The sequence below is a fragment of the Rissa tridactyla genome, chromosome 11, assembly GCF_028500815.1.
Source record: "Rissa tridactyla isolate bRisTri1 chromosome 11, bRisTri1.patW.cur.20221130, whole genome shotgun sequence".
Classification (NCBI taxonomy): Eukaryota; Metazoa; Chordata; class Aves; order Charadriiformes; family Laridae; genus Rissa; species Rissa tridactyla.
Window position 1 is genome coordinate 19,089,858 of NC_071476.1, and position 102,451 is coordinate 19,192,308.

General features: G+C 46.2%; 1 protein-coding gene across 4 annotated transcripts; it reads right to left on the minus strand.

Moving 5' to 3' along the window:
- Positions 1-14,634: 14,634 nt before the first annotated feature.
- Positions 14,635-90,613, minus strand: FBXW11 (F-box and WD repeat domain containing 11). Of its 4 annotated transcripts, XM_054216889.1 has the most exons (16): positions 90,489-90,613; positions 81,841-81,920; positions 73,911-74,101; positions 73,447-73,548; positions 51,550-51,612; positions 50,215-50,440; positions 38,970-39,156; positions 38,078-38,168; positions 25,492-25,629; positions 24,801-24,919; positions 23,572-23,821; positions 22,288-22,406; positions 21,543-21,653; positions 20,432-20,510; positions 18,735-18,923; positions 14,635-15,302 (listed from the first exon to the last, which is right to left on the minus strand). In XM_054216889.1, the coding sequence occupies exons 4-15, from the start codon at positions 73,495-73,497 to the stop codon at positions 18,762-18,764; spliced, it is 1,596 nt and encodes a 531-aa protein (XP_054072864.1). In that variant the 5' UTR covers positions 73,498-73,548; positions 73,911-74,101; positions 81,841-81,920; positions 90,489-90,613; the 3' UTR covers positions 14,635-15,302; positions 18,735-18,761. The 4 variants fall into 4 exon arrangements, with proteins under 4 accessions (XP_054072864.1, XP_054072866.1, XP_054072863.1 ...); XM_054216891.1 differs by lacking the exons at positions 73,447-73,548; positions 73,911-74,101; XM_054216888.1 differs by lacking the exons at positions 73,911-74,101; positions 81,841-81,920 and having other exon boundaries at positions 90,489-90,578.
- Positions 90,614-102,451: the final 11,838 nt, after the last annotated feature.

Consider the following 102,451-nt stretch of genomic DNA (forward strand, 5'->3'; position numbering starts at 1 on the left):
AGACCTCCTCATATTACAAAAATGAAAAGGGAGTTAGAAAATCTGAGGCCAATTAGGCGCTTTTTTTTTTTTTTTTTTCCTGGAGACATGATGAAATTTCCTGAAACAAAAACTTTAGCAAATTCTATAAAATACTTCTAGCTTTGGTGGAAAAATAAATTATTGCCTTTTTATCTCCTCATTCCTGAGGCGCAGAGCTGGCCCACTTCTGTTTGTGCAGATGGATTGGAGGGAAAACACCCAAAGAAGGGCCAAGTGGTGAGATTCTTGGCACGAGCAATTAAGTGTGAAGTTATTCTCAGGGCTGCCTATTTGTTATTGCAGCAGGAATCATTAAGATTATATGGAAAGATATTGTCTGGGAAAAAGTGTGAAGTAAGGATTATATGTCCTGAAACGCGATTAGCGAGCAAAGCATCGTCTGTCCTCGACGGGGTCTCTCTGGACCGGCAATACGGAGGTGGCTGCGCTCAGGTGGCTCCCAGGACGCCTGGCTTTTGGGCTGAACTTCACTTCTGAAGCACATCCATCGCCCAGGCAGAGAGGCAGGAGCCGTCACTGAAGAGAAGGTTGTCTCTTCACTGCCCTCCACCGCTTCATACTCATTCGTGTCCATCCCAGTGGATGCTCGTGGCAGCGCGCAGGTTCTAGAGGGTTCAAGGTGCTGCGGAGCATCACTCCTGTCATGTGTGGGCAGAAGCTGATCCTGGGGGAGGGTTTGGTGTTCAGCAGCTTCCCGCCGCCGCAGCAGAGGTGGGTGTGATGGCTCAGCCTCCCCTTGAACACGTCCCCCGGTGGCTCTCCCAGGGAGACTCACGACTGCCTGGTCTGCACGGGCTGCTGGCACGGGGTCTGGACAAGTGGTGGGAGGAGACCCACCTGCAGGGAGAGCTGTGCCCTCGGCTCGCAGCTGAAGACAGCTTGTCCATTCAGGGGTTACCTCCTCCCCGAGGACACAGCCGAGGCTCCAACAGATTGTGCACCTCGTGCACCAGGACGGTGGCCCCTCCCCTGCCCCATGCCTGGGTGGGCTCCCCAGCCAACAGGTACCAGAGCCAAAATAGTAGGGCAGAGGAGGGCTGAAGGGTCCCTTCGCTCTTTGCTGCTGTCTCTCCACCGACTCCTGCTGACTTCCATTTCCCAAGACAGTCATGAGGAGATGGGGAGCACCAGGAGTGCCAGCTCAGCTCCACACACTAGCAATAACAGAGAGCCCAGGGACAGCATTTTCAACTCTTTGCTGTCCCATCTGTCACCAGGGCCATCACTCCAGGAGGCAGTAGATTTCTCCACCCTTCCCTTGCAACAACAGCTCACTTCTTACACCTCACTGTCCACGTAGCTACAGCTGAGGCCCAGCGTTTGAAATGAGGTCCCCAGTGATGGACAGGCTCCATGTAGGCTGTGAACCCCACGGCCACAAAGCCAGTGTCCGCAGCAGTCCATGGTGGGCTTTGAACCTTAGGGACCTGCTGGCTGTTGTACATCCATCCCTGCTCTGGGACCACCAGGTAGGTGCCCCACAGATTAGATTTAGCTCACAAGGCAAAGGGCTGACCCCCACCAGTGACTGTCCGTTGCCTTCTCCATCCAGGAGGTACTGAGCAAGATCCGTATTGATTTCTCTACGAAATGGGCACAACCCGGACAGAGGAGGCATCTCCGCAAAGCAATCTTTCCCTGCTACCATCGCTTGCGACAGAGCACAAGGGTGACCGGCCGCTGTGCTGCTCTTCCCATCCCCGTGCCCCTCCGTCTCTGCAGGACATGTCCACGCTAAAACCAGTAAGCCATTCTCTCTCCTGCCCAAGGGGAAGAAGACGTTTGGGGCAACACCACCCTGGCCACTTCCCCATGCCTCTCTCCCTCACTCAGCGCAACCGCATTCAAGAGGGAAACGTTTGCAACGCTGGTGGTTTGGACTTCTGCTTTCACAGCTTGAGTCTCGTGGCATCTGCTGCGAAGCGCGACAAGGGTTTGGCGAGCTCACCAGGGGCATGTGCCGAGATAAAGGGGTGCCTACGGGTGCTGGGGAGGAGCCGGCAGGGTGTCTTTGCCCATCGCTTGCCAAACCAACCCAGGAGGGATTTGAAGCTGGCGACGCCTGTGTGGAGAACTCCAAGCGCGTTTTCTCAACCGATTGCCCCCGAGGAGCCGCGACGAGCGGGCTGCAGGGTGAGGCGTGCAGGCAGACGCAGAACTCATCAGCAGATGCCGTGTTTAGACAGGAAAGACCTGCGAGATCATCGGGTTCATCTGCTGGCGAGCAGCTTCCTTGGGCTGACACCAGAAATCCCACAGACAAGAAGAACCTGCATTCCTCGGACGGGGCCGGATTACCCGAGCGCGAGGGCTGCTCCGGGTTTACAGCCGCCATCAGACTGCAGGAAAAGCGATCCGGGGAGAGAGGGTGGTCGGGCTCCAAACCTTTCCAGATGCAGCCGTAACTAAATACCGTTCCCACAGCGCCGATGGTGCTCAGGCAAGGCAGCGGAGCAGCCTCAGGTCACTAGCCAGGAGAAGACAAAATGGGTTTATTTCTATCGCTTAATCGGACACATCCAATTGTGCTGTGCCGAGATGCATAAACCACGTTGAAAATTCTGTGGAATCTCTCTTTGAGTCAGTTGTAATTTTGACTTGCTAAATTACCACTTAGAATATTAAAAAAAAAAAAAAAGTCTAAATGCTAGAATTAAAGGAAGATCTTCTAAGGATAAGAAATAACTATTTCAACCAGTGCTAACAGCTTTTAGCGGGCACATACCACATATTTACTGACAGCCAAAACAGCCAGGGAAAGCGAGGGAGCTCAAACAACTATATCTAGAGACATCTAGATTGAAATAAGTCCTTCATCCTGCTGCAGTACCCGGACTCAGCCCCGGCTAGGTCTTCAAAGGGGGATGTTAGCTGTAGGTTTGGGTAATTACTGCTGATTTTTGTCTTCTTATGTGCTGGATTCTGGTTATATGGAAAATAAAAAGCATTTCTGCAGCAGGCACACAGCGCAACCATGAAGACACCTTCCCACAGCAGTATTTTTTCCTGGCGTGGGAGCGATTAACAACTGACCTGCATCCTGGTACTCCACAGCACAAATGCTTTGACAGTGTCCAGGGAAAAGCTGGAGCTTGGGAATGCTCCATCCCACTGCGCTCCCGAGCGGTGGCCGGCGGGACGAGGGGTGCGACACGGCGCAGGGCGGCCATAAAACCTGCCACTGACACAGAGCATGGCATTCGCTCGGCGGGCTGGGCCCGGGTCACAAGAAAAAAAACAACATCAATCCACCACAGAGCAACCAAAAGGCAATTTCAGCATCCCCCAGGGTGGGGCGTAACCTGCGCCGATGGTTACAGCCTGTCCCAGCGGTGCTGCGAGCGATGCAGCCGGTGTCTGGTGCATGGCTCTGCTTCTCTCCACCTCTCCCAGCGGAGCAGCGCATCCCAGGGAGGGCTGCCTCCCTGTAGAGGTTGGTTCTGGCTTGGGATTTTTAGGAAAAGCACGGTTGGGGTGAGGTGGAGAAGAGGATCTTTCCGGAATTTATTTTTTGCATGATACCTATGCTCTTTCTTTAGGAGAAGTTGTCCCTGAGGCTTGCTGCGGCACTCAGGAAGGTGGAGCGGTGTCTACCATGTCTATCTGGAGTGCTGTGTCCAGCTCTGGAGCCCTCAGCACAAGAAGGACATGGACCTGTTGGAGCGGGGCCAGAGGAGGCCCCGGAGATGCTCAGAGGGCTGGAGCCCCTCTGCTGTGGGGACAGGCTGAGAGAGTTGGGGTTGTTCAGCCTGGAGAAGAGAAGGCTCCGGGGAGACCTTGGAGCCCCTTCCAGTCCCTAAAGGGGCTCCAGGAAAGCTGGGGAGGGGCTGTTGGCAAGGGCATGTAGCGACAGGCCGAGGGGCAATGGTTTAAACTAGAGCAGGGCAGGGTTAGATCAGACATTAGGAAGAAGTTCTTTCCACTGAGGGTGGTGAGACACTGGCCCAGGTTGCCCAGAGAGGCGGTGGAGGCCCCATCCCTGGAGACATCCAAGGCCAGGCTGGATGAGGCTCTGAGCAACCTGATCTAGTTGAAGATGTCCCTGCTCACTGCAGGGGGGTTGGACTAGACGGCCTTTAGGGGTCCCTTCCAACCCAACACATTCTATGATACTATGTCCCTCCACTCCTGGCATCCCCGCGGCTCTCGGCGCAGCGCAGAGGGAGGTCCGTGTCCTGCACGGAGGTGCTCTGCCCATCCCCACTGCCAGCGACGCCGTGCTGTTTAACTCAGGCTGGAACCTTCTGGCTGTCAGAAACCCATAGCCCAGAACGTCACGCACCTTGAAAATAAGGACTGAGGCCTTGATCTTGATCCAATGGGATATTGTGGTTGCTGCTGTCAAAATACAGATGCCGAGGGCATGAATCTGGACTTCTCTCTCTTGGAAAAGCGCCGGGAACTCAGTGCTGTAACTCGCTCTCCAGGTGAAGCAGGCGGCTCCTGTGGGAAACTCAGTGTCCCTCAGGACTAGGCTCCAATGGGCAGCACGAGGAGTTGCATGAAGGTGCTGGCCCCACCGGCCCCGGGGTTTCCTTCCAGCTCGGAGATTCACATTCTCTCGACAGCTTTCGTTTGTTTGGGGTTTGGCTTTTTTTTTTTTTCGTTTGTTGGTTTTTTACGAAATACACCCTAATTTCACCAGCCATATTAGAGAAACAAATTTCCCATAAGTTAACTTCCTTAGCAACCGATTAATTTCAATAAAGCTACTAAAAAACAACGAGGGAAAAAAAACAACCCAGAAGATACCATTTTGAATCTTTTTTGTGACGATTTGTCCCTATTTCTCTTCACCTGCAGGAAGCAAGCGAGCACCGCACAGCAAGGGTCAGGCAGCAACTGGAGGAGCATCTCCCCATGGATGCAGGTAAGATGGAGCCCGGGCCAACAGATCGGCTTCTCTGGCTGCGAGCCAGGTGACCGGCACCGCACGCGTCAGCCCTTTCCCAGAGAAGGCGACAGACATCCCGGAGACAAATCCCTCCAAAGCTCCCAGTCCAAGCCCCAGCGGCTGCTGCTGGGGGTGGCGGCCGCAGGGATCCACGCTGCTGAGAGCGGGAGAGAAGAAGGAACTGCATCACAAAACTCCACGTGGGGCTTCTTAAACAGACTGTTCTGTCATTAAAAAACACGGTGTAAGCGTCCACAGCAGCTTCTTACCCACCTCTTGTGAATACCAGCTCGCTCATTCAAAAAATAAACGAGTACACGCGCTCCTGAAACCCTAAGGGACTGAATTGCTCATGAAACCCTACGAGACTGAATTGCCCCAGCCTTTTTTCCTTTGCTTTTTTATCACGAACACACACATCCTTCAAAAACGCTCCCGTTTGCAAGATTTAATGAACTGGCACAAGGGACTGCTCATCGATTTCCACATCGGAGCAGCCATGCCTCCCCACCGAGAGCTGGGGGAAGCCGGCGGCCAGCCCCCTTTGGGACCTGCCAAGCTCCCGCTACTGTTTAAAAGCTGCTGCTCAGAGCGCCCCAAAACCTTGAGCCTGAGGAGACTCCGTCCTAGGACCGACCACCACCGGGGCTGGGCGCTGTGCATCCCACAGCTCCATACCTGCTTTCCAGAGGTGCTCTACACCCTCATGTTTCAAAGGAGAAACGCAAGGACGCGAGGTGAGTGTTCTTAATTAAACATGAAGAAGGTAAATCCGGTGGCAGAAGGAGAGATAACCCTGGAAAACACCCCACAGCCGAGCACAACGCTCCTCTTCTTCGTTTGCAACTCTTTGCTATAGCAAGACTCAGGAGTTATCCCCAGCTCAGGGGTGCATCATGTGCCTCAGTTTACCTCTGGTCTCTTCTTTTCAAGGCAGAGATTTGGCTATGGAGGAGGCACCTTTCCTTTCAGCGGAGGCTTTGCTGGAGGGATGCGCCAGCTCCGGAGCAGCCTTTGCTACCGAGGTGGCTCCATGGGCAGCCCGTGGTCTCCTCCGGCCTCTTTGCCCATCACCTTCCTCTTTTGCCAAAGCCCCCGGTCCCCAGCTCAGCCGCTCTCTGACATGGAAGTGCCAGCCCGTCTCGGTGGAAGACTTACAGGAAAAAAAAGCAAGCTTTTCTTCCGAGCACGACGCGTTCGGAAATTAAAAGTAAAACCTTCAAAGGGCTCCTTCAAAGGCAGGGGGTGGGGGGGGAAGAGGAAAAGAAAATACAAAATTTTTCGACTGTGGAAAAAAAACTAGTCAAGAGATACAAACGCATCTCGCTTTGTTTGCACTGGCCTGTGCCAAGGAAAAGATGAAATTGCGATTCTTTAAATCATTCAGGCAAGGAAAGCTGTTTCTACTTCAGCCCAAGACCCGTCTTGGCTGATAAAAAGGGGCCACAGACGAAAAGGGGCCACAGACGAAAAGGGGCCACCGCACCGGGGTTGCCTCAACCCCCCAGGGCAGCTCCTGGCCGGGGCAGCCCTTCCCGCACCCACACGTCTCACACGCGAGTGCCAGAGCTGAGCGACAGCCACCTGCCCGGTGCACCCGTAAACACGCCCCAGGAACGTGTCGCAGCTTGTTCTCCACGTCCAGAGGGAAAATGTCTCCCCGGAGCAGGCGCTCATCCCCATCCCTCTTCTCCTCCTGTTGGCACGCGCCGCCGCCGCTGTTTGTGGAGCCGTTCCAGCAAGTACCAAGAATAAACCTCCAAAAATATACACCCCTCGCGCTTCTCCAGAAGGGAAAGTTGCTGTTTCTGATCCTCCCGGGTGCTTCCGACCTGCGCAAGCAGCGGCTCTGCGTCGCAGCCGAGCAGCTCTTGGAAGGGGAGAGCAGCAGCTGCCGCAGGGGTGAAGGAGCTCAGAAAGACAGAGGGAAACCCCGACCCGTGGGGACAAAAGGGACGTCCCTTGGAAAAGTGACAGGAAAGCTCCCGCTCGCCGGGCAGGTGGGGAAAGGGGCCAGGACAAGATGGCCCCTGACACGACCGATGGCCCCGCGCAGCCAGCAGGGAGCACCCACGCTTGGAAAGCGGCTCAAAGCTTGGGGACACCAAAGCCTTTGCTGGACCAGAGAGCTGCAAACCAGCCGGTCGCAGGTCCTGGTCCCCTGTGGCCTCCTGAGCACGTCATGAGTGTGCAAGGACCCAGCACAGCCTTCCCGTTGCCATCCCCTGGCCTGTTTAGGTCCTAGTTACCAGCCAACAGCCACACACTGCCCCAGCCGTGAAGCGGCTGAGGGTGAAACAATGTTTTGCCCCCCAGCAGGCCTGGTTTGTGGGCATGGGTAGGAGGGGACACGTGCTGCCACCTCCTCCTTCCCCTTCCCCGGCACGCTGCTGGCCCTGAGCACCTCCCGGATTGCTCCCACCCGCTCCCTGGAACAGTTTCTCAAGCTGTCCTCACGCGGCCTGTGCAAGTGACAGATCCGAGATTCCCTTCTAGGAGCGGGGCCACGTTGAGCCGTGGCTCTGGGAGGACGCCCGCCGCGTCCCCCCGCTGCTCCCCAAGCCCCCTGTGCCGCTCGCTGGGGCTCCAGCGCCACATCCTTTTAATCCGTCACCTTGCTGTGTTCTTATCTCTGTCATTAAGAAGGGAGCACCCCATGGCACGCAGCCTCTGCACGGCGTGGCCGGCGCGGGGGGTTTGGAGGTGCAGAGCCCCAGCAGAGCCAGGGAATCCCTAAATGACACCCTGCAGCCCGAGCCTCCTCCCCGCCGCCCCCAGCGGCTTCGAGGGAGGCACAGACTCGGGTGCGGGGGCACCGGTGCTCGGTGCCCTTCCCCGACAGCGGCAGGGCCATCGCGGCAGCGGGGAAGGGACGAGTCCCCAGCACCATCCCGGGCAGGTGGGAAGGGTTTTCTGCAGCAGATGTTGGGCCGGACACAGAGCGCCCACGGCGCCCAGCCTCCATCGCTGCAAACCGCACCGTGAAACCTCAAAAACCCCCAGACTGGCCTCAAACTCGGCAGTGGCCTCGCTCAGCAGCAGGGAGGAGCGGGAGCACGTCGTTCCCCACGCTCAGTTCCCGCTCGGCCTTCCCGAGGGAAGGTCACCGTGAGCACCTCTGTCCCCACGGCCTCCCCCGCGCTGCTGCCCTCACCCGCGCCAGCCCCCGGGCTCTGAAAGTCGCAGCCCCTCCAACCCAGGGGGTGGACTTCAACCAGCGAAACGGTGCATGCGTGAGCTCCAAAAATAGAAATAAGTAAGAAAAGAGCCACCAAAGCCCCGCCTGGGCAGCCTGCGGTTACAGCCACGTTTGAAGCACGTTGCGCCTGCAGACGGGAGGGCTCCACGGGAGCTGCTGGAAGTTTGCTCTACCCTGCCCCAAACCGTTCTGCTCTCACCAGGGCACTTCCAGCCCCAAAGGCTCGTCCCGGCTCCCCCGAAGGGCAGAGGGAGAAGATCTGCTGGTGCTTCTGCCACGGGAAGGTTCTGCAGTGCTCCCTGCACGCGTGTCCGCACACTTTGCTGTCAAGCTTCGGGAAGAAAGGCCGAAAGGTCATTCCAGGTCCTTCCTTAATGCAGCCTGTGAGCAGACAGACCCTTCAAAATGGTTGTTCGTAGTTGGGCGAGTGCTTCCGGCGTCACCTCGCTGCTGACAATCAACTCCTGCTCTGTTAGGAGTGGCATTTGTACAGCCGGTACCGACGGCACTGAGGTAACCGGGAGCAAAACCTCTGGGCAGGGGAGAAAGGCGGCAGCGGCGGCTGCTGGGCTGAGCTCCCGGGGCGTGCGGCCCCCAGTGAAGGGGGCAGGGGCGCAGAGCTTGGCCAACGGGTGACCCTGCAGGAAACCATTAGCTGTAAACAGTATTTTTAGGAAAATATTTAGCTAGCCAAACTCTGTTAGGAGTCACGAGAGTCCTTGCGCCACTCAGGACAAGGCTGTACCTCGCACCTCACTGTCAAGGCGAGACGGAGCCGCGTCGAATGACGGCTCCCCCCATTTCACCTTTTGTGCTCTGAAACCGGTTGGGCCGGGCGACCCCATTCATTCCACCCCAGCCACAGTTCCACCAGACGCCTCCTCGTTGGCCAGTGCGTCTGTATAATTTTCATCCGGGTGCCGAAGCCGAGCCAGGTATTCCCCAGTTTCCGGGTGACCCCTTACCTGAGAGAGAGATTTTACAGCAGTTCTCTTAACACAACTAACGGCAATGCACACTTTAATAACGCAAATTACGATAACGATCAACGTTTGCAACGAGTTAGTTATCCACCCAGTAAATACCCATCCTGTTTTACCAAAAATGTTTCCCAACCGAGCGTCCTTTATTTGGTCCTGCAGCTCATGTGTCGTTTCTTCATCTTCTGGAGGTTTTCCCGAAGACTTACCTGTTAGGAGCGGGCAGCTTCAGGAGCCATCCGTACGCACACGGCCGGGAAGATCCATCCCAGAAACAACGTGTTACCACCCTCCAGCTCCCACGAGGAACCGCAAAGGCGCTGGACCAGGCCTGTAACCTTCACACCAGATGAAAAGCTCCCAGTTCCAGCCTAGCGGAGAGGTTTGGTGTCCGGACAGCCGCAGGATGGGGCTGGGCAGCCTCTGAGCCAGACACGAGCAGATCCCTGAACCCCCATTCCCTGGAACTGCTGCCCCCCGTCCCGGCAGGAGACCTGGCACCATCAGCATCGCAGAAATACGGCTGGGCACAGACAGGAGAGGAAAGCGAGGTGCTCCTCCCCATCCCAGCGCTCCCTGGGCCCGTCTTTGCAAGGTTCCCATCACCCTCCTTTCCCACAGCCCGGCAGTCCCGCGCTCGCGTCCCCCCTCGGGCCTTCTCCTTCTCACGGCTGGCTCAGGAAAAAATGAAAAAAAAAAAATGCTTCTGGAAACGGTGAGAAGCGAAGGGAAATGAAGAGCAGCCGTCCGGGAAGGAAAAAACACTCTGCAGCGGAGGAGAAGTTCAAAGTGAAGCAAAAGCTCAGCCCCGGCGTGCTCAGCTCTGCGCCGCCGAGGAGGAAGCCCCAGGCCGGACAGTTTGTAACGTGGGGCCTAAACATCTGCTGAGCCCGCGAACACCCAACCGGCTGCTCTCCCTCCCACCGCCTCCTTCAATCACACCTCCCACTGATTAAGTGCATTTGGACCCAATTAAGCTCATCACCGCGGCTCCATCCTCGACAGCCGGCCCAGGCTGGGCCGCAGCCCATTGCAGAGGCGCCTTCCTCCCTCGGCAGGTGGCCGTGGGGCTGGTACCTCGCACGGTGGAAGAGCCGAGGGCGAGTTCCCTGCAGGCGCTGACAGGCCATAGCCACCCGTCCCGGCAGCCGCCGCCTCGGGGTGACGGACGAGGTGGAGAACCGCGCTCCGGAGGGAAAACCAGAGCCGGGAGCCACCGACACCAAACCTTCTTGCCAGGGAGTCACCGCTCGAGTACAACAGCCCGCTGCAGCGCATCTTCAGACAGAAACCTCATAAAAAGTAATTTGTCGCTCCCTGTTGAGCACTCGTCCCCTCCGATCCTCTTGCCAAAGGATGCCCGCGGCCGTGCCGCAGCAGGGAAGCCCGCTGCTGCCCAGAGAAACTAGCACAGACCGGGACAATTCCCGATAAAAGCATCGCTCCCCCCAAGCACTGCTGGGCCTCGCACCCCCTTCCCCTCGTTCCTAAGCTTGCCCAAAAGCGGTCACCAGGAGCCACCAGCAGCCAGGACCCACAGCAGCCCGGGGTCCCCCCCAGCCCACCCTGCGGCGAGTGGCCAGTGCGACCTCAAGCCCCGCAGCCCGGGAACGCCCCGCGGCCTCTCCTTAACCAGGGCCAGATGGTCCCGGACCCCTCCTCGCCCGCCGCCATCGGGCCAGCCCGTCCCTCCCGGCCTTTGCCAAGGTGGGGGGGAAGAGCCGACAAGGGGTCCCAGACCACAGCGGGCTGGGTGGGAGCACCCCGCCGAGGTGCCTCCACAGCTCCACGGTGAAGTTCTCCGGTGGGAATTAACCGAGGACTGTTAAATAGCCGACAACTGCAAGGGGGGGGGAAAAAAAAAACAAAACAAAAACCACCAACAAAACGACCAAAACCAAAGGCCACCCAGGTAAGACGGAATTTCAAAAGTTCGACCTCAAAGTTTACACTCCAGATTTAAGCAGGCAGATCACAGAGCTTTTACGGCTTAATTTGGGTAACGAGATTCGGCAGGACGTTCACAACCCCTTTAAAGAGTTCAGCGAGGCTTCGCGTTTTCCAACGCGCTTCCAGCAGAAATTACACGGGATTTTAACTTCCTTTCCCTCTCCCTGACGCGCAGCTACAAACGGAGCGGCAGCAACGTCCCTTGGAAAACCACTATCCAGCCTCGGAGCGGGCCGGGAAGAATAAAAAGTAATCTACGTGAGAGAGAAATCTCGAAGACTGGATTTGCCAATACTTAGCCAGAACTTTGTTCACATTCTCAGCACACTTTACAGCACCTTTAAAAACATTTCGGGTCAGTGGTTCCAACGTGCACCGTACCAAAAATATCACTTGGAAGAGAAGATCCCTGTGAGCCCCATGGTTGGCACCCAAAGGCGGCTCGAGCAGGGCAGAGAGGCCAGAGCACGATGATTTAACAAGATTTTGTCACACACACACACGCCACACACACACACTGCCCTCGTACCTGGACCTCGGGAAGCCACCAAGCTCCTGGCCAGTCCCTGTGCCGACGGCGTCGTCTGCACGAGCAACCGCTCGTGGCCTGACCCTTCAGAAACGAACCGGAGCAACTCATCGACCTCGCGGCGGCAGCGGCGGCGGCCTCTGAAATTGTTTAAAAGCGAACTGAACTCCCGAATCAAACTCCTGACAGAAGCCCAGGGGACGGAGGGCAAAGAGGAGAACTTGGAATCGCTCGTTCTCGCCAGCCGCTGCACGGTAGCTAAAGAAAAACCAAGAAAAAGTTTTTCTTGAGGCAGAGCTCCCACTGGCGGATCCCTTACGGGCTCAGGGCACGAACACACATTGCTTCAGCAGCCAAAGAAACGGTAACATTTCAAAAGCTCTATCTGCGTTCTTGATAAAGCCAGAGAAAATTCTTCTCGTGATGCTCCTGCAGCGCTGCAGCAAAGCTCCTCTGCGACGGCTGACCCGGCCCGGGTCCCGCTGTCACCGCGTCCTCCCCAGGTACGCGCTGGAGCAGAGGGAGGGGAACAAAACCACCTCAGCCCGCGCCAGGGCGTGCGGACGATCACCTAATTGCCCTAATTACAAACCTTTATCGTAATATCAATCCTCCTATTGACCCGAGGAATGAGCAGTCGGATCCTACGGGGATCGGGACTGGCGTTAAACCAGGCGATCCGGTGTCTCCAACCCTATTCAACTCGCCTGTGGATCCCCTGCCGCGGGGGCCGGAGGAAGAGGGAGACGGTTTCCCACAGCGTTTGAGAAGTGCAACAACTATGGCTTCTTGCGGACGATCTGGTAGCGTTAAGCGGGCCACGGGAAGGAATGCAGAAAAATATCGGTACTGTTGAGGTCTTTTGTGATCTAACCGGCCTCAGGACCGGGCCACCGCAGGCACCGCTGGCATTTAAGGGCCTACGGCCCCGGGGGCTGCCGCCGAACCAGCGGGGAGAGGCACCAGCGCCCAACGGGGCCAACACTGACCGACCAACATCAACTAAGGCGTGTAACACCCACGGGGGGGGTTGGACGACGTTACTTATCCATTTATTTGACAAATTTAAGTTCAAACTTTTTTTTTTTTTTTTTTATTAAGCACATTCCACAGTACAAAGCTTTAGATCATGAACGATATCTGTACAATTTAACAGTTCCAAGAAGCTGTTCATACACCAACTTTCCAAACAGATAATTGGCAAACATAATTACAAGTTAGAATTAGACTATCCCAGTGCTTTGAGACATTAATATCGCAGTAATGTACAGTTGCTCAATTATGGTTAGCAAAAAAACACAGTCCAGAGCGCAGCCAGGATCACTGCCATGAATCCCAGGAGTCGAGTTCCTCAGGTGCCAATCACAAAAGTCCACTGCTATGTTACACAAAGCACAAAGAAGTTTAGACCGCATGTTCAAATACCATTATCTCCCAAGGAAAAACAGGAATTTAAATCTTACACATGCATTTTTAGAAAAAAAAAAAAAAAAAAAAAAGGGGGGGGGGATGACTCCGTTCTTCGAAAGCAAATACCTTTTTTTTTTTTCTTCAGGGCTGCAACAGATTTTTTCCTTTTTAAACAGTTTAATATTAAAGCCGTTAGATGAGAAGGGTAAAGTAAGACACTTTTCACAAACTACTGTCAAGCTTACCAAAAAATGATCTTACGGACGCTTGGGAGCGTGTTTTTAATCTTCTGTACTTCGTCACATCCGGTCATCTCGATGAAATAAATATCGTTGTAGTAACAGGTAAACGGGAGTTTAACTTAAACCACTGATCCCGACACCTCTCTCGACGGGAAGGGCGAAGAGGAGAAAACCTTCAGTCGCGCTCCTGTAACGGTTCGGAAACGCCTTGACGTAGGCTTTGCTCTGAAACCACGGACGTTGCGCCGGTCGCTCGGGAGCGATCCCTCGGCCGCCGGACATCCCCTACCCCTCCTGATCGTAAAAGGGAAAAAACGCAAACCCAAAGTGCTGCCAGAGGACAAAAAAAAAAAACCAAAAAACAAAAACCAAAACACCCCATGCGACATACAAAGGATGACAGGAATGGCAATACATTTGGGAGCCAGCACGCGTCTTCCCCGGGAAAACGGGGGGGAATTCCCGCTGAGCTGGACGGAAGCGGGCAAGAAAAGCCCCCGGAGGCGTAGTCACACGGGGCTAACGCGGCTCAAACATTCACGTCTGCGTTCAGCCGCGTCTTGTTCCGACACAAGAAAAACGCAGCAGCGTTCAGACGACCACGTAAATTAGAGAGGAGACTACGCCAACGTGAGAAAGGCGTGAGGCTCCCTACTAAAAGCACGCTAACGAAGAGGAACCGTGACCTGGGCATCGTAACGTGGTCACAGCTACGGGAAAGAAACACCAGCACGGTAATTAGCACGGTCATCAGCACGGGAACCAGGGCGTCGACCGGAAGGGACCGCCGCTCCACCGTAAGGAAGGGTTACAAATCAGACATAAATAAATTTAACTTTGGCCCACGGCATCTTCTCCATCGAGCAGCCAAACTAACGCTAACGAAGGACAGCAGCAGGCGGCTGCGAGGACCTGCCGGCGTTACGACAGAGAAAGACATCTGGAAATACTGCGGCACAAAAATAGCAGATACAGAACATAAATTAAAACTTTTTTTTTTTTTTTTTAATTTTTAAAAAGTTTAGAAATTACATTTTAAAATATGTAGTTCCCGTTAAAAAAAAAAAAAAAAAAAAAATCCTAACGAATACTGAAAACCTCCTTTTGCAGAGAAAATCGTCTCGGTAACTCCTATTAACCCCTCCAGTGCCAGTAGTTAGAACATCCTGCTGCCAAGTGCTACCACGTTTTCGTCGTAGTTGTCAGGAAATCCTGACTGCCAGCACCCGGAGGTTCCACGTTATGTACATTATATCTACATGCTTATACAGTATCGGAAACGGGGCAAGCACACACGGAAAGGTTTTACTCTACCAAACATTAGGAAGCGCAGGACGGCTGGAGTACGGAGCACAGGGAAAAGGAAAAAGACAGTGCTATACAACTAGTTTAGTTAACCTAGCCTGAATTACAGGTAATCTTTAATTTAAAAGAAATTATCGGTGCAGAAACAAGTAAACTGTAATCCAAAAAAATATTACTGAGCAATTCAGAAATATTTCTTTAAGAGTCCAACGTACACTCCTACCAAACGGAACAGGCTCTGAATCTGTCATGAGAGTAAAGTCTAAAGGACAACGGTGACTTTGAAAGCAAAGCTCTGTACATTCTGGGTATGTGTTTGGCACCCAAATTTCATTGGAGAATGTTTGTTGGTTGGTTGTTTTCTTTCTTTTTTTTTTTTTTTTTTTCCTTTCCTTTAAAGTCAGACAAAAGTGCAAAGCAATATAAATTAGGCCAAGTCCTTTCTTGACTTCGGATTTATTTCTGAAAAACAAGCCACCAGAGTTCAGTTTCTACGGACAATTTACATGTGAAGCTTTGGATTTCTCATTGCAGGGAAGGACAGGCTTCTCAAATTCAGCTACTCGAAGTCAGTGAATTTGTAGTAAATTCAAAGACGACCACTGAGAGCAGGAAAGATTAAGAAATTTAGATATAGACTTGTGCTGCTTTGCATCTACACAGCATCTAGAACCAATTCTGACTTTAGCTGTCAATCGACATCTTCAGGCATGTAGTAGCCAAAAATCCAGTAGTTCAAGACTGTGAAACCCTGAAAAAGACAAAAGACAAGCTGAACCGGCAGAAGACACAAATCAAAAAGCAACGTGTGAAGACATCTGGAGGAGGTGAGGCCCCACACCATCTTTCGCGCTCCAGGCTGAAACTAAGAGGGGGGGAAAATACCTGCGAGGAACGCAAGCCTTGTGCCGGACATCGCGGGGCGCTCGCCGTGAAATACCTCCCTCCGTGCCAGACGTCCTTCCTTGGAGGAGAGCTGCACCTCCCCAGGACACCCTCTGCCTCGGAGGACACGCTCTAACTCAGTTGAAGTAGAAGCGCGACTCAACGGCACTAGTCCTTGGGGGTCACCTGCAGCTTGGCAGTTTTCTTACGTGTAGTTAAGAATCAAAAACCCTCTCGGGGCCCAGGAGGTGCCCCACCAGCCAGCCTCGCTAAATGCCGAGCGCTATTTACTGAAACACTGCCCTGCGTGCAACCACGAGAAGATTTTCCCTCCTTCTCCACGCTGCAGAGGAGCAAGTCTTGCACAGGACGCGAGCTCAGTTGCTTTAATACACCAGTTTTTAAGAAAACAGACAAAAAGCTCAATTTCCGTTACCTTTTCCAGCCTCACAGCTCCATTATTAGCGTGGAGCCAGGGCAAGTTCTTAGTGTAATTAAATCCAAACTTTGATTTTTACCTGCCACCTCCCAAAACCATTTTTAGGGACGAGGGAGAACTTCCATCTTCTGATACGAAATTCCCGTGGAAGGTTCTTTGGGCGCTTCCCCTTGGCTTCCCTTCCCCCAGCCCAAGGCCTAGTGCTTAATATAAGAATATTCGACTATCGTATGGTAACAATTTTTATCATGTTACAATAAACAACAGGAATTCAACAGAAAGCAATAAAACTCTCGCAGCCAACTGCCAGGACTGTCAAAAATGATCCGCTTTGAAGAGGCATAACATTGCAGGCCTTGTAAAAAACGCGTACAGGGCTGCTTCAAAATTCAGAAAACTATAACGTCTGAAAGCGTATAGAACTGTTTCATTAAACGTCATAATGAAATATTAGCTCTTTGACCATAATTTCATGTAGATTTATGTTTTTTGGACTCTGAAGTCGGACAAACCTGTCAAAAAGTGACATCACGGCATCTCTCCTACGTGGGAAATGATTGTCAAGGGACTGCCATTACCAACGCCAACAGCTCCCGGGACACGGAGGTCTGCGTGGTTTCGGCTGCGCATCGTGTCAGACATAAGCTGTGCGCAAGCGTCAAGCGTGCAGAATTTGGACGGAAGAACGCGCTGCCAAAGGCATTTCGTATTTCGCTGACAAATCTCGGCGACAGTGGGTCTCGCGGGCCACAGGCGGCACCGGGAGGAAAGCAAGACACCAGCGCGCTGCTGCTCAAGCCAATTGAGATAAGTTTGTTTTATTCAACTCCTAATTTCTTTTGTGCTTAAGACACGCTCCGTATAGTTTTTCCATGAATCGAAACTAACATAAGCAGCCTGCCAAATATACTTCCGTAATTTTTTTTTTCGAAAACCAGACCCAGCATTTGTCAATCTCAAATCATAAGTTAGCGGAAGAACGCGCTGGTGTACGAACTGGATACATGGAGATGGTTCCTGTAACTGTTCTCTTCTCACGCAGCCTGTTCTATCTGCTGAAAAGGCAAGGGGGGGGGGAAATAAAAATAGAATTATTCAGAAAAGAGGAAAAAAGTTTTCCGTAGAGAGGGAAAACCATTCAGCTCAACAAGCTTTGGAGTTTCCACAGCAGAACTCCGCTTCGGTACGGACCCAGGAGCAGGACAAAGTCCCTACGACATTACTATCAGCGACAAGCTTTCCCCGACAAGGATACAACTGTGTTATCCCAGATCAAAGAAAACCATTTTGAAGCGGAAGTCAGAGGTAAAGCAGCGCTGGAGGAAACTTTGCCCAGTTTCAGGATTTACCTCCCAGAAAGTTGCGCCTTTTAGTCACTTCCCCCCCCGACCAAACGTGGCAGTTCCGCCTTTTGAGATTTCTGTCCCTCGTGGACAAGGACCTGCGTGAGTTCCACTAAACTACCCTGGCGGCACTGTTCTTAAAACGCGGGTTTTAAGGGGGAGTTCCATTAACTGCTGATTCCGCACACTGGCTCATCATTGTAGCGTAAGACTTCTTCCTTGATTATGGGCTTAATTATATGAAGCAATTACAGTTTCAGACAGATGGGCGACTCGGGCCAGCAACGGCCGGCTTTTTGCTTTGAGCCTCCATGAAACGTAAGGAGCCAAGCGTCACATCCAGAGAGGACATTATCTTGGCTATTTTAAAAACGCGTCGGAGTTCATTTATTAGGAAGAGCGGCCAGCACTTCCCTGAGGAATGCTCACAGGTGAAAGAAAACTCATTTTGAAGACCAGCATCTCAAAGCAGCACAGCCTGTCTTCACAAGGGAAGGTACTTCCCAGCCAGAAGCCGAGATCCTACAGAAGGAGTGAAAAACCCTGAGGCGCTCACTGCCACAGCAGGGATAAACACACACAGGTAGGTAACAAAAATCCCTGCTTACACGAAGACAGGGTTTTCCCCACGATGTTTAAGCAAACCATTAATTATCTACTTCAAATAAAATAAATCCTTCCCGTTGGGGCAATGTCACTCCTAACTGCTCTTGCTGCGGTGTCTCCACTTCCTTGGAAGCATCCGGTCTCGGCACTTGCAGAGAGGGGTGACTGCTCTGCTCAGGCAATTTCTGTCTTGCCAAGTCCAGCTATTTATAGTTTGAAGTGCAATTGTTGGCAGGAATATAGATGACATAAGGAAAAGAATCCACTGTCCTAACAAACAGATCTACAGCGGAGCTTTCGCCCACCGTGCTTCGAGAATAAACCAAGGCGACTTGCAGAAAAACGGAAACAAAACCGGCAAAGTTCACGTGCGTCGTTTCTGACAGCTCCGAGCTGTCGTGCTGCCTAACACGATGTAATTTTTAGTTCTGAAAGCTTTCCGTACTATTCGTGCTTATCTCGGAACTGCTCGTTTGCGATGAGCATTTGTCCACAGATCACACGTGTACGCGCCGTTTACCGGCAATGCATTACAATGCTCGCTGTAAACATTCAGGTAGTGAACGGGCGCATCAAGAACTCTCACAGGCTCCGATTTCACAGGGCATCTGGAATTCTTGTGCGATACGCCAAGTCTCCTCCATTTCCAGGAATATTATGAATATGTAATAACTTTCCATGAAACACCTGAAGCGCCCAGTGACAAACAGGAGGGATTACAGAAGGGGGTAAGATAACACGACACGTTTTATAAGCGAAGCAGGCCCGTAAAAAGACTAGAGAGTGAAAGAAGTGGCATCAATAAGTACTATTTTCTTAAGGAAAATATCAGCCTGTTGCTTTGACTGAGTCAACCTGAGTGATAATTTCAGATGTTTATAATCCACCCGGTAAAAAGAGGGCGACTTACCTTCTGAGGGTAGTAAAGTGCAGACTGTTATCTGGAGATGTACGTGTATGTTCTAGACGGAGAGCGGGTCTCGTTCTGGGCACTGGGTGGCACATTTAAGAAATCCCAAATGAGAATTGTATCGTCATGGGAACTACTAATGATCTGAAATTCGTCAAACTGGAGTCTAAAGACACGTCCCGAATGTTCCTGTGAGCAATACGGAATCGGTTAGCAAGGCAAGAAGAGGGTAACATTTCACTGTGTCCGTGTTATCTGGACGCAGCAGGGTGTGCTCTGGTACAGAAACAGTTATCATTACACCCAAGTTGAAGAGCAGCTGATTTTGTACGTAAGCTTTTTTCGGCAAAACCCCCAGCTTCCAAACCCACCAATCTCAGCCTCCACAGGGCCAGCCGCAGAGGCTGAGATTGCTGAAGACAGAAGCAGCCTACGGATGGAGCGGCAGCAACTGCGGAGACTGGCTGGCACTGCCAACCTGCCAGGGCTCCTTCTCTTCCATGCCGCTTGCGCTCCACGTCGCTGCCTCCGGTTTTGTACAGCCCTACCACGCCACACCCCAGCTCCGGTGAGGACACGCTGCTGAAAGCGTCGTCAGGGCTCAGTTACGAGTCGAGACGACGGCGTTCAAAGGCTGCCGTAAGGGAGGGAGGTGGAGGACCTCCATCAGCTCTTTCAAGAAATCTCCAAACGGCACTAAGAGGCCCAGAAAAGGTTCTCCCCTTTGTCCTGCTTACCCATTTCTAATCATTTTAAAAGGAGCACGCTACGTTTTTTAGAGAGCTGACCGAAGCTGTCGGACTGATCTCCAAATTATAACCTGAGCTACAGTATACCCACAGAAGGGAAAGAATCGACTTTGTTGGGAAAACTAAACACGCCGCATTCATATGCAATAAAAGAATTGTTAAATCTCATCTCTATGCGAAGTGTACTGAAAAGAAGGAAAAATGAGAAACATTTCTGGCCACAAAAGCACTTCTTTAGGGGTTGGAAAGGCCAAGCACATGCTGAATAAGCCAGCTACCATCACACACAGACAATAACTTTGGGTTGCCACCAGCTTGTCAAACTGACTCCTCAAGTAAAATTTCATGCACATTTCAGTGAAAAGAACAACAAACTCATTTCCCCAATTTATTTTTCATTAAGTCTACTGTCATAAACCAAAAACCTCATGACAAAGAAAAGTCTAACTTAAGCAACAGCCTTAAATCACATAATTCCCTGAAGCGATTCGAGTTCCTGCGGTAATCCGTGCAACTCAACATCCCTTCCCCTCTTCCCATCTCTTCCTCCCAAACTGAAGGGTGAGCAAAAAGGTTTGGGAAAGGCTGACAAGATTCCTCCCCTCTTTTTACTAAGAAGAAATTTAAAGCCAGCGCTACGATGATATTAGAGAAACACACCAATAACTAGAATTATTTGATACAGCGTCGTGTTGATTTATTATTTTTTTTAAGAGTACCTGAGAATGTCAAACTAGAAAAACCTGATCTTTCTTTTAAGCTCAGATCCAATTCATTCAGGATATAACAATATATATATATTTTCTTTATTCTTAGAATAAGAAGAACCACAGGCTTGCTTGATAAAACACCCTGAGTTTCTCACCTGTCCCCCTATAATGTGATAAAAAGCCTCTCACTTACAAAGAAAAGATTGCAGATAACCCCAAATGAATGAGTTTTACATACCACTAACGTACGCAAGCATAATGTACTTGCTGGGGCACGAGGGTCAAGAGCAGCTTGCAAGTCCCAAACTTTTATTTTGCTGTAAAGCAAAATGAGAAGGTCATTACGAAAGCGTCATTTCAAATACAAGCATAGAGGAAACATCTGAAGCAATGGAAAGCAGGCCAGATTCTCCCTACGGCTAAGTTCACCGGGGTCAAGCTAAATGTTAGAATCTATCTTCACTAAAATACTAACGCTAAATTTCTAAAACACAGATAGTTTTGTATTTCCTTTTAGCGGGAAATACAGCGACGTCTTTGTGATGGGCCAAGTAGGATGGTTCCACGAAAGACAAATGGACTACGTATGCGCAAGCCATTCTGGAACCGCGGATGATCTCAAAAACTCACAGCGCTACTGATGAGGTGCGAAGTTCCAAGGGGAATTAAAGCTGGGGCTGCCAACCCCAGCGAGACGCTAAACCCAAATAAAAGGCTAGAGACAAACACAGCTCAAGAATTGTTTTCAATAACTCTACTGTTCACTTGAAGTATAAATCAGGCGGAGAAAGAAACTGAGAATCTGGACATGGATATAAGTTGTCCTGAATTCGGGACACACTGAAAAGCAAGTCAGAAGCACTAACAGTGGGGGTCCTGCCTTCAACCTACCAGAGATGGCCACTAAAGAGTTCCGAGAGCCCCACAAGATATATTTATGCTCACAATAAACATTTTCAGTGCTGCTGTCTTATAAAAATAGAAAGCCTAAACTACTCTGAGCACGCAGGGCTTGGCAAGGAACAATTCCTGAGGGAAGAAACAACGGAATGCATTTAGAGTGGCTGTCACTTCAGCCAAACAAAAGTTTACTTTCTACGGACGGTCAAACTTGAGTGATAACACAATTTAGTAGCGTGCTAAAGAGCACCAGAAAAACAGTTTCTTGGCTACTTAAAACTGCAGCCTGCTGTGTCGAAACGCTCAAGCAGCAGCCACTGGGTTGACTGTCGATCCATTGGTCAGATGAGAAGAGAACCCTTCCACAAGGGGACACAAGGCTCAATGGCTCTCAACAGACGCTTTGCTAAGAAAAGCAAAATTTCTGGAAATTCCTTTCAAAAACATACCCGTCATAGGCTCCGCTAACAATCCTCTTGTTGTCGAACCTGATGCATCGAACCAGTTCTTCATGACCTTCTAATACTCTTAAACAGGCACCGCACTCAATGTCCCATAGCCTTAAGAAAACAGAGGAGAAAGTCTTTGATTATTTCAGGTTCAGCGCTGTCCCTCAGCCCCGCGTGCGGCGATTTACGCACGCTACCGGATGCTTTGCTGTGGAAGATACCACATGCCGTGCTTAAAAAGGCAGGAGAACCACGAGATGTTCCTTGCACGCAATTCGGAAATAAGTTTGTGTTGCAGCTGCAGTGTATCCAAATTGAGTCATTCAAATTACGTACAACTAAAGGCTGGACAGGTGTTAAGTTATCTTGGGAAACTTTAATACGCCGTTTTCTATTCTGCATAAACCAATGATTAGAGGCTCAGAAAGTAATTAAGAAAACCAGTGACCAATGTCTTCCTCCCCTCTCCAAGCAGAAGAGAAGGTGATAAACTACAGCCAAAAGATAAGAAGTTTCGTTTACCTTTGACATAAACCTCAGCGTCCCTCTTTTTCACAGGGCTGTGACGTGTTTACGCTCACACCGAATTAAGTTTCAGTCATACATCACCCGCTCCGATAGCGAGACATACCAAAGATGTTTTGCTTGCGCGGAAGCGCAGGACAGCATCAAAAGTCAGAGGAAATCCTATTTTCACACGTGCAAACGTACAGTTACATACCGACAGCAGCTCGTGGGCACCCACCTAATGGTGTTGTCTGAAGATCCACTGACAACCAGCCGATCCCTGTACTGGAGACATGCGATGCCACGCTTGTGCCCATTTAGAGTACGAACAAACTCGCACGTACTTGTACTCCAGACCTGTGAAACACAAGACAAACGCTCCTCTGAGAATTAGCCCAAACGAGACTTTTGGATTTCCACAGAAGCTGTCGTGAGCTCACAAACAGAAGAGGTCTGAGGCTGACCTTTGCCGGAGAGCGGAATGGAAAGTCGCATAGTATTTGTCTGGGCAAAGAGCGGGAACCTGGCATTAATGGAAGACCGGCGCCGTGGGGACCTAGCCGTCACAAGCGCCACGGGCACTGCTATTGCACGCTGGGTCAATAAGAAAAGTTGGGAGGGGTTGTATATAAAACATTTTCAGGTGGTGGAGACAGTCCCAAACAATTTCAAAAACTTGATTACACTTGAACCTTGCTAATTTAGTCCGCATTTTTAAAAGTGGAAGTTAGCACATACACAAACCCCCCACGTTTTTTTACCAAAGGCATTGCTAGCAGGTTACTAGTAAGAGAAGGCCAAAACCGTGACCTATAAAAGTTTGGTGGCTGCTTCTTTCTTAGTATTAAATGATTTGACCAACTTTGCCCGTTTTTAATGAACTGTAATTGAAGCTGTTACGTAGAGTATCCAGTGGCTCGTTTTCCAACGCAGAGTGCAGCAGGATCTCTGGCAGATATTTGGACATTAAACTGCCAAGAGCTTTTTGGCACAGTCTAAGGTAGCTCTGGTTCTAGAGAGGGAAGGGTGGAAACGCCTTTGTTATATTAATACACTCTGGGTAACTCAAATCTTCTGGTATGCAATAGTCTTCAAATACAGCCTCTCAATTCTTCAAACATGGCAGAGTCTGGTTGAGTTGCCGCGAAGGCGTGGTGAGGAAAGGCAACTGCTGATAAATTGCACGTCTGGAACGGGACTGCCAATTGAAATAAAAAATACCGCTTGGAAAAAGGCACAAAGCGTGCCACATTTAACAAACAAACGGATCTTGAGACTAGAGTTCACACAGCGAATGGGCTTTACTTTTTTTGCAATTGCACGACAGAAGCCACAAAAATGTTACGAGCCTGGTTACGCGCGTAAAGACATTAACGGCTAGCGAGAGGAAGCAGCGAGCTGAACGCTAAAGGAAAAGGCACCGAACGGCTTAGGAACACCTTGGCTACTCGGGTTGAGTACGCTCAGAAGCTTTTCTGGCGCGGTGAGCGTGTGGGCCTAGATTAGAGCTCTGCCAACTTACTTTAATGGTCCTGTCACCTGACGCTGACACAATATATTTGTCATCGAAGTCGACCACGTTAACGGCAGCACGATGGCCAACTAAGACACGGCGCAGGGTGATGTCCGTAGGTGATGCCATATCCCAAACAGCAATCGATCTGTCCTTGGAGCACGTCACCATTAAGCCGTTACTGAACCTCAAATGAAGCACTGCCTCATTGTGATGAATCAACGTGTTCAGAACTTCACCTGTATTTACATCCCAAACCCTGCAAAAGACAAAGAGTTTTATTCCAAATGAAGGATGACGGCTATTCGTGGTATAAGGCCTAAACACGCACAAGTCTGCTGCTGTCTCTAACGGAGAGCTCTCCTGTTGTTTAACATCTCTTAGGGCTTGGGGAGGGCAGGAAGATGGGTGCTGGGGAAGTATCCTAACTCAGCAACAATTAACAGCAGTGAACAATTAAGCCAGAAAACGCCTAAGCTGGCACCACTGCTAAGAGCAAGAGCTGCTTAACAATTCTACAACTCTTCCAGGATGACTAAAGCTTGTATGATGTATAAATTGATGGAACAGACCAAAACAAAGACTATCCAAATATGGGTTTTTTCAGCTTTACACCATTCATTCAGGTTTCGCACGTGCCAGTAGCAATCCGGATGTAGCACCCTCCAGGGCTACCTACTACCTGTGAAAAATCACTACTTAATTTACGATATCTGAAGCACGCTAAGATCAGCTCTCAACTTTTGAGAAGTTTTACAGAGATTGACATTGGTGTACCAGTTCAAGACACCAGGAGGAGACAAGGCCCTTCCACTGAACTGTAAACTCTACCTGAGCGTCTTTATATTGGACATCTATTGACCACTGAATTCGTAGAAGAATGAAAACTGCAGTCAGAGAAGTGCTCCATATTCACCAAATACCCTTTCATTAACAGACATAATTAATCACAGAATTAAGAGACGTCAGAAGGCAGTACAAGAAACCCCTCAGGATACGCCTTGAATCACTCAGGTCATATTCCAAACCCAAGGTATTCATACTTGGCAAAGCATCACATTCAATCCAGTTTTTTCCAAATCTGACGCGCTTTTTTTTTTTTTTTTTGGTGTTAAGAATTTTGAAGGAATATTAGTACCACGTTCATATTAGGGATGCTTTCTGATATTTAGAGATTCTTGTAAATATTTCCAAGCCCTGATACTCAACCGATTTTTGTGCAAAAGCTTAACGCTCACCTCACTGTAGAATCTGAAGATCCAGTTACAATGACTCTTTCATCATACTGCAGACAAAGAACCGAGCCAGTATGTCCTGTTAATACTTTCAAACATTCCAAGCTTGTTTTGTCCCAAATCTGTTAAAAAGAATAAGCATAAACGGCTTATCAAGATCAAGAACATGTATCCAAGACTTGAACATTGCCACAACTGCGAAGGAAGGAAGGAACCTAGGGAGAGCCAGAAGAATCCACAGGCAGTTGGTCTGTCTAATCAGTAGCTTAAGGAAGTCTTGATGCAAGTTCTTGACAGGAGAACGGTCAAATAACCCATGATCATGAAGAGATAAAAGCCTGTTTTGCAAAAGGAAATGCCATGGATGATTAGCGTGAAAGCAAGCTGCTCGCGTGAAAGCCAACTCCTAGCGATGACAAAAGACACACAGTCTTCATTCACGTTACGTGAACTCTGATTTCACAAGCGTTTCTTTGGGGTCAATACTATTGCTCTCTGGCTGGCAACCCCCAAAGCTTCCGGAGCAAAGCGCAGGTGAGAGCTTTGCCCAGGCTACCGAAGACATCCCATCCCCATAAACCCTGCACAGATAAATCCCGTCCCGTGAAGAGACAAGAGAAACCAAGGAAACACAAGCGGCTAGCTTTCCAAGGCAGAATTATCTCTAGGGAAAAAGACTGAAAAAAGCGTTTACCTTGATGGAGTTATCTCGTAGGCCACTGATAATCTTTTCGTCATCGTACTGTAAACAGTAGACACCTTTGCTGTTTTCCGAGCGGCACTGAATCCTTTGCAAATTATGTCGCCCGCATCGCCAGTTAGATTCTATAGTCTAACAAGAGGGGAAACAACCGGGAGTTAGGCACGAGGCTGCAGGCTTGAGCCGGACTACTCCAGCACACGCACAGCAATCTTTCCATTTTTACGTAAGTATATAAAACTTACATGTATCTTTTCTCCCCACCTAACACAAACAACACAATGAATTAGAATTAGGACTTTTACAATTTGTCCTGACAGAAGCTGTGTTTAGCGGTGAAGATTACGGTCAACTCACAGCGAGAATTTGCAAAGGAGCCATTAGAGAGCTACATTTCGGCACAATTCGGTTCCCCCCCCCCGCCATTTACACGACCCTCTGACACAAGCAGCAAAGATTAAACCAGAAGTTCACGTACTGCCATGTTCAGCCTCCACTAACTCCATTACAGAGCTGCTGAGTCCAACAGGGAGGTGGTTATGGGAGTTCTCAGACCTTTCCTTCCCCGTCATTTCACCTATTAACTGTCGCTACACATCTTAGAAAGGGATTTTGAGATACGGAAGCCTCCTCTGAACACCTTAAAACCTGATAAAAATAAAACTGAACAGGGACTGTAGGATGTCAAATAATTCAAACTTACTCCCCCCCCCGCCCTTAAAATCCGTGGAAGCGTTAATCCTCCACATTTTCATTCTCAGAGATATTTTTTAAGGAAAAAGACCTGTCACACCTTAAAAAGCCACAAAGTAGTTCACAGCAGAACCAGGACGATTTCCTTGTTTTAATCAGCTTTATTACTTGTAAGACAACCAACGTTGGTTTCAAAGAAACGTGGCATCTTGGATAGGAAGTTCGGAACAACAATCGTAAGAGAATCTGTGCCCAGAACTCCAGCCCAACACCTGCAGTACCTAGACCGGCTGGGATGCTTTCCGTCCTCCAGTACAGGCGCCAGAACAGCCCATTTATTTAGCTATTTCCCTGGGATCCCCCCCAGACACTTTATGGAAACCTGGGGAGAAGCTGATGGACTGCCAGCTTCTTTGTAAAAGTGTCTTCATAACTAAAATCCTATTTAGTTATAAACTTTCAAAGCAGGAGCAGGCACCTCTGCAGCTCCTCCAAGACTGGAAAACAACCGAAACGCTCATTAAAGACAAAAGCGCAGCGCAACCGTGACGTCCCAATTCTCGGAACACACGTCTGCTCCGAGGGAAAACTAACCTACCACTTTGTTTTCCACGCAGTTCCTCCTTCAGTTGTCTCCCATTATGCAATTTGGAGGGAAGTATCCGTAGTCATAATCCAAACCTGACGTGCCACAAGAATTTGTCTAAATCGTAAGTACTAAGAGACGCTTGTAGAGGAGCGTGCTGAGAAGTTATTCATCCCACCTCATTCTCTTCCAATTTGGTGGGGAAGCTAATGAAATTAAGACAGCAAGTCATCTGTCCATTTGGGATGAGCTTTTCTGGCCAGGTAATGTACCGCTGATTGTCGGATGGGGAACTGGGCTTAAAAACGTTCAAATCTGACCCTGCGTCGGCTCAGCCTTGGCCTCCTGCCTCAAAGGTAGCAAAATGCTCGTTATGCTGCTTGCTCAGCATGGGATGGAGGTTTCCAGAGGAAGGACAGGCAATTCTCGAGCTTCACCAGAAGATTTGTCACCTGCGCTAGGAGGGCAGAACGGCAACTCATTGACTCCTTCGCTGCTACAGAGGTGTCCCTCGGAAACAGGGGAGGATTGCAGACATTAACAGCATGAACCACTACAATTACAGATCCGACGGCAAGATATTTAAAAATGCAATATCTGACACTGAAGGGCAGAGGAGATGAAGCATCACAGATTTGAGTCGGCCGATTTAAATAGTTGTAGAAATCATACACATGCAAATATTCAATTTTAAGAAATTTTAAGGGAGAGTCTCCCTAAAGCAACGCTCTTGGAAAGGTTTGAAAACAAGCGGTCGTACATCACACGCGCCGGATCACTCTAGCTGCCGAGTGCTCAAACACCCTTTGAGCACTTTTCGCGCCTCGGCTTCCTGCGACAGCGATTACCGATAGCTAGAGAATACATTAAGGGCACCACAAATCTGAAATTTTGCTTCCACCAGTTTCCTAAATAAAACAGCAGTCAGTAAAAGCGCGCTCAGCAGACATCTGGGACGCTAGCTGGCTCGGTTCTTAGAAGTTCACCATAGGAAGCTACTTAATAAGTTCCCTATAAGAAAATGCTGGCTTCAAATAAAAGGTTCTGAAGTATTATTTATATCTCTGCGAAGGCACGATAAAGCAGTAAGTCATATGCAGGTGCACATTTTAATCCTGCGAATAGATGTCATTTCATTTAGGCATTATACGGTGTGGCTACTGTGGGAAAATACTTCATGTTTTTCGAGAACTTGTAAAATCCCCTTACACTGCGTAAATTTTCAATATGCTGGGAAAGTAGCCACAATACACAGAGAATATACAGCAGCATTGCAATTGGCCATAGAGTGAAAACAGATGTGGACGTATAGAGAAATAACATTATTTTAGATGACTAAATACGGCCAAGTGGGTGGGCAACCTGGAGGACCCTCTGAAAAGGAACATGTTTAATACAATACTGGCAACCACATTAAAGCGCTTTGCTGTAGGAAATTTCTGCTTGTGCCTGAAGAGCGCAGTCAGTAAAAGCCTTCATCCGCAACCTCCTTCCAGGAGATATCTTAATAAAGCGCCTATACGCCAAGTAGCCATGAATTTGCCAGGGGCGAGGAAGAAGTTGCTGTGTTTTACGGACTGTAACAAGCATTGAGAGTCAACACTGAAGAGAGAAATATAAATTTATCTGCATATTTATGGTGCCAAACCTAATACCAATACATGCAACACCCACTACTGTATTTTCTACAGACCCACTACTGTATTTTCCACAGATCCCCTCGAAGTCTCCACGCGAACCGCCTCTAAACGTGGGTTTCACAATTAAAAGCAAGATATTGCAGAATGCTACCTCCTTAGATACCCAGAAAAGAAATTCCTCCCACTTTCCTAAAAAAAGCTCACTAGAGCAACAGCAGCAAGTAGCTGACACATGCTCTATAACCAACACAATCTGGATGTACAAGGGATAAAGACCAAGCACGAAGCCAAAGCATCTGCCACAGCAGGAGAGCCATTTGGCAGCTGAAGAAATGCAGAAATGGATAAAAAAAAAAAAAAAAAGGCATTTAGAGAGAAAAGTACACACAGAAAATAGTCCAAGATGGAGAGGTATAGCCAAGCCTCGACCACGCCAGAATGTGTTCGCTGGTACAAAGATGCACAGTAAAAAAAGATGCAATTCATCTGGATTAACAGTTGGACCATTAACTCTACATTGGAAGTGTTAAGGATAATCTACTAGGAACAGGGTTTTTTTCCCCATTTGATAATGTACACTCTGTTCAGCTCCTTGGCTAAAAATTGCATTTTTATCCTTGTGAATGTTATTGCAGAGTAAGTGGGTTTATCTTAATCCCATGAACCAAGGAGTTTCTGTTCCTTCTGAATACACAGTTCTCCTGCAGGACAAACGGGGCAGAAAAAAGAAAAAGGAACATACGCATTTGTTATATATGTAAGGATTTCTCCTGAAGTATTAGGCATTTCCACCAGGGGCAATTAAAAATCCAAACCCTTATTCTTCGCATGCTTTCTTCAAAGATAAAATCCCTCCTGGCTGTGGCAGAGGAAAGGCAGAAGCAAATGAACTCGTGTCATCAGGGTAGAGAGGGTTTAATATTTCATTCATTATGAAGTTAAGGGGGTTTCATAAGCAAAGACAAAATGACAGATTGGCCACGGCACCACGCTCCCTGACTCTCTGAGGTCTTTCCTCTTGGGCTCTCTGAAGATGCTACAACCATTAGGGGAAAAAAAAGCTGTATCGAGCTCTTGAAGGATCTCCTAGAGCCTGGCTTGTGTCTGGAATTCACTGTGGGGTCTCCAAGCTGCTGTTAGACAGCGAGGGCAGCCAAAGAGCGTTTGTAGGCTCTGTAGCAGCCTGAAGAAGAACGGCTATGTGATGATAATTACCTAGGCGGCTTCAACTGGTCCTCAAGAGGAATCTGCAGAGAGCTAGCTGTCCTGTCGTTACCACAGCGGCCGAAACCGCGAGATTTCTGACCGCGCAGGGATGACTGCCTCACAGCAACAGATGGCAAAACGTGCCAGCAGCAAAGCCTGCTTCCAAAGCAGCCCGCAGGGGGATAAAAACCCTGCAAGTAAAGAGCATCACCATCTTTCTTGTGAGTGTCATCACTTTTATAAACCACTGTTGAGGAGGTAAGTGCCGGTGGTGGGCACGTAGCAGCAAAGACAAGTAAAAACTCCCAGACCACAGGAACTGGATCAGCACTGGGGCAGGTATCGCACACGGAGAGCAGTGAAATCCCCGTGCCAAAGCAGCACGGCAGAAAAAGGACTTGCACGGTATCCAACATCCCCTTCACAAAACACCTCCTCCTCAGACCAGCTGCAGAATGGAAGTGATGAACGAGAAAATTATGCGGTCAGCGAGGTCTACAGAGCTGCCATCTCAAGGGAGCAGCTGAGGAGTTTTGGCTGCAGGCACGATATGCCTCATTACACATTCACTGAGACTCGAGCATATTGTCACCGGAGCCAGTAAACACGTCTTTGGAAGCGAGCAGCAGGGTATACAGATGTCCCTACCAACATCTTCAACAGAAATTGGCACCGCTGTTAGAAGAGAGAACACCAAGTGCTGCAAACCAGCCACCACCGCACCTTGCCATTTATTAGCCTACTTTTACCATTAAGCATATTATTGTCTTTCCCTCTTGATTCTCTTACCCTGGTTCCATGAAAAAGCTGAACCAGCGTGATTCACGCTACACCACAGGACTCAGAAGAGTGCCTAGATTTGGATTTTACTCTCAAAAGGCTTTGAAACGCAGAAGGCAGCAGCTATACAACTGCACGACACCGCGGCCCTCACATGAGAGCTGTTTAGCATTTAACTTAAAATTTATACGCTAGTCCTCACAAGAATGTGCGCCTTCCGCTACGAAGAATTCTTCATATTTTAGATTATTCACTATTAAAGAAGAAGCAGAAGAAGAAGAAGAAGAAGAAATTGTTGCCAGGTTACACGGAAGAGGTAATAAACAGTAACACAGTAAACAAATGCAAGGAAGTAAACCTAAAGACAACAAAGAATAATTCATTTGATCAACTGATTTTTGGCATTTAGCTCATTTCATGCAAACAGAAGAGTCAAGAAAGAATAAAAACAGCCTTAATGAAGAATAACTGAAGCAAGCCTAACAAATAGGGAAATAGGTATTCACTACACCCCACTAACATGTAGCACGTGCTAATTTTTATACGTATGTATGGATACACTTAAAGCGTGCACTTAAAGCACACATTTGTTTAATACAAGCAGAAAGGCCCACTTTTGCAAAAAAAAAAAAAAAAGGGAAAAAACTTTCAATAGCTGAAAAGCGGGCTTCTGGCTTGATTTACAAAAATCCCAGGATACTCAGGCTACGTTTTGAAGAACAGTCTGAAATTAAAGCAAGGCCAAAAAGCTAGGAGCGTTCTGCTGAGAGACACTCCACGTCTACTACATGGGCTTTCTGTTCAGTTTGGGGTAAAATATCACTTTCAGTATGAACTCCAAGACCAGAAGAAAAGCCATAAACAGTCAAGTCCAAAAATCTAAACAACTTTAGAGAAAAAGGAATGGGAAGCTTTTCCTAGCAAGTGTTACAATTAAATCATGATTTCTTGGCAGAATTTAAGACCTAAAACTTAAGGTCCTAATGTTTACAGCTGCTTAGATAAAATCCAAATGTGGACAATATAAATTGATGAAGTGTTGACTCTTTCTGCATGCGATCGATCCAACATGTATGAAGCTGCTCAAAGGTCCACCAAGTAAAACTGTTCCCGAGTCTCGCTGCAGCTTCGCTGAACCCTTTTAGAAGCCACATTTAAAAAGAACAGACCGACCTTATGATACTAAGCGAGATAAATCTGGCCAGTGGAATATGCTAGTGTTTTATGGAGGAAGAGAAGACTTGCAGGAATTGCATTGGAGGCCACTGACATACAAGGAATATTGGAAATCCCTCTGGGAAAAAGCTGACAGTGTAACGCCGACCATTTCCTCAAGCATGAAGAGAAGACAGCATGTTCGCCAAGTGTCCAAACGGGGTTATACACCAGAGAAAGCTTAGGCAAATCGGCTAAAAAAGGCAACATGAACTGCAGTTTCAGAATTAAAGAAGAGTCATTCAGCATTAGGACTATCTTACTGCCCAGGATGGGGGCAGGGCCTGGCTTGTTGGGGGAGCCAGAACACACCGCAGCAGCAGGACACGAGAGACTTTGATTACTCCCACGTCAATCAAGTGTATCATAGAATGGTTTGGGTTGGAAGGGACCTTAAAGGTCATCCAGATCCAGCCCCCTGCCCTGGGCAGGGACACCTCCCACCAGCCCAGGTTGCTCCAAGCCCCGTCCAACCTGCCCTTGAACCCCTCCAGGGATGGGGCAGCCACAGCTTCTCTGGGCAACCTGGGCCAGGGGCTCACCGCCCTCACAGCAAACAATTTCTGCCTCAGATCTCATCTCAATCTCCCCTCTTCCAGTTTAAAACCGTTCCCCCTCGTCCCATGGCTCCCCTCCCTGATCCAGAGTCCCTCCCCAGCTTTCCTGGAGCCCCTTTAGGGACTGGAAGGGGCTTTAAGGTCTCCCTGAAGCCTTTACTTCTCCAGGCTGCTGCATCACATCCCCGAGCTCTGTCCTGCGCATCAGTTACTGGATGCTGTCAAGAGCCAGGATGCTGTGCAAGCCCACCTTTGATCTGACCTGTACAGTTGCTCTGTTTCCCCAGGGTGGGAGTAAAGAATCCTCTCAACTCCTACTCAGGAGAACCTGCAACAGGAGGACGCAGATGAACAAAGCGGTTTCTCTTCCCTGAAAGCTCCGTCTTGTCCATCAAGCACCTCTGCAAACGCAGCCACCAAGCACAAGATCCCAGAAGAGGTTCAAGGGCAGCGTCTGATGAAGAAAACCTTTTTTCATCTCCGCAGCTGCAATGATCACAGTAACACCCACTGATGGGTCTTTGCTGGTTTTCTCTTAAAGGATCCCCATTTCCACCAACTTCCATCAACTAGGTCTAACATAAGAGTAAAATTTCAAGCTTTCCGGTTACGGACGCAACATCAAAATATACTAACTTTAAACGGACACCTGCTTACACCAAAGCGATAGCGGGGTGAGTACTGCTAGAACTTGCAGGTCTGCAGAGGAAATCTTAAAAATACAAGCCAACGGCAATGAAAAGAGAGAGAGGTCCTCTGAGGCACGTCAATGACACCTGCATCTGGACTACACACAACACCTGACAATGAACAATGCCGCTGAAAAACAAAATTATTGCACCTTTTAGGTTCCATGGGAGACAATAACTAAGTTCATGCACGACACCGTAAAAATACAAAGTTATATTTAAACAGGTAGTTATCGGCCCCTCTCAGAGCATAGGGGCATTCGAAGTACTCAAACAGGAACAACAAATCCCCCTTTCAAGCCTACAGAAGAAAAACAGCAGTCTTGGTTTGCCCAGTTGTGGAAAAAAGTAGGTGTGATGTGGGCAAAGCGAATAAAAAAGCCAAGGTAGGGATGCGTCCCTCTTAAGATTAAGAAAGGCCTTTTGGAAAGTGCTTGTGGAGTAGAGATTTCAAAGCCGGCTGAAAAAATTTCTAGGCATGTAATGCTGACCAGATTCTCCCCGCACACACACATAAAATTTCTCCAGCATCATAATTAGAACAGTACTAAACAAATCCATTTCCCCTCAGAAATTACACAAAGCATTTTTCATAAACAAAGATCGCCCAGTGCTGGCAGCGACTTAGGGCGAGAGTTGACATTTTCCCCTTTTCAAATTTTCCCAAGGCTTTAGAATTTCAGTTCCAGTCCTAAAATCCCAACTTTTCTCAAAATTCAGAGGAACACATGGTGTTTATCTGATGGCCTGGCGCCACGTTTTCCTAAAGTCTTCAGCAAAAATCACATTTTAATTCCCATCTTAATTAGGTGGACCTAAGTCTCCATGGAAACAAGATGAGGGCACTCGCCATGTGCCTAAAGATAAGGGGAACGTTTATGAAATAAGTCTTCTCAACTCATCACAAGAAACAGATACTTGTGCTAATCCTGAGGGGAAAACAGAATAGTTGGCCAAGCTTCACAAATAATATGGAAAAAATCCAGGGACTTGGGGTTCTGGAATCAGCGGTATTAAACTTCCCAACCTGGCAACGTGCCGATGAACACAATCCCGTTAAAAGAGGTGACCTTCTCCAGGAGGCTTTGGGACTGCACCCAGGCACAGGATACCCCCCACCAACCAGATCTTCTCCATAAAGAAGGTCTTGCACACCCAGGTTCGGTTTTCTAGGATAAGCCCCAAAATCAGGTTTTCCCTTTAAAAAGCTCCTCAAGAAGCCTGGCAAGTCAACATCTGACTTGGAGACATTTAAAATTACTGGACCACCTCTTGTGAAATGAAACCTAATTAAATATTTGGCTTCACAGTGGAGGTGGAGAAGAACTACTTCTTTCCAAGAATTTGCTTTCAGATCTCTAAATGTCCTCTTTTTTTCAAATCCAGTGATTTCAGAAGTGACATTATGTTCCTAAAATGTGCCTGGCATGAAACAGACCCTGGCACTAATACATTTTCAGAGAGGCAAAGGAACCTTGCTTTGCCAAATCACCGCCGGCAGTACCTTGCAGCTCGCACCACTTTGCGGTTGCGTGGACTTTTGACCCAAAATGCAAATAGAGCCCACGAGAAAGAATTCAAATTTGCTGTTTATCAATTCCTCGTTTTTTTCCTTCCAATTGTTAATTCAGGTTTTGGATTACTTTTCAAATTCTGTCAGTCAATCCAAAGGAGAGAGCGCATTCTCCTTCGAGCTTATCTCTACCCACAACCCAGTTCAGTGCCAGTTGCAGTAAATTAATAACTCTTATCATTAGAAACAGTCTAGCAGAATTTGCTCAATCTTTGTGCTCCACAGGTAAAATACCGAATGACGAGATTTTTTTTTTTTTGTGTTCCATCAAACGTATTTTACTGTATTAAAAAAATCAAGTCGTTCGGACACAAGATAAATGTCTTATAAAAATACTTCTATAATTATATAAAATGCTAATACGGTAGCCTTTGGCTCATCACTAGCTCCCTAAAACTCTGACCCTCTGACAGAAACAGGAAGATCTTATTAAAGGTCCAGGCAAATATTTGAAGAAAAAACATTTTGGTATTCAGAGATACAACATTCTTCACGACAGCTAAGATGAAAGTCTTATTTAAGAGCTTCTGCACGTTGCTTTGAAATAATGAAGGAATGGGAAAAGTACGAAATGGAGGGAGAGCGTGACTTTAGCCTTAAAAACGGATTAAGGGGAGGAGAAAGTTAAGAAGTGCTCCCAATCTTACAGCTAAGTTTTGTTGTTATTGTTACTCACCATCTACGCTTCTAAACAGTGTTAAAAGCTTCTTTTGACAGTCCTTTAGGGAAGCAATTTGTGAAAAGTGCTTTAAACGGTGATTTATTATATTTAATATAATAAAAATTATAATAGACTTTTGGAAGGGGAAGAATTATTGGACCCTTGGCTGTTAGCAGAAACACTAACCCCACTCCAGGTTGGAAACCTGGAAAACAGCGATATTTCAGGAGGCTTGAAGGAAATACGTAAACAGGGAAAAAATCTGACGTGGCACAATACCCGCCAATATCCTTCTGCCTTCCCCTTCCAGTTCTGCAATTTCGAAGAACCAGGGGTGGGAAAGGCGCTGCCTGTATAAACTGAGCAGTGACGATTCTGGAAGTAGCCATTAGTTTTTAAAGAGAGACTTCACCACTGTAGGAAACTGGACAAAGACGCATCTATTTCCAGAACGTGGGCAAACGGAGGCTTACGCTTTTGCTAAAGTGAAGTTCAGATGCAAGAGCCCACACGACAGGCCCTGGCTCCTTTCACCTCTTCTGCTCTACCAAAGTATCCACGGGCAGCGTTGAGGTTAGTTGCCAATACCTTAAATTCTACCCCAAGTGATCAACTACTAACGACCAAAGGTTCTCCATAAGTTTATAGACACGTGCATGGATTGGAAAGTACAGAATTCCAGGAGATCTCCCCTGAACAGCCCTAATCCTGCTTCTCTATTCTTGCCTCCCTCCATCCGAGTTTGAGACGCACGGGAGTATTCCCCGTGCGCCCCAGTACCATTTTTAACATTGTTAAGGACAGAAGCATTAGATAGAAACGACAGAGATCACATGGAAAAGTAGCCTGGATTGCCAGGCAGTCTGGAATGGGCAGAAACTATGGAAACAGCTTCCACTTTATTCTCTGTACACTGCAGAAAAGACAATTCTTTTCCCATGCTCGTTACTCGCGTTCCTATTTTTAAGCACTAGCGGCACGGCGGGTTTTACATGCGGCATGTTCTACCCTTCCGGCTCCATCCCAAAGCCTGACACGAGATAACCCCTTCACTCTGCATATTCTACACATCATCCGCCTGAGCGCTATATAAAGGAAAAATAAAAAGTTACGAGCTGAAATTCTGAAAGAAAGTTAGGCTTCGAAAAGAGTACTATAAAACTGTGTTTCCTGACTTCCCACCACTGGTGTATTTTCTACCCATATTGAAACACAGGAGCCCCTATTTTTAAGGCAGCGCAGTGTAGATTTTTCTCCTAATTTGAAGGTCTAATACACTTACTATTATCTTAATGAAATTTTTCAAGAAGCACTTTCGTGACCATGATATATTTTTAGTGGTACAGTCATTCCCCACTCCCAGATTTTTAGAGACTGACCACTTTTACATTTAATATATTAGCAACAAGCAAAGCCTGAGGGTTTGGGGTTTTTCCTGCTATTTCATACTCGCAAAAACTGTCTAATTCAGGAACTTAATTTCTGTGCACTGTACTAGCACATCTACAGTAATTAAATAATGCAAGTATTAAATAGCAGATTGTGACAGGCTGAATGGCCTCAGAACACCTCTAAGGAACACTCCCATCTCCAATAATAATTATTCCTACACAAATGTTCCGCTTACACCTAAACAAATGAGTTTCAGAAAAAATAACTGAGTTATAATAACGCCGTACTCCTTTCAGTGTCCTATGTCATCTCAAAGGTCATCTTTTCACACTGCTTTTCACCCATTTTTCTTACTGAACAGTGCCCGAATTTTGCAGAAAGCAAGAAAATATCACATTCAGAGTTCTCCTTAATCCCACGGGCTCCTCCTCTTTGCAATATCACTCTGTCATTCCTTACGGAGAGCAGCCGTCTCCCTTCAAATAATAAAATGTGCATCATTCAGCTCTCAAGTAAATATCAAGTTTAACCTTATTTTGCCTAAGCTACATTTCATGCTTTGTTCTTTACCTTTAAATGTTTATAAATTGTGTAGCAAGGGTTACAAAAAAATAAAAAAGTCTCTGAAAACTGGATTATGTTTTCCAGCAGATACATTTTACAGATAGGTTAAGAGTTCTGAGTAATTTTGTTTACCGAGTGCCAAGCGACGCAAACTCACATTTGCCACAGCAGAACGATTCCATTAGTTCACATCTGTCTGAAACAGCAAAACACTTGTTTCCCCACTGATGAATTTCAGACCAATAATTTCACATCCATCACGTGGTTGAAACAAATCCGTTACAGGCTGTGGTATAACTTAAAGAGTTCTGTGGTGAGTACACAGCAAACTGAGCAAGACGGATTTTCTGCTGGTAGAATACCACGATGATCCCGATTTATCAGAAACAATTTTAAAAAGCGAGCACGCCCAGCTTTGTAACTCTTAAACAAGATAAGCACAATTTTATATCAAAGAAAAGAACAGTCATTTCTAGTCTTTTTCCCACCAATATCCTTACCGTGTTTATCACTGTAGGACTGATTGTTCTCATCGAAGCACTCATGGGGCAAAAAGGATCCCGCACCCCAGAGAAAGCTGTATTTCCAACAGTGACTGCTTTAGAAGTACTAAGTCACTAAACGAGCAATGTTTTAAATGATGGGTGCTTAAGGCGTTAACCCTCACTGTCTAAGGGAGCGTCACCAATACAGTGGAACATTCCGCAATACGTGGAATTGTCTTGGTAGTAAGTTTCCTAAACCAGCTATTTTATTAAAATCCATAGTCCCAGAAAGAGTTCCAAAAAAATCTTTAAATGCGGAAGAGATGCTGTTAACACTTGAAGCAAGCCGTTAACGCACATACTGCAACAGGAAGTTGCTGAGGGTATTTTTTTCCATTGTCTGACGAGCCAGAGCTCACAAAATAGTAGCCATACAGATACATACGATATGCTTCACTGCTCCAACACGCACCATCTTCGAAACACTAACTCTATGCAACATTATTTCCACTACAGACATATAATATCAGAAAACGTACCTCTATATCCTGTATTATCTTTGGGTATAAGGACCTGTAAAATGAATTTGGGGGGCCATCTGTTGGTCTGTTTTTAAACAGGTACTGATCCCTGGAAAGAACCAGAAAGACATTTTTCAATTTACCACTTTAAAGGAATTTCAAATCTGCACAGAACAAAACCTCATGACATATTCTCATAGAATTCCTGTAAGAATTTTTCAGTATTGCCACGAAAACCCTTGTGACTTTACAGTTTGACAGCTGTATTTAAAATGTCCAAGGCTAAAAAAAGATAACAGGTGTTTTCCTTATGGTTTTTCAAATCAGGGTTCACTGCTTCATAAGGGATTTTAGCCAGCAGGGTGTTGTCCTCTTGCTCTTTACAATACCCCTTGCGTTTTCTTAGGCACGCCACTAGAGAGCACAGAAACGCAGGTTTCTAAAGCAGAACACTATACTCTTAAAGGACAGAAAAACTCCATTGCCACAAACAGAAATGTTTTCTTTTTGAGGGAGGCTTCTGCAGCCCAGTCAGCTATTGCACGTTTTAAGCTTAAAAAAGTTTCATTGGAAATAATTCACTGGAGAAAAAGCCCTGCAGAACATGTTGCTGCTAGTTTTTGTGAGCTGATCCTACACGTTGGTTCTCCCTGCAAAACAGAAATCATAAGTTTGCAGACGGACTTACTGCAAGAAAGCAAGTGTTAAATGACACTGGTGCAGAAAAGGAGAGGGGACAAAGCCAAAGCAGAAACGGGAGCTGACAGCTTTCGCCCCACTAGTCCGCGGCAGAGATAAGGATCTCGGTGATACCTATTTACCATAAACTTTCTTTTTGGCAGAGCTCACGCGTTAGGGAAGTTTGTGAAGGAAAACACTGTAAAAGGTGAATTATTGTCAAGGTACTTACCAACCCCTTCTTTCTGACAGTCCCTTCCATAGCGGATCTGTGCGTACCATTCTTTCAATCAATTTTTTCCATAGCATTCCCTCAGAGATGACTCTCTGCCATTCCTTACACACCAGCTCCGCTGCACAGAGCGATCTGGCATCAAGATAGGAAAGGATGTTTTCTGCTATGTGATCTAAGCCTTGCTCTACAAAGAAATAAAGGCAAGCAAAACGTCAATCAGTTCACAGGATACTTGTAAACAAGCTTTGCAATACATACAGAGAAAGCCAACGCAGCTTTAAGGCACAGGAGCAACATGATCATTAAATTATCATACGTAGAAGCACCAGTTATGAATCCAAACAGGTACACCAAAATGTCTCGAACACTCTACTCCTTTTCTGGTACAGTCTGCCTACTGGACGGTCCCCTTTCCACAGAGTGAGAATGAGCACAAACCAAAATTCTGCATAATATGCAAGCAGCAGAAAACCTTTTGCTGCTCCTGGGCACAGAATCCTGGACTTTTTCAGCACGTAATGCGTTGGGCTCCAGAGTTCAAAAAGATCATCGTCTTCAAGCAGCTGCTTCACTAAGCAGCAGTAATGCCAAATTAAAATATTGACTCTTTTACTACTCCCTTACGTATACCAATAAACAATTCAACTCGGCAAAGACAGGGCTCCACGGGAACAAGTACAGACATATCCAGTAGAAGCGCGAGCAAAGATTCTGCAAAAACATTCAAGCATCAAACGCACGGCCGCTTTTTTTGTATTTAAGCTCTTTCTAGAACCTGCAGGTGCCAAGCCCACTCCTGAGCTTTGTTCAGAACTCCGGTGGTAGAGCATACGCCAGAGACACCAGACACCATGCCCTGCAGCCTGGCGTAGCAAGGCGAAATCAATGAGAACCAGTTTGACCGTAACTCGTTAATTGCAAACGGTGCTGTAACATCTAAGGCAGTTATCCCCATTCAGGGTTTACCGTCACTAGTCTCCACACTCAGAGAAACTACTAACTGAACGACTTACACCAGAAGCCGGGGCCTTTGAGGCTTCTCTTCAGCTAGTGCTTTTGCAACAGCTCAAGTGGAGTAAATCAGGCTGTAACGTTCGATACAGCATTTATTTTGTGCCCAATGGACACAATTGTTTCCAGAACGAGAATCAGCTGAGAAACCTTGGGATCTGCGGGACTCAAGCAGCTTTCAAATAACGAGGGGCGACAGCTCAGCTTCTGCACCGTAAATTCCAGTGCAAAGTGAATTTAGTTTAGCTGCACAAAGATTTCCCAATGTATTTACGATAGCCCTATGAACAGATATTATCTTAGCACCTTTCCTGCATCTGCTGCTCCCCCACCCTCGGGGCACGCTACCTTCTACCGCAAAGGAGCGATGTGTGCGTTTGGGTACTGCTGACGTGGGGATGCTAGCTCTGCTGGGTCAAAGAATGAGTTCGGCAACGTACCACGAGAGAACGTCTGAGGAAAACAACATTACTCCAAATGAAAGCCCTTTGGCAGGACTTAGACATCCCTGAAACAACATTGACCTGGGCGACTCTCATGCTCCAACTGCACCTGCAGCATAAGGCACGTTGGTCAACAAGCAATTAGTTGACTGGGAAAACATTGACTTTCATCGTGAAGATCCCAGCTACCAGAATCACGGAATCACGGAATCACGGAATCTTCAGAGTTGGAAGGGACCTCTAGAGATCATCTAGTCCAACTCCCCTGCTAGAGCAGGGTTGCCTAAAGCACATCCCTCAGGGCTGCATCCAGGCGGGTCTTGAAAATCTCCAGAGAAGGGGACTCCACACCCTCCCTGGGCAGCCTGTTCCAGTGCTCTGTCACCCTCACTGTAAAGAAGTTTTTCCGTGTATTTGAACGGAGCTTCCTATGTTCTAGCTTGTGCCCATTGCCCCTTGTCCTGTCGCTGGGAACCATTGAAAAGAGCCTGGCTCCGTCCTCCTTAAACCCACCCTTTAGGTACTTGTAAACATTAATCAGGTCCCCCCTCAACCTTCTCTTCTCCAGGCTAAAGAGTCCCAGCTCTTTCAGCCTTTCCTCATAAGGGAGGTGCTCCAGTCCCACAATCATCTTGGTTGCCCTACGCTGGACTCGCTCCAGTAGTTCCCTGTCCCTCTTGAACTGGGGAGCCCAGAACTGGACACAGTACTCCAGTTGTGGCCTCACCAGTGCAGAGTAGAGGGGGAGAATGACCTCCCTCGACCTACTGGCCACAGTCTTCCCTATGCAGCCCAGGATGCCATTGGCCTTCTTGGCGACAAGGGCACACTGCTGGCTCATGGATAATTTGCTGTCTACCAGAAGCAGCTTAGTAACTCCTGTGATCCTCTTCTAACACGGCAGAGTAAGATTTACATACTCAACGCACCGAACCTGCCCACAGAAGTTCAAATATACCAGAACTAGGGTCCTACCCATTGATCCAGGTCGGCGTAAGGCAACGTGTCACGATATATTACTTCGCAACTCTCAGTTAATACTTATCCAAAAGCACTAGGTACTTAAGCCGAAGCTGGCAGAAAGAATAAGCACATCAATAAAGACGATGAACACAGTAAGCTGCCACCACAGATCTGTCAAGACGTAAAACAGGTCGGAACGCCGCACGCGTTTGCCTGTGGTCTTTGCCGAGATAAATATTCTCTCCTGCTAAGGGTGTTAGATTTTAAAACGTGACTGTCGTTGACTAAAGGTACAAACACAGAAACCACTTCAACAATACACTTGCACTAAATTTAAAATAGCCATCAAACTTTTCTTGTTCCTATTCCAACTACAACGCCATCGGTCCCACCAAAAATCACTGCTAAGTCTGTTACTTATTTCAAAGAACCTGCAATTTTGCTTGCGCAAAAACTCCACTAAACCAGAGATCTAGAATAACTTTGTTTTCGTGAATAACGTGTGCCAGTTGGCCAAGAATGAAAAAAAAAAAAAAATCTTTCAAACGAGGAGATGACGACCGTTTTAATTTTCCGCTTTATCTCATGACAGCCTACTTTAGGCTTCAAATAGTCCTGAAAAAAAAAAATCAAAGAAACGGCTGTTATTTTTTTAAAGAATTAAGAAATTGTGTGCATGTAGTCCTCCACTGCACACTAAATTTGCCACGGCCTTCATAAAAATGAACAGCAATAGAAAGGAGAAACTGATACACGTAGTTGAAGCGCATTTGTTCATTTCCTCTACATAATTTAGAGAATGATAAAAAGGCTTTAAAGAATTGGGAATGCTCCCACCATGTAAATTAGGTTTATACAAATTTTTCCAATACCAGTCACCGGAACAGCTTCAAATAACTGAAACGGAACAAGGTCCAAATAACTGGTGGATCTCAAATCTCACCACTTCCAAACCAGCAAATCCTCTCCTAACAATACCACGTCTCAGAGCCGCTTTAAGCTGCGTCATCTCCTACATCAGCAGTTTGAAGGAAATACCAGGGCATTTAAATACATTGTAAAAGTGGTCTCCCCGTCTGCCACATCCCAATCTTTCCAGTAAATAACAACTTTGAGATTCTAAACGCTGTTTACATAGGAAATATTTATCTTCCTGCCATATTATGCGATTTAAAACAGTTCTCAAGGTTTTTCCAGAAAACATAATCATTGCAAGGTCATTTTCCAGAGTTACTTTAAAAATCAGGAATCCTTGGGTATCAAGATGACAAACTCCTTCATTATGCAAAGTGAAGGACACAGCTGGATAAAAACAAAGAAAACAAACACGTCTGCTGAGTAAGCACTTCTCTGACTTGGAAGGTTACGGGTGTGAGCAGGGCACACGCCACGTTTTAACGGGAACAGATCTAGCAGTTATTTTAGACTTCGGTACAAAGCAGTTGTGTTCAACAACGTAAGATCAGCTTCTACGGAGCAAGGACTGTCCAGTACAACTGCAACGCCCTGACCACACAACGCAGCCCTCTATATACTTTCCCTGCACAGAGCACGTTATCTTTTGAAGAGGAAGAATTTTCAACATGAAGCACTGCAGTTCCCAAAGGAAAGAGTGCCGAGGATACGGCAATTAACCACCCTAATTGCAAACTCTGCAGCAGAGCAGTACGCTGAGGCTCCTGTAGAAAAGGCGTTTAAGGCTCCCATTTCACCGCGCCATTTTTCTTCCAATAGCCATTATACAGTGTCTGAGCTTGGATCATCCTCCTCTCCCTAGGAGGATGGGAGGCTGAAGGTGTATTAATATTCACCTCACACAGGGATATTTAGTCAAACCAATGGGTAATAAAAGAGACTGCAGCGCTAAGAAATAACAGAAGTGATAATTCAGTTCAACCCATAACAGGCTACTATATTTCCAGCTTGCTAATCTAATATCAAAATGAATGATTGCAAAGTTTGGAAGAAGTTAAAAGAAACTAAGAGTAAACACCACTGTATTTTACAGTTAAATCAGCAGACCCAGAAATTATTAAAGAGAGACGTTGACACTCTGAAGGCAACAGTATTTCTGCACAATGTGGCGGAAGGACAAGAGCACCGACTTTTGGCTTCCAGCTCTCCCCGCGACACAAGGATGCTGTCCCCTCCTTTCCGCGTGGAAGGCATTTTTAATCAGCGGTGGCAAGGCGGAGGAGCAGAGGCACACATCAAACTGACCTTTCAGGTGACCTTAATTCCTCTTCGTTAGAAGAAAAACACGCTCCGGCTACATCTGGGTTCCAAAAAAAGCCAGTAGCACAAGAGACACCGATGACAGGCAAATCTTTCAATGTCTGCATTTTTAAGGTGTAAAATTCTTTAATTCATGCAGCTGAAAGATTGCAGGTGGATGAGCAAATGAATTATGCGAAGTTCATCAAATAAACTGGCCCTACGGCCAAAGGAACAGCTGGCCTAGGCAGACACATTTTGGTCAAAATACTGCTATTTATGTCTAGTAGCCGTAAAGATGGGACAGCAGGGTCCACGCTGAACAGATACCCATCTACTGGATGCTCTTCTCATGCCAAAGGCGAGAAGTATAATTTTGCCTAATCGGCTTAACTTAGGAAATGTATACTAACTATACATGGCTAACACCTTGCTTGCAGCTTCGGGCAATTTTTGAAATGTGAAGATCACGAACGCGTTCAGACGTAAAATGAATTCCCAAGGGAGAAAGTGCCAGAGAAACGGAAGATGTTCAAATGATGGTCACGCGCAAAGTCATTCTTTAAAAGTTTATCCGTTACTGCCATCTCCTGGCAACAAACTAAAGAATTATCCTCCCCCTAAGAAAAAAAAAAAAAAAAGAGATGAGAACTCTGAGGAGCTGTAAAGTTATGAATAACCACCCTAGTGAAGAGGCAACACTGCAAAGCATCCTTGAACTCAACAAACGCACGGTTCTGTGGGCTTTTTGTTGGAGGCGGCGTTGGTATTTTACCCCATCTCTAACAAACCTGTATCATCTCTCAGAAGACACTGACCAGGTCAGCTTGAAAGTGGAACTTGAACTGCCCTTCAGAGCTAGGCCGACAGCATCAGGTGGTTTCGGATAGAGGGCAAGTGGTTTTGAATCAAGATCAAACACTTCAGGAGCTCCCTAAGCAGCATACAGCACATTCCGTTATTGGAAATCCGTGTGTTGCATTTTACATCCTTTGTGTGAGTAAGGATGTACATGTCATTTAAGTAGTTTCAGAAGAATTTGATTTAGATTACTATTTTGAGACTATTCAAAAGCATTTGGATCGCAGTCAAGACGGTACACAGCACACACCAGGGCTTGTAACACCTCTCAGCACGAGGCAAACACAGGATTGTTGAAGCCCATGGTTTTACGATTGACAATTTAGAAATGAATGTGATGTTCGAGTAATACAATGTGTGCGTTCATCAGTGTACATTTAATTGCTTTTAGTTTTCTTTTCCGTGTGAAATACTATTTTTCAAAAAGATAGTTCTCCAGATTAAACTGCACAGAACTGATTAAGACAAATGACACGGGACACGCAGGACCATTTTGCAATTGTTCAGTTTTTCACACAACTCCATCTAAAAGAGCAAGAGAGATGGTCTGAAAAACAGTTGTGAAAATCTGGATCCAAAGCCACCTTTCATGTTTGAAGTCTGGAAATGCAACCGGATTAGTGAAGATACTGCCACCAATTCATCCAAAAGATAAGCCTTTTCTTGGAGAGATCAATGTTGCAATTTCTGGCTCTCCACAAGGCGATCTGAAGCACAGGTGAAGAGTTGGCAAACTGCTGCTGAGGCACCAGGAGTCATTAGTGCTATTTCCTCAGAGAAAGAGAGGTACAAAACTCCGGAGTGCCACCAGAGAGCTGGGCCCAGCATCGCAAACCAGAGCCTCTGCACCACTTTGGGGAACAGTGTGACAGAGACCATGCTCCAGAGTGCAAGTGGGACCGGGTATCGCAATCACAGAATGGTTTGGGTTGGAAAGGACCTTAAAGATCACCTAGATCCAGCCCCCTGCCCTGGGCAGGGACACCTCCCACCAGCCCAGGTTGCTCCAAGCCCCGGCCAACCTGCCCTTGAACCCCTCCAGGGATGGGGCAGCCACAGCTTCTCTGGGCAACCTGGGCCAGGGGCTCACCGCCCTCACAGCAAACAATTTCTGCCTCAGATCTCATCTAAATCTCCCCTCTTGCCGTGGAAAACCCTTCCCCCTCGTCCCATGGCTCCCCTCCCTGCTCCAGAGTCCCTCCCCAGCTTTCCTGGAGCCCCTTTAGGGACTGGAAGGGGCTCTAAGGTCTCCCCGGAGCCTTCTCTTCTCCAGGCTGAACCCCCCCAGCTCTCTCAGCCTGTCCCCACAGCAGAGGGGCTCCAGCCCTCCCAGCATCTCCGGGGCCTCCTCCGGCCCCACTCCAACAGCTCCGTGTCCTTCTGCTGCTGGTGCCCCAGAGCTGGAGGCAGCACTGCAGGGGGGTCTCCCCAGAGCGGAGCAGAGGGGCAGAATCCCCCCCTCGCCCTGCTGCCCACGCTGCTGGGGATGCAGCCCAGGCTGTGGGGGGTTTCTGGGCTGCCAGCGCACGGTGCCGGCTCGCCTTGAGCTTCTCATCCACCAACACCCCTGACTCCTCCTCCTCAGGGCTGCTCTCCATCCATTCTCCACCCAGCCTGGATTTGTGCTTGGAAATGACAAGATGTTCGGTGCTTTTCTGTGGCATGTACAGAACTTGGAAGTATGAGGCTAAGACCCGGGTCCTTCTCAAAATCCAACTTTTTAAAAAAATCATTTCATTTCACTGTAACACACGTACCAAGCATTTAGAGACAGGGCTAGACCATAGTTCCTAAGGGGAGTTAACTCTCCAAATAAACTCAAAGTACAAGGAGAACCTTCCTCCCTAAGGTGCCTTTTGTTTTCTACAGGTGAGGAATGTTCTGGAGAAGATACGGACTTCACTGCTATCAGCAGAAGGATGTTTTATGGAACTACCAGACCAAGTGTTTGGAGAGACCAAACCCAAGTGACAAGTGCTCAGCTTGTTTTTATTCACTTCACTAACCCAACGCCTTTTCGGGCTCTTGCTTGTGGTGTAATCCTAGTACCAAATGCTCATTAATGTTTAATTGCACTAAACCAAGGTTTTTCAATAAAAGCTAATGGCAACCAGCCACCACATCTCCACAACACCGATAAAATACAGGCGTGTCAATCTGGGGCTGTACACTTTTAACACATACAGCCTGTTCATTATGAAGCCAGCATTTCATTGAGTTTTAAGGATCAGCTGCGAATTCCTAGGCAGAAGCCCTTTATTAAGATGCATAATTTTCACAATTCCGCGTAACGTTGGTCACAGTTAAAAACAGATTTTTAAGGAGTCGGAAACTCAAGCGTTTTCTGATGTTAAAATACAGCAATCTCATTTTCTATGAATACACAAAGCCATGAAATTACACACTGAGCACAAAAAACACAAATGCTTTGCTTTGCCACCCAGTCTGTTCTGAAGATTTTTTTTACTGCTTGCAAAAGCGCACAGATCTAAACTGTTAGAAAAAGATGTCACGTAAAATATTCACCCTGATTAACATAGTAGGAACCGGTCCAAAGCACGGATACTTCGATGGGCCCGCTGTTAATTATTTCAGACAACATGCAGGACTGAGTTTAAGACATATCAAGGCCTGAAAGAGCTGCATATACCTATTTTGCACTAAAAGACAGCGAGCATTTAGTTTTATAAACAGTTTCTGAAACAAAAACCTATCAATTTTATTTAGTGAAATGCATCTAGCATTTATTGGTACACTTTTCAAAGAAAAACACTACTTCCAACTTTTACTCCTCTACAAGAGGCTTTTGCAGTTTTATAGAAACTGGTGAAAAATTACAGCTGCTGTTGATTATAGGTACCAGATGAAGGTTTGGTTGAATTTCAATAATAAATTAAAACAATTAAAATCCACGGGGATTTCAAAGCTCGACGTGTAAATATCACTTTGTATGAAAATGAAACCCAAATGTGGGATGTCGACTCTATAAAACTGACTAACATTAGATATGAAACAGTCACTTCGACCACGCAACTCCACAGGCTTTTATTATGTTAGAAACAAATTTTAAAAGAAGCCTGGCAGGGTTTTAACTTGCCTGCCACAGTGTTCTCTTACAGTTTTAACACACAAAATAGACAGGGATGGGGACTTTCTTTCCCAATCGAGGGCGACAAGGTAGTGCGTAAAGATCAAAGCTGTAATTCCTTTAAGGAAGGCGCATAAGTTGGACGAGACCGTGCAAGGAATATTAAGATTAACATCTTAAAGATAGTTAAGAGGAGCAAAAGCAGAGAGGTGACAGAAGTTATTCTTGCAGTTACGCTGCCCATTATAGACCACTGTCTTTTGAGAGTTGTTTTTGACACGCTAGCGGAAACGCTGTTGGCAGATGTGGAAAAACAGTGAGTCCAGGCTTCGGAGCCACTGGATCGATGGGACTCGCGCTAATCGCTGATACAGCTATAGGCGATACAGCCAGTGGTTTGTACTGAAGAGCCCAACCACAGCCCAGCTTCTACGAACAGACCCTGCAGACTAAATGTTCTGCCACCACTTAGAGAAAAGCACACCCGAATTATCACTTTTTTCCACTGAAGCGAAGGGAAGCCAGATACAACAAACTTTTTCCAGTTTTCCTGCATTCTCACAGGTGTAAAATCAGTAGGGACAGCAGCAAGCAAAAACTATTTCCATTTAAAACAAAGGAATTTTACTTCTTTAAGACAAGTGAAGCTATCTTTTAAGAGGTAGTACTTTACTGTTATCTTTTAATGCGATGTTAGTCCAACGCAGGATTGATTTCCGTCAACTCAGATTAAGTTTTGGGGTAAATTTATACAGACACCCCTTCACCTTTAAGAAAGGCTGAGTACGGGAAGAGTTCCCAGTATTTACCTCTTCAAAAGCAAAAAGAGTCGTAAATATAAATATATTTTTATATACACAAATGTGGTGCAAATAAGCACTAACTTATGCAGCTCCCCAAAATTCCTTAGAAATAAATATATAATATGAAAGAACTGTATAACCCCATGGTTTCAGCCCTGAGGTATGAAATAAAAGCAAACAAAAAATTATAATTGAGGCTCATACTTGCAGTCATGACCATGACTGCCTATTTCACTTTATTTTTTAGTTAACTCCAGATAACTCTCTAGAGAAATCAAAATTCGGTATTTTGAAAACAAGCTGGAAGAAACACCCACACTAGCTAAAGGAGACAGCTCTCCAGTCAAAATGAGGAGCACATTTTTATGCATGTGGCCAGACGAGCTAAGTCTTCTATAAAATAACTGCCGGGAAACTGAGGTGTGGGGGAAAAGGACACCCCCTCCCTCTCATAGCCCTCTTCCACATTTTTAAGCCTGTTTTTTTAAGAAAATAGAGCGCATATGAGATTCCGTATCCCTTCCTGTGTCCTACCCCATGTTCTTCTTTCCCCTCCAACTACTAAGTTTCTTTCAACCGTGCTTGACAAATGAGCCAAAATCCTCCCATCACCTCCAAAAGCCGAATTCCTCCAGGTTATATGAAAATATAGCGGCATTAGAGAGAAGAGAAACCCGTAAGATGCAAGCAGCATTCTGTCCCAGATGCCAGGAAAGCCCATAGACGCGAGACCACCCGAGCGCACCAACTGCTACAAAAGCTTCAGAGCTTGCAACGTGACCAAATTTTAAAGGAGCTTTACTTCAGTGGTCCCTGTGCTCAGAAAATTCCCAGTTTCCAACTCCCTTTACGATTTGTATCGCCTCCTCATCCGCCCTGAGCTCTCACTCTCATGTCTTGGAATTCTTGGGGTAACATCCGCTGACTCACTGCAGGTGTCAATCTGTCCTATTATACCACCAGTGGCAAGCGGAACATTTTGACAGCTTATTTCATGCTTATTTCCCGCTCTGGAAACAACGTCCACACATTTACCTTTCAAAAAAAAAAAAATCAAATGAATCATTCTCTCCAGCAGCAAAAATCCACGGATACAACTCCTTCCAGAAATTAATGGAAAAATATATACAACTTACCAGGAGATGGAAAGCTAAAAATTCTATATACCTAGTTATTACTGCTCTGTGGGGGTTTTTTTTTGTTTTTTTTTTTTTTTTGAAGAAATGCATATAGCAAGTGTAAGAACAGACTTCATATTGGAACTATTGATACAGGTTTACACTGACTGATGGCAGAAGAGTTTCTGAGCAACTGAAGGAAGGAATCATGGCTGGAGTATGCAATAAAAATCCACAATTGCTTTCGCTTGAGTCGGCGACAAGACCAGACAAACTAAATTCACTCATCTAAGCAGGCAGCTTTTTAGTTACGATTCAGGAAACTTAGAACAAAACTAAGATGTAATAGAGACTTCACAAAAGAAAGCACCTCTGTAGGATTTTCTACATCTATGGGGTTTGTATGAAAAAAGAATTTAGACCAGAGATGGCAGAGATACGACTTTTACAGTGACTCAGTTCTAATTTAAATGTGAACGATTCTTCAGGATGTGCTACTCGCAACTGCTTTTACATGGAACAACACTGGCATCCAGTGGCCGATTCAATTAATCACAGAAGTGAGTGACTGCAGCTATCCTCCCGCACTTCTTGTGACTAGGGAGCATCACTTTATTCATAGGAGACAAGCTAAATCTGGAGGACGTTCCCAAAAGTTTCCATATAGTCGAAGTATTAAACAAACAAACAAAAAAAAAAGCCTTTATAAATGCACCTCTCGTAAAATAACTATTAATTTACCTGGTAACGCAGTGATGAAGTCCCGTTGTAACATGGGCTTCAAGTAAGAGTTAATATGTCCATGCTGATAGTGACACATTCGTGAAATAAGGTGTTCCACAAATTCAACTTGATCTGATTCAGACCACTGGTCAAAATATTTAATACACAAGTCTTTTTCTTTTTCGTAGTTTCCTTCCGATGGTCTTTTTCTTGAGACAATCACAGATGAAGTTCCATTACTTATCTGTTTTTAGAAAAGGAGTATCAGTATTCAAATACGAACGAGCAAAGGAACAGCTTTATGAGAACTCTCCCAAGGAAGAAAACGTGAGAAGATGCAAAGAAATAATCGTCAAAATTAAATTTTAAAATACATTCTTAAAGCTATGAGTTACGCCATGCAAATTTCTGCTTTCATAGACAACGATGAATGAAAGGACCTTGCTCATAATTTTAAGTTACTTCTTACACTGAAAGACTTCGATTCCCTTACACCTCTTACCATTTAAACAGCAAGGAACTTAATTCTTCTTAGAATAAACTTTTCCAGATTAAACCAGTGGTTTCTGCTGCATGTTGCAGTCTGGCTCCACAAATTATTTACACAGGTTCCAGCAGTTAAAATAATACGCATTTAGAGGCATACCAAAGTTGGGTATTAATAATCTAATTAACACAACAATTCAAGACCCTCATGTCAGCGTGGAGCTGCTCGTCCATAAACGAAAACTGAGAATTACACGACATCAAGGGCTTCTTTTGGTTTTGTACAAGAGCTCACGTCAATGTTTGGGACATCCACCTAAAAACTTCATTAAAATCCTGGGAGCTTTCGCTACAAATAGGGATGCTACAAGTAGAACACCCCAGGAGTTACTGCTAATTAGTAAATAGAACCAAAGACTGATGCCAGGCTCTTCTGAGCCCTTCAGGAGACCAAGTGGGCTGCTGGGGAACTGACAGCTCTCTGAAATATTCCCAAACTTCTTCAAAGCAAATTGGTTGCAACTCCTTGCCATGCGAAGGTGTTGAATTTTTCCTTTTAAATTATAGTCGTGTGCTCAGAAAGGTTGAACTGTATTCCCAAGTATCCTCTGACGCAGAATTCTCCTTTCAAGGTCGGCACAAACCACAAAATCTGAGAAGATCTAGTAATTTCCCAAGTATTATTCATCGGCGTCATCCTTCACTTGAAGGCTGAGCTAATTTTAGGATGATACAGTCAAGGATACATTACGTACGTAGTAAAGATACATACAAGATGATTACGCAGACGCCAGATTTGGAAGTTTCTCAAAAGCAGGAACATATAAAAACATGCCAGCTGTCTCTCTAAGCGAATGGTAGTCCTACCTGCCATAGGGTATTTTTCTTTGGAGACTCATCTTCATTCTGATCCTCCATTACTGACGTGTTCTAGGGGAAAAAAAGAATTATGACTTCAATTTTTTTTATGCTATGGCAATTCCTTGTTCTACAAGCATTATGAAAAAGCAAATCAATCGAACAGATAAAATTCTTTTTCCCAGTGAATGGAATTATCAAAGATTTCTGGCCACAAAGCCTGGGTATTATAAATAAATTCCCCTTTTAACTGACATGTTTATCAATTCCATTTACTGTAAAGATAACTCCCCAACCCCTCTTCAATTTCCTTTGACAGGTTTTCATGCAGCTTTTCAATGCTTTTCTCACCGGGAAATAAATTCACTTTCATCCTACTCAAGCCAAAGTAATTAAACCTGTCAAAGTAATCAACTAGCGCTTTCTGCCAAAGTTAAATTGCATATGTCTAGTTGGAAAAAAAATAACAAAACAAAACAAAAAAATCACTATACTCTACTTACATGCAACCAAATAGAATTTTTTTTCCAGCTCTAGCTTACCACAAGGAAGAGGGACCGTTCTCTGCTGAACGTCTCTGCAATTCCCTGCCACAGCCTGTCCCCTATAGCCCTTGGCAGTCCCCATCTTTCTTCACCCTGACTTAATGACAGCGCCCTCCCCGCACCATAACTGCTCCTCCCTGCTGCTTTCTTCCCTTCTGTTCAAGAACAAGATGCAAGAATTTCTACAAACGTTCTGCCGCAAATGTTAGTTTTGGAGCTTACCTCAGTTTCTCCAAAATCTTTCACTCACTTCTTCCCTTTTTGTTTTTGAATTATCTGCTCCCTTTTGCTGCCCGTACCACAGTTACCATCTACCTACTCAAAGGTACCCCACACCTAGGCAATTACTGCTCGTTTAGCTTCCCACCAACCCTGTCCTCCCCGTTATTCACGCCCAGGAGACCCTGGCTACGTGGCAGAGGGCTATGATGAAAAACCGAATGTCTTAAAACATTGTATTTATCCCAGCCTTCTTCCCCTCTATCCGCTGTCTCAACAGAAAGAGGAACAACGCGCTCAAGTAAAACACATGATGGAATAAATCACACAATTCCTTTATTCTTGCCGTGGCAAATTACCGATTAACTCCTGAATAACTATATCCAACCCCCATTCAAAACACAATTCCACCTCAAAAGCATTCACTGCTTCATCTCCTCCTCTTTCTTGCATAAGGGATGTCAGAAAACTTGAAAAATTAATAGTCTTACCCCTCTAGACAAGCCTTCCTCCACCGCCTGACTACGGAGCATTGTCCAACGTTTACCTTGAACCCCTTTCTGCCTTGTGGTTCGGTATGAAAAAACACGCCAAGCAGACAGAAGATTGCATCATGAAAACAATGTCCACTGGGTGATGGGAAAACTCACGTCCATCTGGTTATGACGCAAGTAACAATGACAAAGACAAGCCCAGGAGATGGCCAGTGAGGAATCAAAAAACGGACAAAGGCAGTAAAGGTTTTGTGCTCCTCCAGAGAAACACATATCTTAGTGTTTCTGGACATACATAGAACAGTAACACTGAAAAAGCCAACCGCCCTTTCAACATCTTCAAAATTATAGTCTCGAGGGTCATTCCGGTGATGAATAACTACACACTGTTCACGACCAGCACCATCGCTGATGCACAAACGATGGGCGAATGATGCTCTCCCACCGCACGGTGCCACAAGAGGGAGCACAGAGTTACTGGTACCCAACTGGCCCACACCAGCAAACACTACTCCAGGGAATTACGCAGGGGTTTTTTAATTTTGTTTTAAATTTGAATGTGTAGAAATACTCATTACAGTGATTACATGTTGTTAACTGCGTTTTCAATTTACTATGTGCTTAAATGAGTAAGGAGTATCTCATCTCCCTTTGTAGTTGAAGGATAAATACGTGCATTTATCCTGTGAGCTAAGAGCAAGGAACAGCTCTCACTGGGAATATCAAACGTGGATGGCTTGGGTTAATATATTCAGCAGGGATCCCACATTACATCAGTTTAACCCCAATCTAACTTTCCTTCGGTAGGTCATGGCGAGTCTCTACCATTGCCTTCTTCTGCTCCTTTATGGGGAAATGCTTCCGAGTTCGTTGCTAACTCCCTGGGACGTAGGCTAAGAACTGTCTCCTAGATGTTACGTCTTTTCATTCTAGGAACACAGAATAAAACCATAGCAGAACAGCGCCGTAACGCAAAGTGTGCAAGAACACAAACTTCACCAAAGTGATCCGACTTTCACTCTAGGCTATTGATTGCAGAGCAAGCTTTTGTCTTCGGTGTGCACCTACTCAATTCTCCTGTGCCTCTGCTGCTGCCTAGGGAAGGGGAACTGGGTACCAGGCTTTGAGGAGATGCCACATCCTTGGCATGTCCACCGATACAAGGGAAAAGTAGGACGACTGCGTTTCTCCCGCCCCTCTCCACTTGTCCCTCCTCCTTCAGAGCATCAGAGCACAGCCTCGGCTAAGAGGACAGGGTCTCAGATCCACTACTGGGCAACCTGGCAGTGCCGCTGCTGCTGCTGAGAGACATCTCCATCACCTCTCAACATCCGGGCCACGGATGTGAGGGCAGGCTACATGGATTGATTTTTAGGCTGGAAATTTATTATTGTATTCATGTGTTTAATTGGGAAGTAGGCAGCTGTGTTAATTTAATTGTATCTGCTACGGTGTTTATTGATTTTTTCCTCTCTTTTCCCATCCTAAACTCACTCTGCATTTTCTCACTATATTTTAGAGCTTGAGGGTTCTTTCTACTCACAGATTGTTTTCCCTATTATATCTTCTCTTCCTATTAAATTCTCTCTACTTTTGTCTTAATTAATTTTGGGGGGTTATTCCCCGGATCGCATACATCCTAACTCAACGGATATTACACATTGTACACAGACTCTAACGTGTCTCTAAAGCACTGAAGCCTACTAACTGAAGCCTAAAAGATGACTAGGTGGATCCTGTCGTGTTGTCTGGAAGAAGCAATTAGACAACTCTAATCTGTCCCATACATCCACAGCACTCGGCAAAAGAATAATTTCAGAATTCCTAAGAGCTGGTGTCATCAGTCCTTGCTGGGGAAGGCCTCCCGCTCTTGAGCAAGAAGGACGATAGGCATCTAAAAAGTCCAGCTCTTCCCTTCATCATGCTGGCTCCCTTCTCTCACCCTCCACCTTGTTGTTCACCCCACCCACCCTCTACATAAAGCTGCCGTGCTGGCCGCCTCCACAGCTTTCCCAAGTAGCCTTAAAGTGGCATTAACACGGACTTCATTCCGTTTTCCTGCAGCTTGACCCGGTGCAAGCGATGTCCCCTCCCTCATTCAGTGACTCCGGCAAGGCCACGAACCCCTACGGCTGACCTGCACTTGCAGACTCTGAAATAACGGGCTCGATTTTTTACCCCCACAACCACAAGAGCTGAGCAGCTTCTCACAGTGGAAGCCTAGCTTCTAAATATTATCAATTAATCCTGTTTATAAGTTCGGTTTTTTTCCCCCAGAGATTCTTGTTAAGTTGCTCACAGCTCTTGCAAAAGTGGAATGATATTTCCAAGCAGCTGTCATTCCTTAATTAGTCAGCCTGGAATAAGCGCTCTCCATCCCCTACCGGGAACGGCAGCGAGAGCGAAGTGATAACAATGGGTCTAAGCAGAGACGTTTTCCGTTGCCTTATAGTTGCTATAACCCAACTGAATAAAGTTACACTGAGAAAAACTCGTCTTTATTTTCCCGAATGGTAAAACCAGCAACGGCAGTAAAATTTACAAACTGCTTTACAAGCTGTAGAATTTTAAAAGGTTGTTTCCCGAAGATTTGCATCCCGTATTCCTCGCCTAATTCTGCAGTAACTTCAAGGCTGCTTTAGCCTTTCTGCTACGCAAGGCCTCAAGTCTTTGGAATTTCTATGAGATACAGATGAACACGGCAAACAGGTTCAAAAGTTACTTGGGGAAAAAGAGGTATTGACAAGCTTAACTACACAGAGCTCATTTCCTTTAGAGATTCTGAAAAGCTTCCAAAATAAGAACAACCATGAATGACCCCCAAAGGCAAAAAATTTTGTAGGTATTACAAAACTTCAGAAATTGCAGTTTCAATTAAGATCCTCAGATACCTGGTAGCAACTAAAAGCGCCATCTCCAGCATAATAGTTCCACATATGTATGATTATATGACATCAGGTGCAAAAGCACCTTAGTTTTTTCCGTAAATAAACGGCACTCGGCCTGCGAGGCTCATCTCACTCATGAGATACAGGAGAAAAAAAAAAAAAAAAAAAAAAAAAAAAGCTGCATCTTTTCTAGCAGAAATCTATCAAACCTGTATGGGCTAACCAGATTTCTACCAGATTTGCGGTAGCTACAGGCAGGTAACGCTTGGGTTTGCTCCGTGCTTCGGGACTTGGGAGTGCCTTTAGTCACTTAATTGACTCTGAAGAGAAACAGCATGGTGCAGCTTTGTTCTTTAACCCAGTTTTAGTTCCAGTATCGGGAGAGCAATTACAGAGCGATAGCAGTAATCCTGGGAACTGGGACAAGACACACAAGTAGCAGCAGTAGCACCTAGCAAGGCGCAGACAACACTGCTAAGTTCCTTCGATGAGAAGCTTTTCCCTTCCAAAGAATGGGTTCACAGGATGCAAAGGATGGATGGCCAAAACTAGGCAATAGCTGTGTTACCGTGAGAAACAGAATAGCAGCCTTCAATTACTACGTTTTCAGCTATAATGAAAGGGAAAGTGATAGAAAACAAGAACTTCTGTTTCCCACTGCCCTTGAGACTATACCAATAATTCTGACCTGCGTTGAAGACCAACCTAAGTCTTTAAAATGTAATTTTTGACAAAATTCCCACTCACTGTAAAAGATAGCAGGAAGTTTTGGTTAAAATTACAAAATAAGCAAAACAGTTCAGCTAAACAGGCTCTGATCTCCTTTAACAAATCGCATCTACATCTGACTTTAGAGAAGTTGAAGAAACGATAAAAAATAACTAATACATACTTGGATATCTTGAAGTCACACACAGCAGGTTAAGCTGGAGCTCTGTACGCTCTAACTGCCTTCCGAAACCAGCTCTGCCAGCGCAAGGGCTGCTGAAGGTATTAATTACAGATTCAGCCAGAGGAGGAGAGGAATCCACCATCCCAAGCGACAGCTGGACCACATCAGGAAGGCAGAGAGCTTGGGTAACCATCTTTACTATCTAAAAGCAATGAGCATGTGTCCCTCATGGCTTCCTGCTTTTAATATAGCTAGAAAACCCCAAATGGTTTAAAGTATTTCAAAATGAATGCAAGCCTCTCCTTCGGATGTAATGGTCACCGTTTTCTAATCCAGGAACCTGTTAAACAGCGTTTATTAACAATATCTTGATACTTGATCAGGGACAGGAGGGCATTTTCTCCTTTTAACTACTGAGAGACTTCTAACATAAATATACTGTAGCACAAACACTAAATGAAGCTGGAGAGCCACTAACTTGAAACTGCACAAGATGCGAATCAGCTCTTCTCAAAGAAAGGACCGAATCCCTTACTCATCGCACCCCTCAAAATCCGTATGCACCAGCCTGCAAAGAAATGCAAAACCACCAGAGCGTTTCCGAAAGCCAGGTCAGAAACAGGTGGTCAGTGACAAAGCCTGCTTATCCCAACCACTCCGAAGACTCATCGCTTCAAACATTTCCTTCGGAAGCATAGATAGGGGCTATGTATGGAGGGAACGACATAAAAGATTCCTGTATCAAAGGAGTAAGCATAAAAAAGTACGGACAGTTATTTAAATCTGGGCAATAAAGATGCTTGGCTTCAACAGAGAAGACATCACCAGCAACAACACGCCTCCAGCTACGGGTCTGACCTCGCTCGGGTTGCCTATAGAAAATGGTTCCTTGCAATATTTCTCCAGTAATTACATAACGAGATAAAATAAGGTTGTTTTTTTTTCTTAATTTAGTGAAATAATCAAGTCATACCTTTATGGGGAAAAAAAAAAAATTTCCCTCGAGAAAAATACAAAATAGAGCCCGTGGCCAAATGATTTTCCAAATAAAGGGTTTCTGAAAACACGTGATGGAAGATAAACTCGATCTGCTGTCCACAGTCACTATAAAGCACTTTGAAAACAAAGCTCCAAGGTTCATCAAGTTAAACTTGACTTAATTTTAGGTAGTCCTGCGACAAGCAGGGAGCTGCACCCGATGATCCTCACGCGTTCCTGCCAACTTGAGATATTCTACGATTCTAACTTGAAAGTTAACTCTGCTGACCATGGACATGTCTATGCATGACATCTATACTGGTAACTGCTTGGTTCAGCTTAAATGAAACTATTTATGTAAGCACTAGGGATCTGCACAAATTAAGCTTAAAACGCTTCATTTCTTACCTAGCTAGCTCTTCTCCCAGTTGCCGGGTTTTATTTTAGCAGAGTTACTGCTGGAAGTTCCAACAAAAATATACTTGAAATATTAAAAGAGTCTACCAAGATCTAACAGCTGAAGGCAAAATTAGAAAAAAAACCCTCGTCCTGAAAATAAGGCAGCTTTTTTATTTGGCCTCTGACTAACCACCAAGAAGTTTACAGGAAGACAGGGTAAATTTAGTACCAGCAGACAGTTATCCAGTTTGTGTTTAAAGCCTCTAAAAGCAAACACCGTAGATTGACCGCAAGTTGTAAATGTCATGTTTTTAAAAGATACCTAATGGTTTTACGTACCCAGTTTGACACCTCTCAAGGGCCTACTTTTAAGGAAGTTTTGTCCGGATCAGTAAATCCCCCAAAACCACCAGTTGCCTGCTCCTGTCTCTCCGCTCAGAGAACAAAAAAATCTCAAGTCGTTCTTCACCGAAATGTTACAGAACACTTATATTTGCAGGTTCGAGAGAATACAAGCAGGTGGCAAACAGGGTGTCTTGTTTAATCGCTAATGCTTGGATGACTGGCAATTAGCACCACTACTTTAACTTTGTTTTTAAAATACCAGTCTTCACCTTAACCTCATTACAAAATTAATTTGCCGGTCTTCGGTAAATACGTAACCACCTGTCTCTTAATATTCAGTATGTCTGACTTAACATGACGTTAACCTCAGAAGTCAGACCAGCGTGGGCCGAGTCCGCAGAGGACTAAGCTACGTAACTTGCTTTGAAAATGATACTATACATGAAAACAATGGGAAGTTGAGAATTACTATTCTGATCCAATTCCACGAAGCTCTAAAGAAGGGCTCCGACTCCACCGCAGAGCTTTTGGTGACGGCACATCCTTTTCATAGGCAGTTGTAGGCACAAACTGCAGTCTCAAATTACCCAGCGGAGCAGTTAATTTGGTAATTCATACCCCAACCTGCGAAGCACAACTGCTGATGAAGGACGGACCATGACAGCAAATCACCCTGCTGGCTTTTAGAACTTCAGAAATAGTGCAGTACAGATTCTCATCAAGATTAGGATAAAGAAAAAAAATAAAATTATTCACTGGTTAAACTAGGAGTCGATTTAGGATGTAACAAGAAATAATAAAAAAAAAAAAAGTGCTGCTTTTGCCCGAGTTACCAGCTATCTTCCAGCACGCCTGTATTCCCACTGGGCAAACAGACATCGCTAGGAAAAAAAAAATACAATTATTACAGTCCCAAGAGACACCCCGTGTTTTCAGCAGCAGGTAGAGTTTCTAAAATTAGATGGGGAGGATGCTTTTGTTCCATCAGTCTATTTAAGTTCTCCGTGGTTGGGGCTTTTTTTTGTAAATACGCAGTAGGTTATTACTTTTTAGGCGAGGGCTGACCTCAACAGGTACCGCGGGATCATGCCTAACATATTCCCTGCGTAACTGTTTCCAACACACCCCAACTCGTCATTCAATTTTCCGAGTGTCTGGAGTAAAGAGTCAGTAATCAAGAAACTGCCTGTATCCATCCTATATTAATATGTCGTATTTACAAGGACGACGAGTACCGAATTGTGTAATTGTAGCAATTTGATGACTCATCCCTGCACCATTCCCAGCACCGAAGCATGAAGGATTTGCACATCATGCAAACTATTTTGCTGAATATAGATATTTACACTGCCCCAAATATATATATATTTTTTTATTTTTTTTAAAAATCACTTTCTCTCCACCTGCCCCATAAAAGTGAAAGCACCAGGTTTTACGCAGACTCAGCTTACTAAATAAAAATGGCAATTGCCGTTTTAAATTCGGTTAGGCAAGGTGTGGTCGGGGACCGCGTTAAGCCTTGCTGTAACATTTTCCACAGTGCCTACTTGCTCCCCTCAAGCTGGGAGCTAAAAAAAAAAAAAAAACAACAACCAACCAAACCAAAACCTGAATCAATAATAATAATTAAAAAAAATAAAAATACTGAGGTTGTAAAAGAGCATCCAGCAGTAAGGGGCAGGCAGCAAGTCCCCCTGCACTGCCCCACCGGAGGCTCATTGATCTTGTTTGCCTTCAGATGAAAACTGGCTTTATTTTCTAACCAGCTGGACTCGGCAGGCCTTTCCCAGCCTGACAGGAGGTTTAATTACACCTTCAGCTTACAAGCGTTGCTTGGTTTTCAGCTGTCTCAGTTCGTGCCTTTAACTACCCGGTCGCTCAGCTTTCTTGGCAGATGCGGTATGCGTGCAGTCCATCAGCAAGCCACACTTCTGGCCAGAGCAGAAAAATCTCAATATTTAAATAGTATATTAAAGCTTATTAATAAAGCTTAGCACCAGGCTTATCATTGATATCACTGCAAACGGTTGCGATCACTGTCCTGAACCATCTCTGAATTAACTTGCGCAACTCTAGAGTACGAATACCCCAAAAGAGAAATCCTCTCCATCTGCAAATAGTAATTATAACGGTAAAATGTTTGCATCAGAAATACAGCTATGACAAACTGGGTGTAGAAAGGTTCGCGGACACTAGGAGCAAGGTACTGATTTTCTTTTTTCCTTTTTTTTTTTTTTTTTTTAATTAAGAAACATTACCTCAAGTTCTCAGCTACAATTACTATTACTGGTTTTGCACTACCAATATCGCTAAAGCTTCATCTAACTAATTTTCCAAATAAACCTGCTTAGGCAGAACCTATCTGCACTTCTAATCTCCATCCATCACGAAGTAAAACAGTTTTTCCTCAGTACATTTAAGACTTCAGGGAAACTTCAAGTGGTGTTACCTACATAGCGAACTCTTTGAAACTACTGAAGAAAACGCAACAATTTTCAGAGCTCCCGCTGCATCGCAGACGCTCATCCCACATTACAGATTTATTCAGACCATTTGCATCTACAACTATACCAAAAGCTACCCTAAATAACTGGATTTTGTTAGGCAGTTAGGAGGATTAGCTATGTCAAGCTTTTTTTTTTTTTTGGTATAATGGCAACGTGAAGTAGTATCTACTACCTTAGAAACTTTCCTAATGTCTAGTAAAGAGCCCCTTTAGCTTTTATTTCCCATATGAAAAAAAGATCACAAACGAAAACCTGAAGGTAAAATACTGGCTCAACATTATAACAACTTTTCTTCCTTCCAGAGCAGATGCAAAGATACCTCTTCAGCTTCACTCATCTATTCATTTATAGGACTTGGAAAAAGGAAAACAAACTATTTCAAAAGTTGCATTTCCCTGCTGACTGCTCCCGTTAGTCCATCCATCGGAACGACTTTAAGCCAGGGAGTTTCAGCACACAGCCAGCAGCCGATTTCAGGGACTCCAGAAGCAGCCGAGACATTTCGGAGCCAACTGATGCACCCCTACGAGGCACTATTTCTGCCTTAGCGCTCCCGTTCCAAAGCCCCCAACCAGCTTGACGTGCCTCCTACAAGCCAAGGAGCCCAAGCGGAGTATCGTCACCAAAAGCGTTTCTTCGCACTGCGTGGACGCCCCGAGCCAGGTGCACGGCAAAATTCAAATGACACTTCGCCCTGGAAGTCCTACGTTTTCCTCTGCATGGGTAAACGAGGCGGAAAACACTCCACTTCCCCCTACACAATTCAAAAGCCCGTTAACAGTATTTCAGATTAAAGGGAGGGTAAGCAACATCTCCGAAGCAAATTTTAGGCTAAGCCAGTAATTAGATGACTTCAGATTCATCAAAAATAAATTGGCCTGTGTTAAGATTAACTACATTGGCTGCCTGGTGCAAAGTTAAACTACTTCATGGGTTATTCCTAGATTCCCAGAGGGAATTTAGGTTCAGATCTCTGCTGCTGGTTCCACGTGAAACCAGCTCTATCCAAAATTAGTTGCCTCGACGTGCCGGCCAGCAGACAAGCACAACCCTCAGCACCAAAGCGTCTACAAAGCTGTAACGTCCCTGAGCGACAGGACACTTATGGGCATCAAAAATAACCGAGGCTGCAGCCAGTTAAAGATCCAGATCATTAAGCCTTTTTTTTCCTCATACGCACCACTGCTGAACACATCCACTGGCGCTCGTTACCTTTTTCCTCCCCTAAGATCTAGGAAAGATCTGCAGCCCTTTAATCCTTGAGCAAACCAATAAAATGGAAGTACTTCCAGCTTAAGAAAAGTGGCTGAGCAACAAACACCACGTATCAAAGCACACATAACTGAAGAATCATTTAAAAATAAGCGAGTCCAAACGATTACAAGCCCACAGCCACAAATTCCCTGGCATTAAATACTAATACACTAGGACTGGAGAACAAAAAGAAGTTTTAAGCTTCAATTAAACATTCAATACTTTCCTCCAAGCATGCATATGTATTTTCTCTAATTTTTCTAAGAATTCTGGCACTTCTTTCTCTACGTCTTTCTTCTTCATCTCTACTTCCTTTCTCTACATCCCTTCTTGCCACCAGAACTACATCAAAATTTCTTCTCATTCTTTAGTTTTCACTCTTCCGCAAGGATCAGCAAAAATTTAACCAGATTTTGAAGACTTCTATACGAACATTTTTTGTAAAAGTTATAAAAAGGTGATTCAAAAAACACTGAGAAATCCAAAATAATAAAATTGCAGTATCCCTCAACTATTTTGTCTTTTGCAAAACAGATGATATTTGCACACGAAATACAGAAAAATAATCCACCACAACAAAATATTCAATAAAACTAAAGCCTAAGACCAGTCAGCTACTTCAAGAGACTCCCATGCTGTTGTAAGTCCATTTTTCTCCTCCAAAGATGTAGGGCAACATATTCCAGATTTGGCAACTCGTGAAACCATATCAATCCATGTCAACTATTCAGGAAATCCTAATCACTCATTAATTGTCCGAAACACAATCTTTTGTTTATACACAATTTCAATTTTGTGTTTTTCCAATTGCCGATATCCAAGCAACCAAAAACCTGGCGAAAAAAAAAAAAACCTTAACTCAAAGAAGGCTGCAGACTAACTTCAGCTGAAGAAAGAACCCTTCAGGAATACACAATGTGGAAAAAATACCCAAATGATTTTTTTTTTCAAATACACACTCGGCTTTGCCTGGGGTTAGCCAGACACTCTGCATTCGAGCGCTGGTTTTATCTAGGTATTAAAAGGAATGTGCAATTGCATAATTTAGATTTCACATGGTTTATATAATGGATGTCTAAAAGCTCCTGACCTGTAAGGCCAGCACCACTTCTCCCCCTGTGACTTCAAGATACAGTTGATTAATAGAAGTACATCGTTATAATACTCTCCAGAAAAGGATTTGAGAGCGGGAGGAACAGTTGCTCAATGTCTCGGGTTCCTCTTTGTGGAAGATTATTTTTAATCTGTACCGCGTCAGTGCCTGGCTTTACGTTACAGCACACCATCTCGTAGTGGCGTAAACGAAAGGTGGCACGGGGCAGCGGATGGCAAAGGCAGGGGACAGCTGAGACCAACGTATCGTGCAACGAAGCCTTGAAACCCAAGCTGCGACCACCGCGGCGTGCCAGCGACCAGCTCCTCGCTTCCTGAAGGCAGCTGGGCTTTGATGTCACTTCAACAGGAAAACCGCTGTACGGTTCTTCTCCCTCTGAACATCTATCCGCTGAAGGACCACTTTGAAGTTAGCAGGGCTCAAAAAGAATTTAATAGATACTGCAGGACAACATAAAAGCCTCTACAGTAGAGCGATGACAATCACTTAGCAGCAGGCATCCTACTTTTTTACTATTCAGGTACTGAATTCAAAGGCATTTAGCCTAATTCTAATCATTTTTCCCCAACAACACGTACTTACATATAAGCTTAAGACTTTCAGACTACATTTGCTCTAACAACCCGACCTCAAGTGTACAGAACTGTACGTGCATCCCTGCAACATTATGGTAAATATTTTTTCAGTATTATATGCCTTGAATAAATTCTCTGGTTCAAGGATCTTCAAAAGCAGACACTCTGATTTTCAAAGTTCAAGCGTGCATTCAAATTCTGCAACCGTATATACAACTTTAGAGACATCTTCACTTGATCCTTGTTTAAGTGATTTTTTTCAAGTAGGGCTTTTAATTATTAGCTGCCGAGTCACCCAGAGAGAGAGAACTTTAAAGTCGTTTCATTCATTAGTAATTTTTTAAAAAATTTAATTTAGATTTTTTTTGTATTTTCTATCAAATTTAAATTCTAATGGGCCTAATCCATTTAGTACAACGACGTTCGGCATTTATCAGTTATAATGTGCAAGGAAAACCAGCTGAAGTGTCCACAGACATGCCAAAAGATGTTTGCTTTCATACACTTTATAGTAAATATTTAGCAGTTTACTTATTCAAAAAAAATATAAAAAGGTGGAATGGATGCAAAAAACCCCAGGTCAGAAGTGTAGTTTGGATCATCCCTAAAGCCTGGCTAAATAATTGCATCAAAAATTGTGTGTGAACTTGAGGAATGCCAAAATCATGTAAGAATTAAAAAGCAAAGAGTTCAGCTTCAACAGCTGAGAGTTTCTAAAACCACCGGTGCAATGTCCCTGAACGGAATTCAATACTCTCAAAGTAAGTGAGAAGGTTGGGATGAAGCTGATTTATTTTTATATTATTTCTCTGGGGCAACAAAGGCAACTCAAACTTCCGAAGGATCTGTAAAATCCACTTGCCCAAAGCACTGGGAGACCAAGCTGTGCCTTTCTGTAGCGGGGCTTTGCAAACATGACTATTTTGGCACAGAAATATTATGCAAAGAAGTAAAAGGTTTTGGTTGTAATTCCTTCTCTGCCGTACCACTTCTTCCATACCTGACAGATGGGCACTGGCAAGATACGCTCAGTCCTGCTGGTGGGTTTGTAGACAGCTGTCCTCTCTTCACTCCGACGCCTCCTTTGATTTATTTGGATTCTGCCACCATTTCAAGGGATGACAAAAACCAAACCACTAATGTGAAGACTCTCATTTGCCACAGCCTTGAAGACCTACAGAACAACTCATCAGGAAACCTAGGAACGGCCTGACTGCTAAGCGCCCCAGGAACTTTTCACGCTGAAAGAATACATGTCCTTATGACGATTATTCTTAGAGTGGGACCATTAATATCAGCAAAATCATTACTAACACTGGTACCAAGATTGCTGCTTAACTCCCCACAAGCGAGGGATGCGATCCTCCTACTGGTGATGTTTCTAATGAGAAGTCTGACAGTGCTGTGCGAGGACACTGCAGAAATGTAATTTCAACCTTAGTGGGAAATATTTGATTATATTTTTCTGTTTGGTTGAAAATTCTTCCCTGGGAAATCGACCAAACACCTGCAAGGAAGAGGACCAGATCAAAAATACCTGGGATAGACTGCCTTGCATTTCCTGCTCCTCTCCTGAGACAGACTGCATTCCCTCCCAGCGCAGCCGTGGCACTACTAGAAGGCAGGCAGAGAGCAAGGCACGTTACCTAGCAAATTTCTTGGCACCGTAACAGGATCCGACAGCAAAAAAAATCCTCTTTTCCAAAGGCGACTGAGAAAGCACACACACGAAGGTACGTCCAACAACATCTCTCCACTCAAAGATGTAGTTTTCTGCAGATGCATCGCAAGAGGTATCAGGGATAACAGCTCCTGCCCACTATGCATGAAATATATTAAGCTTAGTGTGACTGTGTTTGCTTTTCTGAGGAAAATAAATTTATGTTTGAAATAACGCTCATCTGTTGCGGGTCTAAGCAACAAGTCCGGATTTACCAACGCAAGGTCTAGTATCTTGCGTTGATACATGAATCCATCAGGAAGAAATGTACTTGCCTCCTTAGGGACACATCCCTCCCGGTCTGAGAGATGATAGATTGTGATCTCTAAATGGTACAAGAGAGAAACACTAGCACAAGGCAGGCGAGCAAGTCACCCAAAGGAATATGGACCGGATCTCCAAGCTCATGTTACGTTTTCTACATTCGGAAGTCCCTTCTGCAGCAGACAGCGGCTTAGTGACATATCTCAAGAGGGAGTCATATCACCACTTCCTCCTAATCTCTGTCATAAAGACTATTGATTAAGTAAATTACTAACTTTTGAATACCGGCAACTTCTGAAGTAAAGACAAAGGTGAGAGAACTGCCCACCAACTAGCAGCCAGAGGTGGAAAGCTGTTCAGAAAGAGAACCAGGCTCCTGAAAAAAAATCACTCTTCTGCTCAAGCAAGTTTGGGGATGAAGTGTACAATCCTGAGTGCTCTCTAAAATCAACAAAGTCCATAAAAAGCACTCGTTATGTATTAAGTTGCCTACACCAGCCAAACCCTTTACCCACAAGAAAGACAGGTTAGAGGTTGGCAGCCCTCAAACAGCCCCTGCGGAGAGGCCACTGCAGATGACCCCAACCTGCAAAGCACTTTCCTGCGAAGCCGGACCCCTGCAGCAGAAGCCAGAGTCAGCTACAAGTGACTGATGTGCGGCGCGTCTGGGGAAAACCGGGAAGGAAAACTTACAGATATTTACTGCATTTGCTAGCCTTCTGACATCAGGGAACACGCTTCTGCTCCTCAGCTAAGGAAACCAGAGAAGAGCTCTGGTTTGTAGCTCAATACTAGCTCACTGGCTGAAGTTTAAAGTCATCTAGTAAGTAAACACCCTCTTCTACTCAAAAATAAACAGTATGAATTGACCCAATAAAGAGAAGGGCTCTCCTCTTGACCCTAAGAAAAAACAGGCTTAGTTAATAATTAAAGTCATAAAACTGAAAGCACTCGGCTACACAAAGGATGACTGAAAAAAGGCTTATCGTAACACTTTCCTTCAGACAATAAATCATGCCTAGAAAAACAACAATCCCTGCGTTTTACCTTTACTTATCCTATCGGTGCCTAGACCTAACGACGAGCCACGGCCACACCACCAGGAAGCCCCACCAGAAGCTGCTGTCACCGTAAGAGAGTGCAGCCAGAGACGTACCTGGCTCTTGGGGAGCCCCAGTTCCGGGCACTCCACTACAAGAAACACACCGGGATACTGGAATGTGGTCTGGCAGAGACCACCAGGATGGCCGGGCACTGGAGCACAAGGAGCCGGAGGGGGGAGAGGGGGGGAGGGAAGGGGGTAAAATGCAACGTGACCCTTTGCAAAGCACTTGCAATACATGCAACTAACACCCAACTGGGCTGTCACGTCAGTCCTCAGGGTCTGCAACACATACTAAGAACTAGAAAAAATAAAAAGAAAAAACTTATTACGAGAAACTGCTGAAAACAAAATGCACACGGCTATTAATTTTGAGAGGAGGCTCCAGCTTCAGCCAGAAGAAACAACAATACTGGGAAGCTGCTGAGGAACAGAGGGAGAAGTGGACCTTCTTCCACCGGATCCATAGACCGGGAAATCCAGGCCATCTCATGGCACAAAATGGCAAGAGCCCTACTGCATGGGCATCTTTAATTGCTTCTACAAGACTTACCCTTAGTTTTAAAGCTTTCTGCCTCAGAAAGAAGTCTGTTTAAAATAGAGGGACAAGCACAAATATTTCAGATGTTGGAGAGAACATTCTGTTCCTTTAAAGAAAAGGAATCAAATATGCTCTTCTTTCTAATGGACCTGTTGGCCTGTTTCCAAAAAGAAATTGTTAACGGTCCCTCTGTTTTGAGGCAAAAAAACAGAAAACATGTCAAAGTAGTATTTGTAAATTACTTCAAACCTAACAGAAAAAGCAAAGCAGTTGCCTGGCTATGACAACTCATTTTAACAGCTGCACAGAAGAATAACATTTTCAAAAGGATGCGGACTACACAGCGACAGGCTTTTCATCATTTTCCGATCTGTGATTTCATGCACCATAGGAAAAGGTTTTAGCAGAGTGCATCTACTACGCTCACTGTCTTTTAAGAAGACCGCATCATGTCTGTGTCCGAATTTGTGCTGTGAAAAAAGGACGATGAAGTTTTCATGTCAATAAATCAGAATTCTCAGCTTTCGAACACAATTTTTTCCAACTATAGTTTCTGTTGTACTTCCTTCTGGTATCTAAATAGAAATATCAACCAACCAAAGCTCAAAATTAGTCAAGAATAACAAACAGAAGCTTAAGCAAGTGAATGCTAAATCGTATCTTATCAATAAATAGAAAGATAAACTTCCTCCTTTGCGCCTCAGCTCAGCTGTGATAGCACCGAGATTCCTTAGTGCTAACAAATAACTTCCTCCGCAGGGAACGCTATTGTAAGGAATAAATATTACAACCCTAATGCTCCAGAACTCCACTTGCCACTGGCAAATAGTCAGTTCTTCTGAACAGTAATAAATTATGAACTGGCCAATTCAGAAGGCTTTTTAGGACCGCACTTTTGTGAAGACAGCTTCCAGTTACGGAGAGTAAATCAATACACTCCTGTCTTAATCTATAAGCAGGAATGACACCGGCAAGAACTAAGTCAATGTCACCTTCCTACTGCTTGTCCATCACCAGGACACGTGGTGTAAGAATGAAAATGCAGATCAAGGAAAATCTCTGGAGCTGGACATCCCACTGTGCAGAAGTCAAGGATAAAGGACAGGTAAAGTGAAGCACGCTATCGCCTACGGAGCACTGGGTGAGTGGGCTGGGAGGAGTCAGGGCAGCTCTGAGCCTGAAAAAGCCGCTACGTGAATTGTAAGACCTGACCTCTGGAGGAACAAGCCGACTTCTCACACTGGAAGCGAGAATTTCATTGTTCCTGTAGCGAATCAGTGCTCTGGTAAAGCTTCCAAGCTACACATCCCACGCGTGAACATAAAAGGAAGAGCGGGACTTTACATACAATTAAGCTGAAAATGTTACGGACAATAAACGGAAAGGTGCAGAAAAAAGCCCCAACAAATTGGTGGGGTCTAAATAAGCAAGAAGATACGATACAAGAATAGAGATACGATGGTCTCTAAAAAAAGTCAAGGAAAAGCGTAAGTGAACACACGGAAGAAAGAGTCAGTTGAGCAGTACTTGGTTAGTAGGTTAATTTCATTACATCTCTCTAATAATTTATACCAAAGCATTATTTCACCACATGCTACATTATGCAATAATTCAAAGCGACGTCTGAGTGCTTATCTTCTGCTGTTTAATGATTAGTCTTTAATTCACACTGGAGATGTTTACTCACAGGACTGAGAACCCTGGACATTTCTCTTTGCGTGACAGCGCTGCTAGAGCTATTTCCCAAATCAGCGTGACAAAATATTTTCAAAACCACCGCGACGCTTCACGAGGATGAAGCTACGGAAGGTGATGCACCCATAGGGCTGCGTTACACAACTGGTAATGGAACCAGTTTGTCTAAAGACCTAAATAAGAGACCAGTATGCTTTTAATCTTGCAGTCAAATCCATATCAGAGAGAGGATGAAAACACTAGCTATTTGAATCCAAGTGTGTGCATAATGGTAAGCTCCTTGGTACAAAAACATTATTAAAGATAATTAAGTAGTTAAAAATGAGGCCTCAGAATCTATAGTAGTTTCAAGTATTATGAACTGGCTTTCAACCTATATTTTTCAATACAACAATAACAAGTGATAGTAAGTGTCAAGGACTTTATTTCCAAATAACATTAATTATGCTGAAAATCAGAATAGATGAGAGTAAACTTTCAAGTATCACAAATGGAAATATTTTTTAATAAACGATCTCTTTCTTTTCTCCACTCACTAACAGCTCACGGACTGCAGAAAGTAAGTATTTCTGCAGTAAACTACAGGAGCTATGAAGGTATTTTACGGCTTGAGAAAAAGCACAGAATACAAAAGCCAGACTAATTGTGGAGAATTGGAACACTACCTCAAATTCGCTGGCATCAGTGGCTTAAATGTTACAGCTTGATTTCAGAAGAGCCTAATTAGGTTTTATGATTGCTAACAACACGGTGGAAAGGCAAGAGTAAATCTAATCTCTGCTTTCTTCTTTTAGACTGATGGTAGATTATTCTTGAAGCCTAAACGTTTGAAAAAGCCCTAAGACTGAACAAGAGCCTCCTGAAGAAATTCTACAAGGCTCCAGATTTCCCCCACCCTGCCTTTCTGGTCCATTCACTGATTACTCTAGACATAGAATACACACCGATACAGCTCCCAGATAACTTCTGTGAATCACTGAAGGCCTTCTGTATTTCCCTTCTTAAACTTCCTATTAATCATCATGACGCTAATTGAATGTGTGCTACAGAAGAAAGATCTCCTGGTACATATGCCCCACCTGTTTTTACATGTGGGCTTATAGCTCAGGAAACAATGAAGGGCAAGTCATGGTACCAAAAATACAAAACGGGGAAAAGCAGCTGGTGCCACTTTCACTTCCACATTCCCCTTCGGGCATCACTGAGTCACACGCCTGAAAGGAGAAGCTTCTTTTTTTTTTTTTTTTAAAAGTATCTCCCACAGATGCTTCTAAAAGATTCAAAACCTCTTACTCCTGGTTGCACTTCTACAAAAATCAGATTTTTTTTTTTTTTTTTTTTTTTTTTTTTTTTAAAAAAAGCACCTTTATTTTGGAACAAAATTTAAATCAACAAAGCTCTTTCTACACCTTACCAAGCAGCGTGCCCCACGGGTGTCTGCTCAGGACAGTTACCCCTCTTATTCTCTACACCACCCACCAGGAGGGCGCAGCCAGCAGAAAAGCAACACGCAGAGGGGCCAAACACCCTGGTGAAATCCCTCACAGGCTGGAGACACAAAATTTGTTCTCTCCAAACCCTGACCTCCCCAAAGCTTCAAAGCAATCCCACCAGCCTGAAGAACGCGGTTGTCCTTGCAAGTGCTTTACTATTACTAAAATTTGTTAACCTATTAGCCGTAACTATCATACAGTTAAAAATGTTCTGGGATTGTTAAATTGCTACAGCTACATGGAGCAAAAAGCCTACACAAATTAATGGGTAGTACTTCAAACGTGGTTTTTATGAAAGCTGACAGATCTGTAACAATTGCGGAAAACAATACAGGTTTGAGAAATTTTTCAGTGACACATTCTGACATAACAGCTGCATTAGCTATGGGTTTTAATTATATATGACACTTCATCTGTGTGATAACAGGTTTCCAGAACTCTGCTGTATAAAGCAGTACGTTCACGAACAAACTGTTTTGTATTTTATCCTGCAATCAGTATTACCAACAGAAGTTTGTAACACAATGTATTCTGCATCAATTAACCTACGGCTCAGCCTGGTCTGAGTGCTCACTGTTTCAGTTTACTGTTAACTACTAAGTACCTAATGACAGATACCGTAACAGAAAGAAAAAAAAGCGTTCACAAGAAACAGGTTCACTATTGTTTCAATTGAATATGTAGATTTTGCTGTTTGTAATATTGTTTTAATAAGAAGTTCAGTTGGGGAAAAAAAAAAAAACCAAACAACATTTCATTTGCCATGATGTACTAACTGATGAGAAATTTCCAAAGAGCTGATTTATAAGAAACTTGGGGCAGTCGTAAAGTTCTCAGATTCGTCATTAAGGAGTCCTTGCAATTCCCAAACCAGGTATGTCAGAGCTGCTCGCCTTGCCTGCAGCAGGGAACCTGAGCTTCTTAAGGAAACTCCTAGCCCGACGAGTCTTTTCGGAATTCCCTGCGTGGGGGTCCAGCAGCCAGCCCTCCCCGAGGCCTGTAGCCCATGAAGCCAAGACCTACACCTACCATTTAAAAGACAATTATTAACTGCACAACTGCTCCTTTTGCTGAAATAGTTCTCAAACTGTTAAATACAGTTAGGCATAAGTCGCAAATTCAAAAGCCTGGCAGAGAGAAGGTAAAAAACTTAAGCAAGAAAGTGTAGGATTGCAACCAGGGCTGCACCAAAGAACAGCCTCGTGCCAGCAAAGCAGCAGTTGTTTCCAGCTCCCTGCTCACGTCCCTCGCCAGGGTTCATTAACAAGCCTTGAAACGATTCCCGGCCCATCCCACCACGCTCCACCCAAACTACCCTCAACATCACCATCCATCTTAAAAACAACTACGATCGCTTGATGCAAAATTCTAACACGCTCTTTGGCCACTGACAAGTTAGGTCCAAGGAGAAAAACATTCAGAATTCTCACTGAAAAAAAGTTTTGTTTTACTTTTCCAGTGAGGGGGTGAACGCTGAGGATCAGGCAAAGAGAGCAGGAAGATCTTACATTAAAACTAGCTTGTAAATATTCCCAAGACAGACAGCAAACCTCTGTGACTTTGCCTTGCCATGACTATAAGCATCTACTGCAACCATTATTTAGCCACGAGGTAGTGGCAATTTCTGGAAAATTGGATTGTCCGTCTATATTTCTGTCTTGGTCACGGGGGTTCCCCCCCCCAGCCCTTTGAATAGTGTTGCAAAATCGGAAACAGAAAGCATTCAAACAGAAACACATGTTTGTATTTTAACAGAAATTTTGAAGACATTTTTAATTCTGAAACTCAAATTTGCTGGAACTCAAGCGGCCACATTCTGCGGGCAAGAGAAGTTTTGAAACAGGCGGTTACTCTCTTAAGGCAAGACATTGGCGTTATCCAGTGTCTGAACTCCAATGGACTGACTGCAAACAAATCTCCATTCGTGTTAAGTTTTCATTCACAAAAGCAATTTCTTTTAAGTATTCGTTTCGTACACATGAAAGACTGAACCACTGAATAACGCTATTATGTTATAAAAGATACTACTATTAAATAATAGTTATGTTCTGCTAAAAAGGTTACATTCAGAAACACTGTAGGAAGTGCCGCACAGTTACTACCCGTGTTCTGCATTTTCTTTCCAAGGTAAATATCCCGGCAGTTCAAAATTGTTAACTGGTATCAAAATCTCCCTTTTTATCCTTTTCAATCCCTCCCAAACCAGTGAAGAAAGAGCAGCAGTTCCCCCATCTATAAATTACGCAGGCTCAGCTTCAACAGCTTTACTAGAAGAAAAACAACAGAGAACTCGAGATTCAGTGGTCTTCTATGCAGAGTAAGCCCCCCATCCCTTGTTCTTCACTTTTTAAAAGTTAAGAAACTGAGTTGACAGAGTAACCCAACGAGCTCCAGGACTCCATGCTAACTATTCTGCATTCAAACATGCGCAACGACTGTAAGGTAAGGCTATAACCAGGTTCCCGCTCAGTAGAAAATAAAAAGCTTATCCTCTCTGAATTAAATCACACAAATATTACAGGCCAGTCAGTTCATTGCAATTTAAAAGAAATGGCAAAGCTCGTTATTTTTGTTTTAAATTAAATGAGAAAGCAAAACGTAGCAGGCAACATGCACAACTATGCTACTTATATCACAACTTCAGTAAACAGGCAATAAAACACAAAAGCTCGCCACCCCCCCCCCCCCCCGCAAGAGCCTACTGTACAGAAAGCCCTCTTAAGATTCACTCCTAGAATGCAGTTAAGTAGAAGATTTCAGAAAAGGATGCACAAAAAACATTTAGCAGACTTAACAGTTTGATTAAACAAGAGTCCTGAGAGTTTAAACAAATGTTCAACAGCATACGCATAACATTTACAACAAGAAAGAAGAAAGGCACCTGGAGACATCTGACACTGGGCATGCTCTGCAGGCATCTCAGTGCGCACATGCTCTCTACCAGGTTGGAGCAGCCTAGCCACAAAGACCTTGGCACAGAACACTGCAGGGTGACAAAAAGGAAGGAAGAGAAGAAGCAGTTAGATGCCACAACAAATCACTCAAGGCAGGCAACTCATTAGTATGTTAACGTGGGTACTTATCTATGTTATTTCTACATTAATCACAAGGTTAGAGGCCAAGGGTAAAATAACGACTGAAGATCCTTTTCAGAAAATAAGCCATCCCTCTGCCCTACCAAGGAGAACGAGCTGATTTTCCTCATTTGCAACCTCTTAGTGCCCAGCTCAACATCGTGACGTCCTACCAGTCGTTTTGGAGTTGTTAGAGTTGGGGTCCATCAGTTGAGCATCCCTGGGAGACGCCTCCCCCAGCGAACCCGCCCGGCCAAAATTGCCTTTTTACCTTTGCAGCCGCCCGCCAGGAACAGAAGGGCAGGAGCTCGTCATCAGGGTGGCAAAGTCTTTGGAACACAACCCGGAGGAGCTTGGGTAATTAAGGTTTGGCAGCCCGCACTGTCTCAACTTTCTCAACCAATTTGGGCGTGTTTATTCTGACAGCAAAGCCGACAGCAACGTCTGAGGTTACCTGGGACCCTGACACAACCAAAAAAATTAAGTATTTTTAAAGGGGGCCAACACCTAGCTACGTTCAAATTGCAAGACCAAGTTCTGCTTAGTCGAGATGCACAGCACCCTGATTAAATGGGTTATTGGGAAAAAAAAATAAATTGTATTCTCAGTTGAGGGTATCCTAAAGCCAAATTATACCTTAATTACATTTATTACTCGCTACACCACCCAAACCAGAAAGAACCAAGCTTAACTACCAGACTCCACATTGCTGACACCAGGAGTTTGGAAAAGGTTGGAAATCCTTTTTGTTTCTTTTCTGAAGCTGAAGAAATTTGATGCAGACAGACTCCCCAAACCTTTTATAGCTCAATGATGTTATTTCACAGTTCCTTTTAAGGACAGAACAGTACATGCACTACATAACCATCAGATAAAGTTAGGGAAAAGGATTCAATTAAGCACTATCAGCGCACAAACCCAGCTCTAAAATTTGGCACAGACTTAGCTTTCAATATTTTTCACCCGGGCTTCCAATTTAGTTATAAGAAACACCAAAGCTTTAAAAGAAAAATCCCACAGAGATGAAAGCTGTTAAGTGGAATAACGGGAGGCGCAGAGTCGGGGACAGCGGTTTGTGCCAGCGGCGAGGGGAAGGAGGGAGCCCGGAGCAAGCGAAGAGTTTAAAAACCTTATTTTTGTTTGGTTTGTATCTTAGAAATAAAACAAAAGAAAGCCTAATATTTTCATCTCAGCGCTAGGGAGAGAAATTAAAGCAAAATCAGGAGAAGAATGACTCTAACAGCACCAAGCCACACGGGAATTCTCTCTCCTCTAATCCAGCAGGAAGGCTGCAATTCCATAGGGATATTCTGTACTATGCATTTGTCATGTGATGATTGGGTGTATATACCTTATGTACAGAGGTAAAAATAAACATATTTATGCTACAGCGTATTCTTCCTTCAATATCAAAATAAATCACAGTTTTATATTATTAAAAGCTTAGAGAAATATGGTTTTTCATTTAGCTATCGAGTAATTAATCCCACATAGCTATAATTACTTTGCAGTAATTCACTTTGACACGTCCTCACACAAACACTCGAAATTTAGTTCCCAGAATTGTTTTAAGACAGTCAACCAGTGACATTAGGGAAACTACCTTAATTTCAACGAGACACCAAAAAATAAAAGGATTTATATACTTTTAAAGTTAGGATATACTGTTCAAACCCACTGATCCTGATATTGAAGATGCAGGATCTTATATAGACCGCTTACAACTCTGCTTCAAAACAAGCGTATATAACTCAAAAAACTTCCTTTCTTATCTGTTTCATTATTTAATCTTATTTGGCACAATACCCAAATGGTCTTTCCGCAACACTGAACCATCGAAATTCAGTGCACTGCTGCAGGTATTTGTTAAAGACCCGATAAATTTTTGCATTTTTAAACATACAGGCCCAATAAAAAAAATTTGAATTCTGTTCACATCACTTAGTAAAAATCATTCATTAAGAAACACCACAAAATTCTCTCCTAAGATTTCCAGGTAAGATGTACAAAAGCGTGCATATAATCTGTATAACGAACCTACACCTACAGGAGGCCACAAATCATAAGTTAAAAATCACTGGTTTAGGTTATTAGACTGTGTTTTTTTTTTAGGAACTGCTCTGGCTAAGTAAGGCAAATTGTAAGAACTTAAGAGAAATATGAGTAACTTGAGAACAATTTTTTAATTTAGTTCAAAATACATTAGACACAGAGGCCGTTTCCATGCCAAGTTTAAGCCACACAAAAACCTTTCCACACTATTACAAAACCCTGAATAAAAGGATTTATAAAAATCACTGGACACTTAGCTGTAGCAATAATATTGCACAATGCTACAAATTAAATATTGCGTTCTACTTCACACTGAAAGAGGAATGTGCAAATATTTGTGTGCTTCACTGACATGTTATTTCTTGACCCTGCTTGCATAGGAACTGTCATGAATAAAAGCATAATAGTGTACTAAAGATTTAATTTTCGCATAACAAGAGCCTGAACTTACGCCTTCACTTTCCACCCGCCTTTTAATAAGCGCCATTTAATAAAGTTTGGGAAAGGGAAAATGACCCCGGCCAACAGGCAGAATATTAAATGCACACGTAAGACAGTGTCAATCCTGCTGGCAGGCAATAGAAGCGTACAGCCTAAGATAAGGCCAATCAAAACTCAAACTTTAAGGAACGTACTAATTTGCCATGCAGAGTTTTAATCGACTCCCACCATTAGGATCGCTGTGTGTTCATCTGAACGCACTATGGGCAGGGGAGGAGCTTTACAGCTTCATGGCAAGGAGCAAATGATGCTGAAAGAGTAAAGACAAACAGAGAAACCCTCATCTGACCTTTTAGATGCCTTATGTTTGGGAAGATTAATACGTTAATTTTACCGTCAGATGATTGATTTTAATTCTATACACAAAGAACTCCTTTGGCGGTCCAGCCTCAGGAATTACATTTCGAGATTTAGGTTTCAATCCGAAATCTCAAATTTAGGAAACCCAAGCAAATGTTTGCATTTATACTCAAAACTATGAATTCTCAGTAGTATCAGCAAAAAAGGAATATGCTTCAATGTCTTTAAAGGCCAGGTGCTAAGAACTTCTTATAGTAATAGTAAAGTACGCAACAGCATTCTTCCAATAAATCAACTTCGCAGGTGGTAACTTTTAGAATAGAGGCACACAAATAAAAACCAAACAAAAAAAAAAACCCCTATCAGCCCCTGAACAATCCAAAGTTTTCATTCACTTTGGACTTCTCATAGGTGTACAGCACTGCCGTTTTGTTAACGCACTGTAAAACGTCCAGAAACCGTTCATTTCAGGGCATCTGAAACGAGGAGCTACGTCCCCCAGAAATCCTCACACTTTCTTTTCCCTTAAAAAAAAAAAAAAAATTAAATCACCCATTTATCCTATAAAGCCCGCTAAATTGCTCAAGAAATGAATACGGACTATAGCTTGTGCTCCTGATGGAACTAATACATCTTTGATATCCAGGGATGGCAATACTGCAGTGTCATAATTAAGAATGACAGCATTTACATAACCAAGCCTAAATGCTGGAAGTTTTATAAAGTATTAAAATTACGGCCTCAGAACTTTTCACTGCGTTCACTGCATTTGTACAAGATAACATAAGGAATCAAAATCTTTTGGTACGTTTACAGTTTGGGAAATTCTGTTCTTAAGGCAAAAATATCCTTGCTTTTGAACAATCAGTTTCTAGACAGAGCCCAAAAAAGATTGGCAAGGGGAGGCATTTTGGAATTTCAAAGAAAAACACAGTAAAACAACTGAAGGAGCTAATTGACTCCATTTTTTTTCAAAGAGCATGACTAATTACATTAATTCACTCCTCCTGCAACAACTTTTTTCTTATGCAGTTTATTACAAAACTAAATTGAACATTAGAACCTAACAAATCATTAAAGTGTACAAATCCTAAAGTCTGAAATGTTTTTCCCGACGTTCTCCTGACGACAAACCAGCTCCTCAGTAGGGTTAGTTCACGTTCTGGGTGTCCACGGGGCTACAAACAGAGATTTGGATGGGCAAAAAAGGTACAACCAAAAAACTCCAACCTTCATTCTGAATTCTCTACAGGTTTTTAAGCTATAAGAAACTCGCGTGCTATCCGAAATTTTAATTTACTGTTTAGTTTCCTGTGATTTAGGCCAGGACTAACAGAACCGATACTTCTTTATTTCCATTAACACTTAATATTGATAAATTCATAGGGTGACTGCCGTTACTTAAAACTCTCTATGGCTGGGAATGCCAGACACGTTTCCCAGTAGCTCAGAACGAATGCTGGGACAGAGGTCTTCTGAAAAGCAAACTCAGACTTGAGGGCAGCATGCCCCTTTATGAAAGCTATATGCTTCCCAAATCAAATTTAATATCAATCTCAGATCTCAGTTTCTCAAAAATCAGCATTAACGATAATCAGACATTAAAAAAACCAGAAAGCAGCAACACTGTTCAAAGGCCTTCAGTATTATTTTACACTCGGCAGGGAATAGTTGCCAACTACTCAAACTCTGTCCCCTTTTGCTAGCTGGGATATCATCCAGATCTTACCTGCTGTTTTCACTTTAAGAGATTTTTATTCAAAACAGTGACAAGCAGAACAGTGTTGAACCAACTAGACATCGGAACGAGCAGGCTGATTATTTGCAAGAGGTGAAAAAGTAAAAATGTCGAAGTGCAGTCTTAAGTGTGAGCACTTAGTCAGCAATAAAGTGTGGGGGCATGCACACAACACAAAGATGGGTGTTCCACAAGCGACAGCCTGGCTTGGCACGGTAACGCATTTTGGTACGACATTTAATATCTTTGCCGAGGTACCCCAAAACAAAGAAACAATTTACGGCAGACCAATAGTAGCACTTTGTACTCTTCCTATTCTCATTTCAAAACCAAGTTGTCCCTTGAGAGATGCAGTGTATTCACATGCTCCATACAAGTTTGTTGGATTCGGTGCCGTCACATCACCACCTTTTCCATGTCCAAAATGCAATCTCACGTCCAGTCTTGAGTGTCTGATTTGGAAGGCTTTTTGAGTACCATTCGTACAAGGTATTTCCAAAACCCACGGAGTTTTACATACGCATTCCAGTGTTCTGCTTCAATTTAAGAACAGCTACGTTCTCAGGTCAAGAAAGTTGTCTTAGATGTAATTTACTCCTGCGTTTCTGTCCTTCGATGAATGCAAAAGCGAATTTCTCAAAAATAGGTATCCACAGCGTGGCAAACTCATTTTAACTTGTGAAATGTTTTTGATTATTCCTTTATTGTTACCAGATCATTCTAAAAAAAAATAAAAATAGGTAGCCAACAGCTGAGTCACACTTCCATTAGAAAAGTCTGTTTAGCTAAATGATTGCCATTCAAAATAAAAATCGCTCAATGTTACAACCTTCCAATAGCCATTCAAGCTCTGCACGCAAGCTTCTTGCATTTGGGGAAAAATACTAAGTGAGCAATCAGGAAATTTAAAGCAAGACAAAGGGAAAATAATTTATCAGATAAATTCTCCTCATTACCACACCGTTCTTCTAGATAGGACAATGAATTCACAGAAGGGTGATCGGTAACGCAGTCCCGCTCTGCTCCTGAAGATCAAAGTACGCGCTTGCTACAACAAAATGAATGCTACAAAAGGAATACGGATTCAGGGGAGAAAAGATTAAATGCTTTCTTTGAATATAACAACAATCTTACTCAGTTATAATTTACTCGTCACGGTAATACTTATGAGATGCAATAGCTCGTTTCCAGGAAGACACAAAAGACTAGGAAGAAAACCCTGATACGTTTACATAAATCACTCTGAATGTTCACTGAAATCATCTAAACTTTCCAAAACACACAGTATTTAGATTAACCCTTGCTTCCGTCATGTACATGCATCCCAATTCCCACTGCTTCGAAACTCCAGAAGTGTGATATTCCTTTCTGCATGAACGTATCCTATGTTATATATTGAAAAAAAAAAAAAAGAAAAGGCCATTTCAAAAGAAAAATGGCTTTCCCAAGCTTTTATGCAGCAGGAACCGAGGTGTTACAGACATCTACAGACAGCAGCACACCTGCTCATAGTAAATCATAACGGGGGGGGCGGGGGGGGGAGAGAAAAAAAGAGAAGTACTGAAAAAAGACCTAGCATTGCCAATTGAAGCAATAGAAACTTTGAGTGAATAAGGTAAACACTTAGAAAAACGTGGCCGAAACTTGTCTAAGATGGTAAAAGTTGTCTTAGACACTTTTTCTGCGTTAAGTTTTTAAGGATGAGGCCTAACACAATCTAAAAATAATACGAACCCCATCTAAAAATTAGCATAGACAAGGCAGCGTACACTTTAACTCAACGAGTAATGCACATGAAGTCAGGGCTCAGCACATAATAAAATGCTAAGTTCACATTCAGGGTTTGTGCATCAAATGCTGCAGAGGAACATTTACATAGCCTTTGAAACCTGACTTACATTTTGCCTTTTGAAATGTAAGATTCGAAACCTGGGCAAGGACTAAGCCTCCAACCTGCATATACTTGCACTCGAGTTCAACTTAGCTTTCTACTGCCTTTGATAGGACTGTTTCATGTTTCAAAAAGTTAAGCAATATTAAATATCATAACATCGGGGATCTTAATCATCAGGAGTACACATTTATGCTTCCCCTTCCCACCCCCCCAGTGTATTTTAAATTATTTCCTCTTTTCAGTTTTCGTCATTAAAGATGCCAAGTCCACTTCTGCCTTCCCACTCTCTCATTTTAGAAAAAGGCACACCCTGAACAGCAAATATTGCACGGGAAGATGTTATTTTGCAGTGTTAACTCCAAGGTGAGTCTGATTCACGCGTGGGACAAATCCAATTTGATATCAGACAAGACTGCACCAAATGTGTCACACTAAGGTTAATGAGTATTTCCCTCAGATTTTTTTTAAAGAATTATCCTAAAAAAGCATGCCCAAGACTTCTCCACCCTAACCAAATAAAGTACTCAAAAAAAAAAAATCAAACCAGGAAACAACACTACCCTGTGCGCAAATAATTCATTATATATGTATTCATCAATTAAATTCAAGTATAATTTTTGCACAAAATACCACGCCAGCAAAACAAACACAGAGCTAAAACGATACACAAGATCAACAGCTCCTACAAGAGTTTCTTCTGCAGTAGATTAAATATTGAGGCCTTAACATTCGCTTTAATAGCTGTCTATAAAAGAGAACACTCAAGCGGCTTAGTGTTATTGCTATTAATATCAAAAGGAATTGAGGCATACTGCTTCCTACTAACTTCAGAAATAAGTTGCCAAGTTCATTAAAGCACTGCCTTACACTAAAGCTGGGCGTTACGAGAGCTGCAGGTCTCCTCTTCACACCAAGTATTTACCTCGCGTAAGTTTATATCTCTATAAGCCAGGGACCCGGCTTTCCTTCCTAACGCACACAAATACCTTCCAAACTTGTCTTTAGGATTAGATGTTGTAGCCTTTTACAGTCATCTCAAAGTCTCAGATGAATGTGACTCAAAGTGCGACCATACTCCCCTTACTCTGAAATAAATCTGCTATAACTGTAAAGCTCCACTTGAAAACCGTGCCTTGCAACTGGCTCAGTTATGCTTTGAAAACAACTCGGAACAGAACTTTATGTTGAAATCTCATGAAGGATTTAAAAGGCTGACTCCAAGTGCTGCCCACAACAGAACTTCAAATTGCATTTTAGCAGGGTAAAAGCCACTGGAATTTGTACTACGAACAACTAGACGAGTTCTCTACATTTCTGATGAACTCATGAGAGGTTCATACACAGCTAGAAGTCAGAGCAGAGAGCTGTTACTTTCCTGAACTTGAGTAAGACGTTCACCGAAGTCACTGGTAAGGCTGCTTTCTCCTTTCAGAAGCCACTGGCTTAGTGCCCCTGTACCTGTAGATATTGCTTCCCAGCTCCGCAGAAGACAAGTTTACCTTGTGTTCCTAGGCCTGTTTTCCACGGTAGATTTGCAACTTCCTAATAAACTGCATGTGCATTTACTGAATACACCCTTTCTTACTCTGAGCTCAGCAGCTAACTTGGTGTGTTCTAACGCTTTAGGGACATCAAGCAGTTAAAGCAAGATACTGAATTTGCAGACAAACTCATCTAAGCAGAAGCAGCAAGAGATAGTACAGGGTGACTTCTTACCTGAAACTTTGTTTCTGGGCTTCAGATCCACCAATCCAGAATGAAAGGGGATTCGAATGGGTTTTCCTTCTCAGACTTGTCTGTTAAAAGAGAGCAGCCAATCATCTTCAGCTTGGTGTATCTACTTCTTTCTTGAACGAAATCCCAATTACGTACTCCTAATGCTGTTAGAGAGACAAGGCAACCTAGCCACCTTACCAGTCCGGTAACAACTACGTTAGTGGGGTCATCGGATTGGTGGATCTAAGACAAAGAAATGGATTTAGGGACAAGAAATTGCTCTTTCCCCTGCCCTGACTCACCCAATGCACAACCAATGTTTTGGGGCTGCACTTTGCAAAGATTAAGGAAGATGAGAAGAAACTACAACGCAAATAACAAAGCAAATGCTAAAGCTTCAACCGCCAGCTCACACCTCACAACTCCATCAATTGCCAACACAGCAATACGCAGGTTTTCAAAACAGTCCAATACAGTTCTCCTAATCTGCCACAGACATGCTCTAAAGCGTTTTATTGCAATGCTTATTTCCCTGTTTCCAGACTCCAAGTGACCTGACTTGCCTCACCTATCTGCAGCACCAAGACGGAGTCTTCAAGACGCTTATGATCCGAATGGCAGTGCTGAATTCAGTAAATTTTCAGTATCGCTGTGTCTCTGGAAAACAATCTACAACTAGGAGAGAGGAAGCCAAGGCACGCTACTCCTGAGACGAGAAAAAGTCACCTCTTACTGAGCAAGATGATAAAAGGCCTTCATCCAACACTTTCAGCAGTATGTTTAGAGTGACTAATCTAAGGCAGCTTTAACAATAACCCCTAAGAGAAGATGGAGTCTGGAGAAAACCCATACTACGTGTGTAGCAGAAAGTATATCCTAGAGAGACCAGACTGCGCACCTACCAGTCAGATCTTCAAAAAGGTTGAGATACAGCCTACAGAATTTCCCCTAACAGCAGCCAGAAGCAACAGCAACATTTTCTAGAACATAATGCTGCCACATCCACAGAAGAATATGTCACCTCTGTCTCTCACCCTTTCCTCTGCTCTCCAACCCCTCTGCAGAGCTGAGCCAAGCGTTCTTCAGCCTACGCCACCGTGCCCCACATCTCAAAGCGCCAGCAGCTTGGAGAAGGGTGGGAGAAACTGCCACTCTCCCCAGCTGTCGATGAGGACAGTCACGGCCCTGATGTCCCAGAGCTACCCCATGAAAGGGGCATCCTCATCCCAGGGTGATTTTCTGCTTTTCTACCACTGGTAAAGCAACAGTCGACTATACGGTGACATTTCAAGGACAAAGCAGCACTGTAAGCCTGATATCGTGTCCAATCTAGGATTTTTAAGGCTGCCAAGTAAAGTGATAAGATGTCAAGGCATATGACTCAGAATTTTAAGAGTACAATACAGCTCAGTAAGAAGCCAGCTATCAAAATTATATAAATGTACTGATTTGCTAAGTCACAACAGAGCCAGCAGGGTGTTGGAAGGAGAGGCGCTTCACCATGGAGGCTATTCCTGAAAAATATTTGCAAGTGTTACAGCACAGGTCCAGTTTTTGTCTCGAGAAGCACTGGAGTGATGGAGACAGCCTGAATATCAAGTTGCCCTAGCTAGTCCTTTGTTGCCCAAACAGAATTGCCTAAAAGATTCTCCTATCAAATACAAGCTGTAATTGTAACTTAGATTTTGCAAACAGATTCTGACTATAGATTTCAAAAAAGCTGTACGTATTTTTGTCTGAAAACTTTAAATTGGCATGACTGAAGATCTGAAGAAGACATCATCGTGTGAGGCATCCTGACATACAAACATCGGCCTCACAAAAGGGCAAAGAAGGCAAGTTGTCATGACTTCTTTTGTAACAAAACTCCATATTCAAGAACTTCTCAACAGCATGACGCTCAGAACGCAGCCCCGCAACTCGTGACACTGAATATATAGTTGTGTTTCTCCTCTACGTCAATGAACAAAACAAAGTCTTGTAGCGCTGACACAGCTAAAAGTTGACCCGAAAAGCTTTTACCAGTTTACCCAGAAAGCGCGTCAGTCCCTATTCCTAGCAAGTAGGTACCTACCTACATCTTACAAATTTCTGTCCGTACTCGTACAAAAAATGGGCCTGGGAAGCTGAAATACTCTTTGGTCACCAATAAAAATGTTACTTTCCTGGGGTAGAAGCCCAGAGATGCAAGTCCTGAGGGGACCTGGATTAACAAAGCAATGAAGAAACTACAGGCCGCCAAACACTCCCATTGTTAATTTACCCTGCATGAGAGGCAAATTAAGTTTCTAAAAAGAGTCAGTGCTTTTTTGTTGTTAAAATACAAACGGCATTGCGTTATTTTTGCATTATCTGGTCTCGGTCATGCACTACTCATACTGGGAAATGTGTGGATGTAGGACAGGCAAATGGAGGAGTCTGTCAGATGTCGCACCGCTGAGCTCATAAACACACCAATAAACTGGGGAAGGAAGGGATTTTCCAGAAAAAGTGGATTTTCTGCAAATAATGAGGCACTATCAATACTACAAAAATCAAACCAAGAAATCAGATTATATAACAACATAAACAGTAGCATTAGTACAAAGACAACATCACCAGAGAAAAAAAACACTGGAACATAAGTATTGTTATTAATCAGCATTAGTTTAAACAACTCAGTATACATTCTCAGTTCCCTTCAATTTATTTTCTCCCTTGCAAGAAAAAAATTACTTGTCACAGAGCAGCCCTCTTATAACCATGGTCTCTTAGTCTCTCCCACACATCATTCTTCTGGCATTGGCACGTTTGCTGCGACATCCATTTCATTTTAAACCCATCAGCAATCTCACTTTGCACGCTGCTGCACAAGCACTCAAAGCAGCACGGGAAGATGAAACTGAAAATGCCAAAGCAACGGTGACCTCTGAACTCCACAGCAATAAAACATAACGCATCAAAAGACATATATCAAGTTGATTTAACAAGTAGTGAAGGTGTTTTACAAAACACACATGAAATGAAAAGGTACATCCATCCTTCAAAGAACGTTCCCAAGTCTCTCTGAGGGTACAGTTTGTTTTGCTGAGATGCTGCTGCAACGCTCATCGGCGACCCAAATTTTTAGCAACGTTCACCAGCTCTGCCCAAGGGATACAGTCGGCGTGGGCTGAAATGCAGAAATGGCATACGTGTGCTTTACAACTTTTTTAAAGGAGCAATCCAATAGCACTTCAGAGCGGGCAGCTGGCGCGCATACCAGCGTGCCTGCAGAGATGGGATCTCATTCCACAGTGACACCTGGACACTGGATTTACAAGCACAATTCAGGGCCTCCCAGTCCCAAGCCCGAGCTCACGGGCAACCGGGCGGCCTGGGAACTACCCAGCGGTGCTCACGCACACAGGAAGCTACACACGTGTTTCGGGCAGCAAGGGAACTTTCTCTGCTGCATCTTACTTGCTCAGCATTGTTGCAAAGGTCAAAAAAGTTTAGTAACGTTAGAAAATGAGGCAAAAAAAGGCTCCGAATCTCGAATGAGATTTAAAAAGCCTTCGATGAAACACCAACACTTAGCCTCCCCAAGAAACTCAACAAAAAGTTTCCCCTGTTGAGAACTAAAAGCAATTTAGTTTTAGAATTCTCCCTACAAGTGGAGCATCTGCAGTTTTCCTTCACCGGTATAAACTGATGGCTGTCGCCTCAACAACCACAAATTTCAGCTAACTTTTTTCTTTGTAACCTCTCTTTGCCCGTCTGTGTATTCTCCTTCTTTCCTTTGCCACCCCCTTTCCCCACTCAGTCTATTGTTTCATCTAACCCTTCCCAAAAGATACAGCTTTCCACCCTTCTTTGTCCACTTCCCTCATTTCATCATCACTGCTGGCTCTAAATGCAGTTGCCTTGCTCTAATTCGTTTTCTTCAGCTCTTCCTTCCCATTTTCTGCACCGCTGCCAAAGTCACAGCAATCTATTCTCTTTATATTTGTACCCTTCCTCTTACAGGCATTCCCTGAAATGTGACTGTCACTGCGATGGCCTCTGCAGCAGCACAGATCTCACCTCCCCTGCCCCAAAGGCTCGTTTGTGCCTTCCTACCTAACCACCACCTCTTTAGAGATGTGCTCTAGCCATTTTCTTTTCTTCCCCGTGTAGGAAACCATCCAGTACGCCATCGACTGCATGCTTAAACGTCTGACACGCAGCTCCCAACTCTAATTTAGCTATTGAAGATTAAAAAAAAAAAAAATAACTGCAAAGCAAATAGATTGTTATCCTACTGAAGAAAGCACAACTAGGTTACACACAGGTTTACAAACATCTTACTAACTCTCCATCTACTTACTCCCTGCCTTTGATTAAGAACCCGTCACATTTTAGCTAGAACACTACTTCCTTTGTTTCAGATGCAAAGGTGATCGTTGCCTGGTCAGTCTGTGTATCTCTACCGCTACAAAAGTAAACTCTTTGAGGGATTCCTCTAAGAACATGTAGCAAAAAAAAAAAAAAAAAGAAAAAAAAATAATCACAAAAATGTAACTGCCTGCTTAGCAGGCAAGATTGAGACAGAAAGGGAAGAAAAAAGCCAGGATACTGTATCCCTACTGAGATATATACAGCAGCAGTATTTGAGTTTCCAAACAGAATGCTAAGATTTATTTTGCACTGTAAAGCTTTAAATAGTTTGGGGGCACAGCCATCTCCAGTTGCAGTAACCCAAGGCACCAGGTACCGCTGGCACCATTTACAGAAGCTGCTGCTGGCAAGGCATGCCTACGGGAAACACTTTATCCTCAGATTGTTACCTTTTGAATTTGAAGACCTTCAGCTCACATCAAAGTTCTGCCAGGAAAAACTGAGAGACTTTTGGCAAGATATTCAATTAGAGTTCTTCATTTATTATTTACAGAGGCACTTAAACACTGGACACTTTTATGAAAGACAGAGAGAGAGACGTTCAAGACAATAAAGGTAATATATTATGAAGAATATTTTCCATATATATAACTTTAAGATACAAGTGATAATTCAATGTAAATAAGCACTTGCCGGTTTTATTCCTAGGCATGGTCTTTCCATAACCCTTTCATGCTACTACCAGGGACCGGTGTTATATTGAATTTAAACTGCCAACTCTGCAGCAGGGGGATCTGTTGGGAGGACAGCATGCGCACCAAGGACACAGCGGAAAGACCGAGGATAATAAGCTCAGTAAGTGAGAGAATTCACACACAGTTGGTTTCCTGCTTCAGCAACCGTGTCCCATAGGCGTCTGGTGGGAGCCTGGGAGCAAAAGAGACTTTTTTTTTTTTAATCCTATACACATCTTATGCTGCACGCAGTTCACCCCATGAACGCATAACTTTTTAACCTGTATTAAAAAAAACCAAACATATTTGCAAATACTTACGTATTCTTTTACAACCACTTTAACACAAACTAAGCAGCTAATTACCCCCTACTTTGACAGTCTGCTGGTAAAACAAAAGTACGGCGTCAGTGAAGCTTTCTCAGAAAATGGCCTTTAGCAGGTATTGAAGACAAACTCATATAACAGGTTCGTTACAACTGAACAATACGGATTTTAGACACAACTATGAATTTGTAGGTAAAAAAAAAACAAACCCAAAACTAATTCCCAAAGCATTGTTCATGGTACTTCACCTTAAGAAAGAAAAAAAGTTTGGTTCTTTGAAAGAGCAAAAAGGTTACAGTTATCTAATTTCACAGAGAAAAATCAAAACCAGGGGAAGAAAGAGCCCTTTCAGTCATTTTGGCTAGCCCTCCATCTGTTCCGGATTACTTCCTTACTACTCATTTTCTAATAGTTTGCCCACTCACGCAAAGCATTTAACTGAGACAGCGTGAAGTACGAAGGTACCTAAACTAAAAACAACCCCCGTCACATTCCCTGCTAGCCTAAATCTGAACCTCCCACAGCCAACACAAGTTAAACTTCGAGGCTTCATGCCTCTTGGAATCACCTCTACAGGCAACGGGTACCTTCCCTGTAGTTAGATACCATCTACAAATGAAACGTCATAACTAAATCAATAGCTCATCACCGTTAAAACAGCTAGATGACACAATGTACAAAACCAGAACAAGACATGTAAAGCCTTAAGCTGCCCTAAAAGATACCGTGACTTCAGAACACTCGCTAAAACTTCATACGGCAAATGAAAGTTGTCACTCTGAAACTTAAAATACTTCTCTTAGATTCCAGCTTTAAAAATAGATCGGTATTATTTCCATGACTGATTTTTCTTTACATAAATGCAAATGATCTATCCAGTGAAGGCACAGTTGAGGGCTAGAACATCGTGTTCTGAAAATTCCGTGCAATTAACATGTGGACACATTATCTCTTGTTTATCAGCCCCTCAGAACAACACTGTATTCGCTCCTCAGAACTTCTATATCACACGTTTGCCCCTGTATTTCCTACAGATTTATCCTTGGCAATGGAGGGAAGCAATCGAGTACCCAAAGTGCACCAAAACCAACCTCCTGCATCAAAGAGAGGCATAAAACATCCTGCTTTTAGTAAACAATAACACTCTGCCAAAGAAAAGCATCCCACTACCTCTGACAGGCTACGATGATCCCTGGTTTAGGGATGTTTGCCATCAGCATTAACAACCGATACCAGAGTTTGCATACAATACTGAAATCACTGGCTGGAAACTCTGTCAATACGGCTTCCGCTTTGTGTATTTAAACAAATCTTCTGGAGAACCTTATCTCCTACAACACACAAGAAGGCAGAACCTCCAAGCCATGTCTTCGTTTAGGAGTGACTTTCAAGGGTTTTAGTGAAACATTTACACCGAAATCAAAATGTTTCTACGCAAGCCTTCACTAAGGTTGAAATTAAATTCAACTACCAACTACATTTTACAGAGTACTATTTTCTAGTGGAAACTACAGAATGAATTGTTCATCTTATTACATTTTCATATTTATTAATTTCTTGTGAAAGAAAGAAAAATTTCTTTCTTAAATCTCCTACTACGTAATAAAAATCTGAATAACCCCATTGATACTTGCATCCATTAGCAAATTTCCCATTTCTCTCTAAACAGAGGGCACAATTATCAGCAGAAGGCACATTTGCGTCTGCCTGCTAACAATTTGGGCCCAAACAGAAAGGACTTCTAAAAAGGGAGAGCATTTACAAAAAGACAAGCAAGAAAGTTGAGTGAGGCAAACGTACCTTCCAGCCTCAAATGCTATTTTAACAGCTCCCATAACCCCAGGCTGAGGAATATTAGCAACCCTCCGTTCCAGGTAGGAGAAAAGCCATTACAATTCATGTCACACCTCGGAAATTTAGCAGACGTCTTTTCTGTAGGAGACTCGTCCTGTAACGGATACCCGCAGAGCTGCCCCCAGCTTTTCCCCTCCACACTGCAGTCCACTAACGCGGAAACACTTCTGATGTCACCCATGGTTTAGTGCAAGATCACCGAATCGATAGGGATCAGGAAAGGAGGCTCACTAAGAACAGCTTTTAAGCTACTGGCCCCAGTGATCACATACTGAAAGAATCACAAAGCTTTTTGGGGCTTGCCTTTTTTTACTTTTTCTTTTTTAATTTTTGCTTCTTGAGAGCAGATAACACCCTAAGAAAGTTTGTATTTTCCAGACCAGGTAGTTTAGCGAGAACTCTGCTGGCTAAAAATCCCATTGAGTGCCTCCACCGAACCCAACTCACCTTCAGAGTGCCTTAAAAGCAAATTTTTGTGTTTCACCACCCAATGTCGCAGTATTGCATGAAATTTTGTACATGAAAGCAAATTATGCTTATGACAAATAAGTTAGAAGATACTTAGTAATAATTACTCTCTCTGCACTCACAACTTAATTTTATTCATGCCTAAAGGCAGTAAAATTAGGGCCCCCTAATATTTGGCTACAGAAACCTAAGATTTGCTCATATTAAAAATTGAACTTTTTCTTTCTATCGCTTCCATCTGGCCACTCACCCGAATTTAGCGGCGTAAGCGTTAATGAGGGGGTATAACACACACACCAATTAGGTCCAGCTAAATAATACCGTGTTTGCTGGCCGGGAGCTCCAGCACCGGTGCGGCCCCGGGAAGACGGGAGCTGCCCCCCGCGGCTGGAGGAGCCCCAGATCCGCCCCCTCAATCCCCGGCCTCCCGCAACCGCCACCGGGGCGGCCCAGGGAGGGCTCGCGGGGGGGCGCGGGGCGGCCCCGGCCGGGTTCAAGCGGCTGCGGGGGGCGGCGGGAGCCCCGGGGGGCATTTTGGTTTCGGTTTTTTTGCAGCGTGCCCGCATCACCCGGGCACCGGGCGCGATTTTCCGCGCGTCCCACACCGGCCCTGCCTCCCAACAGGGCTTTTATTATTTTTAATTAATTTTTTTTTATTATTATTTTTTTAATGAAATCAAAGCGCTGGTCGCACCCCGGCCTGCAGCGGGAGGACCGACCGGCAGCCGCGGGGGAGGTGGGGAGGGGATCCCCTCCCCCGGCGGGAAGAGCGGGCCCGAGGGCGGCCTGGCCGGAGTCACCTCAGCGGCGGGGCGGCGGCGGACCCCCGCAGGCCGCGGGGCCTGGCGGCGGGCGGGCGGGCGGGCCGGGGGAGGAGGGCCGGGGGCCAGGGGGGGGAGGGCAGCGCGGGAGGCGAGGGGTCACTCACCATCAGCTCGATGGTCTTGTCCTCGATCACCGAGTCGGGCTCCATAGCGGCGGGCAGCTCCTCCACCGCGGCGCCCCGCCCGCCCCCGCCGCCCGCCAGGCCCCGCCGCCGCCGCCGCCGCCGCTGCTGCTCGCCCGCCCCCCCCGCCCCACGCACGCACGCACGCACGCACGCAACGTCCTCCCCGACGTCACGGCGCCCGGAAGAAGGAGAGGCACCGCCCGCCCTCGCTGACCACAACTCCCGGCGGCCCCCGCGGCCCCGCGCCGCCATTGGCTGCCGGCGGCTCCCAGCGTGCCCCGCGGCCCGCGCGGCGGGTTCTGGGAGCGGCGGAGCCGCCATGACGGGGGACAGTGGTACCGCCACGGCCTGTCGGGCCGCCCAGGAGCGGCTCAAGGGGCCCGCCGACCCCGGGAAGACCCCCGGCATGAATAGCAACTGCCGCGGGGCTCAACCGGGACCGGTGTCCCCCAGGTGCCCGTCGTTGGTGCGGCCCTGTCTCCTCAAGAGCCGCGGCCCGAAGGCGGGGTGACGGGAGGAGCGAGGAGGCCTAACGGCGGGCCCAGCAGGGCGGCACCGCCTCCGGCCGCGCTCCCGGGGACCGGGGTCTTTCCCAGAATCGAGCGAAATGAGCGTGAAGGCCGCTCTGCTGCGCTCCTTAGCGGTGGCTGTGCGGGGAGAGGAAATGGTGTGGGGCCGGCGTGGGACGAGGGGGAGTCAGAAGCGCTGGAAAACCCCTGTGCGCTCGCCCCGTCCTTTCCTGCCACAGTACCGTGTCTTGCTGCCCTGACCCCCCCCCACCTTACAGAATCGTCTGGGTTGGAGGGGCCTTTGAGATCATTGAGTCCATCCATCAACCCAACACTGACACCACCACCACTACCCCATGTCCCTCAGCATCGCGTCTGCCCGGCTTTTAAATACCTCCAGGGATGGTGACCCTGCCACTGCCCTGGGCAGCCTGTTCCAGTGCTTGATAACCCTTTTGGTGCAGAAATTTTTCCTGATACCCAATCTAAACCTCCCCTGGCGCAACTTGAGGCTATTTCTTCTTGTCCGATCACCTGTTTCTTGGGAGAAGAGACTTGCAGAGAGCGAGAAGGTCTCCCCTCAGCCTCCTTTTCTCCAGGCTGAACACCCCCAGCTCCCTCAGCTGTGCCTGGGATGGTCAGTGCCCCAGTCCTGCTGGTCACGGTATTGCTGATACAGGCCAGGATGCTGCTTTCCCTGTCCTGTCTTGCTTGACAAATCTACAAACAAATCGACGGCTTTATCCCATTAACAATTATCTCAGCCAGTTTTAATATCCTACTGTTGAACCAGGAGTTGTCTTAATTTCATTTTCCTACTCCAGTACCTAGACCAAGGGAGGGAGAGCGAAGCCTCTCGGCAGTCACTCCCAAGGAAAATCCCTGCACCAGCTCCCAAACACACACAAGGAAGTGTCTCTAAAATCCTTTTAACTTGCCCAAAGAGGAAATTGGCCCCTGTCTTTGTGCCACACCTGAGGACTATGTTCTCTCAATTAATAAATCAGAAACACTTGGGGAGGAAGGAGGAGGAGCTCAAAGCCATTGGAAACGTCAGGCGCTACACTGGCAAGCTTTTGTCTGTGTCACAGTAACGTTTATATTAGGGTTTATGGAGAGTAGCATTTTCCTAAAGAGTGATACTTCGGCTGGTTTTGTGTCTAATTGCCACAAACCATTACAGCGCCTCTGACCGAGTTTCTTCTTGGCGGCAGAGCTGGGTGTTACCCGCCGAGTTCAAAATGACCGTTAAAAACCCCAGAGGAGTTGCAGCCCGTGACGGTGCCTTGGGAAATAAGAAACGTCCCTGCCTGAGCTCCTGCACGGTCCGAGGTGTGACAGGGAGGTGGCATCGCCGCCCGGGCCTCGAGTCTTCGCAGGGCTCCGGATCAGTCTGTAGGGACCCGAGGCTGCAGAGTGGGACTTAACAAAATAAAGCACCAACAGTATTTATCTTTACCTTTTCGCTCATAAAACAGTGAATACACAGAAACTTGTTAGCGTGATGATTTTTTTAGAATCACCCAACTATTAAGCGGTGGTGTTTTTTTCCTAGTGTTTTTGTTTGTTTTTCTTCCTTAAGTAGTGTTAAGAAATGAAAACGGAATCCATGAAAAATATCAGCTTCGGCAAATTGTACTGAATTAGGAAAGCATTACGATACGCAGAACCAGGCGCTGATTCTGCATGCCGTACTATTTATTTAATAAACAGTTTTATTTAATAAGTCCCATTCTGTCCAGTCGTGTGCCTCGGGGTTTACCTTGCTGGCATCGCTCGGTCGGGCAATCGTGTCTGTGCTTTTGAGTACCTCTTTCTGCTTGCTCTGCTAGTCCAGCTGCTCCGGGGGCCAGCCACACGGAGGTCCAACCCATCCCGGATATACCGAAATGGGATTATTTCCCGACTGCTGCCTGACGGCAGGCACGGCGTTTGGAAAATAAACACAGAGAGTCCTCGCCGGAGAAAGCTTTCAGTCTCGGTTAGACGAAGCCAGAAAGGGCCAAAACCAAAAGCTGGAAAAGGAGACGCGCGGCTCTTGCAAGGAGACACGTGGATGCGGTGGTGGCATTGCCACCTAGCACATCGCAACCCTTCGCAACCAGCAGCTTTTCCAGCCCTTCGGCTCTGCATCCTGCTGGCAGACAGCGGCTTGCTGCCATCCTCCACCGCCACCGCGGCCGAGAGGGACCTGGAGCTGGGAGCCAGCTGGAGTGAGCCTCAAGTGGGGGTCACCGCATCGGTGACACTGAGAGCTCAGGTGCCCTGGGTGACCAAGGGCACACTGGCCGCAGTCTGATGACACAGCAGGGACCGAAGGCAGTGGAAATTGGAAGCAAAACTGCCAGAAGCAGCAATCTGGTGTCACAGCACAGCACGACCGACTCTGCTTGCGATGAAAATGGGCTCGGTATCTTCACCCTAAGCATTTTTTCCCATTATCTGTTTAAATCTCTGCCAAATGGCTAAAAAATGGAGTATGAACAAATGGGAATGGTGCAAAGTCCTTTCTTATTGACAACGCACCTGCTTTACAGGACATTCATGTCAGCAGAGATGTATTTTGTTCATTGAAAAATGCTTAAAAGAATACTTATCGTGAGGTCTAAACTCTTTTCATAGCACTTAAAAACACAAACCAAGAGCGGCAGGTCTCCTTCCCCATCCAACAACTGCTGCTGCTCAGAGTTTGGGGGTGAAGCTTTGCTGCGCCCCGAGAGCTGCCCTGTTTATATGGCTCTGGGCAAAGCGAATACCAAACTTGCCGTTGCCCCAAAAGTCCCTCAAACTGAGACTGCAAAACCCAAACTCGCACACCGGTGCTAACCCCAGCTCGGGCTGCGCAAGCGCCCGCTGACCCTTCCCCAGACACACTCCGTTTCCACGTGAACAAACGTCCCAGCGCCTTTTCCTTCAAACCCGGGCAGCCGGCTGACGGCTGAGCTGAATTCTTTCCACCTTCACACCGCGACCTACAACGCGGGACTCGCAGGGCGAATCCGCACCCCGTCCTTCGCGTTGCGCAACGCCACCGACCTCCGCAAGCTGACAAAGGGGTCACCGGGAACGAGGTGGGAGAAAATCCAGCTTGCTTTTGCTCCCCCTGCAATCAGCCGCCGGCTCCGGGGATCAAACCCGGCAGCAGGTATTTGTTTGTGATGCCAAAGTGAAAAATCAGCATCTCTCAGTGTAAATACACGCAGGGAAGAGATTTGCTGACCAGCACGACGCTATTTTACGTGGCGCTTTCCCAAGTACAGCTGGGCAGTCAGGGGAGTTTTCTGACTACGGAAAGGAGTGCCCAGGACAAAGAAAAGAGACGAAAAAAATGTAAAAGAGGGGAAAAAAAAAAAAAGAGAAAAAACAGGCAAAAATTACTCCATTTATTTGAAGAAAGAGTAAATCCGTGGCAGCCTGAGCGGTTAATGCATGGCACTGACGGATGTTACAGAAGTGGGCGCGGGTCTTTGAAACCAGAGTGTGAGCTGTCGGAGGGAACCTGAGTTCCTGTAATCTGCTTGTAAAGGTGTGAAAAAAACCAGTTTCTATGGTATGAAAGAAAGAGGAGAATGTTGAAAATAATTAGGGAAAGCATTATTTAAAAAAATGAAATTTTTGGCTTTAGCGTGGAACACCAGGAAAAGCAAGGGCAGGGGATATCGAGCTTTGTGTCTGCAAATTAAAGTAAAATTCTTTCTGAGCAGCTCATAAGGACTGAGCGAAACGTCCAAGGCAAGGTCAAATAATACGGATGAAAATATCCGTTTTCTGATAAATTTATTCCGAGATAGAAAAACGTTGGATTCCGATGAAGCCAAGCACTGTATTCCCACTGCGAACCGCACGACTGGGGTCATTCGAGGAGCTCGTCTCCGGGCGCGTGCTCTGAATGCGGGCGAACACGCCGCTGTATCTATGACTGCGCCGGGGGCGTGTGTGCGGATCGCCCTTTGCTGACAGATCTGTGTCACGCACCTGCACGTCAGCAAAGCAGGGACAAAGCCCGTCGTTAAGCTCTGATGATGCCCTTGCTCAGGTGGAAGCACACCGGGGCAGTTTCAGCCTGAGAGGACTCACTCTGCCAGTTTTCCTCGGCCGGTTTTCCTGTGAGGATGAGGACAAGGAGGAAATGGAAGAGGGAAGTGGAAGGGGGAGAGTCCCGGCGCCAACGAACCGGAGATACCTTCCCCTTGTGCAATGGGACAAGAATTCATTGAGGCTGATGTCGTGCTCACCGTATTGAAGCAAAAGTCATCGTGTGTTTAAAAATACCCTGAAAAGCTTGGATCGCCGGTCCCAACGCACCGTTCCGAAAGCTGTGGGGATCCGAGTCGCCGTGTCCGCTCTGCGAGGGGGGCGAGAGGCCGCCCCGGCGCGCTGGGGTGCTGCCCCAACCCAAACCACCGCCCCTGGGCCGAGACCTCTCCCGAAACTCGGCGGTGAGGCGACGTCCCTATTTTCTGTAAGTTCATTGCGTGATGTACCCGTTTCCTCTTCCAGCAGATGTTTTCCAGAGGGCCCCGAAATACCCGTGATCATCAGAGACAGGCGGAGAGGGCAAAGGCTCCCTCGGGAGCGGTGGGGGGCCGGGGGGGAGCCTGGCTGGTAGCCACACCGCCCACCCCACGGAGGATTTGCTCACCAAACCCCTCCGACCTCTCCTTCCACACGGGCAGCTCCGTCTGCGGCTCACGCTGCGTGGACCAGCACCCCGAAGCACCTGGGGGAGGGTATTTAGGACTGACGCGGTGTAGAAATATGTCCCAGTTACAACACGATTCGATTTTTTTTTTTCTCCCCGAATATTTTCTGAACGATAAAGTGATTTATTTCTAAGCTTGTTTCTATTTTCTGCAATTCTGGGGGGCCCTTGAATAGCCCGGTCGGATGGCAACCATCCTGGCAGCTTGTCCCGCGTTTCAGGGATCCCCCTTGGTGTTAAAAATCCACTGGACGAGCCTAAAAGTGACCGGCTGCGGGTGCCCCCCAGACAGGCAAGGACGCTGCCCCCAGTCCCACCGCGGACCCAGCAAGGCTGCAGACGGGTGAAAACAAAAAAAAAAAGAAAGGAAAAATAAAAGACAGGCAGTGGCCAAACAACAGAATCTCTGGGATTTGCTACGGAGCCGGCGGGAGCTACCTGCTCAAATCCTCCGGCAGCTCCATGAGTATCCATTCCCCAAACTTCGGATGCCTTCCCGAAATCCCCCGCCTAACACAGTCTGCGCGCTAATCCCCTCATCTCAGGATAAAGGATGGTTTATTTGGCTGCTTGGATAGGGATCAGAGGTTGCTCAATGGCCGGTACCGAGTTACCCTGCGAGAAAAGCCAGGGCAGGTACATTTCAAACGCTCCTGCCGGAAGAATAATTATGGAATTTACCGCTGGTAGGACTAAGATATAAATAAACAATTCCTTAGGGCAGGGATGATTGCACTTAAAGTATGAAAACGTTTATTCTTCCTTCAAAGAAATATGATGTAGCCAAAATGGGGTGACACACTAGGTTTGATGATTTTTTTATATTTTTTTTTTTTCTAAAAGATCTGGAAAAAACTGAGCAGATTCGTAACGATTCTCACCCCCTCCCCAGTAACAGGCGCATGAACCCTGCCGCCGCCCAGCGAGACGTGGCCTGTCCTTACCCACCTCTGCTACAGCACGTAAATAACGAGGTTAGGAGCGAGGGGGGCTTAAAATACCATTTATTTATAAATAAGGAACATAAAATATCAATGCATCCTCGGGTGGAGGAGGAGGTACCGCTTGCTGTAGGACCAGGGAGGACGTGGAGCAGCAAAAGCCACGTGGCTGTCGCGGTTAGTGGGGGGTTCGGGGCTGCTTCTCGCAGGGCCACGGCTCCCAGTTTTTCTTTCCTGGGGCTTTGATCGTTTGAGAAAGATGGGGAGATAAGGCAGGGAGCAAGGCGGAGGAGAAGCAGGTGTGGGCAGCGGGCTGCCAGCTGCGGCGCTGGGATTTCGAGTCAGGGCTGCAGCTCGCCCCCTCCAGCAACGCGGGATGTCCTACGTGTGAAAGCAGGACATGATTCTGCGGTCTGGAGATTAGAGAGAGCCAGGAGAGCCCATTCCAAAGCGTGGTTTTAACCCCACGGTGCTGCACCAGGGTCAGGGAAGCCCCCAGGATCAGTCCAGGCTGGGGGAGGAAGGGATGGAGAGCAGCCCTGGGGAGGAGGAGTCGGGGGTGTTGGTGGGTGAGAAGCTCAAAATGCCCTGGCAGCGTGGGCAGCAGGGCGAGGGGGGGGATTCTGCCCCTCTGCTCCACTCTGTGAGACCCCCCTGCAGTGCTGCCTCCAGCTCTGGGGCACCAACAGCAGAAGGACGCGGGGCCGGAGGAGGCCCCGGAGATGCTGGGAGGGCTGGAGCCCCTCTGCTGTGGGGACAGGCTGAGAGAGCTGGGGGGGGTCAGCCTGGAGAAGAGAAGGCTCCGGGGAGACCCTGGAGCCCCTTCCAGTCCCTAAAGGGGCTCCAGGAAAGCTGGGGAGGGACTTTTTACGAGGGCATGTAGTGATAGGACGAGGGGGAACGGCTTTAAACTGGAAGAGGGGAGATTTAGATGAGATCTGAGGCAGAAATTGTTTGCTGTGAGGGTGGTGAGCCCCTGGCCCAGGTTGCCCAGAGAGGTGGAAGATGCACCATCCCCAGAACCATTCAAGGTCAGGTTGGCCGGGGCTTGGAGCAACCTGGGCTGGTGGGAGGTGTCCCTGACCATTAACCCAGCCCTGCCAAGTCCACCACTACCCCATGTCCCTCAGCACCACGTCTGCCCGGCTTTTAAATACCTCCAGGGATGGTGACTCAGCTGCTTGCCTGGGCAGCCATTCAGTGAAGGAATTTCTCCTAATATCCAACCTAAACTCCCCTGGTGCAACTCGTGGCCGTTTCCTCTTGTCCCATCGCCTGTTCCCTGGGAGAAGAGACCGACCCCCCCCCCTCGGCTGCCCCCTCCTTTCAGGGAGCTGTAGAGAGCGGGAAGGTCTCCCCTCAGCCTCCTTTTCTCCAGGCTGAACATCCCCAGCTTCCTCAGCCGCTCCTCACAGGACTTGTGCTCCAGACCCCTCACCAGCTCCATTGCCCTTCTCTGGACACGCTCCAGCACCTCAGTGTCTTTTTTGTGGTGAGGGGCCCAAAACTGGACACAGTATTTGAGATGGGGCCCCACCAGTGCCCAGTACAGGGGGACAATCACCGCCCCAGTCCTGCTGGGACTGATACAAGCCAGGATGCTGGTGGCCTCCTTGGCCACCTGGGCACACTGGGCTCATATTCAGCCGGCTGTTGACCAACACCCCCAGGTCCTTTTCCACCAGGCAGCTCTCCAGCCGCTCTGCCCCCAGCCTGTAGCGTCCATGGGGTTGGTGTGACCCAAGTGCAGGACCCGGCGCTTGGCCTTGTTGAACCTCACACCACTGGCCTTGTCCCATCGATCCAGCCTGTCCAGATCCCTCTGCAACGCCTTCCTACCTTCAAGAAGGTCGACACTAACTTGGTGTCCTCTGCAAACTGACTGAGGGTGCACTCGATCCCCTCATCCAGGTCATTGATAAAGACATTAAAGAGAACTGTCCCCAATACCGAGCCCTGGGGAACGCCACACGTGACCGGCCGCCAACTGGTTTCAACTCCATTCACCACCCCTCTCTGGGCCCGGCCTCCAGCCAGTTTTTCACCCAGCGAAGCGTACGCCCACCCAAGCCAGGAGCAGCCAGTTTCTCCAGGAGGATGCTGTGGAATCGCAACCCCCCGGCCTTCCCAGCTTCACAAAGCACGTCTTCACCATCCCTAAAGGCGCCTGGGAAAACCGCGCGGACGTTGGTCCCACGCGGGATGCAGAGAGGACACGGGAGGGAGGCGTTAAAGATCCACTCAGCCGCAGACACAGCCCAAATGCACCCCAGCATAAGAAAGGCAGCGGGTTACGCTGAGTCTAGAAGTCGGTGTGGCGAAAGGCAGAGGGTGAGGAAGAGAGGGCACGTCGGATGTGTGACGGAACAGGGGGAGGACAGCCCGCTGCCACCCGTGACGCGGGTTGGAAGCATCCTCCCTCCCCCTTCCCACCCTCCCGAAATATGTTCTTGGCTCCCAAGCGGCGCCCGAGCGAGGGCAGCCGGCTTCAGCTTACGGCAAGCGCTTGCTGCGCCTCCGACGCTGGCGTTCCGCGGGGGAAGTCCCCGCGCTGTATCTCGTTCGCAAAGCAGGAACAGGGCCCTTTCGGCTGGTTACCTGCCGCGTTCCACCGGCACTGAGTCAGCGGGAGCCTCCTCGGCCGCTCCTGGCAGGCGGGGTAGAAATGAGTTGGTTTTTTTTTTCTTAATGAAAGCTGGCGCCGGGAGCGCGAGTGGTCCCTCTGTCCATCGCCTGCCCCCGCAGACAGCTCCGAAATACCTCCACGTAAGCCAAGCACTAAGCAAACCTTGCCAAACGCTCTTTAAATAGATAAGAAACCCCTTTCTTTAAACAGAGACAATCTCTAAGTAAACTTTCCCCTTCTTGCTTGCTGACCCCGGTGGCTTCGATCCTCCAGAGCTGCAGAAATGCCGATGTCCCGCCGAGCACCGGGCCGGCGAGAGGGTGGTGACGGAGGCGGAGAGAGCTGCAGACTGACCTCCCGCCAGCAGCCAGTTTGCAGGGGCCGCAAATTTAGGGAGCAGCGTTTAAAAGCTCACAGGAGGGGCCGATACCCAGAAGCGTGTCTGGCTCAGGGCGGGGGATGGCTGGACGGCGCTGGGGTACATGGGTTTGGGTCTGTCCTGGCCTGGGATGGTCCCGGGAAAGGCACCGATGCCTCCAACAGCGCCGGGAGCATCGCTCCCTGGAAAGCAGCATTGCGTTTGTGACCTGCAGGATGACGTTTGTTTAGTAAAATACTTTTTTTTTTTTTTCCCTCACATAACCGTGGATATTTCCAGGCTCCAGTTTCTCTGAGCGCCGCCCGGGTCTCAGCCCGGGAGCCGGGGGAGCTGTGCTGAAGGGCCGATACCCGCAAAACGCCCAGCGATAAGAACTGCGGCGTCCCCTCCCCGCGCCCGGATGGGGACATCGTGCCAACAGGGAACAAAGCCAGAGGACGCAGGAGGGAGGTACCTCCATCCCAGCCAGGCACCAGCTGCCAGACCGCGGCCGGGGACCCCGCCACCGGTGTCCCCCGCCAGCGGGGACGTCGGCGACCGTTCACAGCCGTTCCTGAAAGACAGCATCCAGCAACAGCAGCGCTACCGGCCATCCCTCCCTCCCCTCTTCTGCCACTCCTTTCCTCTGTATTTTCCATTTTCCTCACTAGGAAAAGAATTTTTTCGCACGCTTTTAGCTTTCAGGCGAGTTCCCGGCCTCCATCCCCTCCTGCCCTCAAACAATACAAACTTCTCTGCTATTTCGGGTAAATTTAGACACGACTAGACTAGGCAGAAGCGCCCCATCGGGGGTAGCCCCGAGGTCTGTGCTCGGCCTGTCCTTCCCGCACACCGACTCAGCGTCCTCCTCTGCGACCCCAAAACCACCCGGTTTGGGTGAGAACTGTGCGAGACCTGGGCCAGATCCCGCGCCCGGCCCCTCGCAGCGAGAAGGGCTGGAGCGGGCGTGCGGTGCCAGGGGAGAGACCCACGGCACGACCCCATCCCCAGGGAAGGGCCGAAGGAGCTGGAGAAGCAAAGATGGAGAGGGGACGGGATGGGACGGGACGGAGCGTTTACGTGGCTGCACGTGGGGAGAATGGCTCATGCAAAACCCGCAGGCACAAGGTTGCGCGTGTGGAAAGCGCGATTCCTTTTACCAAATCGGATGGTTAATCACCCCTCGGTGAGTTTAGACGACGAGCAGCTCAGCGTGACTGTCCGACGTGTCCCCAGCATTCCCGGCCGGGGTGAGGGGGCGGGGGCGTTGAGGAGCAGCGTGAGCGGCAACACGGGAGCATTCGGGGGCTTTTCTACTAAATTACGGCAGCCTGGGCTGAAAGCAGCTCCCGAGAAGCAGAGGGGTTTGGTGAGCCCGGGTGAAGCTCCTCTCCCTGCTTCCCAGGGGCTGCACTGCACCGCGCCAGGGACAAGGCGAAGCTCCCATGGTGCTGCGGGAGCTCGGCTCCTTCCCAGCATGGCGCGGGGCCCGCGCTCAGGTGCTCAGAGCAGATTCCCCGCCCCGAGCCAGGAAAATCCCTAAAAGGACGGATAACCCCGGAGGAGGAGCCTGGAGAGGGGTCAGTGCCCACGGGAACAGCGTGGCAGGATGGAAACCACCATGATGGAAGCCACCACCACCACGGAAACCATCAGCCCCAGCCGGCCCTGGGTGTCCTCCCCCGGGGACACCGCAGGGTTGTGATTTTCCAGCCGCTCCAGGGTCAGGGTCACTCCGCGTGTCCCTCCCGGAGCTATTGCTCGGCACCGTCTTACCTTCGCTGGGCTGCAGGAGCCTGGGCGATGCGCGGAGCAGCTCCCAGGTAACTGGAGGCTACTGGGAGCCCCAAGCAAGCCCAGTCGAAGGTCTCCCCATTCCAACCAAGTCCTGAAGTCAGAGCCCAGGGAAAGGAAGCAGCAAAGCAGCCACCTGTGACTGGTCCCAGCACGTGGCAGGGAGCACCGAGACAAGGAAAGTCGGCCGCGAGGATCCCGTTGTCAGAGAATAAGGGGGTTTTTTTTGTGCCAATGTGAAGACTTGGTGGCCAAACAGGTGAAGCAGCTGCTCAGAAAACTCCTGCCCTGGCATTAAGAAGAAACTGCGGGTTAGAAGCTGGTTTTGCTTTACGGCTGGGTTGGGGTTGAAGGGAATGGCCCAACGCACGAGGGCTTGACGTTCAGCCACCCGGACTTACAGACAGCGTCCGTCAGGAGCTCCTGCCCCAGGTCCCGGCTTTCCAAGAGCTGCCATGTCCAGGGTGGCCACCGCCGCTGCTCTGCGGAACACACAGGGAGCTACGCGGCGATGGCGGAGCCACGGGACAGACCCGGGGAGGCAAAGTGGGGGGACGGACCCTGAGAGGGGCACAGGGAGAAGAGCAGGGAGCCAGGAGCCACCCCAGCACAGCAACGGCCACGGACCACTGGGACAAGGTGGCCATGCAGCCGTGTCCCATCGCCCCGGCAGCCCCTGCAGCGACCGGCCGGGCAGAGCCGGGGCTCTTCCTCCCCTCTCCAGCCTCCGCAGCGGCTTCAGGTCACCTCCTCGTCCCGCTCCTCAGCGAGAAGGCCGGGTTTGCCCTTTGATTTATTCAAGCACTGACAAAAATTGTGTGTGGGGGGGTGGGGGTGGGGGAAAAGTGTTGGAAGTGCAATTTTTCACCACCGACTAAAAATAGCCGAGCGAAATTCCAGAGCTGCCTCCCAGCGCCGCCGGCTGCGCTGGGCTTCCCAGGACAATGGCATTTGTAGCCTGGGAGCAACAACGGCGCAGGCCGGGCTCCAGCTCCTGAAATAACACGTTATA

Coding starts and splice junctions, on each gene's coding strand:
- FBXW11 (XM_054216888.1), bottom strand. CDS start 90,533: ATGGAGCCCGACTCGGTGATCGAGGACAAGACCATCGAGCTGATG. Junction 73,549..90,488: donor ACAAGACCATCGAGCTGATG/GTGAGTGACCCC, acceptor GTCACCCTGCAG/TGTTCTGTGCCAAGGTCTTT. Junction 38,169..38,969: donor CTGTCAGAAAGAAGGGGTTG/GTAAGTACCTTG, acceptor GGTTCTTTCCAG/GGATCAGTACCTGTTTAAAA.